A 126,363-nucleotide genomic window follows, 5' to 3' on the forward strand; every position below is an offset into this window, starting at 1 on the left:
AAAAAAAAAAACTATTTTGAAGGACCTCCCTCACCACACAGATGAAGAAAGAGACATTGAAGACATTAATGGCATACCAGTATCATTGGGTTCACGGTAAGACAGAGAATCTTTGCTAGTATTTTTCTGAAGCCACGATATTGAGTCCTATGATACCGTGAAACGTTGCTGGCAGTTGCAAGCAATCTTAACTAGGGGATTTATTCTAAGACATTTAGTAACCATTATGGGGTTGGATTTTTGTCATTTAAATATACTATATTAATATTAGTAAGAATACTTGGTTACACTAACTTCAGAGCACTTTTAATCATCTGGAAAGTAACTTCTTGGTGGTAATCTTTCCTGTAAATATTATGTGATATGTATAAAATGTGACAGTGGATGGGATTTATTATCTACAAGTAGTTCTTTTTTATTTGAAATTGTTTTGCAGTGTACAGTTGTACATGTGTTAATAATCACCAGGTTGCAATGAACGTATTTCTGTAAACTGTGAGCTTTGTTAATAAAGTATTTATGGAGTGAGACATGTAAAAGTATATGAAAACATAAACCGGACTCATCTGCAACTACCGACTATGCTTAGAATTTACTTGCATTTAATTTATGGACCAGGGTTTCATTTCTTTTGTCCTCCTACAAGAGTATTTTGTAGTACGGGAGAAAAAAGGGATTGAAAGGGAAAAGGTGTAAAGCTTTGATTTGTTACTGTAAAAATGATGATGGTAACAAATAAAGCCCAAACAGACCTTCTAGGGAATCACAGATCAAGACTTTTCTTTTAAAAAAAAATCATTAAAATATTTAATTTTATTAACAGAATATTTACATTTCGTTTAAGACCTTATTTAACCATAGTGAATGTTCCAAGTTTAAAAAGCATTGCGCAATAACCACACACAAGATGAAAACAGTGTAAACTATACAATACTTTATGTACAATTTTTACAAAGTAACACTTTTTTAAATAATATAACTGGACACAAAAATATACACTTTAGAGAAATTCACATCAGGAATTGTATAAAGCTCTCTTCTAGGGTCCTGAAAATTTAGGACAAACATTAGCTCTGTAAATAAAGTGTTACTGTGACAGTCCTGAAAGGCCACTATATATATTTATCTACATACAGATATCACATTGACATTTTCAAGGCTACCAGCTTTACTATATAATTTTAGATTATGTATTCAAGTGTTGAGGTTCTTATGATTATGCAAACATTAAAAGAATAGTGGTAGAAGTAGCTGGGGAAACAAATTCGAGCCAGTGTTTAGATTTACAGACTCTACCCCAATTTAAATTCTAAATGGCTGATACTTTCTCGTTTCAAAAACAGTGGTGAATGTTTTTAAAATAAAATTACTACAAACAAGCTTAAAACATGATTCAGATTTAGTACAATTTTCTTAAGTTTTTTTCTTTTTTTTTAAATGCAAACAGTTCATTTACCATTTCTTTAGTGCATCTGCATTAAGGCTTTGAATTATTTGACCCAAGATTTTACATGTTAAAACTAACAGGTCCATAACCGTACTACCTACTCTGTCTCACTGTGAGTCAGCATAGAGTTAAAGCTCAACACCTGAAGGAAATGGTAGCAGAGACATTGCTAGTATCTAAGAAGGTACGTATATAGTTTTTAATTAAAGGATGTATAATAAAACAAAAAAGCTTAGTGGCAAGAAATTGGTGCTAATAAACAAAAGGTTTCTTTTCAAAAGAAATTGTAACATCTTTGGAAAACTGTCCGGTTCTGGTTCTTTCTTTAGTTCCCACGAGTTCATGCAGATACATTTCTTAAGACAATCTTAAAGTACATTGAGATGGAAATGGAATGTACATCCAGAACTACAGGTGAAAACTAAGACCTGGGTGTGGTAGAAAAGTCTTCCTGATTTCAGTCATCACACGTTCGTGTCCTGGAGTAAAGGTTCTTTGGCCTCTCCTGGCGCTTGTGTACTATGGGGATGGCTGTGACCACCACAGTGCTTTCTCCAGCTGCTGGACCGCAAGCTTAAATTGGTATGTTCTGGAATAAACAAGGCAACAAGCAGAGCCAGCAGTACGGAACAGGCTCCAAAGAGGAAGGGGGGGCCAGGGATGATCGAATTCTGAGGAAGGAAAAGAGAATTAGGATTTTTGTACAGAGCATCTCTGCTCTTAAGAACTGCTTATCTTTTCGTAGTAACAGACTGCCATGAATTATAAGCCAAGACCACCTCTCTTTCTCCATTAAAGCCATGGTTTAGAACATGCATTTGCTTTTTAGAAGAAAAGGGACACGCTCACTATAATATTCTGAGGATAACAACTGGTCCCAAGAAACAGCCAAAAGATTGTTTTAAAAACAGCCTATGCAAAAATATACTGTCATCACAAAATCGGAACACGTTCTATGAGCCTTCGCTTAATCTGTTCAAGATCTCAAGAGTAATAAAATTTATTATACACTATGAACTACAGTAACAGAATCCATGACTATTTTCTTTAAAAGGTAAATATATTCTCTAGTAACTAAAGGTGAAGAAAATACAGCTAATGCTGTTACCATTAAGAATCAAACCTTTGTTTTAGTCCAAATTACATTCATTCTTAGCAAAAACTTGCACTGCCAGTTTAACCTGTGGATAGCCCACAAACACTCATTTTCATTTACAAGTAGTCTTAGCTGGTTAGATCAGTGTGGAACTCTGCTGAACAAGCAAGGAAACTGATGCGCTGTTTGTATTGGCTAAAATGATCGTGTTTGCCGTTTTTCAGTTGTATGGGGGGAAAGTACAGCAAACAAGTGAACAAAAGACGTTTATCAGCACCTAACTGACTTTTTGTACAGAAGGCAGGCTTAATATAGGGAACTCCTGCAGTACAAAAGTCCCAGATGAGACACAAATTGTACTACAGATGAACGGTTGTTAATCTATGCCGTTACGTGTAACAGGACAAACCAGAATGTTTAAACAATTCTCGAAGGAAAAGTTATGTCCAATTTCAAAAAGGGGTAGACAGGAGAACACAGTCCTTTTAGGCTTTGGTTTTTAAGTGTCATAGATCTAAAATAATCTCAAGTAAAAACTTTAGTGACCAAAACCCATTTATCTTGTAATCCAGCCAAATGAACTATATTTTCACCATGTGAATGACGAATTACCTGTTCAAAGTGGTGCTGTGGGCTTGTGTTTGTTCCCAAGTCTGTTCCTGTCATTGGCAGTTCTTTAAGTTCCACATGGAATATGTAGAAAATGAATCCATAAAGAGCTGGTCCCAGACCATTGCACAGTCCTCGAATTCCTGTTATCATTCCTTGAACAACACCTAAATCGTTTACACAAATTATGTAATGCTCCGCTTACTTTTTTTTTTCCTACCTTAGAACCCATACAAACAGTAAGTCAATCTAAAACCAAAGCTTTCTTTGTGACACTAGCAATTTACTACGATGACATTAAAAAGTACTTAGAGGCCATCAGCTCTACAAAGCATAAGCAGCAAATATGAAGTCAAGGTATACCCAACCCATACAGAGGCCTAGTTTAAATAAGTGGGCAAAAGCACTTTATTTCCCTTTGAAACATCGCCGGCTAAAAATAAGGCATTGGTTCACAAGCATAATTGTTAAAAACTGTTCCAAGCAGCTATTTACCCCATTGCATCAAATATAGACCCTTTTTATAGAGTTTGGGTTGGGGTGCCTGGCAGGTGGCTCAGTCAGTTAAGCATCTGACTTTGGCTCAGGTCAGGATCTCAGTTTGTGAGTTCAAGCCCCACACTGGACTGTCTTGTGTTGGCAAAGAGCCTGCTTCAGATCCTCTGTCACTCTCTCTTTGCCCCTCCCCTGCTTGTTCTCTCTCTCAAAATAAATAAACTTAAAAAAAATTTTTTTTAATTTTTTTTTTCAACGTTTATTTATTTTTGAGACAGAGAGAGACAGAGCATGAACGGGGGAGGGTCAGAAAGAGGGAGACACAGAATCTGAAACAGGCTCCAGGCTCTGAGCTGTCAGCACAGAGCCCGACACGGGGCTCGAACTCACGGACTGCGAGATCATGACCTGAGCCGAAGTCGGCCACTTAACCGACTGAGCCACCCAGGCGTCCCCCCCAAAAAAATTTTTCTTAAGAGTTTGGTTTTTTTTCTCTGGGATCTTCTCCCAAATGTAAAATGCACTATGCTTTAGCCACAGGCCTTTCCTTTCTCATTTAGCAACCAAGTGATCATTGCCACTCTTGTAACACCCCTTTTTTCCCTTATAACTAGAGGAAACATACCCTTTTCAAAGAATTATTTTTTAGCGTTTCAAGAGGCAAATGTTCCTACCACAAAAGCATAAGACAACAATGTTGTCTATGTCTTTAACTGAAACATAAGATTTAAATAAAAGGGTTATTTAAACCCAAGGTGTCCAGCCCATCCATCAGAGTAAACACTTAATAGTGAATATGCGGTGGCCGACCTAGATCACTCGATCTTCTTGCGAGAGAACAGACAGGACCACACATTGAGAGAGAGACATAGTTGTGTATCCACCTAAAGACAGTTCCCTGGACTCTGCTTTTCCTCTTAACAGTGAAAGCAATTTTAAATTCTTTATCCTAAAGATCTATTTATGATTCTGTACTTAGGAAGGAGACAGAACATAGCATTAGAATATTCTGAACTTTTAAATAATTATCATCATGCATTCTTATCAGCTCACCTTGTTGATCAGCATCAGCGGTTCGTGACACAAGGGCACTGACAGCTGGAAAGGTAATGCTAGACATGGCTGCTACTGCCCCAGCAGCCCACATCATCCTGTAACCAAAGCAGCCAAACAAAAATAAATTCTCCACTGTGCCTGTCAGTAAAAATACACAAAAATCCAAGTAACTTGCTGCAAAATGGCTGTGGTGCAGGGAAAAGGAGAACTGTACTTGCTCTATTCCTTCCTTCCTTCCTTCCTGTGTGACTCTGGGCAAGTTACTTCGAGGTCTGGAGCACTGGGTGGGGATGGGGGCACTCTGAGCATAGTGGGTAATACACCTAAGGCAACATCATTACATGTTTCCCAAGCCAGTAACTCTTCAGGCAGTGTTCCCACAGGCTTGTGATTCAGTGTGAGGATACAGATCTGATCTAAGCCTTGGATGTTCTGGGCTTGATACGTGAAATGTTTTTGATAATTTAAATTGTGAGCACCTCTTTGTAAAAACTAGCCTGGAAAACAAAACATGCATCAACATGCTCTTGATGCTGACTCCTATCCAAATCCAAAGAGATGATACGTTCAGGTGAATGAAACATCAGTGGAAAGCGTGGACTTCGGTCCCGTGATTGTGAACACAGAGGTGTGCGCAGGCAGCCTGACCTCAACGTCGCTCTTCCCCTCGCTCTGCAGTGCAGACTGGCAAGAGAAGCAGAGAGACTTTTCTCTGGCATGAAGCCGGGACCAAAACAATTGGGCTTTTCTCAGTTAACTTCCAGTGTGTCATTGTCATCAGTAATGACCACTGGTGTTACACAATACTTCTCTTCTAACCAGAAGAACAAAAAAGGCAAGTAACGCTAGCTTTCAGAGCTTTGCTGCTTTGAGGTTATGTTTTTTCCTAATGAAGATACAGATTAAAATGTCCAGTAGAGACTGAAAAACTAAATCTCATTTTAAAATGTCCCATTTTAACCTGTCCCATAGATACAAAAGAATGTCACACCTTTCGATCCTCAAGCCAGTCTCAAATATACAAATACCCAAGTGAGAAATCTGTATTATATACATTAGACAGGAAAAGAAAAAAGCACAGGAGAAGACAGATTAAAGTCTAATACTAAGCCTTAGATGAGAAGCAAATACAAACAAAAAGTCTGTCAATTATAACCTCAATAAAGCTGGAAAAATAAAAAAACCGCAAAATTTAAAAAATTAAGATATACCTACCAAGGTTCTGAACCAAAGCCATACCATGCCAGCTGTAATATTTGAAATCCAAGACCCAATAAAATGGTGTTCTTATTTCCGATTGACCGCATAAGTAAACTCAAGACTATGGTCTAGAAAAGAACAAAAACCAGAATAGAACGGTTTATACCAGAAAAGAGCTTTAAAAAAAACAAAACAAAAAACTGGTGACTTCCTTCAATCTGTAATCTAAGATTACCACTTTTTTTTTACATTTTGGCTTTTCAACAATTGCCCTGAATATATCTTGAGACCATTATTCCGGGTCACAGACAGCAGATGAAAGGTTCCTCTGCTGACACAGATCCAGATTCAGGGAAAAAGACAACTGGAAACAGCAAAGTGAGCTTTCTGTTGAGTACATTTCTACTGACCACCTAAATCAGAAATTGTAAGCGGTAGCATCAAAAAGTTCAAACTAATGATTTGGAGATCCTGTTACATAATAGCTTTAAAAGTTTTTAGAAGTCCAAGTTAATCCAAAATGCTTATTGTTCTGACTAAATACAAATAAAACAGTACAACAATTACTCTACATCCTTCATCCAAATTATTGCTGACACCATGATGCTTGGCAAACAGTAAACAGACGTAACAAGTATCATATGGGAAAAGTACAGTTTAAGAAACCGCGCCTTTGGAAAAACCGCCTGGATCATAATCTTGGCTCTCACTGTATGACCCTGGGCAAGTTACCTCACTCTCAAACAGTGTCTTCCAAAATGGCAAGAATATTACCTACTTCAAAACTCTGTCATGTGGGTTAGATGAAATGATATTTACATAAAGTGCTTAGCACACAGTAAGCATTTAATAAGTATTATGAGTGGATGGGTTTTATTTTCTTTCAAAGCTAACAAATTTAGCAATGATCTGGGGACATTAGAAAATATTTTTTGCTATTTTAATGAAAGTATTAAATATACTACCTAAAATAGCTAGTAAGTCCATACAGGAAAAAGTGAAAATAATTCAGGAAATCACTAGTGGATAACTGGCTGACATTAAAAAAAAAATTTTTTTTTTAACGTTTATTCATTCTCAAGAGAGAGACAGCATGCATGGGGGAAGGGCAGAGAGAGAAAGAGAGGGAGACACAGAACCCGAAGCAGGCTCCAGGCTCTGAGCTGTGAGCACAGAGCCCGATGCAGGGCTCAAACTCCAGAATGGTGAGATCATGACCTGAGCTGAAGCCGGACACTTAACTGACTGGGCCACCCAGGCACCCCACTGGTGACATTTTAAATGTACAATTATCAAACAGAAGTTTCAAATTCTTTAAATGGATACAGCCATTTAAGAGTTTACTCAGATTTAATTACAGATAAGCCAGTGGAAAGCTAATGAAGATTCTTAACCGACTGAGCCACCCAGGCGCCCCGCTAATGAAGATTCTTGTTAAGATTCTTGAACAATTAAGACTCCTAGCTTTTTTCTCTCAGATTTTCCCTTAAATCAAGTGAGTATACCACCAGGTTTCATAAGGCACAGAACCTTACTGGATTACATTCTTCAACAACCACAATCACAAAAGGGAACTCACCCAGAGTAAGCAGTTAGCAAAGAAAAACTTCCCGTTTATAGGACACTCTAACTGGGAACATGGATTTTCTCCCCCAGGGCAGGAACTTTCCTTAAATACCTGAATCTTTATCCCTAGCACCTATTGTAAGTTCTTAGTGTTGATGGGAAGTATGTGTGATTTTTAGATACATCACAATATTCTCAATGATGGAATAAATTGCTTAGTGTGCTAGACAAGAAAAATTATTTGGTGTCCCTTAATTTAGTAGAACTCATTTTGTCCCAAAGGTTAAATAACTTATGACTTAACCAAGATGTACACAGCTAGCTAACAGTTAACTGACACGAGTTTGGGTCAGTTTACCAAATATTTGCCAAGTTCCTACTATATCCCATTGCTATTCTAGGTCTAAGGGCACTGACCCAAGGGTCAGAGAATAGGTCACAGCACTGGTCAGCAAACAGAATACCTTGTCTTGGAGAGAAGATGGACATAGGCACACTGTTTAACAAGAGAATTCCAGGTTGTAGCTGCTGTGAAAAAAATAAAATGGGAATTGTGTGACAGAGGGGCTACTTTAACCATGATGGACAGGGAAGGACCTTCTCAGGTGACAGCTGAATGAGGAGGTAGAGGAGGGGGTGGTTATGTGAATATCTCAGAGAACAGAGCGCTCTAAGCAGGGACAGCAAGTGCAAAGGCCCTGAACTGGAGTGTATTCAACAACATGGAGAATGGGGCAAAATGAGGTCACTTCGAGTCTAGGGTTATTCTGGTTGCAATGGAAAGTAAATTTTAAGCAAAAAAGAGGACTAAAACTTCACAAGAATTTCTTTGCCAAGTGAATAAACTGTAGGGAGACAATTATGGAAGCTGAGAGACTAGTAATGGAGATGATGAGAAAAGCTTCAATTCAGAATGTATTTTGGAGACAGAGGTAACAGCAGATACCATCTGATGGACTGGATGTGTGGTAAGGAGAAAGAATGACAAGCATCAACAAGAATGACACCAAGGTTTGTGGCCCTGACAACCAGGAGCGTGGTCATGCCTGTAAATGAGATGAGCAGCACGAAGGGGAAGGAATCCAGATTTTAGTTCTGGTTATGTCCGGTTTGAGATGCCCAGCAGATGTGTCAAGCAGGAACTCAGGGGCTGGGGTGGAGGTAGAAATGTGGGAGTCACCAGCATATAGAGGACTAGATGAGAGCACTCACGTAAACGTTTAATTAGTGTAAGCATTATGAACTCACGCCTCCTTGCTCCAAAGAAGTGATAAGGCCTAAAAGCCCCAAAGGGGATAGACAGCAACTGTTTGGCTCCCAATGGGAAGTGGGTCTGTCCATGTTTACAGACCTTATTGTTTTGGGGGAGAAGCTACATACCCATATTTTCACATAACCTCCCAATTTTCACTCATTCATTATTTTAATGTTTATTTTTGAGAGAGAGCGAGCAAGTGGTGGAGGGGTAGACAGAGGAGGAGACAGAGGATCCGAGGCAGGCTCTGTGCTGACAGCAGAGAGCCTGATGTGGGTATGGGGCTTAAACTCACGAACCGCAAGATCAGGACCTGAGCCAAAGTCAGACACTTAACCAACTGAGTCACCTAGGCACCTCTAACCTCCTAATTTTGAAATGCTTCCTACTAATTTTTAAAGTTATTTATTTATTTATTTTTAAAATACTTTATTTTCTTTAGTAATCTGTATACTCAACATATGGCTCAAACCCACAACCCTGAAATCAAGAGTTGCATGCTCTACTGACTCAGCCAGCCAAGTGCTCCTTTAAAGTTTTTAAAACACCAGGGCGCCTGGGTGGCTCAGTCGGGTAAGCGTCCAACTCTTGATTTTGGCTTAGGTCATGATCTCATGGTTCATGAGTTCAAACCCATGTCGGGCTCTGTGCTGACAGCGCAGAACGTGCTTGAGATTCTCCCTCTCTCTCTGCCCCTCTCCTGCTTGCACTCTTTCTCAAAAGTAAATTAAAAAATAAAAATAAATAAAGTTTTTAAAACACCATGAAAAAAACCAATGTCCTTTAATTTAGCACTTACTTGGGTGCAGGCACACAGTACAGGGTGCTACAAAAACCAAGATGAATGTGATATACTCCTAACCTCACAGTCTACTCGGAGCTCTACTACTATAGAGACTCACAATCTTGGTACCAAGGCAAAAATAATCAGAAATAAACAGGTAAAAGCTAGTGTATTCTATACGGTGATAGATATGCCCTAGTTAATATGGGAGCTCAGAGAAGGGATACTTAGGGCAGAAGAATGGGAGGCAGAAAGGCCAGCAGGAGCAAAAGCACAGGGGCAAGCAGTACAACAGAACAAAGGGGAAGCTGTAAGCTCTGTGCTGCTACAGAGGAGGCTCAAAGACACAGATCTTCCACTGGCTTCAGAGTTCAACAGTAAATGAGTTATTCTCAATGTATACTTGACATAAATGAGAATGCAAGATAATTCTTCTACCTTTGGGGTTATATATTATACTTAACATTTTAGTTCATATAATGACACAGCAATGTAATTATCAGTATTTCTATGTATGCCACATACTTCCTCTCACCTGTTTTTGAAGTCCAACTGATTTTCTGACTTTATTTTTAAATGTGAAAATTCATCTCAAAAATTGTATTTCTATGTAGGCCTCGAAAGCTAAATGGTCATTTAAGTACCATATTCCTTGTGGATTGCGTACATAATGTCTGCTGTACCATCAACGCTGGATGGACGGTGCCTCATTTCTTCCCAGACTCAAGGCACTATGAGTGCTCTAAATACAAACCCAACCACATGCCTCCTGTATTCACATGTCTGCCCCTCTGGATTCTCAGCTCTTAGAGACTGTTTTCCACCTTGTGTCCTTTGTGCCAGGTGCCATCTACTGACTAGAGGGAAAATTTCCTCTGAAGCACCCTCACATCACTCAAGCGTTCCGCAGGGTTACTGCCTGAATTTATTAGGCACCTGCAGCTTCCATGACCAGTTACATATGAAATGAAACTTCCTAACACTTTATAGCTATAAATCTCTTAAGTGTCAGAGTAAATGTTAGCTAGTTCTCTTCATCTAAATCTTCAACAAAATATTAACAATCTCACCAATGTAAGAAAAAGATAAGACATCATGAGCAGGTAAGATTTATCCCAGGATTAAAGATTGGTTTAACACTTGAGAATTCATCAAGCTCTACTCTATTTGTACAGTTTCCTTGGTGTTATGCTTCAGAGGGGTGTTTTTTCAAAAGCTATTTATGCATACAAGCAACAATATATTTTCCTCCAAAGCTCAAGTGCACTTTTCTGATAGCCAGGATGGAATGCAACATTACTTCTGATCAAGGAGCTTCAAGATAAAATGGAAATTAGAAATAGTACTAATACTGCCATGTGTACGCATGTGTGGGTATTGGGTATATTACAGAATTTAAATTTAAATTTGACGTTTATCACTAGACCTACCAAAAAATTCATAAATGATGAGATCTGCAGAAGGAATCCTACACCTAAGAGATGGTGAAACATACTAGAATCCTATTAAATGGACTCTGCCTTTCATTTTGAGAACAGAATAAAACAAAGCTGTAATCTAGAAGACTGGATTTAAGGTGGGAGAGAATGTTAGATCATCTCAGAGTCTAGAAAAAACAAAGCCAAATAGGAAGAAATGTTTGGGGCTTTTTCACAGAAAGGACTGACAGAAAATTCTGGCCACTGGAGCACAGTACTTGATTATGGAACAGACACAGTTTCGAGGCAAAGGTGAAACATCTCCTAAGGAGATCCAAATTCCTGGGCTGATTAGTATCTTATTCATCAGACAACCACTGGCTACCAACTAGGTTTCCAAGACAAACAGCTCGTGCCATTCCTCTGCTCAAAACCCTCTAATGGCTTCCTATCTTCCTGTCACATCTTAGGACAACCTGTGAGGCCCCAGATGATCTGCTCCCTCTCCACCTTTCAGATTCCATTTCTTAAAGGTCTTTCCTTTGCTCACTGTGTGAGAGCCGTACTTGGCTCCTGGCTGTTTCTTACACATGCCAGGTACAGTCTGTCCTGAGAGTTTTATTTCTGTTTCTGCTGCTTAGAATCCTCTTCTTCCAGATATTCCCATGGCTTGTTCTCCATTCTTTTGTGTTTCTGCTCAAATGTCACCTTGTGTCAGCAGGGCCTTCCCAACCCTTCCAAATAAAATTAACACCCAGCCCCCAGTCAATCTCTAGATCCTCAGTACCATTTTTCTTTATAGTTTTCATTACACCTGATATGTTTACATCGACATATTTATTAGTTTTCTCTCTTATCCCACAAGAATGCAAACTCTACAACGGCAGGGATTTAATTAAGTTCACTGGTATATCCCCGGTGTGCAACACATGGTAGGTATGCAATAAATATTTAAGGACTAACATAAAATATTCTACTTTGGGGCACCTGAGTGGCTCAATCGGTTGGGTGTCTGATGTAGGCTCAGGCCATGATCTCACGGCTCAAGAGTTCAAGCCCCACGTTGGGCTCTGCGCTGACAGCTCAGAGCCTGGAGCCTGCTTCAGATTCTGTGTCTCCCTCTCCCTCTGCCCCTCCCCCGCCTGCACTCTTTCTCTCTCCCTCAAAAATAAACATCAAAAAAAAATTAAAAGAAAATATTTGACTTTATGCAGGTAAGCAGTGTAAATCAAACTATTTTTCTGGTTTAGACATATGTTGATTAATATATGTGTCAGTCCCCAAAATCTCATCAAGACTAACTACACTTAACAAAACAGGAGTTTATGAACCTACAAATGTCAGATTCCTGACACTGGTGACTCCATCAAGAAAGTGTCACCTGAGTATCACATAAGGCCCATGTGGATGGTCAACCAGGAGTAACTATCTCATCACTCTAAAAAGAAACTCACCTGTGCAATAATGGAAAGAATGCCAAGGACTGCTATAAATGCTGCAACACTTTCTGGTGAAAACTTCATTATCTAGAAGGTTTCCAGAAAAAGCAACATTAATTAGTAAAAAAGCACAAGAAACACCATACTTATGCAACTATTTGTACATTAACATCAAATGGGCACCAAACTACTTGAACATTAACATCAGAAAAAGAAAATACAACTCATTTATAACCAAAGAATTCTTCAGAGGAAGAATCTGGCTTTCACTGAGAACCCAATCCTAACTGTTAACATACTAAAAACAAAAGCTACTTAATTTAGATTAGGTATCGAAGTCCCTTGATCTAGACTTAGATTTAATAAATTGGAGACAGCTATCAAGCACTCTGAGTCCGTTTTACAAATAAATATCGTGCTGTTTTGTGCTTTTTACAGGTCTTAAAAAAGGCTTGACCATGCTTGGTAAGATTAGTGTTAAGGAGCAAAAACTAACACTCTCATTATGGCTAGCTGCTTTGCTAATCCATGCTCTAAATCACAAAGAGACTGGAGTAAGTGAATGGATTTCAAGCTTGCCATCATGTCTATAAGCAACACATAAACTCAAGCCACATACATCGACAGGATAATCATATCTTTCTGCATAAACCAAAAGTCTTAAGAGATATGCATAAGGATCATAAACCACACTACACAGGAGGAGTTCTAGTGAGCCATTATTTACAAAATAGGACTCATTGAAACAGTCCCTTCTATTATAGTGCTCTCAAGATTAAATATTTCTGTTATTAAGGCACTAAACGATGGAAGAAAAGTCCACTTTGGCAGAATAGGATTTTACCTGTCTGAGGTATAAAAAGAAGCTGGAATATTGGCCTGCCTCCGGTAGGTAGGAGAGAAACACCGTAATGCAGATTAGCAGCACTATGGAATCTTGGCCCACTTTTTTTAAGGACTAGAATTAGAAAAAGACAGATATAAGGTTTTATATCCAAACACTGACCTGCTCTTAAAAATATGCAGTGTTATCTTCTGGCAGTGTACATACAGATACTCAGCTAGCTTTTAAAAATGTATTTCATCTTCCCCAAACTATTCCAGAAAGTATTTAAAACATTTTAAAAAATCTGTCAAGATGTTTTCCCCAAAGAAACATCCACAACAAAATATCAATATTGCACTGAATCATACATTCCCTTTTTTGCCAAAGGAAAAAACAAACTTTTTACCGCAAAGGGGTCAGCCTGTTCCCAGGAAATGGGTGCTCCCCACGATGCTGGCCGCATCTTCTCAGGCAACGACTCTGGCACAGCAACAAGGATAAAACAAATATCTAGCAACGCTATTGCTGTGGCCAGGACCACCACCAAGCTGTCCCCGTATACTCGTCCAAGGTAAGCTCCGATTGCAGGGCTGGTTACCAGACTTGCGGCAAATGTTGCTGACACCTGTGACAAGTAAAGGTCGAGAGGAAGAGATTAGTCAGTACAGCCTGACTCTACCTCAGCACCACATAGCTCAGATTTCCGTCAGTTCTCCCGTTGCACCCTCCCTCTCCTGCCTCTGCCATTTGTCTTATGCTCTCTTCTTTTGCAGGAAGAGAAAAGAATTAGATTTTTTAAGTATTAGATTCTTGGGGCATCTGGGTAGCTCAGTGGGTTAAGTGTCCGACTTCAGCTCAGGTCATGATCTCACGGTTCGTGAGTTCGAGCCCCGCATTGGGCTCTGTGCTGACAGCTCATAGCCTAGAGCCTGCTTTGGATTCTGTGTCTCCCTCTCTCTCTGCCCCACCCCCACTCACGCTCTCTCTCTCAAAAAACAAATAAACATTAAAAAAAAAAAAAAAGAATCAGACTCTTAACTAAAAAAAATACGTAATGGCCTGAAAGAAGTCTAAAAAACAATGCTCTGAAGAAATCCACTGTCACTATGACTTTTTTCCCCAATATTAAAATGAAATGTATGTTTACCTTGATGCATATTTAAGACTGGCTGAAATAAAGCTTAAAGACTTTGACATTTATCTTCTCATCAGAGAGAGTGTTAAGCGCTAGTATAAAACTGAACTTGGCGATCTTTTTAGGTGGTGGAGTTAGGAAGGATGGGATCACATGTCCTTGGCATTTAGTTCATCACTAACCATGTCTAAAACTCTGAGAAGTCCAGGGGCGCCTGGGTGGCGCAGTCGGTTAAGCGTCCGACTTCAGCCAGGTCACGATCTCGCCGTCCGTGAGTTCGAGCCCCGCGTCAGGCTCTGGGCTGATGGCTCGGAGCCTGGAGCCTGTTTCCGATTCTGTGTCTCCCTCTCTCTCTGCCCCTCCCCCGTTCATGCTCTGTCTCTCTCTGTCCCAAAAATAAATAAACGTTGAAAAAAAAAAATTAAAAAAAAAAAAAAAAACCAACTCTGAGAAGTCCAGACACCTCTGGTGAAGATGCAGATTAAAGAGGACACAGGTGAAAAATTTAATTCTGGGGCGCCTGGGTGGCTCAGTCAGTTAAGTGTCCAACTCTTGATTTCAGCTTAAGTCATGACCCCATAGTTCATGAGTTCGAGCCCTGTGTCTGTGTCCACAACGGGCTCCATGCTGCCAGCTTAGGATTCTCGCTTTCCCTCTCTGCCCCTCCTGCATGCACATGTGTTCTTTCTCAAAATAAGTAAATAAACTTTAAAAAGCAAAGAGTAACTTATTCTCAGACATGTTATTCTCAGACATGTCTGGCCTATTAGACAAACTGGCCTGCACATCAGCAGATGTGACAGCAAGTAACACCTGACAGAGACTACACTCTGTAAAGGATAATTAGTGACCAATGTTGTAGTGCAGGAGTTTCTGCTCCCCACCCTGTGTTTTATTCTGTTTTTAGGCCATTTTTGACTTTTTGATGGAGGATCTAACTTCATAGGAGTGCTTATTTTTAGCTGTTTATTAAAAACTGCTCAGGGGCGCCTGGGTGGCTTGGTCGGTTAAGCGTCCGACTTCGGCTCAGGTCATGATCTCACAGTCCGTGAGTTCAAGGCCCGCGTCGGGCTCTGTGCTGACCGCTCAGAGCCTAGAGCCTGTTTCAGATTCTGTGTCTCCCTCTCTCTCTGCCCCTCCCCTGTTCATGCTCTGTCTTTCTCTGTCTCAAAAATAAATAAACACTTAAAAAAACAACAACAACAAAAAAAAACTGCTCAAAAGAAGCAATTTGATTTCCAAAGGTCAATTATTTGACAAGTACATAACATTCTAGTAACTTTAAATATCTAGCTATCGGCCCAAGTATCCATCAGCTGATGAATGAACAAAATGTAGTATATTCCATACAATGGAACACTATACCAAAGTGGAACTCCTGATAAACGTATCAACATGGATAAACCTCAAAAGATTATGCTAAGTGTAGACCCAAGAGACTACGTGTTGTATCATTTCAGTTATGTGAAATTTCTATTCAAAGCAAAACTACAAACGTAGAATGATTGGTGGTTCGTTGCCTGAGGTGAGGGGTGGAGACAGATGACAGACGGGCTGTGGGCTGATGGAAATGTTCTAAAACTGGACAGTGGAGGTATTTTGTTATGGCAGCTCTAGCAGATTAAATACAATGGGCTGTGGTCTCAGAGGAACTTGGGTATAAGCATGGTTCTGGAACTTAAGTGGACAAAGGAGCAATGGCTCTCGCTGCGACGGTCACTGAGATATCGTATTCACAGAGACCATGTATTCGAAGCAGTGAGCAAAGGTCCAATTAGAGTGTAGGTGTTTCATGTCTTTTCCCTTCTCCTCCATTCTCCTCACCTAGTGGCCTTACTTTTCTGGTTAGACAGAGGACCACAAATAACACTTTCCCCGCTGTTAGCTGCATCTGTATTATTTTTACAAGAATTACCTGTCATTTGCTAGAATATGCCTTTAATATATAAAGCCTCCAGGTTGAATATTAATTTCAAGGATCTGGCTATGACCAAAAAAAAAAAAAAACCTTTAACAAAAACCACCTGGATTGTGGTCATGGTTGCACAACTGTATAAATTTACTAAAATTCGGGGCGCCTGGGTGGCGCAGTCGGTTAAGCGTCCGACTTCAGCCAGGTCACGATCTCGCGGTCCGTGAGTTCGAGCCCCGCGTCGGGCTCTGGGCTGATGGCTCAGAGCCTGAAGCCTGTTTCCGGTTCTGTGTCTCCCTCTCTCTCTGCCCCTCCCCCATTCATGCTCTGTCTCTCTCTGTCCCAAAAATAAATAAACGTTGAAAAAAAAAAATTTACTAAAATTCATTGAATTATACACATAAAATGGATGGATTTTATGGTATGTAAATTATAACTCAATAAAACTATTTAAAAATTTTGCGGGTACCTGGGTGGTTCATCGGTTAAGCGTCTGACTCTGGGTTTTGGCTCAGGTCATGAGCTCACAGTTTATAAATCCGAGCACCATGTCAGGCCTTGCATGAGAGTGCAAGGCCTGCTTGGGATTCTCTCTCTCCCTCTCTCTTTGCCCCTCCCCTGCTCTCTCTCAAAATAAATAAACATATAAAAAAAAATTCCTGGCCATTGTCAACTTTGTATCATTTAATGTTCTAAGTTTACAACTGAAATCATTAGTTATTTTTTAAGTTTCTCACTATCAGTAATTCTCCTCAAAACTTCCAAATTCCATGATTCTTTGTTATATAGTGTCCTTTGAATCAAGAAAACAGTCTCTTATAAAACGAAGATTCAGCCTGACATAATATTCAGCCCTTATTTATCAAAAGATGCTTGTTCTGGGCTCCTGGGTGGCTCAGTCAGTTAAGCATCTGACTCTTGATTTCAGCTCAGGTCACAATCTCAGGGTTCGTGGGATGGAGCTCCATGTCAGGCTCTGGGCTGACAGCACAGAGGCTGCTTGGGATTCTCTCTTCCTCTCTTTCTGCCCCTCCCTGCTTGCAAGCACATGCACGTTCTCTCTCTCAAAAATAAATAAATGAACATTAAAAAAAAAAAAGATGCTTGTCCTTTATTTGTTGAAATTCATCACTGTCCTACTTCTGGATATCTAATAATGATCTGTATACTATCATGCCCGTGTAAACTATTTTCTTCTTAGATTTGACAGACAGCAGACTACACTACCACTGAATAATTCATTTCCCAAAACAAAATTCAGAGGTTGGCAAACTGCCACCTATGGGTCAAATCCAGCTAAGAATGGTTCTTACATTTTTGAAGAGATACACACAAAAACAAATATGAAAGAAACTGTGTATAGCCCACAAAGTCACAGAAAAGTTTTGCTGATACCTGACCTAGATATTAGCCTATTACATTTTATTTATTTATTTATTTATTTATTTATTTATTTATTTTTTTCAACGTTTTTATTTATTTTTGGGACAGAGAGAGACAGAGCATGAACGGGGGAGGGGCAGAGAGAGAGGGAGACACAGAATCTGAAACAGGCTCCAGGCTCTGAGCCATCAGCCCAGAGCCTGACGCGGGGCTCGAACTCACGGACGGCGAGATCGTGACCTGGCTGAAGTCGGACGCTTAACCGACTGCGCCACCCAGGCGCCCCTAGCCTATTACATTTTAGAGTAGCCATTATATATTAGTAATGTTTTAAACTCATGATAATAAATAATTTATTTTCAGTATTCTTTCAAAAAGAGCTTCTATAAGGTAAAAATATTCTATAATTTTAAGTCTGGCATATATGACTAATACTGAAAGTATCAAAACTTACAAGGCTATGTATTGAAAAAAACTTTAAAAAAAATTTTTTTTAATATTTATTTATTTTTGCAAGAGAGTGAGCGAGAGAATCCCAAGCAGGCCCCTGCTGTCAGCACAGAACCCAATGTAGGGTTCGAACTCATGAACCACGAGCTCATGACGTGAGCCATCCAAGAGTTGGATGTTTAACTGACTGAGCCACCCAAGCACCCCTGAAAATAACTTTTAATATAAGCCATCCATTAATGTAATGGATGGTTTTATTATGAAATGTATTTTATGCAAAAAAATAAATTTTGTAATGCAAAGGCTTGCACTCTTTGTAATATGAAATAATTAATGGAGTATTACTCGGCAATCGAAAAGAATGAAACCTTGCCATTCACAACTATGTGGATGGAACTGGAGGGTATTATACTAAGCAAAATTAGTCAGAGAAAGATAAAAATCATATGACTTCACTCATATGAGGACTTTAAGAGAAAAAAACAGATGAACATAAGGGAAGGGAAACAAAAATAATATAAAAACAGGGAGGGGAACAAAACAGAAGAGACTCATAAATATGGAGAACAAACTGAGGGTTACTGGAGGGGGTGTGGGAGGGGGGATGGGCTAAATGGGTAAGGGGCACTAAGGAATCTACTCCTGAAATCATTGTTGCACTATATGCTAATTTAGATGTGAATTTTAAGAAATAAAAAATAAAATCTCAAAAAAAACAAAGAAGAAATAATTAAAAAAACAAAGTGTTTTCCTGCAGCTACAAAGAATAAACAAACATACCAGTCCATATGCCATACTTCTTTCATGTTCTTGGGTTATATCTGCTACATATGCAAATACCACGGAGAAAGTTACTGCAAAAACCCCAGAAACAGAGATAACAGCGAAGTACCACCTAGGATGTAAAGACAATTGACAAAAAACAGATTAACATTACCTTAACCTTCCTTTATTTCTGTAAGTGAGTTAGAGTAACAGCTTATTTCAGGCAATGGCTTAAGTCATCTATAAATCATAAGCCATAGATATAATGAAAACAGCATTAGAAGTGGCCCTTCAAAAAGAATTCAGCTACTAAGCGGGAATACTTAAAATATATTTAGGTCAATATTTCACCCAAGTAGTGTACTGTTAAATGGCTTTGTTGTTATTTCTACTAAAAACAGCAACAAACTAAAGTCTATTATAATTCATCCACTAGTACTTCCCACCACAGCACTACACAAAAAACAAAATTCAGTAAATAAAATGGAGGAATGTTACTCTCTATTTATTTTATGCCATATATATAGAAACTAGATGTTATTCTATAAGCTATCTTTAGCTTTTCAAATGTTGGCAAAACAAAAAATCAGTCTTTACATAGAAGAAACCTGTGTGTCAGTTCACAAATGAAACTGAGAATAATTACTATAAAGAGTGAACAAAAACTATTAAAAAAATTTTTTTTTAATGTTTTATTTATTTTTGAGACAGAGAGAGGGACAGAACATGAGTGGGGAAGGGGCAGAGTCAGAGTGAGACACAGAATCCGAAGCAGGCTCCAGGCTCTGAGCTTTCAGCACAGAGCCTGACGCAGGGCTCGAACCTACGTTCCATGAGATCATGACCTGAGCTGAAGTTGGATGCTTAACTGACTGAGCCACCCAGGTGCCCCAAAAACTATTTTAAAAAGAGCATACTACAGGAGCATTTGGGTGACTCAGTTGGTTAAGCGTTCAACTCTTGATTTCAGCTCAGGTCATGATCTCATGGTTCATGAGTTTGAGCCCCAGGTCAGGCTCCACACTGACAGCACAGAGGCTGCTTGGGATTCTCTCACCTCCCCACCCCTCTCCCCTACTCCTCCTTGAGCATGTGCACAGGCATTCTTTCTCTCTCTCTAAAATAAATAAAACTTAAATAAATAAAAAGCAAATTGCATTTTGGTATTTATGATTTCAAAATAACTGGCCAGGAGTAAGAAATTTCTATTGTCATGCTGAATGTTTTAAAAATCATGTGTAATCATAATGAACTTTCAGAATATTCTACTAGGGCTTTACTGCTTACTAAATTTTTTCTAACACACTTATTTCCACAGCAAATTTTGTGTCCATCCTCTGGACTCCTTTAGTAAGATTTCATTTGTGTGACTAGCATTCATCCGGAGTTTGGCCTTTAGAATTTTAGCAAACTAACCTACAATAGGAAGAAATGTAGGATTCTATCTATGATGTAGGATAACTAACATTAATATGCAGTGGAGTAGAACATAAGAGAATTAATAACTCTACAACTACACTGAGCTCTATTATCTCAGGAAAATCATTCTCATTGTGAGCTTCCCTCCCTTCCTCCTCATTGAAAATATCCTGATTTTAATTAACGTGGTCATGAGCCCAGCATCTTGTAACAAGGAGCATATGCTTGAAATGTGACCAAAGGGATGTAAGCAGAGGTTGGGTGGGAATTCTGTAGTTTCCATATAGGAAGGCGTTGTGCTCTTCTAGCCACTCCCTCATTTGCTGCCTGAAGTGTGACACAAGCTGACGCTCAGGCAGCCACCTTGGAATGAGAATGGCAGCGCATTCAACTCCTAACTTCTTTTATATGGAGAAAGAAATAAGTTTCCTTGATATTAAAGCAACTATTATTTTGAGCTGTGAAATCCAAAAAAAGGTTAGCCAATAGTCTACACACTTCCTACAGTAGCATCCAGTTCTATAACCTTTATGAGCTATTGCTTAGCCACTATATTTTTAAGGGCCCTCTATTGTGTTGAAGAATAAACATGTTGGAAGAATAAAATTAAAACCTACATAGGTAAGATGGCGAAAAAGTGAAAGAAATAAAGGAATATTTAGAAAACAATGAACAGAATGATGTTTAACTGCTATAATCTGATTATGTACATACCATGGGCTGATCTTCATTAAAGGAATTGGGGCACACGTGAAAAATACTGTTAGCAGCAAGAAGGATTTCCGGCCCCAAACATCAGAAAGAGCACCAATAAGTGGGGCACTGAGGAATGACAACAAACCCTAAAGAAAGTAAATGAAAATATGTATACTATGTATATCAATGACCAAAAAGAAATCATTCTACTAACCTAGAAGAGATTTTTTAAAGTTTATCTCTAACATAAATATAAGTATCACTAAACTAGATAGCTTATTTTTCCTCTATATATAATTTAAAACTTCCCGAAGATTATCTAGAATCACCTGAAGGGCTGTGGTTGCATATTAATATGAAATGCTCTAATGAATTCTCAGTCACAATAATTTGACACTGGCAATTCTAGGAAGGTATGTTAACTGTTTTTATATCCACAGGCTAATTATCTGTTTATAAACCTTGTTGATGAAATGGAATCAAGAATAAAGACTATAGAATACTCAAGACATTACCATACAGTTTTATACTTATTTATGCATTTTTCAAATAATTCTTTTCTCTTCAATCTATATTCTTGTTGCTGGTTTATAAAAGCATTCTAGGATAAAAATGCCAACACATAAAATACAGAAGTCTGTAATGATGTGATTTATCATTATACAGAGTTGGCTATATTTGAGTCAAATCATATTTAAAACCCAGTTCATGTAAACAATGAATAAGTAAGTAAATAAATAAAAGCCTTTTCATTTTAAAAGTGTTAAGTAATCCCTCAAGATACACTCAAAATTGTAAAAATTAACAGTGAATTGGTCCATTAAGTAACAATAATATATGGGCAGAATTATGCATACGAAAGTGTATGTGTGTATGTGTGCATTATATCACTGACCCTACCTTTACTCCTTGAATTAAGCCATTCATCAGAAATGTATGTTTAGGAAAGGTTTCATGTAATACCTAAAGAAAAAACCAAAATACCACATTTCAGTCTCAGCAAAACTTACACATTTACATTTTAAAACATCCCTTCATATAATTTTATCTCATAAATTTTTGGATTTGTATGACACTATGCATATGAGTAAATACTAATAGTACCAAACATTTATTTGGCATTTACTATGTCACAAGGCACTAAATTGGGCACTGTACATGTATTAATTCCTTTTATTCCTCATAATGACCCTGCAAGAAAACTGATACAGACGGATGTTAAATGTTTTATACATTATTACATAGTTAGTATGTGGCAAAACTGAAATTGAACACAGGAAGTCAGGCTTGAAAGTCCATGCTTTTAATCACGATGTGGTGTCTTCACTGTTTGCCACATATAACTGACTGACAACTCCTTTACAGACAGGTATATTATTTAAGATAGGGAACAGGGCAATTTTAATTGCCAAAAAATGAATCTAGAAAGATACCATAAAGTAAGAAAAAGAAATCCAACCTATGAAAATGTATAACAAGTTATTCTATTCTTTCTAAGACCTGGCCTCAAAACCACATGGCATCGATTTGTTCAATGGGCAGCAAGTGAGCCACTGGGAAGCCACTGGGTGAAAAAGCAACTGAAGGTAAAAGTTACTAAAAAAATGAGAAAGAGTAGCTATCATTTTTACAGCCTATGTGTCAGAGTCTTTCTATATACTTTTCATTCTAACAACATTATGGATTAGATAAAATACCACTTTACAGATGAGGCGACTGAGTTCTTGCCTAAATTAAAAGCCAGTGCTTCCTTGGGGCACCTGGGTAGCTTAGTCAGTTAAGTGGCTGACTTAGCTCACATCATGATCTCACGGTTCATGGGTTTGAGCCCCGCGTCAGGTTCTGTGCTGACAGTTCGGAGCCTGAAGCCTGCTTCAGATTCTGTGTCTCCCTCTCTCTCTGTCCCTCCCTGCTTGCACTCTGTCTCTGTCTCAAAACTAAATAAACATTAAAAAAAAAAAAAAAGAAAAAAGCCAGTGCTTCCTCCATTATACCATCCTATTTCTCAATAAAAACAAGAGAGAATGGCAACATGGGAAAAAGAAAGTTGGGAAATCTCTACAGGAAGAAAAACTATGCCAAGTGCACTTTCTGACATCTTTTAAGAAAAACCTTTAGAAGAATTACAACGTTCGCTTTTCTTCAGTTACTCTTCTGCCAAAAACTGGAAATCTAACAAAAATTAACTTATATGTAAAAACAAACAAAATTAGAAATGTTTAGTCAAAGAAAATCATTAACATGGGAAAAATCACGTGTTTATGATATCCGTATATTTTGTCTGTATTTTTTGAGGATTATTTCTATCTCATTTATTTCTTTAATTTTTAGAGAGAGAGAGAGAGAGAGTGAGTGGGGAGAGGGGCAGAGGGAAAAAGATTCTTAAGCAGGCTCCGTGCTCAGCGTGGAGCCCAGCATGGGGCTTGGTTCCATGACCCTGGGATCATGACCTGAGCCAAAATCAAGAGTCAGACGCTCAACTGACTGAGCTACCAAGGCGTCTCTCTCTATTTTATATTACATATATTATGTATTTTCTCAACTGAAGGCAATTTTGAGCTCCAGGGATCAGATGCCAATGTCTGAATACATTTTTGATCGTCAAAACTTGGTTGTGGGGGAGCTATATTTAAGAGGTAGAGATCAGTGGTGCTGCTAAACACCCTACAACGCACAGGTCAGCCCCCCACAACAAATAATCAGCCCAAAATGTCAAAGTGCTGAGGCTGAGAAACCCTGTTTTTACTTATAATAATGACCCATGGATCTAAAGAGCAGGTTTGTAAACTTTCTGTAAAGAACCAGACAGCAAATATCTGTGTAGGCTATACAGTCTGTCACCAGTATTCAACTCAGCAAAAACAACCACAGACTATATGTAAATGAATGGATGTGGCTGTGTCTCAAATAAAACATTATTTGAGAAAAACACGCTACTGGGGCGCCTGGGTGGCTCAGTTGGTTAAGCATCCAACTCTTGGTTTCGGCTCAGGTCATGGAATCTCACCGTTCATGAGTTTGAGCCCTGAATCGAGCTCTGTGCTGACAGGATGAAGCCTGCTTGGGATGCTGTCTCTCTCCCTCTCTCTCTCTGCCCCTCCCCTGCTTGTGTGCTTGCTCTCTCTCTCTCTCTCAAAATAAATAAGTGGGCTTAAAAAAAAAGAAAAAAGAAAAAAGAAAAACAGGCTACTAACAAGATTTATAAGATTTGCTCTGGCCATAGTTTGCCAGTTCTTGCTTAAGACTGAAACTGCTTAAAGGGTATACTGAAACCTTTTGCAACAGATCAAATCTAGTTTTCTTCCAATAATTAGTAAGAGCTGGGGCGCCTGAATAGCTCGGTTGGTGTAGCGTCTGACGCTTGATACCAACTCAGGTCACGATCTCACAGTTTGTGGATTCAAACCCTACATCGGACTCTGTGCTGAAAGTGCATAGCCTGCTTGGGATTCTCTCCCTCCCTCCCTCCCTCTCTCTGCCCTGCCCCCACATGCGTGCTCATGGCACAAGCAAATGTGTGTGCTCTCTCTCTCAAAATAAATAAAAATTTTTAAAAAGTAAGTACTAAGGGCCAAATCTTTCTAGGGACAAAAAAATGTGTGTCACAAAGAATAAAGGGCATAATGAATATGTACAAGATGCTTTATAATATGCTAGACCTTACTGCTAATGATTCACTTTGCCAAGCTACCTTCTATTCCAATCAATCTAGTCTCTTCACTGTTTTCAATATTCCCGGGCTTTCCAATATTCACACTTTTATAAATGACATCCTCTTCTTTTGAATGTTTGCTCCCCTTATCTTCTCTATGTAAATCAACCCCCAAACCTTCCAAATTGCTCCTCTGCTACCAAACTTTCCTGTACAAAGCAATCAATTTCTCCTTTAGGGCCCAAAATAAGTGATTACATCACTCATGACAGTCACATAGGGTTTGTGAAATTTCTTTTATCGCATACTAAGTTACTTAGCTCTAATATTTTTCAGTTTTTTAAAATATATATTTCCTTTCAACTGTATTTCAGACTTAAGGGCAGGTACTATATCCATTATACCTTGCATTTAGTATATCTTTATCTTGATTAGTGACTCACAGAGTACCTTCATGTAGTAACTGTTCACTAAATGTTCATAATTATCTGATAATACTGCTTTCAAAGTGATTTAATAACACAGAACAATTATGCAATTTAGTTAATGTTACAAAATAAAAACCTTCACAACCCCCCAAAAAAGTATAGTTAAATTAAGATAAACAAACATCCTTGTTTAATTTTTTTAATTTGAGAGAGAAAGAGAGAGGGAGGGGCAGAGAGAGAGGTAGGGAGAGAATCCCAAGCAGGGTTCACACTGTCAGTGCAGACCCTGACTCAGGGTTCAAACTCACAAATGGTGAGATCATGACCCGATCTGAAATCAAGAGTCGGACACTGAACCAACCGAGCCATCCAGGCACCCCAATCCCTGTTTGATTTTTTTTTTAATATTTATTTTTGGGAGAGTGCAAGTGGGAGGAGGGGCAGAGAGGTGAACAGAGGATGTGAAGCGGGCTCTGTGCCAACAGGCTGACGGCCGTGAGCCCGACGTGAGGCTTGAACTCATGAACCCCAAGATCATTACCTGAGCCGAAGTCGGATGCTCAACTGACTAAGCCACCTGGGTGACCCCGTTTGATTTTTAAACAAAATTTTAACATGTAAAGATTTTGATCTGAGGCTCTTTTAGCACCAGACTTATAGCTGAACAGGAAAAGGTGTAACTTTCCCAAGAAATTTTACAAATCTTGTAATTTATGGAATTAAAAATGTTTTGAGAGTAAATAGTCCTTAAAATATTAATGCCTTAGGACTATCTCTATAGCAAAGGCTACTAGGCCATTTACATAGAAGAGATGCTATGTATCTGAGTGTATGGTCTTAATCCATAACACAGACTGTGCATCTAAGCAGCCTAGACTATCGAACACTGGCCTAGTATTTTCAGAACCATAGGTCAAAAAAGTAACCCACTTTTAGGCATTATAGATCCTAAACTTACTGTTATTAATCATCACTGACTGAATATCCACTACCCCTTAAAAAATATTTGGCAGTGTAAAATTCTTCTTTCTGGTTAATGTAAATCCCCTTGGTGGAGACTTTACCATCCTCTCCTGGGCAGGCCCTCCACACAGCTTTTGTTCTTTCACTGTGTTCTAGGAGAATACAAGGTTCTAGAAGTTCTTTGAGTTTAAAACTTAAAGACAACTGAAACCACATGAAATTAAAAAAATCTTTAACTTCACATTAATTTTGAAAACTAAGGAATTTATTAAAATTCAAAACATCATAATCCTGTTTATTATCATTAAATATGCCTTACCATTGGTTCTCTGTTAAATGAATCAATTCAAAGATCTTTGAAATTTAAAATGTTGAAACTTTATAATTTTTGAGAACTATGTATGGAAAGAAAGATACTGACTTAACATATAAATAAACAATTATACTTCATCCTCATTCTCCCTTTTATACGTTAAGAGCTGTGACCCTCTAAGAGGCACCATTTATAATCAGTTTCAAAGCACGTAAGACATAAAATGTTTAAAGATTAACTGATTTTTAGAAAGAGGGTGAAGTGCTATGACTCAGGTGCCTTCTTGTACCTCGACACGCACCCCTGCCGCCCGCCATACCAACACGGGGGTTGGGAGTAAGGGAGTACAGGAGTCCAAAACAAAGAAGACTGCCAACAAAGTCAACAACAAAAATTTGTAAGCAAAAAGCCTCAAAATGAGCAAAACCTTTTCAGGCCTGTACTGAGTTAATATACTGGTTCTTAATTAGTGATATATACTAGATATAGGAGAATCACTTCTAAAAAATACACGTCTGAGCCTCACTCTTGAAAATTCAGATTTCAGCAGGACAGGTTATAAGGCCCAGGTATTTTGAAAAAACTCTCCAAATATCACTGATATTCACTTCTAGTAAAAAAATCACTGACTAACAGCACATTTTTAACTGCTGAAAATGTTCATCTCTGGTTGGCTAATTCGTCTTAATGGTGAAAGTGAAGTTCATACTGAAGCCAAACTCTCTTATCCAATGCCTAAAGGCCAAAGTACCTGAAAGCACCTGGAATATAACAAATCTCAGCATTCAGATACAATCTAATGTCTACAACTCAATCCTTGTTTTGCCTAGTTCTGTCCCACACCATCCTCACAAGCATTTCCCCATCACACGAGAAAAATATAGAACACAAAAACTGAAATTATTTAAAACATGCATATATTATAGATGAGAAAAGAATCAGAAAAATAAAACTCTAAGCCTAATATTCATTAAACTTGATAGTTTTCTTTCCTGAGGACACTTGACTTTAAAAATATTAATGAAGTAAAAACTGAAAAAGGTAAAGGATTAGGATTCTCATTTCACCATTTAAAAATTCAGATATAAATGACAAAAATGGGAATTAAGAATAACTGTTATAACAACCATAGGGGGAAAAGTCTTGCTATACATCAACTGGCAATGTTATAGATATTATTACAAAAAATATAATCATGCTAGCAAAAAAAAAATTAAGTCCTCACAAATTGGCACCTTTTATTTTCCTGATCAGAATTCAATTCTGTATTTAAAAAAGAAAAAAAATCAAAAGCACTAAACATTTTTTAACAAAAAGAATTAAAAATACACTAAGCACAAAGTTAGTTTTCCCATAACTATGATAAATGAACTAATAATCAAGCCTTTATGTCTAAATAACTGGATTCTTTCCTTGTTCTTAAAGAAGACAGTCTCTGTCCAATTAGGAAAGAAAAATACCAAAGTTAGACAAAAAACAGGCGTATCTAAAGAATATAAACCAGAAGCAAATTTTAAAAATTGCCATACACACTTTAAATCCTGCTGACAAATATGGAAACATCACAAAAAGCTTTTTTGATGGCTTGTGAACAATTTACCCAAAACATTTTAATCTCTCTACTTAGCTACTGTTTGGACTGCCAATAACCTTACCTAAAACCTGGGTATAAACCACCGACTGCCAGCATTCCCCCAGGCTGAGCACTGGAACAAAGCAAGCCTAGTTTCAAATACGAACTCTGCAGTTTACCTTCACAGTTGTAGCAAGTAAGTTGCTTAATTTTCTAAACCTTAATTTTCTCAACTCTATTATCAGGCTAATACCTCACCCATAAGGTGATTTTGAGGATTAAAAGTGATAATGTATTTAAAGTGCCTAGGACACTGCCTGGACCCATCATAACATAAATAAAAATACACTGTTTACTATCACAAAGCTCAAGTAATTTAAATCATAGGACTGATGATCTACCAGACATTTATATGTTAAACTGGTAGATTATAAAAAAGCACATGAGAACATTATGAAGGCTAACAGAAAAGTGTGAGACCACATAGTTATCACAGCACCTCAGTGGCCCATGACATCAGGTTATTACAATGTAAAGAAGTTACAAATGTCATAATGAACTTGCATCACCTGATCAAGTTCCAAATCAGACTACATGGATTATGAAGGCAGGAAATGTGTACATTAATTTTTGAAGGACTTCCATCAGAAATTATTAACAAAAACAAACAAAAAGATCAGACATTTTAAAAGTCCACATTTCAATCTTGACAATCTATTAATGTAAAACTGATGACCTACTACAAGTAAATCTTTCTTAGAAAGTAAAAGATCTCAGTGAAAACATATTCGAATCAGCATTCTTACAATTATATGTTAAGGAACTGTCATTATTCAGGGAACTAATCTCACTTGCAATGCATGGTTTATTATAGAAGAAACTGTATTTATTTGACATTTTCTTTTCTTCTGGTTTTAACAGTATTCATGAATATACCCTATATGTTCAAAATAATTACTAAACATGTGCATTTTATGTAGATCCAGTAATGATTATGTAGCCATAAAATAAATATGGAAATATATGGAACATAAATTTTCTTTCTTAGAACATATATCTACTTATATGATCATCCAGTTTATTTATAAACAAACTTTTTTGTAAAAACCCTTTTTGTGTAACAATGAACAATCTCAAAAAAATATAAGGAAGCATATCTCTATAAAATTCTACTCTTCTAGATCTGGTAAGTTGTATATTTATCCTAATTACATCTTTCAAGATATTACTGACTTCTGCCATAATGACTCCTTTGTTTATTCTATTCCCCACCAATAGGAGAGAACTAGCTATCAAGGGGTAGCAAGGATGTTTGGGCTGGCAAGGATGTTTTTTCTAAGGTTCCAAACCTGGGAATATGTGGGCAAGATCAGCTTAGGGTTGTGAAAAGAAATGATCTTCTTAGATGGTTACCTTTACAGCCTTATCCTAAACTAAGAGAAACTTGCATTTGGAAAATGCAGCTACATTAATGAATCTCAAAATAATAATACTGAGTAATTCAGGTCATAGATACCATCTTTCCTAAGCCTGTCAGTTTAAGGATCCCATCCACCCTATCCAGAGTGTGGGCTGAGTCCCTGCTGACCCACGTGTGGTGTTCACAAGAAAAACCGCACCCAGCCAAGCCTTCCCAAACAGTAAAGGAGAAGTAAAGATTGGAAAAGACAACTAAACCAGGAAAAGATAGTACCTGAAGGGTTGACAATATTGGCACAAGAATGAACTGTGAAAAGGGCCACGTTTTCCCCCAAAATTGAACAACAAGATTTAAGTTCACAATAAATAAATTAAAAGATTACTTACCACCAAGGTGGGTGCTGTCAATAATCCCCAAGCAAAAAACTCCAAAAAGATGACGATAACCGCATGATAAACACTAGGAGAACCTATTCCTTGAGGCTATAAAAACAGATTTTAAAAAAGTTAACAGTGCATTCCAGAATCACTAACAATTACGGCAATAGTCAATATATGTTTATTGAGAACATACATGTATTGGCACTATGTCAAACATCTGGACACTCGCTATCCCTGTCCTCAAAGTGACAGGGACAGACAAGGAACAAATACATTACAAAAGCACAGTGTGCAGAATCCAAGGTAGGGATAGGAACATCAGACTTCCAGGAGGAACACTAAAATGATGAAAAGGTGTAAGTCACACAAGACTGAGAGGTAGGAAGGTGAACAAGAGAGATCAAGGCAGCAGCCTATACAAGGCTTGAAAGCAGGAGGCATTACAGGACTCATATAGTTCAGTACAGCTACAACACAGGCTGCATACCAGGAGTTCGAGAGATGAGCGAGAGGCACACAGGACTAACTTCCATGCAAAGGAGTCTATATTTGAAGGCAATGGGGAGCCACTAAAGGATGATACGATTCATGCGACCAGATGAAAGTTTTAAGGAAGATCAATTTGGCAAAGGCGTAGCAGATGGATGGATTAAAAGGGCAAAACTGAGGAATATTAACAGGAGGCTCCACGGGGCACTTGGGTGGTTCAGTCGGTTAAACATCTGGTTAAGCATCCAGTTAAACATTTGGTTAAGCATCCATCTTTGTTTCAGCTCAGGCCCTGACCTCACAGTTTGTGAGTCGGAGCACGGCATCAAGGCTACCAGGCAGAGACTGCTTGGGATTCTGTCTCCCTTTCTCTCTCTCTGCCCCTCCCCTGCTTACTCTCTCTCACTCTCAAAATAAAAAAAACTTAAAAAAAAAAAAAAAAAACCCACACAGGAGACTCCTGCACTAATCTCAAAGCATAAATGAAGCACGTGGCAAGAATTGTAACAGATATTAACATGGCTCAAAAGCAGAACAGTCCTGGGGCGCCTGGGTGGCTCAGTCAGTTAAGCGTCTGACTTTCGGCTAAGGTCATGATTTCATGATTTGTGGGTTCGAGCCCCACATTGAGCTCTGTGCTGACACAACTGAGAGCCTGAAGCCTGCTTCAGATTCTGTGTTCCCTTCTCTCTGCCCCTCGCCCACTCATGATCTCTCTCTCTCTCTCAAACATAAATAAACATTAAAAAAAATTTTCTTAAAAAAAAAAAAAAAAAAGCAGAAGAGTCCCCAGAGTAATACGTGAGAGATCTGGGATTGATATACACAAGACAGGCACCTGGGTGGCTCAGCCAGTTAGGCATCTGACTCTTGATTTCGGCTCAGGTCATGATCTTATGATTTGTTGGATCCAGCCTTGTGTGGGGCTCTGCGCTGATAGTGTGGAGCCTGCTTGAGATTCTCTCACTCCTCTCTCTGCCCCTCCCCCGTGCTTGCTCGCGCTCTCTCTTTCTCTCTCTCAAAATAAACAAACTTAAAAAGAAAAGATTCTCTCTGATATACACAAAAAAGAAAATACAAAAATTAAGTTTATACTGCTCCAAGCAATGTCTTAAGAATTACTTTAGTTGTTGAATTTCATATTCTAAGGTAAATATTAAATTGATGGAAAGCAAATGACCTCTAACGTTAACTCAGTCTCCACTAACAGGTTTCTATAATAAAAAGTTTAACCACCACATATTACAATGTTATACTTAACTTTTAAAGTATACTCAATAGTCTTATGTGGAAACTATGAAGTGTTTGGATTTCTCTATATACTAAAAATGATGCCACATCATTTTTAATATCGTCATGATATATCATCATTATTTAAAAAAAAACAGTAACTCTCCCAACCTTCAGAATTTAGGTCCCTGAAAACTCCTTTGGTAGAACTTGCAGTTTAGGAACTTGAGACACAAGAGGTAGGGTGGAGAATGGGGGACACAAGAGTTGAAGGACCATGGGTGGGAATGAATTTGTTCAATATTCATGCAACAAACATTAACAGAGCACCTACTATGTGGCAGAGATGCTGGGATTACAAAAACCATTAAGACACACTCCAGGGAGTATGTCAAAGAATTCACAGTCTAGAGAGGAAGGAACCTCATTATAAATCATCTGCTTATGTGCAAATGCAATAAAAGAGATATATACAAGTTGGGAAGCAAGAAAGGAATATTGCGAGAAAAGGAGATAGTGTGGACAATCTCATCAGAGAAAACCATAATGAAATAGACAAGGGCCATGACAGTTTAGGGCTGATGGAGAATAAAGTCATCATGGAGTAAAGGAAGGAAGGCAGAAGAGGTAGGTAGCCTGTAAGCCTTGTTAAGGAGTTTCTCTTCATTAGAGCCATAGTGAACTATTGAAGGGTTTCAAGCAAGGGAATGGCATGATTGGACCTGCATTTTTCAATACCTCATGATGATTTCCTCAAGTTTGTAACCAAGCAGCAAACTGCATGTAAAATAAGGCTATTTCAAACAGTTGAAACAAGAGATGATGAGGGCATGCAACAGAGGAGTGGCAAGGACGCTGAAGGGGAGGGAATGGATATAGTCTTTAGAATGTGAAATAGGCAGCACCTGATAAATCTGGGAGGGAGAGTGAAGAAAGACTTCCCAGCTCTTTTCTCCCATAAGGCTCAGATTTACTTCAGGTACTATCTAAGACATTGCTCCTTGTACTTGAAAATTTCTACTGTTTTTTGAGGGCTGACCAAACTTATTAGCATGAATTCTGATGTTTGAAACCACCAGAGTAGGTGAGATTATCGAGAGAAGAAGTGGAAAAAGAACAGTGGGTTAAGACCAGACTCTAAGAAACACCAACATTTAAGTAGTGAGCAGAGGAAAATGAACCATGAAGAAAATAAAGAAGGAACAAATCAGAGAAATATCAGGAGATTTAAGAGAATACAGTGTTACTGAAGATAAAGGAGCAGTTTTAGTAAGGAAGGGGTGATGTGCAGTACCAAATAGAGCAAGTCGTTAAGGCAAGGTCAAAACATGTCTTTAGGATTGCTAAGCCCCAAACTGGTTTTGTCTACCACCACATATACTCAGCACCTAGTGAAAAGCCTAGAACTTCTCAGGACCCTTAACATGCTAATTTACATTATGAATTTCCAAGAAGATACAGTGAACACTGTATTCCAAACTTGACAGAATCCTTCTTTCATACAACAGACAGTATCTCACGGCCATCTGAGTTCCTTGTAAAACTATTTGGGAAATACTGATAAAAAGTAAGATGATGATCGGACTTCAAGCTGTAATACAAAGCTGTAATCATCAAGGCAGTATGGTACTGGCACAAAAACAGACACTCAGATCAATGGAACAGAATAGGGAACCCAGAAATGGACCCACAAATGTATGGCCAACTAAGTTTTGACAAAGCAGGAAAGAATATCCAATGGAATAAAGACAGTCTCTTCAGCAAGTGGTGCTGGGAAAACTGGGCAGCGACATGCAGAAAAATGAATCTGGACCACTTTCTTACACCATACACAAAAATAAACTCAAAATGGATGAAAGACCTAATCATAAGACAGGAAGCCATCAAAATCCTCGAGGAGAAAGTCGGCAAAAACCTCTTTGATCTTGGCCACAGCAACTTCGTCTCCAGAGGCAAGGGAAACAAAAGCAACAATGAACTATTGGGACCTCCTCAAAATAAAAAGCTTCTGCACAGTGAAGGAAACAATCAGCAAAACTAAAAGGCAACCGATGGAATGGGAGAAGATATTTGCAAACAACATATCAGATAAAGGCTTAGTATACAAAATCTATAAAGAACTTATCAAACTCAACACCCAAAAAACAAATAATCCAGTGAAGAAATGGGCAAAAGACATGAATAGACACTTCTCCAAAGAAGACATCCAGATGGCCAACTGACACATGAAAAAATGCTCCACATCACTCATCATCAGGGAAATACAAATCAAAACCACAATGAGATACCACCTTAGACCTGTCAGAATGGCTAACATTAACAACTCAGGCAACAACAGATGTTGGTGAGGATGCAGAGAAAGAGGATCTCTTTTGCACTGCTGGTGGGAATGCAAACTGGTGCAGCCACTCTAGAAAACAGTATGGAGGTTTCTCAAAAAATTAAAAATAGAACTACTGTACAACCCAGCACTACTAGGTGTTTATCCAAGGGATACAGGGGTGCTGTTTCAAAGGGGCACATGCACCCCAATGTTTATAGCAGCACTATCAACAATAGCCAAAGTATGGAAAGAGCCCAAGTGTCCATCAATGGATGAATGGATAAAGAAGATGTATATACACACACACACACACACACACACACACACACACATACACAACGGAGTATTACTCAGCAATCAAAAAGAATGAAATCTTGCCATTTGCAACTACGTGGATGGAACTAGAGGGTATTATGCTAAGCAAAACTAGTCAGAGAAAGACAAATATCATATGACTTCACTCATATGAGCGCTTTAAGATACAAAACAGATGAACATGGGGCACCTGGGTGGCTCAGTCAGTTGGGTGTCCGACTTCAGCTCAGGTCATGTTCTCACTGTTCATGGTTTGAGCCCTGTGTCGGGCTCTGTGCTGACAGCTCGGGGCCTGGAGCTTGCTTCCGATTCTGTGTCTCCCTCTCTCTGACCCTCCCCCGCTCATGCTCTGTCTCTCTCTCTCTCTCTCTCTCTCTCTCAGAAATAAATAAACATTAAAAAAAAATTTTTTTTAAAGGGAGGGGCCACCTGGGTGGCTCAGTCAGTTAAGTGTCTGATTCCGGCTCAGGTCAGGATCTCACTGTTCGTGAGTTCGAGTCCTCCCGTCGGGCTCTGTGCTGACAGCCCAGAGCCTGGAGCCTGCTTCAGATTCTGTGTCTCCCTCTCTCTCTCTGCCCTGTCCCTACTTACACTCTGTCTCTCTGACCCTCAAAAATAAATAAACATTTAAAAAAAAAAACCAAATGAACATAGGGGAAGGGAAGCAAAAATAATATAAAAACAGGGAGGGGGACAAAACATAAGAGACTCTTAACTATGGAGAACAGAGGGTTACTGGAGGAACTGTGGGTGGGGGGAATAGGATAAATGGGTAAGGGGCATTAAGGAATCTACTCCTGAAATCATTGTTGCACTATAATGCTAACTAACTTGGATGTAAATTAAAAAAAAGATAATGATTATATAACAATGTGCATAAACATACACACACAGCAAAAAAGGTGGAGGGAAATGATGTGTTAAAAGTGGCTGTTTTAGGGGCACCTGGGTGGCTCAGTTGGTTAAGCGTCTGACTTCAGCTCAGGTCATGATCTCACGGTTTATGGATTTGAACCCCGCATCAGGCTCTGTGCTGAGAGCTCAGAGCATGGAGCCTGCTTCAGATTTTGTGTCTCCCTCTCTATCTACCCCTCCCCTGCTCATGCTCGTTCTCTCTCACTCTCAAAAATAAGCATTAAAAATTTTTTTTAGTGGCTGTTTTAGTGAAGAGGACTCAATCAATTGAGGAAAATGTCAGGGAAGGCTTCTCAGGGAGGTAAATAATATTACCTGAGACTTCAAAGTTCAGTGGGAAATATACTGGGATTGTCAGATGTGTATGTGTTTGGGTGCAGGATGTCAGTGGAGGGGAATGATGGCCAAGAGCATCTGAGGGAAAGGGAAAGGGAACAGCATATGCAAAGGCCAGAACACAGGTAACAGCAAAACCTATTTCAGTACCTGATGTCTAAGGAGGAGAGTGGTAAAAGATGAGGCTGCGAGGTGAGGAGAGGTGAAACTGAAACGGTGACTGGAGAAAGGTCTCTTAAGTCACATGAAGGCCTTTAACTTTCAGGCAGCAGGGTAAATGAAACAATTCAAGACAGAAGGTAACATCACATCATAGGACTGTCTTCTTGGAACATTAAATTGCAGTGCACTGTGGCAAAGACTTTGAAAGGGAGGGAGGGAGGAAGACCAGAAAGCAGGCTATTGAAGAAATATATGGCGGGGGGGTGGGGTGGAGTGAGGGCTCGCCTGAGTGGTTCAGTCAGTTAAGTGGTTAAGCATCTGACTTTGGCTCAGGTCATGATCTCACAGTTCATGAGTTCAAGCCCCACATCGAACCCTCCATCAAGCTCCACACTGAGCATTTTGCTGTAGCACAAAGCCTGCTTCAGATCGTCTGTCTCCCTCTCTGCCCATTCCCTGCTCATGCTCTCTCCCAAAAACAAATAAACATTTAAAAAAATAAAGAAACACCCAAGAGAGGTAATAGTAACTAGAATAAGACAGTGGTAGTAGGGATGGAGCAAAGTGAATGGAAACAAAAAACACTCAGGAGGTTGAATCAAAAGGACTCAGTGGTTGACTAGATGTAGCAGGGGACAGTAAGGGAAGATCAAAGATGAAAAGGTAAGATTTCAGTGTCTGGCTTAGTCAGGCAGTGAGGAAAGGGGAAAGAACAAGAGATTAACACATTTTTGGCAAACCAGTTTGAGAAAAACATGTACAACATTAGCTGAATTTGAAGGCAACAAATTGAGAAAGATACGGAAGAAATAAAGATTAATATCTAGGTAAAGCATTCATAAGAAAACACAACAACATTAAGACACCACAAAAATATAATAGATAAAAACAAATAATTTTAAAAGCAGCTAATAATATTCTATCCTATGGAAATAATTAAACATTCAGAAAAAGCTCTACCATCATAAAGATGTTCATGGCAGCATCATTTATAGTGGGAAATATGGAAATCTAAATGTTCAACCTTTAGTAACATCTATAATCAAATCACAGTGTGTAAATCAGAATAATATGCAGCCAAAAACTGTTTATGGATAATCTTTAATGATATGTGGAAATGCTTATGGCAATGTTAAATTTAAAAAATATAAGTGGGAAAATAAAAACAAAAAAAAATAAGTAAAAGCAGGATATAAAATTGTGTATAGAGAGTAATTTCAACTATGAAAAGCAAAACAAAAACTCATCTGAATGTTAATTATATTAGATAGCACTTTTAAGAGACATAAACTTGATTATGTTGTTCTGAATTTTCTAAATCTTTTTTAATAGGCATGCTTATACTTTAAATACAAGGGAAATGTTTAAGAGAAAAACTAGATAAAAACTAGAATAGAAAAATATAGGTAGGTGCATATACTTGCCCCTTCTGAGCCATTCTCTCATTATTTCCCAGAAGTGGGAGGAAAAAGTGTGTGTGTGTTGTATATTTTTTAAAGGAGGGGATGAGGGGGGTAGGTTGGGGTACTTGCTTGTCCTAAAGTACTGGTAATTTTGAGAGCTATATTATATCCATATTCAACTTTTTTGTTTTGAATGAATTCAAAAATAATACAAGATCTTAATAAAATTGACAAATTTTAAAAATATTTTACTGATTTAAAATACAAATATTTCCAGGTGGGACTTTTGACACAAGCACTAGTGGTTTTAATGGAATATCTATCCACAAGCAAAATTCTAGGACAATTAGAGAAAGAATACCAGGGTCATGGCCTGGGCAGAAAGACCAGGGGAAATTAATAGACAAGTAGGGGCAAATATCTGATCAGTAAGTAGTTTACAGCATCAAGAGTAGAGAGTTTAGATCACAATGAGATTATATCAACAGATAACATTTAGGGATGCTAAAAGAATTCTGAGGTACCAAGTGAAAAATTCTGAAGGAGATAAATCGGAATATAAACACATGTCCAACCCCAAAAGCCAAGATATGCCATCTACAACCATGATAATTACTACACCAAAAGTCCTCCATTCAGGTAAGTAATTTCTCTCTTATAGAGGGATGGTTTCATGACAGTCGCCTCTAGCTTTAACCTCAGAAGTCAGGGACAATCTCCTTTCTTCACCTCCACCCTCCAATCTAATTCCCATTTTCTAAATCATAATTTCTACTGGTAATCAAGTATGGTTTCACCATCTAGGCTTTGGGCCACGCCTTTTAAAATAATTTATTCTTCTAGGTAACGTCCACAAATTTATATTTCACTGTGTAAAGTCCTTATTTCATTTTATTTAACCTAAACTTACCTTTCTAGGCTTCTGCTGAGACAGGCCCTATGCTTTATTCTTCTATGATCTGGAGCATCTGGTCCATGCATAGCATAAAGGTGCTTAATAAATGTCTGTAGAACTTAAGTGAATTACTCTGTAAGTCCCTTCTACAGGTATTGAGTATAATTACTGTATTTAAAGACTATTAAATTTTTATTAATTATTATTAGTTAAACTTGCACCTTCCTCTACTAATACCCTCCTCTACACTCTAATATCTGATATCCTACTGTGTCATCTATCACACAGATTTATTGCACACATACACTAGATTAAAACAGTAATGAAAGTATTACTGAAAACTTATAATGGTTTACATTCAAAATCTTGCTTACTCTTCCTGACCACCTTTCAGATTGGACACTGTTACCTCCATTTTATAGTCTAACACAGCAAATAAGAGATGGAATGGAGTCTATCCAGGCAATTCCAGAGCCCAAGTCTACAGCTATGCTGGTTTTGGTGATTACACAGAATACATTACCACAGACTGTTACTCTTTTAAGTGTAGGGATCCAGTTTTTTTCCATTTTAGTATCCAATGTGTAGCACAATGCCTGGTCTAGAAAAGGTATTTCATGACCATGGCTGATTGATAGCCCTAATCATGCAGTCACTGAGCTGCTAGGGAAATTAAGTTAGTCACTTTACCTCTCTCAGCAGGAAGAGATTTATTAATCTCTCACCTAAATCCTTATCTAGCTCCCAAATTTTGGGTCTATGATTGCCCAGTCAACAGGGTTTATGAATGCAGCAATTATTATACAGGATGTTGACTTTAATAACTTATGTTGTATATCTATCGGTGTGAACTGGGGACTTATAGAGATTTTTGGCCAGAAGACAGAATTAATTCTACCTATAACTGGGCATTATAATCCCACTTATTAAACAGAATTTATCATGTGAATAAACAATGAGAATAAGCCAAACTGAGGCTCATTCTTCAAAACAACTGGCTTAAACTATTAAAAAGTGTCAATATCATAAAAAAACAAGTTATTCTAGACTGAAGAGACATGGCAACTAAATGTAATGATTAAATTCTGTACCCAAAAAAAGACAACTATTAAGGAGGTACAATTAGAGAAATGTGGCTATAGCTAATATATTACTTAATACTATTATGGTAACGTTAAAATTTCCTGAATGTGAGGGGCGCCTGGGTAGCTCAGTCGGTTAAGCGTCCAACTTCAACTCAGGTCATGATCTCGTGATTCGTGGGTTTGAGTCGCGCATAGGGCTCTGTGTTGACAGTTCAGAGCCTGGATCCTACTTCAGATTCTGTGTTTCCCTCTCTCTGCCCCCCCTCTGTTCATGCATGCGCTCTCTCTCAAAAATAAACATTAAAAAAAATTTTTTAAAATACATTAAAATTTCCCAAATGTGGTAATTACATTGTGGTTATGTGGGAGAACATCCTTTTTCTTAGGTGATACATTCTCAGTTTTATAGGGGTAAAGTGTCTTGATATCTACAACGAACTCCTCAAATGGTTCAAAACAAAACAAAACAAAACAAAACAAAAAAAACGTGAGCATATATAGAGAGAAGAGAAGAAAAATAAATGTGGCAAAATGTTAATCTGTGATGTGAATCTGTAGGATGGGCAGATGAATACTCATTATGCTATTTTTGCAACTTTTCTGTAGTTTAAAAATTCTCCAAAGTTGGGAAAAATTTTAAAAACATTATAAAAACCAAAATAAAGTAGGAGCACCTGGGTGGCTCAGTCAGTTAAGCACCCAACTCTTGATCTCGGCTCAGGTCATGATCTCATGGTCATGAGATGGAGCCCCAAGTCAGGCTCTGTGCTAAGCATGGAGCCTGCTTAAGATTCTCTCTCTCCCTCTCCCTCTGCCCCTCCCCCTCCTCATGCTTGCTGTCTCAAAACAAGTAAATAAAAATTTAAAAAATAAAGTATAAGGGAGAATAATTTTGATCTTAAAATTTAATACAGACAAGTTATCAATCAAAAATGAGGGTAGGGGCACCTAGATGGCACAGTCAGTTAAGCGTTTGGCTCTTGGTTTGGGCTCAGGTCATGATCTCAGGGTTCATGAGTTCAAGCCCTGCGTCAGGTTCTGCACTGACAATGCAGAGCCTGCTTGGGATCCTCTCTCTTCCTCTCTCTCTGCCCTTCACCTGTTCTCTCTCTGTCTCAAAAATAAATAAACTTTAAAAACAATTAAAATGAGAGTAAAATATAGCTTCAAAAAGAAACTTTGAATTTCCTCTGAATGATACATAACTAAGCTAAAATAACATCATGTAAAAAGTCTTACACACAAAAAATACAAAGGTGCTTAGTTACAGGCATCTAAGAACTGTAGCTTTTCATGGAAGAACATTAAAAAAAACCCTGTAACTACAAAGCTGCTTTCATGGGATACTGACACATTATGGCATAACTAGAGAAAATGTAAGCAGGCATCATGTTTCCTTTCTCACAAAGTCAAGTGGTGCTTTCTTATTTCCTCTGACTTTAATCAAGCAAAGCGAGATCCATTAGTTTTGTAGAGCAAAAACAAAACCAATCCTTAATTTCCTGTAAGTATGAATCACCATAAACATGTTGCTACACTATCATACTCATTAAGTAAACCATTTTGGCTTAATTTGCAGTGAGACTTTAGATTTTACTGATAGGCTACAGATCAATTTTAAAGACACATATTTAATATTTGTATGTTATCACAAAAGTGAAGAGGTTTTGGTTAAATTGCTCCTAGGGGTGCCTGGGTGGCTCAGTTGGTCAAGTGTCGGACCCTTCATCTCATCTCAGGTCTTGAGCTCAGGGTCCTGAGTTCAGGCCCTGCATTGGGCTCTGTGCTGGGCCTGAGGCCTACTTAAAAAAAAGAAAAATTAATTTTTAAAAAAGATTACTCTGAAATAGAAATTAAATATACTTCTTAAACATGTTTAACAAAATTAGGATGAGACCAAATTTTACTGTTAAAAAAAAACAAACTAGAGTTTAAGATTGTATTACTTTGCAGTAAATTTTTTTTTAAGGATTTATTTTTAAGTAATCTCTACATCCGACATGGGGCTTGAACTTACAACCCCAAGATCAAGAGTCACACACTCCACAACTGAGCCAGCCATGCACCCTACTTTGTGGTAAATTCTGAAAAGATTAAGCAACATGACAATCTATTGTATTCCTTCTCCATTCTGAGGAGAAAAGATGTAACTGCTAACTCAAGGTAAGCCATCATTACATTAAGTGCCTATCCCCATGAACATCTAATGTGTTACATGGTTCAAATGACCACAAACTGAACTAACAAGGTAGTATTTCATGTGGTAGAATTCATAATTGCTTTTACACATTATTGAGAAAGTAGACCCATTATTTAGAATAAGCTACTACATTTGGCCCTCAAAGAGACCAAACCATTTCAGGAAGCTGGATATATCCTGGCTGCAACTGTCAAATGTTTCTTTGACACTTCTAATTCAAAATAATGCTAAAAGACAACTTGAATTTTTAAATAATTGAAAAACGTAAATCATATATATACTTGTCAGAATGCTACCCGGAAAAAGCTTTTCTTTTTACTTAAACTTCAAACTTTGATAGCTGTAAATGAGTTACAGTTCAACTGTTAGTGAATTTCTGCAGATGTTATGATTATTGGGAAGTAGGTCTGCAAACTATATTAGGATGAACTGGATATATAATCTGAAAAAACTGCTTACTAATTTATCCCCAAACATACTAAGCTAAAGCAAATGCTGCAGCACACCATGGAGAAAAGGAGGTAAGTCATTCATGGTACTGCCCGCTACAAGCTTGCCAAAGATGGTACATGCATCCTGATGTTTCCAGGCATGGGCTAGTGACTTCGAAGAACAGTTGCTGTTTGAAGGCACCATGGCCCTCCTCATGGCTTGTATGCTAGCAATTAGAGGCTGTTTACTTAGCGGCTCTCTGGGGACTAAGAAGAGCTATCCTGCAACTGCCTCAGCCATCTTTGTAGGTGAAGGATGCGACGGATCAGAGCTTACATTTAGACTTTTGAAACGGTGGTGACTCCGACTTATGTACTTAAAATCGGAGTTACAAAAAAAAATCTGGTGCTCTGCTTCTCTGGGTATATTTCGTTTTGCAAATACCCATTTTACTTTTTTCAGGTACTTCCAACAAATTAATTCACACATGCTGTGCTTTCTATCAAATCTTTAAAGTCATTTCACCAATTTATTTGTGAAAAAATTGGACATTTTTCGCTTTGTCAGAGATGCAATCTCACAACTGTATTAACAAAACAGTAAAGATCATGTAAAAACATAAGCAAACTTCAAAAATAATTTAAAAATTCTGTTTTTGATGACACAAATAAATAACTCATGAATGTAACTCTTTAGCTCTTAGCCTCCAACAGGAATGTTTACAATCTGGTAATACACGGTAAGAATTTAACAACAAAACTGAAAGTATTCTAAAATGTCATTTAATTCAACTGACTTAAATGGTCTGCACTAAAGGATACATCAAAATGCCACATACATTAAAACTTGTAACCAAAAACTGTATTTCTACATATGGATGCTTCAGAAAGCAAATTCACCAGTAATGCTACAATTACTTACATCAGTAAAATGGTATACAGGAAATGAGTAAATACATATTTACTGAATTTAACCTGTGGAAGTATTTTGTAGTTATGCATGTTGTTTTCAAATAGGACAACCGGTCTTAAACTTTGGGGAGGTATGGACTCTTCTGGAATCTCTCTCAAAAAAAACGATAGTCAAAGAAAATTTTGCAAACGACTGCAGGGTGTACAGACCCAAGTTAAGAACTCCTGACACAGAATCACACACCTTCATGTAATTTCCCTTAACTGTATACAACTCAAACGGGCAAGTATTAGTTAGCCTGACTCTGGTTTCAGAGCCTAATCAAATACAATTTCAAGAAAAGAAAAACAGTAACTTATGATTAACCTGGTTCATTTAGAAGGGTTCACTTCTTCAACTGTCAAAAATGGTAACAAATCTAAGTTTTTGACAAATCATTAACAACTATTAGTTTTGTTTATAAATATTAACATTCATAGTCAGACTTACAAAGATGTCATTAGCAAGATGAAGCAAAATAATTTTATTAACATTGTTGAACACTAGAAAGAAAATGGAAGGGAATCAGATCAGTATCATTGGCCATGGACCTGAAATACTGTTCAGAGATGGTCAAGGATGACCATATAGTCTAAGACACCTGCCTCTAAATGAATCCATCCACAAGCTGAACTTAAACACACACACACACACACACACACACACACACACACACACACACACACACACCAATACCAAATGGCAATTTATTCCCTTTCTTTAAAAAACGTTCATAAGGGTAGTCTGACCAATTATAAGTAGGGAGGCAGAAAAGCAAATGCCATGTTAAAATTTAAAAAACTATAATAGTTATACTATTTTCCATTTACAGCTAGAGTAGGTTAAAACACAAATACTGCAAAAAATTACTGATATTTCTAGAGATATAAATATTCCATCTATACATATACATATAATCAATATAGGAATAAATAAAATTACAATAAAAACACTAGGAATGTGCTAGCACATTTTTAAAAATCACTTTAAATGTGTTTTTATCACTTTAAATTCATTTTAGGCCCCATAAAATTAAAATATGCATTAACCAAGTTTCTATTCTAAAGAGGTGTCCAGTGCTTTTAGATTGGAAAGTGCAACATAAGTGTATAAAGATGACAAATAATAATACCCACATGCCCATAGTTCTCAAGAAAAGCTTTCATTTATTCTATGTGCCCTCTTAAAAACTTACTGCCAGCGTAAAAAAAAATTGTATTTTACCTCCAAAAACAAGCTATGAATTCACTACAACTTTAACAACAAGATAAAAAATAATAATCTCTTCCAAATCTCCTAGGATTTGGAACAAAAGCATCTGCTGTAAAGCGAATGGAATGAAACTCCAAAGAGGTAACATAACTGAACTTTACCTCAAGAAAAAAGATGTGTTTCTTGATCAGAGCTTCATTCTTTTGCAAAGAATACTGATCTTAAAAATCACTTGCTTTTATAAAATACAATCCTTTGTTGCTTCTATTTTATAGATTTTATATAGAACTTAAAATATCAAGTCCTGTTGGTTAAGAGACTACCAGTATTCTTTCATGCTATGTCTCTCCCTACATAGTAGTTTGAACCAACTTCATCAAAAGGGCCCTGACTATTCATAAGTGATTTAATCAAAGTAATGTCCTAATTAATCAAGTACAACAAAAAGATCCAAGGACTTGAAGTTTCTTTTTTCACCAAATGTCAAAGCTATGACATCTAATTATTTTTAGAGTTAGCTAAAAGGAGATTCTGAAATTGTTGCCTATGTCCCAAGCCTTCTAAATATATTAGCAGCATATTGATGGGGCCCCTATTCTGAAATGTCAAAAACAAAACAAAACAAAAAACCTTTGTCATTTATTTCAAATGAATTCAGCAAATCCTCAGGGGTGGCCTAATTACTGTACATATTTAGCACTATGCTAGCAGTTGATGAGGGCTCCAATTATATACATACACATACAAATATGTTGGAATAAACAGAAATACGGAATAAAAAGAATCATTTCTGCACACTCCTCAGGAAAGTGAAACGGGTATTTTACCTTTGCATTCTATTTCAGAATGTGATAGCAAAGAATGCAACAAAGACCGGAGAGTGTAGCAACATAGAAATTTCAGTACATAAAAGTATAGGCGAGTTAAATTTTCAGTTAAAAATCCTACGTCCCCTGCTGGTTAACTACAGCACACTGCATAAAGTTTATTGTGTGATGACAACTGTTTCTAAAAAGCACAATTTCTTACCCTCTGTCTTCCTTTCAAAGTGTCTTCTAATCCTCAGACCATGATAATTCTATTTAGCGGCTTTTATTTTAAAATAAAGGAGGTGATTTTAAAACAACAGAGTGGTATGTGTTCTTTGGAAACCAGATGATTTAAGTCTAGGCCCCGGGTGTCCTCCGTCACGCTTGAGACTCCGGGAAGTGAAGAGGAAAGCCCACCTTCTGACAGTGTTTACCGCACTGGAAGAAGCTAAGAGCAGGAGCACTGACCCAGAACCAGGTGGAAGAAGAAAGCCAAGGCACTAAGGAGCCCCAGCGGGGTCGTCGCACCATATACCGCCCGGCTAGAAACATATGGGAAGCCAGGGATAGCTCCCAGCACCTTCGAAAGCGCAGCGACGGCGGCGCGGGGCCCGGCGGCGAAGGCAAGGCTGCGGTGGCGAGGGGCGCGGCGGGACCAGCACCGCCGGGGCGACGCGGGGAGCCGGCCGGCTGGAGAGCCCGGCGTCAATTCCAGCCCGCGGCGGAGGCGCACGTGGGGCTCGAGGCCGAAGGGCCTCCAGGGGCCGCCGGAGGAAAAGGGCGGCAGGTGCGGGAGAGGAGAGCGGCTTCCCCAAGAGGACGGGCCCCGGAGGCCGCAGGCCGGGGCGAGGGAGGAAAGCCCCCCGGAGCAGAGGCAAGAGGGCCCTGGAGACTGAGACACCGGCACCGCCGACAGGGTGGGGGAGGGCAGGGGCACTCAGGGAGGCTGGTGGCGGCGGCGTGGGGGACAGAGATGGGATGGGGAGCCCCGAGGGACGCTCCCCAGCGCGGTACCCCAGCTCACCGTGCCTCCGTCCTTAATGATGATCTTCTTGGCCAGCATGATACTGCGGTTCGCGGCCCGTTTCTTCTTCTTCCCCTGGGTCATTTTACCATCCTCGACTCCTGGCGCTGCTGCAGCCACTCCCGGGGCGGCCGGCCCCAGCGGCGAGTGCCGTCCCGCCGCTACTGCCGGGCCGAGCCGCTCGGGGCGCCCGCCGCCATCTTGAGGGCCCGGCCTGCCTCCGGCGGCGCGTCACATCGTGCGATCAGCGGAGGAGCCCGCCCCGCCCCACCCACGTGACACCGCCCCGCCCTCTCGGTCGCGGTGCGTTCGCCGCGCGGGGAGGGAAGCCCAGAGGGAAGCCGCTAGGCTCTCGGCTGGCGCCAGCCGGTGTTCTCCGTTCATCAGCTCGCTTAGTTCTCACAACAGCCCTGGGCGATAGAGACCTTTATAGTCCGTCTTCACAGATAAAGAAATCTAAGTTTCTGAAAGTTACCTGCTCAAGGAAATACGGCTGATAAATGGTTGCCCTGGACTTCTCACCAGGCGTCTTCAACTATTAGAGCTATCTCCCAACTGTATTCTAACCAGGACGGGAACCGAAGGGAACAGTTGAAATCGTTTTCCAGAAATAGTGGGTAACTGAAGGGATAAAGATAAACTGGTTTTTCAGAAACAGTATTTTGTCTTCGTGCTCAGCCACTGCCACCCCAAAGTGGAGCCTGCCTGTTCCAGGACCTTTTCTTTATTCCCTGCCAATAAAAAACTTACATAAGCTATGTCACACTATGTAACCTACTACTTGTTTTACTATTGCTTTTAAAAATCAATGGGGGGGGGGGATTATAGAAACGACAGATGACACAAGTGGAATATGGACTACAGATTGGAGTATCACCCATGTTAAAAGTCAGATTTTCCTAACTGTATTGTTAGCTAAGAGAATATCCCTTTTCTTACATAATACACTGAAGTCTTGAGTGAAGCGATGTGATGCATGTTACCTACGCTCAAATAGTTAGGAAATAACATGTTTATATATGTGAGGAGAGGGTAAGAGTGACAAAATGGCAAGTTATTTAAAAATAGTGTATTTGGGTATGGTGGTTTTAAGATATGGTTCCCAAGTTCGCTGATACTCTTCTCTGGAAGAGATGGGGTCTGATTCTCCTCCCCTTGAGTGTAGGGCTGGGCTGAGTGACTCTTTTCTAATAGGATATAGGAGAAGTGACACCATTGACTTCAGAGGGTAGGTCATAAAAGCATGGCATCTTCTAGCTAGGTCTTGTTCATTCACTGTGGGCCCAAGTCTGGGGGAAGCCAGCTGCCATGTCATGACACTGCCAACAGCCTGTGGTCAGATCTAGGTGTCCAGGAACTAAGGCCCCCTACCAGCAGATATGTGAGTAGTCTTAGAAGCAGATCCTCCAGTCCTGGTTAAGCCTTTAGCTGACTGCAACCCATGCCAACATCCTGACTGCAACTTTAGGAACCCCGAGCTAGGAACACCTAGATTACCCACTCCGGGTTCCCTGACCCTCGGAAACTGTAAGATAAAAAGCACTTGTTTTAGGGGCGCCTTGGAGGCTCAGTCGGTTGAGCATCCGACTTCAGCTCAGGTCATGATCTCGTGGTCTGTGAGTTCAAGCCCTGTGTCGGGCTCTGTGCTGACAGCTCAGAGCCTGGAGCCTGCTCCGAATTCTGTGTCTCCCTCTCTCTCTCTGCCCCTCCCCTGCTCACGCTCTGTCTCTGTCTCTCTCAAAAATAAATAAACATTAAAAAAAAATTTTTTTTTTAAAGTACTTGTTTTAAGCCACTTAGTTTTGGGGTAATTTGTAACATAGCTGTAGATAGCTAATATACAGGGTAAAGGGAATGTGTTTTTGTAATACTGTTGTAACTTTTATGTACGTTTGAAATTATTTCAAAATAAAATGTTAAAAGATAAATTTGAATTTTCTGTCCTATTTCTATGTAAAACATTTGACTAGAAATAGAAAACAAACCACTTTCCGTGGAAGGGAGAAGAAAGGCAGTTAGCCTGATGGATACTTCAAGTTACATCTTCCCATCAATAAGTAAACCCATCATTTGTTTATTATTATTTTTTAAGTAGGCTCCACACCCAAGGTGGGGCTTGAACTCAAGATCAAGAGCATCATGCTGTACTGACTGAGCCAGCCACACACCCCAGATCACCTGTTTAAAAATATTCTCGGTGGTGGGATGGCAGGGAGGGGGTGGGGGGACGGGAGGTGCCTGGGTGGCTCAGTCAGTTAAGCAAACGACTTTGGTTCAGGTCATGGTCTCCTAGTTCATGGGTTCAAGCCCCGCATTGGGCTTTGCACTGACAACACGGAGCCTGCTTCAGATTCTGTCTCCCTCTCTCTCAAAAATAAGAACATTAAAAATATTCTCTGAGGTGCCTGGGTGCCTCACTGGGATGAGCATCAGAATCTTGGTTTTGGCTCAGATCATCTCACGGTTTGTGAGTTCGAGCCCCTCAATCTCAAGCTTGAGATTCTCTCTCTCTCTCCCTCTGCCCCTCCCCTGCTAGTGCACTCTCTCAAAATAAATGGATAAACTTTTAAAAAATCCATAAAAAATAAAAATATTCTCTTGCAGAAACATTTCATTGAGCCTCAACTTGAAACTGTTTAGAGAAAGTCATGCGAGATTTCATAAATAAATTCCCAAGAGCTTGTTTTGGATAGATATAGAGGGCTGGTAAGATCATTTATTGTCTGGTTACTCTGATTCTTCATAGCCCCTCAGCTAAACCAATTTTGCCACCCTCAAGAACTGATTATTGTTTAGTCATTCAGAAAATATTTTTGAGTACTCTAAGTGTTTCACTGGTTTACTAGACACTGAGGATATGTAAATAAATGAGATCATATTTATCTACATGTAGCTTAATTATACTGGGTGACAAAAGTTATGAAACAAACAAAAGGCAGATAATTGCAGACTGTGGCAAGTGCTGTTGGAAATAATGTAATAAGAGAAATTTAATACATATTGAATGTCCAGAATGTCAGGCTTTGCACTGGAAGAGCTGCAATAGTAAACAAGAGTAATCAGTCTTGTACTAACAGACTTATTGTGTATACATGTGTGGCTTTGTATGTTATTTGGGGTTGTGAAGATTCACAAACTTTACATTAAGTGGTTAGTGTGGGTCAGTTAGGGTTCTTTGGTTACAATCAACAGAAATTAGCATTGGCCAGCATAAGCAAAAGGTAATGATTTTTAAGGATATTGGGAGTCCCCCAAAATAATGAGGAGAAAATCAGGTTTGAAAACAGGTAAGAACCAAGGTTTGGGAAGTTCATGAGAATACTTCAAGAGGTACTTTGGAAGGTACAGGGATCCCTTGGAGAGAAGAACAAGTGGCTGAAGCTAAATATTCCTAAAAAACCTTAAGATTGTATCACAGAATCCAAACCTCAAAATGCACCATTTATTAAAGAAACTGCACTATATCAACAGAAGATCATTTTCTTTAACTATAAAACTGAGTCACTGATACCCCTTCACCCATCTCTTCCATAGAACCACCTTTTCTTGCTGATCCAGGAAAATCCAGAACATTTTATCACGAACAAAAAAGCCACCAAAAGCCCATACAAGGCTACTATAAAAAGAAAACAGAAAATGAAGACTTTTCAATTAAAAGATACTACACTCTAGAAAATATGAAGCAGAGGAAAACTGCATACAACATTCTCAATATTAATTAAATATCATTAAATATACAACTGCAGATGTGAAAGGATGCAACATATACAAGGTTTAAAACCCAGCAGGAATATGTGAACTGAGAGTTGATCACACTCAGCCAATATACTGAAAAAATAAAATCATCTAAAAAAAATGAATACTAAATTACAGGGTTTCTAAGAGAGAACAGATATAATAAAGGTAAGAAACATGGGGGAGAAGAATAAATCAGCTACAACAACAACAACAACAATAACAACAAAAAGCATCAAAGAGAAAATGACAGCAAAAATTATCTGAGCCTCCAGGCAAAAACCAACAACAAAGCTAGTATTTCCAGGGGCGCCAGGCTGACTCGGTGGAGCATGGGACTCTTGACCCTGGGGTTGTGGGTTCAAGCCCATGTTGGGTGTAGAGACCACTTAAAATCTTAAAAAGAAAAACTAACATTGCCAAAGGAGACAGATAAGAAGTGGTGCCAGCCTGACACTAAAACCAAGCAATACAATAGCGGAGCAACATTCTCCAAAAAACCCAAGAAAGTTTGAGCCAAGAATTTTATATCCAGTCAAGGTGAACTTAAAGTATCCAGGTTCCAGGAGAAATTTTAAACATGCCAGAACTTGAGGAACAGTGTGCCTAGACGCTCTCCCTTGTGTACTTTACTGGAAGAGCTTTATCCAGCCATGAGTTGACTGGGGAGGATTCAGCCAAAGTACTAGTGGAAGCACGCCTGGGTGGCTCAACGGGTGAAGCTCTGACTTCGGCTCAGGTCATGGTCTCGTGGTTTGTGAGTTCAAACCCCACATCGGGCTCTCTGTGGTCAGCCCACTTCTGATCCTCTGTCTTCCTCTCTCTCTCTCTGCCCCTCCCTAGCTCGTTCTTTCTCTCTCTCAAAAATAAACAAATGTTAAAAGAAATAATAAGTACTAGTGGAGAGTATTAAGTAGATTTAAAATATATTTAATATTATAACAAAAGCAGGCATTAGAGTGAGAAAATAGTGTGTAAATGTTATACATGTTCTAATCAAATAGAAATAAGGGAACTAAAAAATATGAAGATTAGAGGAAGAAGTGGAATAAGTTCAGTGGTGTCACGAGGCAATTAGATGGGAATCAAAGAACATTTTTTAAAAATGTGTATTTATTTATTTATTTTGAGAGAGAGAGAGAGAGAGTGAGCAGGGTAGGGGCAGAGAGAGAGGGACAGAGAGAATCCCAAGCAGGCTCTGCACTGTCAGCACAGAGCCCAATGTGGGGCTTGAACCCATGAACCGTGAGCTCATGACCTGAGCTGAAATCAACAGTCAGATGTTTGACAGACTGAGCCACCCAGGTGCCCCAGAATCAAAGAACATTTAGAGATGACAAACTAGAGGCACCTGGCTGGCTAAATCGGAGGAGCATGGGACTCTTGATCTCAGGGTCGTGAGTTTGAGCCCCACCTTGGGTGTAGAGATTACTTGAATAAATAAAACTTAAAAAAAAATGACAAACAGAAACCCAGATAAGCAAAAGGGGGGCTCTAAGAGCATTACATAAAATGTCAACAGTATAAATGTAATTGCTAGAACATACATAGCTTTCTAAACAAAAAAGAAATCTTAAAAGCAGAGAACACGTTCCACATAGCAAAAGAAACACAGTAAATATAGCAATATACATAACTTTATTTTTCAAAAGGAAACACATGAAATATAAACTAGCAACTAGTGAAAATACCACCTTGGGGGGTGGTTAGGAATGGGGTGAAAGAATGACATGACAACTAGTCTTCTCTGAGTAAACTTTAACGTAGCTTTAACTTGGAACCATGTAAATCCTTTACATATTCAAAAACAGAATAACAATCTTTATGTAAATTCTGAAATTGAATACAAAAGTAAACCTAGTTCTTTAGATCTTTTTTTAATGTTTATTTTTGAGAGAGAGCGAGCAAGCGGGGCAGGGGCAGAGAGAGAGGGAGACACAGAATCGGAAGCAGGCTCCAGGCTCCCAGCTGTCAGCACAGAGACTGACGTGGGCTGGAACTCAGGAATCATGAGATCATGACCTGAGCCGAAGTTGCACGCTTAACCGACTGAGCTACCCAGGCACCCCCAAGCGTAGGTATATGAACATAGTCATGTAGAGAAAAGAGTGATTTCCACTAATTTTTGAACACTACTCTGAGTATACATCCTTAGTGGTCTATTAGTCTAAGACAAAAAGAAAACACAAAATTTTGTTTAGTATGTTTACCACTAGTAATATTTTTAGTGCTGAAAAATATACCTCATAATAAAACATATGAACACATACACTGTTACTCAGAACCAGTATTTTCACTGTAAAAGAGAGGCAAGTATAAAATTTAAAAAAAACACAACAACCTTCTAATGCTAAATTTTGAGTATAAATTTGAATTTATGAACTTTTTAAAAAATTTACTTCCTAGCTCTGTCCACTGAAATGGTCTAAAAGGAAACAGAATCCAGATTCCATTCCCCCTAAAAGGAATAGGCTCTTTGAAGAAATAGCTGATATTCCAGGTTTCAGACAGCACAAGTACAAGGTTGGCCTGGGACATCTTGTGACTGAAGGAAGAACTCAGAGACTAACGTGGTCACGTCTAAAAGATACAGGAGCTGGCCTGCAGTGACTTCCACTTCCACTGGCTGTTGGCTCAGAATATCAAAAAGAACTGTGACTGTATTGAACATTGAATACATTGAATAATTTGAAGACATAGAGATATTTGAAAAAAGAGGGGGCATTGGGAAAAGGGAAATAGTCCTTTTTAAATAGAAGAATATAAACTAATAAAAGTAGAAAAAAATAAGAAAATTAAAAAAGTTTAAATCACCATTTTGCACATCAGTGTAGTGTAATAAATGATTCAGTTAAGAATCATCAGTTGATGAGGGGCACCTGGGAGGCTCAGTAGATTGCGTGTCCAACTTCAGCTCAAGTCATGATCTCACAATTTGTGAGTTTGGGCCCTGAGTCAGGCTCTCTGCTGTCAATGCAGCTTTGGATTCTCTGTCCCCCTCTCTCTTTGCCCCTCCCCACCTCAAAAATAAACATTAAAAAAAAAAAGATATATTAAAAAAAGAAGCATCAGTTGATGCTAAAGTTATTGAATAAAAGACTGTTAGGAAAAGATTATTCCCATGGTGTCAAAACATTGCCTTAGAGATTACTAATTACTAAGCAGGAAAAATGACTTACTGTGGAAAGATATGGTAGTCAACACCTTGATCAAGTGACTGATTATCACTTTCATTAGTGAGATAATCTAGAATTATGTCTTCAATGTGATAAAACGTAAAATCTACAAGATCACCTATGAAATATTCTCCAAAAACATTTAGCCTAAAGCTAATCAAACACACAGACTCCACTTCCAGTTCAGAGGAAATGCAAAGAATAAAAGGAACAAGTCAAAGAATACAGACAGATCAAGGACAGAAACCAAGTGATTTACATTCTTCAAAAAGTCACATAATGGGGGGTAAGAAACCAAGGGGGTGCAGGGAAGAATCTTTGAGACTAATAAGACAACTGAATACAAAATATGAACCTCAATTGCTTCCTGGTTTAAAAACAAAAACCTGTGAAGTCATTTCTGAGACAATTGGAAACATCTGAATATGAACTCAGATGATATAATCAAATTAATTTAAAAATTTCTAAGTGTGATAAATTGTATTGAGTTAAATAGGAAAATGCCCTTATTTTTAGGATATGCATGCTGAAGTATTTAGGAGTAAAGTGTCCTGATAAAGCTAGTATGGCAAAGTGTTAGTAATGTTGAATTTAGGTGAGAGTAATTCTTTCAGTTTTTATGTGCTTGAATTTTTTCAAATTGAAAAGCTGAAGAAATTTAAATTGAAAAAAGAGTCTCTGGGGCACCTGGGTGGCTCAGTCAGTTAAGTGTCCGACTTTAGCTCAGGTCATGATTTCACGGTTCATGAGTTCGAGCCCCGTATCAGGCTCTGTGCTGACAGCTCGGAGTCTGGAGCCTGCTTCAGATTCTGTGTCTCCCTCTCTCTCTCTCTCTGCCCCTCCCCTGCTCACGCTCTGTCTCTCTCAAAAATAAACATTAATAAAAGCAAATTTAGAAAAAACAGTCTTTAACAATGATTACTTTGTGAGTGCATGGAGATAACCCATGAATTTTTCAAATCTAAGGTGGTAAAATCTGTCATAGCATGATTGAAACCATTAAAATGGCAATGTTATAAAACCAAAACATTCAAAACAAAAATAAACGTGGCCTATAAAGTAAATGGAGACTTCATAAATTAAATGAAGTAATGGAAGTTTGGAGCATTATGCATGTAATATCCAGAGTGAACTTCAGGTTTTAAAATTCTAAAATTCACAACAATATTTTCAAAGTCATAAATTGAAACATGGCCTCACCACTGTCACAATTTTCTGTAACCCAACAAGTATAACTCTACTTTTGCTATAATATTTAGAAAACCTATTGAAGGAGCTTGCATATATTAGAAAAGGCACTTAGAATCATAATTTTTAATTGCTGTATTTACTACCCACACAGAATAGGTCATAATAAAACTTCAGTCTAAAGGATTAAACATAAGCCTTCAATTATTAGAAACCATGTTTTTATACATGCAGTGACTTTTAGAAGAAAAAGCAAACACATAAAAACAAGCACATTCACAGATTTTGTTAAAAATACACAAGTCTCGGCGGTGCCTGTGTGGCTCAGTTGGTTAAGTGTCCGACTTTGGATCAGGTCATGATCTCACTGCTTGTGAGTCTGAGCCCCATGTCCGGCTCTGTGCTGACAGCTGAGCGCCTAAAGCCTGGTTTGGATTCTGTCTCCCTCTCTCTCTGCTCCTCCCCACTCATGCTCTGTCTCTGTGTCTCAAAAATAAAAATAAATAAAAACTTAAGCACACACACACACACACACACACACACACAAAGTCTGGGGGCACCCGGGTGGCTGAGCCGGTTGGGCACTCAAGTCTTGATTTCAGCTCAGGTCATGATCTCAGGACTGGTGACATCAAGCCCCACCATGGGCTCTGCACTGACAGTACACAGCCTGCTTGGGATTCTCTCTCTCGCTTTCTCTCTTCCCCTCCCCTGCTCACACACAGACACTCTCTCTCTTTCTCTCAAAAGAAAGAAACATAAAAATATTTTTAAAAAATACACAAGTCTGATTTAGCAAATTCAATTAAACCCTTTAAATACTTTACATTTAAAGCACATTTTAACATGAGTGTATTTTCAGATGATTACTCCCAAAACATTATAACAATATCCATTATTCTTTTAAATCTTCAGTGAGGTCTACTTAAAAAGGATGAAAGTGAGTATCTCTAGTAAACTATTTCCAAAGGAAAAGTATGTTACTTGTTTTAAAGAAGTTATTTCTACATATTAGAAGTCCTAAATGAATACATGTAAATACATTCATAAATGAAAAGTTGGCTAGATCCAATGGAGGGCTGATGCTTAACCCTAGCAAAGGATGACTGCAAATGTGGACCTATCAATTAACAGTGAATCTGTACTGTCATCTAAAGTAACAAATGGTAATAGTTTTATTCTATTAACTTTTCCTTATAATAGCGATGGTTAATGGTAATTTAAAATTAGCTAAAAATGGACTTGGTGCTGAGCTGCCTGAGCTGCCAGGAAGGGCCTGAGTGGGTGCTTGAAAGACCCAAGATTATCTAAATTTTTTTTTTTTAACGTTTATTTGTTTTTGAGACAGAGAGAGACAAAGCATGAACGGGGGAGGGTCAGAGAGAGAGGGAGACAGAATCCGAAGGAGGCTCCAGGCCCTGAGCTGTTAGCACAGAACCCAACACGGGGCTCGAACTCACAGACTGTGAGTTCATGACCTGAGCTGAAGTCGGACGCTTAACTGATGGAGCCACCCCGGCGCCCCAAGACCCAAGATTATCTAAAGCCACAGGGAAAATGGTGGAACATTCATCCTCGCCATTGCCTGAAAGAGCAATTTATGGCTTTGTTCTTTCCTTAAACTCCCTATTTGGTTTCATCATACATCTCATGTGGGCTTCTATTTCTGAATCTTAAACTCCTTAGGCTTATTGGTCTCCCTATCTGTCTATCTCTCATTACAATAGTAATTGGTTATGTACTCTTATTTGGAATAAATGGTACCTCTTCACTCAACTCCATTTATACATAGGTAACGTATACTAAAATTCCAGAGGAGAAGAAATACCAAGAAGAGGCCATCCTAGCATTAAGAGATATTCCTATTAGTGAAATAAACCAAATGTTCTTTCTTGCAAAGAACTTTAAGCCAAAAATTGAATTGTTGACTAACACCAAGCATTTATTATGTTTTTGACATAATAATTTGTACCATAATTATTTTGACTATCTCTTATTAATACGCAACAATGAAATGTAAAAAAAAGTTGAACTTCTCAGATTAAATTCCATTAATATTATAAATGTCCTCAAATATTAGTTACTAATGGGCAGAATAAATTACTACACTACCATATAGCAGACTTAAAAAAAATAATAATTATCAGTAAAAGAAGTCCCTCCAAAGAGGCATTCATGTTGTAATTTTCAATTGGCAAAAAATAAAATAAAATAAAATTAGCTCACAATGTACATTAATATACAGTATAAAATATCTATAAATTAATTTAAATGTATTGTTCTTTAAAATAGTTCAGCATTTAATAAGGCTGTCATTAAACATCAGAACTGAAAACTAAATGAATACTATATGTGCTACTTAGCAATGTATCAGACTACAAATATGTTTTTCTACCCCCAAGTCACATGTTTAGAATCATTTGACATTTCTCAAATTAAAACGATAAAGTATAAATTAAAAGTCTCTATAAACAAATTGACATTGTTTGTGTCATCCTCATCAGTTCAGAAGAATGTGTATAGACATAAGTGGTCACTGTGTAGTAAGGAATTTGGCCTAACCCAAACAAAGTTCTGGCCTACATCTTTAGGACTTCACACCTGATAATTTCTGCTAACAAGATGACTCAGAATGAGCCCCTATAACTTGATGTCAGTTTTCCAGGGAGGGACAGAGCTAGTAAGTTCAACCATGTGGGCAAAGAATCAATCATTCCAAGTAAGAAAGCTTTGATAAAAATTTGGACACCAGGGGCGCCTGAATGGCTCAATCAGTTAAGCATCCGACTTCGGCTCAGGTCATGATCTCATGGTTCTTGAGTTCGAGCCCCGCATCAGACTCTGTGCTGACAGCTCAGAGCTAGAGCCTGCCTCAGATTCTGTCTCCCTCTCTCTCTGCCCCTCCCCCCACTCACACTCTGTCTCTCTCTCTCTCTCTCTCTCACAAAAATAAACAAACAACAGAAAAATTAAAAACAATTTGGACATCAAAGCAGAGTAAGCTTTCCTGACTGGCAATACTGTGTGTACATTGTGGCCAGGAGTAGATAACACGGTCCATGATTCTACAGGGAGTAGACACCTGGAAAGGAGTCTGGGCCCCTCCTAGACTCCACCCTATATGTGTCTTCCTTTGGCTGGTTCAAATTTGTATACTTTCTTGGTAATAAACATGATCATGAATAGAATAGGTTTCAGGGAGTTCTGTCTTTCTAGTGGACTATTGAACCTGAAGGTAAATTTGGGAAATCCCTGAATTTGCAGTCACCGAGATTCTCTCTACTATATTACAATTTCAAATCCTTGGGATGTGAAGGCAATTTATTTATTATTTGCTATTTTCTTTTCTGGAATATATATGTAATCAATCCTGCTTTGAAGGAATTCAAAACTTTTAACCATAAGAAAGACCATTTTTACGAATGCTGGTCACTGTCTGACTATTGAATGGCAGTAGTTATCCATAAGATTTGGATTAGGAGGTGTATTTGCATGGCACTGGGATTCAAGGATTGTGATATACTTCCAACAGAAGAAGTATTCCAATTCCAAAAAAAATGTAAAGATTTTTCACAAGAAACCAAAGTATACAATAAAATAAAATTAAATATTGATGCTCTTTAGTGATTGTTTAAAACAAAGCATTTGTACAATTTTGTACAAGGATATTTCACTAATAGAGGTGGGAATGAAATCTTTTATATTGCTTATCATTTGATCTCTATGCACTGAATTGTAGTCACAATAGAAGCAATTATATTCACATTATGAAGAGAATATATACCAATCACTATAATTACTTAACCTTGAGGCTGGCAAATAGATAATTTATTTAAAACAACAAAAATTTAGGTTACTATCACACAGGTAGAGAAGTTCTAACTAGTTTAAATAAAACCCAGTCTTTCATGCTAGAGCACAGGCTAGAAAAAAAGAAAGAAGATCACACATGATAAAGGTAACGAGAGATGATGGAAAAGATCAGGAAGTCATTTCTGATATATAGAAAGGAATCTAATTCATGGTTAAGTCAAACACAGGTGAAAAGGGAAACAAGAATTATAGGAAGAAATTTATATAGAGTTAATTATGAAAATAATCTTTTTCATAAATCTACTAAATAGATAATAACTGCATACCAAAAAATGACAAAGAAAAATTTATCAATTAAAAAGCCATTTAACAAAAGACAAATTTATACATTCCTCTAATTATGTCCATAAAAAATTTAAATATACAAATCACATTTCCATACTCAAAGGAATCTTTCTAAACAAATGAAATACACAGACATATAAACAAAATCAGAATTCAAATCATTAAAAAAATATTTTAAAAATCACAGTAAATTATATCTCATAATAAGAAATAAAATAACAAAATGACATCTATATACATTTGTTAAAGTTTCAAAAGCTCAATGATGAAGCAACGGTGCATAATTTATTTAAATAAGTACTGTTTACTAATGCTTATATAATATACCTATTTTAATATTCTGTTAATGGATTTAAAGAACAAATGTTGAAACATCCAAAAAATTGAATTATAGTTATTCTTAAAATGTTAATTTTCCCATGTGTCCAAAGTTGTGAATTACAGTAATATCCTCCAGAAAAGTCAGGTATTTGGTAAAGCAAGGCACATAGGACCAGATTTTGATAAAGGTGCTTTTTCTTTGGTCCTGTAATTTCTTTAAATATGCTACATATCTGGGCGATTCTTAAGATGACTTTCAATATAGCATAAATAACTTTTATAAACCTTTTCTTACGTAAAGCATACATCCATGTGTAATTAAATATTATAACAATGAAAGTGTAAGTAAAACAAGAGATGCTAAACCCTATTTTTAAAAACAAAATTCAGTTGAATGACTATACAATGACATTTTAAAAGTCCAATAATTTGATATGTAGGAAAAGTGTATCAATTCTTAAGAATAATCAATATTACATTAAGTCTACTGGGTACAAAGTCAATTAGTTTCTTTTCAAACTCTGTCTCCTTAGAATCTAGCTTAAATATCAAACTACTTTTCCTTCTACGAAATTGTGACATTCGATATAAATTTATGTAAACATTTAAGTTTTGCACCTCTAAACTACAGTTTCCACCATAAAAGTAGCCTACAACTTCTCTAAAAATACTTATTAAAGAACTGGTGATACTACTGTGTTGAAACATCTACATGTTGAATTTTAAACTTTTCTTCCCAAATACCATATTCTTAATTTTTAATAGAACCATCAACTGGCACTCTTCTCCCATGAGTTAGCACATTTTTATAATGAACAAAGTAGTTAAGAGATAACAAGTAAACTTCAAAAGTAAGAATTTAAATAATAAAGGAGTCATCATTATAAAAGATTGATACAATAAGGCTTTTGGAGGTCATCAAAACACACACCACACACAGAGGAAAATGGCATTATCTGTATATATGACATGATACAGCCTACAGGTCCATCTTCTCAAATATGATTCTTTCTTTCTGCATTAAAAATTATAAGCTACATAACCCAATCTCTAATAACATCTTCAAACCTATAATCAAAATATAAACTAAGCTTGTCTAATAAATGTTTCATTTGAAAATATGCTTTAGACTATTTTGTCCTTTGTCACAACTTTTGATTATATTTTTATAAGCTTTAATGAGAATCTTGAAAACTGTTATTTTGGCCACCTGAAAATATATTACAATGGTAACTAACCTGTCTGATTTCCAATATTTGCTTGTATCATTTTTTGAAGGGACAGACTAAACCTGAATTAACAATTAATTGTAAATGTACACTGAATTAATATGTAAGTACCCAACTAGTACTTCAATGTGGGCCAAATATAAATCTTTATATTTACTCTTGAATTCTGTGCATTTGCAGGATTTAGATTTCACTTGGCAGTAGGTAGTAAGATGTACATCAGAATGGTGTTAAAAACACCATGCTCAAAATGTGGTAAAGTTATTAAACAAATGCTCTCAAAGGTGGTCACTGAAAATCATTAAGTCAGGCTACCAGAAAGTTTGCTTAGTGTCAGTTTGGAATTACCAGGAAACTGATTTAAAAGTATTTTGTACTTTTAAACACTTTTAAGCTTTGAATGGAATAGATTAGGCCTGTGTCCTGTAGAGACTAGGTTTGCATAAGCAAAGTAATATAGCCAGTCCTAATTAGCCAAAAGTATCCAACAGTTTGTGACACGGTATTTTTGAGCCAAATTCTATTTAACAAAATCCATTATAACTATATAAAAATATTTACTTTTCTACAGTTTTTAACTATTAGAATGGGAGACTTTTAAAAATATATGAAGCATGAATGAAAAAATAAAGTAAAATACGTTTTATACACAATAGGTTAATTCTGTCTATATAGTCAATAATTAAGTTAAACCTATATTCCATTTTTAGAAAGTATTCTTGCCCACCAATTCACCTTATCATTTTTGCTATATTTTCTCTCCATTGAACCAACTTATTAAATAACACATGTAATTTACAACCTCAACTCCAGTGCTAATCAAAATGGAAAAGAAACCACTATCTTAAAAGCAAAGTAGTGGTTCCTTCCCAGCAGCTTTTTAGGGCCACAGAAAGGGACTCAGAATTGGCTACCTCTCCTAGACATGTGACCACAGTATTTCTGGGGATGGTGGGTTTATGAGAGGCCTAAAAAGTTCTTCTGAGCAGCCTTGAGTTATAGCTATGGTGCCATTTAAAATAATGAAATATCATGGCAATCTGGAATGTCTCTAAGAAAGGTCATTTTGGTCTCAATTCGTTGACATCTATACTACAATTATTTTGGTTGTTGTTTTTAATTAAAGGAAGTTTTTACAGATCAACGAGTAAAATATTCATTTAAAAACATTCTAGATGTATACAGTATATGCTTTGATAGTTCAAAATTCTCCAAGTGGAGATGTTAGACAATAATTATTTTAAATTATTAAACAAGTATTTATTTCCTTTAAATTACATTTTGAAACTTCAATGGAAATTACCACATACAGAAATTTAATTTAAAGTAATATTAAGGATTTATCTGATTTACAGAAAAGAAATATAATTAAGAGATTAAGGACAAAACTCCATTAGTGCAAAAGTCTCTGGCTACTCTCTAGCACAGGAGCAACTGGATTGCTTTCAGCAGTTTCAAAGCACTAAAAGATCTTAAAACGTAGATGGAGAAATAGATGTGTGTACTTCTCTACATTAAATTTAAATATGAATTTTATTCTCTGACAAATTAGACCCAGAACGTAACTTTATCAAATTTTATGTAGTTGAACAAATAACATTTAGCAATCCTTTCTTTAGTAATCTTTTGTATAAATATAAAAATCTCAGATACATGAAAATGTTTTTCAAATCATACTTCTATTTCTTCACAGCTTTATAGGCAATTATAATTATAATTTTCAAACTTTGAATATTCCATGTGATTTGATATATCTGTACAGAAAAAGATAAAAAACATTTAATAAGATTAAATAGATCTAATTTGCAAAAATTGGTATCGGACATTTGTTGTGTGCTCTTGCAAAGAGTGCATAGGACATTTCTGCAGCAATCAAAAGGTAAAATCTTTTTAAACTCAGATTTCAAGTTTTTTCCAATAATTATTTTTCCAATAATTATTCTAATCCCTGGAAGTACTTTCAAGCTTTGATTTCTAGATGTAATAGGTATTTTGTTAACATATACACATATTTTAGCCTTAAATGTTTATATTTTCAAACCATTTGAATATGATGAGATTCAGCGTGATGATATCTTCTTTGAATCTGTAGAAGTCCTCTATGCAAGATTAATGTTGAGATTCCTAGTGCACCATTGTGAAAAACCAGTTAAAGATAGTATATACTATGCTTTAGTAGGATTGCCTGTAGGTTTGGGATCATAACCATATAGGAAAGTAGCTGTTATTACAAGGATGGCTCCAAGGAAAAAGACACTAAACAGATGAAGAAAAAATAAAAAGAGAAAATCAGATTAAAAGCAAACAACTTCTTTCTATTTCTTCACTTGTAAAAACAATTATAACTTGGGGGAAAATGTTCCATAATATGACTAACAAATACTGAATACTTACTACATTCTAGGTATTCAAGCCAAGTATTTTACATGCATTATCTCACTTAGTTCTTATAACAACCCTATGAAGAAGTATTAGTATTGCCCTCATTTTTTTTTTTTTTTTAATATATGAGAAAACTGAGGGTTAGAGTAACTTGTTTAAAATCCCACAACTTGAAATGGAAGACGAGATTCAAATCCAGGTCTGTCTGACTCTAGAGCCTGTACTTTCATCCAATGCACTGTATTGTCTCCCAAAACAAAGATGTTTTAAATGTTGTATTTCCCCTTAACATGTCTTTTGCCTACAATACACTAAATAATAAAAGATCTCAATTTTTAAATATTTGAAAGTAAAAAGGGAAAATGGAAGTTTTTTCAGACCAAAGTAAAGTTCAGTTTAAAATCCAAGGTAGTAATAAGCAAAACTCAGGACCAATTTACATAGGATGCTTTCTTTACAAAAGTAAATTAGATTAAATGCAAGTATACTTGGTTTATTCTTTATTTTATCTGCCCATAGATATAATATACCTTATTATAAACTGGAAATGAACTTAAACTGGTACTAGAACTTAAAGTGGAGCTAAACTGAATACCAATCTTAACTTTTAAGATGTATATTCTTCAAAGTGCTATTATAGAGACATGTATTTGTCTTGGTTTTAAAGTTTCTATTAACAGTTCAAAATTACTCTCCTGCTTTACAACAATAAACATTTGTTCTATAAAGGAAAAAGATCACAACCCTTATTATGACACAAAGGGGCCCTTCCTAATGTGGTCCCTCCAACCTCATCTTCCACACTCCACCCCACCCAATCTGTAATTCGGTGAACACAACGTGCCTTTCAAGACAGTGTCTTTGTAGATGCTACTCCCTCTGCTTGCAATGTCCTTTCTCCCAAGAAAACTGATTATTCATACCTCAGGTCTAATGTCTCCAAGACTCACTCCCCTAGGCAGATGTACTCTATGATAACATTTACTATGTTGTATTAAATAAGGCATTATTTACACGTCTACACCCCGGATTAACCATCTGCTCAGCATTCATCATTATACCCCAAGTACCTAGGATATGGAAGGAGCTCAATAATTATCTGTGGTGATAAATATCTAGTGTTGACTTGACATAAATGGGCAACTTTCAAAAGCCCTGGATGCAGGTACACAGGTAAGATTAAGATAACATAAACTTCTTATAATACATCTTGAAGAAAATTACTACCATAGGAATATAATTATTAGGCTTTGGATGAGCTTCTGACTGAAAACTTTCTTTGTCAGGCATTCTGACCTTTGTTTAGCTTTCTGAACCTCTGGAATACACACTCAACTGAAAAGTTGTCTGATCCAATTTTCTACCCCCTGCAGGAATCCATTCTATGAAATCTCTAACAGGATCTACTAGAAAACCTAATAATGTCAGGAAACCCCTGCTTGTCAAGATAGTTATTTTTAGATGGTTCTGAGAGAAAAATTTTTCTTGGGGAAAAACTATTAGAAAACAACGATTATCTCAAAGATTTGAATACCTGACTTCCAACAGAATTATATATATACTTCAATAATGTATTAATCATAAAGTTCTCATTTATTTATTCACATATCTAACTTTCCAATCACTGTGACCTCCTTGAAGAGAGGAAACATATCTCATTCATAAATTTAGGTTTTTCCAGGATCTGGTACAGTGAAAGGAAGACACATACTACACACTTAATACATTTTTGATAAAAGAATAAATAAGCCTAAATGCAAGGATGGTTAATGCTAATAAGTAAAATAATCAACACAAGAAAAATAAGTTAGGAAAGGAAATACTGGTGATGTGATATCAGTAGAGATGTCTAGCAGTCAGCTGAAAATAGGGATCTAGAGTTGAAGTTGGGACTTATCTTCATAGAGAGGACAGACAAGACATGGCAGTGGATAAGATGAATGAGAGAGTGAATAAGGATTGACAGATTACCAAAGAAGCAGCCAGAAAAGCAAGTATAGGGGTACCACTTCTGAGAAACCAAAGCAAAACAAAACAAAACAAAACAAACAAACCCAAAACACACATGAAAACCGTTTTAGGAAGTGAAATGGGGGTAACCATGGAAAATATATTAATACATTTGGAATAGGGGTCATGGATTTATTCCTTAAGAGATGCTCTTCACAAAAATAAGAACATACAAAGACAGAGGGTCTAGTTATATTTTAGGAAAAATAATCCATCTGCTTCATGCGGCTCACTGTCAAAACATTCATTCATTCAATAATAACGGTATCATTGTCTTTTCTCTTTTTCTCTTCATCGCAACATACCTTACACAGACCCTCAGAAACATGGATTTACATGCAGGTATGCATCTTATTGACACACCACTATTTTGTCCCTCTACTGATTTCCCCTTTCATTTACTTGTTCATTCCCTGCATGTTTCAAAGATTTAAAGATAACACCCTGACTTAGCCTTATATGAGGTTTGATTTTTTTTAAGGTATGTTTTTTTAAATGTACCCTAAAAATCTATAGTTCCAAACATTTTCAAACAATACAAAGTGCATAACTGCCCCCACTTAATGAATAGAGTAACTAAAGCATAATTAAGGTATAGATCCTAGTTGTTAGGCTAGTCTCACTAGCTAAGTAATTCATTCCCATACCAAACTAGAAACAAGTAATTTTAAACTGATGTTACAGAAAAATCACAGATCTCAACATGCATGTCCCAGACCTATTGTCCAGGTTGCTAGAAGAAGGAAACCATAAATGTTCAATATAGAAATATAAAGGGCATATTATATTTTTCTCCTGCCAAATTCCACCCATAATCCTATCTCACTCTAGTGACGCAAATGAATTTTACTAGCTGTATTAAAATTTTAAGATCTTGAACATTCATTCAGACACAAGGAGTACCTCTTATAGGCCAACCTCTGGCCTTGCTTATAAGATGGTAATAAATCTTCTGAAGAAAGGAGGAAAGAATGATAGAATGGAGGGGGGTGCCCTTTTATTTCGGGAGGTCTCCTGATAAAGTAACATTTGAACTGAGACCTGAGGATATGAGAAAGTTAGTCATGTGAATACATAGGGGATGAGTATTCCAAGATGACTGAAGGACAAATCAAAGCCCATGGCCAAGAGATTACTGTAACTTTAAAAAAAAAAAAAAAGTGAATAAGAGGAAAGTAGTATCAGATTATCAGATGAGTACAGAAAGGTAGCTGAGGGCCACATCAAATAGGTCATTAATGATGACAACTTTTAGATGACATGGAAAGCAGAGGATTTCTGAACAGAGGAGTCATATGATCTAATTTACATAGAAAATAATCAGTCTGTTTGCTGAATGGAGAAAATTGTAGGAACACAGCCCAAGAGAAGAAGCAAGAAGATACATCAACAGATTATTTCCTTAATCAAGATGATAAATGAGTGTGCCCTGGACCAGGATGGTAGCAATGAAGTTGTGAGAAATGGTTGACCCTGGAGATACCAAAAAGGAAGAGTTGACAGGCTTTCTTTCTAGATTAGAATGATGTATGAGAGAAGGGTAAAGAAAAGCTGATGACCTTACTTCTTACTTCACTCAGGAGGTAAAGAACTTCCATACGTTTTAACTTTCCTTTTTAAGTCTGTCTATACATCCATATCCATAGACTCTGCCTTCTCTTAGGTTACTGTGGATAAGCTGTGTTCCTATTTAAGTCAAGGAAGATTTTGGCCTAAGCAACTGGAAGAATGGAGATGCTACCATGTACTAAATTGGGAAACCCTTATAGGGACAGGGAATGAATTATGTAGTAGACATTCAAGTGAAAATGTCAAATAGGCAATTATATATACAAGCTTGGAATTCAAATTAAAATGTGAAAGTTATTAGCATATAGATGGTATTTAAAGCCTTGAGAATAGAGATCACCTAAGGGAGTGAGTGTAAATAAGAGGTCCAAGGGCAGAGCCTTCAGATTCCAAAGTTTAGAAATTGAGAAGATGAAGAGTGGAGTGAAGTTAGAGGAAAACCAAGTATAGTATCCTGGAATCCATTAAAATATAATCTCATTACTCCGGAATTAGAAATTAAAATTATGATTATAATTATGATTATAAATTTTAAAAATGATAGGACCTTCAATACCATCTGTATTTATCATACTTCATTCTTCCTAATTCTGTCTCCTCCCTTGGCGTCCACGACACCAAACATCCTGGGTCTTCTGCCTTCCCTTGCAATTCCCTTCCCAACCAACCACATCTTCCTGCCACCATCGAAAAGAGTTTTCTCTTGCGCCACATTCTCTATGTTAACTATTCAAGAATGTCATTTACTCTCCTGGCTTTATCTACATAAATTCCACACATACAAATCCATTATATGACTTATTTTATGACTTTATATGACTTATTAACTTTTTTATATGACTTTTTACTTTGGAGAAGAGTTTGGAAAAATTTTTTTAATCTGTTGGGCAAATTCTGGCTAGCCAAATTTGTATAAAAAACTTTCCAGTGGAAGATTTTCTTTTATGCATTTAGTTTTCAATCTTTTTTTAAAAGATAGTTAAAAGGATCTTTTACGGTATTTCCACGATCCTTCAAAAGTTGTAATAAAACAAGATTTTTCATACCAGATCTTATTAAGAATTCTTACTTTTCTATATATTTTGGAGACTTAAAGCAATAGAAAAAAATATATTACCTGGTTGGCACAAAATCTTGCAGCCAAAAATAGGATATCAGTGTTGATAATATTATGGATAAAGAGGTTGCAAATCCTTTTAAAATATTATCTGCATATTTAATAACAGCAGCTATTACAAGGCCTCCAAGTGCCTGCAAAAGTTTTAAAAGATTATTTTAAACAAACATATATAAAATTGCTTTCCCAAACAATCTCATTATTCAATAAAACTTTAGACTTTTGTCCTATAAATTTAATCTCATTGTAATAAGTGATTTTATTTTTTAATTAAAAAAAAATTAATGTTTATTTATTGTTGAGAGAGAGAAAGACAGCGAGCAGGGAAGGAGCAGGGAGAAAGAGGGAGACAGAGAATCCGAAGCAGGCTCCTCACTGTCAGGGCAAAGGCTGACATGGGGCTCAAATCCATGAACCGTGAGATCATGGACAGAAGTCAGAGGCTCGACTGAGCCACCCAGGCATCCCTTAAATTTTTTTTTAATGTTTATTTATTTATTTTGAGAGAGAGAGCAGGGGAGGGGCAGAGAGAAAGGGAGAGAGAGAGAATCCCAACCAGGCCCCAGTGCAGAGCCCAACGTGGGGCTTGAACTCATGAACTGTGAAATTATGACCTGAGCAGAAATCAAGAGTTGGATGCTTAACTGAGCCACCCAGGTGACCCAATAAGTGATTTTTATCCAACATCTCTTGGGGCGCCTGGGTGGCTCAGTCGGTTAAGCGGCTCAGGTCATGATTTCATGGTCCGTGAGTTTGAGCCCCGTGTCGGGCTCTGTGCTGACAGCTCAGAGCCTGGAGCCTGTTTCAGATTCTGTGTCTCCCTCTCTCTGACCCTCCCCCGTTCATACTCTGTCTCTCTCTGTCTCAAAAATAAATAAATGTTAAAAAAAAATAATAATAAATAAAAAAAATAATCATCTCTTATGACCATAGAGTTTTGTTCAATAGCCCTTTTATTACAAAAGCTACCTGAAGTAACTACCAGCATAATCTGCAGTTTGTTATATTAGTTTAACTGTACTGTGAATAAAACATCTATCCTCAACCAGTTTAGTAATTAAGCATCACTTGTTCAGACAAATGTGGGAAGACTGTCACTTGGATCAATGAAATGTTCTTACTTTTGAAGTAAAAATAAAGTGTAATTTAAGTTATTTTACTAGTCTTTCAATAGGCTCCTAACTTGGCTTTTTTTCCTCTAGTTCCTCGCCCTTCAATCCCCTTTTTATTGCTGTCAGATTTTTCTTCCTGAAAAGACTGTAGAAAGAACTTTCTGCCAAATCCCTCTCAAATTCCAAATTGTACCTGCTTAAATAATGAGGTTTTACCATACAACATAGTTTTGTTTTCTGCCAAACTCTAGTTATAAACTCCTAAATTTGGGTTACCCACATTAATAACTTCCTCACAAGACAGAAGCTTATTATTAGTGAGAGTCACAAATTATGCCAATTGAGCTCACTACAAATTGATGTTTGAGTCCCTTTACCTCCTGGCAATGTAGTCAATCATCTATTTAGTTCCTATGGAATCATACCAACTATACCAAACCTTCTTTATTTAACTCAAGTCTTATAGGAAGAGGGCTTCCTTCTGCTAGGATAAAAGCCATCATACAAACTCTTCTGACTTACCCTATCTCTATTTTATATTTCCTCTGAATTTTCATTTATCCTGGTCTCTTCTCCTATCTTAAAAATAGAAGTATATTTCCTGCTTTCAAAACACAACCACAATTTGCCACCTTCACACAATTTCTGTAAGAGAGCTTGCTCCTACAGCTTCAAATACCTCTTAAAGAAAGGCTTTGTGAAGGCAGTGACTTGTATCTTCACTTTTGTATCCTCCAGCGTTATCAAGTTGTTTTCTTTTTTTGATGATGAAATTACTCAACCCTTGAACAATTTCAAATTATAAACTGAGATAATTTGATAGGAATATTTTAATATGTACCTGTTACAGATTTAAATATCTAGATCTGCTTTTGAGCCTTAATGGGCTGATCATACACAACATATACAACAACAAGAACTGTAAAAAAAATCAGAAGTTATATTTACCTCTAACTTCAACTCTTTAATTCTTAAACTTGCATTTTCATTATGTCAAATTTAAATACCATAAAGTTCATTTATGACCTTTTCAAAGTAAGTTTTCATTGTGGCATTAAGACCAGTTCTATTTTAATTTCCCAGAATAAACTAGATATAATGAGAGCACTAACAGGAAGGATCTTTTTCCCTCCCATCATAAATCAGTAGCTACTCTGATTCTCTATATTAAAATAAAGTGTATTAGCATTAAACATAAGACTTTAAATGCTTTACCTGAAGAATAACAACGATCCAAGTCAGTCGGTTATATCCCTGAAAAAATCCATTCTTTGACACCAATTCTCCATCATAAATGTAGACACCCATTAATCCAAATATACTCCCAAAGAAACCTATAAAAAAGTAAATTTTATGGCATGTGTCATTTAGTTTGTCTGGAGAGATATTTTTCCACTGGTATTCTAAATTTTATATTTAGCTTTTCCTTTTTGATAAAATTTGACTACTTTAAAAATCTTTTACTTGGGTATTTATATAAACTTAACAAAATTATACTTTGTATTATATTATAACTGTAAGACAAAGACAATATAAAAAAGAACAGAGATTACCAACTCTGGAACACTAAAAACTATAATGTTTAAATTACATGACCACATGGCTGTCTCATTCAAATATCTGGAAAATGCTCACTTTTGGCATATTCATTGTGTCTCATATCTTCCTATTGCTAGCTCTATATTCTTATATATTCATACACACACACACACAAAGAAACTATACACACACAAACTATAAAGAAAGAAATGGAAACCTATAGAGGCCATTTGTCAGGAGTAGTCTCTGATAAGATATGTAGTCAGAGTGCAGAATGAAGCAATGTTTATATAAAGACATAACTACCTGAAATGGAAAGGAACTGAAAGGATATGAAATGTTCTTTTAATTTTATTTATGCCAATTCATTTTTTAATTAAGTTTTTAATTTTAATTCCAATATAGTTAACATACAGTGTTATATTAGTTCCAGGTATACATCAATCATTTTAAGATGTCCAATTTTGAACATGACAGTAATACAAATTTACAAAGTTACAAAAATAAAAAATACAAAAAGAAACACTTATGAAAGTATTAATTAGGTTTCTATTTTTTAATTATAAAACAACACTTGCTAACTAGGAAAAAAGGTATCCAATACAGGTTATATACATGTCAGTATATACAGATCTACAGCCTTCTATCAGTTGTACAATATTCCATTTATGGATGATGATAATATGAAATACATACATAACATGATGTTCCACAAATTGTTCTAAGTGCTTTATGTATGCTAACTTACAACAACCCTATTAGGCAGATACTCCTATGCCCATTTTATGGATGAAGAAACTGATACACAGAGAAGTTAAACCTGTCTGAGCTCACACTGCTGGTAAGTGATGGACTCAGGATTTGAATCCAGGCAGTGTGGCTCTGGACTCCATGATCCTAATCACTGCACTATTTAATCATACGGACAATTTATTTAAGCAATATTCTACATGTCTATTTTTTACAATTGTAACCAATGCTAAAATGAATAACCTTGATCTATCTTTGTGCTCTTGTGTAAGTATACTTATAGGATAAATTCTTATTCAGAAGTGGAATTTTTGCATCAAAGCATTTATATAAAATTTTGTTAAACACCCCCAAATTGAGATCCAATAAGGTTATATCAATCTATACTCCTGGCAACCATAGGTAATAAGAGTTCCTATTTCTTCACTCTCTGGCTAATGTTGGACCTTATCAATTTGCTAATTGTTGATAGTTTGATACTTGAGAAATGCTATTAAGAGAGAAGGGAAACAGAGGATCTGAAGCAGGCTGTGCTGACAGCAGAGGGCCCAATGCAGGGCTCGAACTCACGAACGGTGAGATCATGACCTGAGCCAAAATCAAGAGTCCGATCCTTAACCTACTGAGCCACCCACGTGCCCCTACTTTGAATATTCTTAAAAAACATAAAACAAAAAACAGAAAACTTGATACATTTATAAAATTTTGCAGAGAAACAAACAAATCCTGTGATAAATATAAAGCTTCAGTTTGTTATCACATTACTGGAAAACAGCTGGAAAAATGGACTAAGGCTTAGAGGTTGTTTGGGAATGTTTGACTTAAAATATAGGCCATTAGGAGTACAGACATTCACTGTGGAGGGCCTGACTGCTACCAGGAGAGACACGGTAAATTTGTTAAGTTGATGTAGACAAAAAAACAAAACAAAACAAAAAACAGTTTTCAAACATGAGCTCCAAAGTCACAAGAACAGAGACTTGAAATAGAATGATTGATTTGCAATGAAGCGGTCTCTCACATGTAGCATTTTCCAAAATTAATCTATACCTAGAATACTATATCTGGAATTTTTGTATGAGAAATTAAACGCTATAATACTGTAATAGTTTAAATATTTGTTCAAATGAAATCCTTAAGTATGTGAGGTCTTTTTGTTTGTTATAAACTATTTACCTTCAGTTAAAAAAATGTTACAGAGGGGCGCCTGGGTGGCGCAGTCGGTTAAGCGTCCGACTTCAGCCAGGTCACGATCTCGTGGTCCGTGAGTTCGAGCCCCGCGTCAGGCTCTGGGCTGATGGCTCAGAGCCTGGAGCCTGTTTCCGATTCTGTGTCTCCCTCTCTCTCTGCCCCTCCCCCGTTCATGCTCTGTCTCTCTCTGTCCCAAAAATAAATAAACGTTGAAAAAAAAAATTAAAAAAAAAATGTTACAGAATTTAAAAGCTAAAACAAAATATTTTGAAATAAAAAGGTATACTAAGATTTTAAAACAAAGATGAAAGTTTCATCATTTCAAACTTCCTCTATTAAGTTTCTTTTTTTTCTTTTTCAGCTTTATTGAGGTAAAATTGACAAGTAAAATTGTGTAAGCTATTTAAAGTGCACGTCTTGAGGATTTGAAATATAATATGGTGACTATAGTTGATAACACTATATCATATAATTGACATTTGTCAAGTATCTTAATCTCCTTATCCCCCCAGGAAGAGAGTATGTTATTTGTAACATCTTCTCTGAGAATTGGAGCAACCAAGAATAAAGTTCTTAAGTCTTCAAATAGTGAGGACAGAAATAGGCTATATATACCCTTATGTCACAGACCTAAAATTCCATATTCTTGAATAACAGGCATTCATTTAAAACACAATGCTTTTTGGCGTTTTTTTTTTTTTAAATACATTGTTTCTGGGGGGGAGGGATACAAAGAGAGGGAGAGAGAGAATCTTAAGCAGGCTCCCATGGCCAGCATGGAGAACTCTAGGGCTCCATCTCATAACTATGATGAGATCATGACCTGAACCAAAATCAAGAGTCGGATGCTTAACCAACTGAGCCACCCAGGTGCCCCTTGCCAGACATTTGTATCAGTGAGATTTTATGGGAGGCTTATTTATTTAAAGATATATAGTAATCTTTAAGTCTAACATTAAAAAATATGAAAAAAAGATAACTTTAGAAAGCATTTAAAACTTACCAAGTTGAATGTTTCTTATCCAAACTGATTGTTTGGTTTCTTTCAAGATTTTCTCAAAGTAAACCCCAGCAAAGCCACTTGAAAAACATGCTGTGAGAACTGCCATGAGGCCTACAAATTGAGAGCCAGCTGAAAGTTCCTTAGAATCAAGCTCCTGAGAATCTGAGGGCCACTGAACAAAAAGAAAAACAAAACTGTAGTTTATTCTTATGATATTTTACAAAGTACATATTTAGAGTGCACTCTCAGACCTTAAGATAAAAATGCAACCAATACCATTCTTGGGGATTGCAGAGGAGAGCTTTTGAAAGAAAATCTTAGAATCATTTTATTTTTTTCCCATAGTGATATTACTGTTACAACTTACAATTTCAAAAAATTCCCTAAAAAAGAGAAAGAGAATGAGTAAATGCACAGATGCACAAAACAGCTTCTATAAGCAGTTCAGTTGTAGAAATTCAAAGTGTGAACTGTTGGAGCAGCAAAAATGATTCTGGAGCTGTTGGTTATTATGGAAGTCCCATATGGTATCATGTTAACCACTGTGGGCTTTATCCCATAGTTCAGTGTTCCTGAAATTATCTTCATGGCTTTTGTTAAATCTGTGTTCCACCTGAACTCTTACTTGATATTTTAATTAAAAAATTTTTAATATTTATTTATTTTTGAGAGAGAGAGAGAGAGAGAAAGAGAGAGAGAGAGATGGGAGGGGCAGAGAGAGGGGGAGACAGAATCCAAAGCAGGCCCCAGGCCCTGAACTGTCAGCACAGAGACCAACGCAGGGCTCCAAATCATGTACTGTGAGATCATGACCTGAGCTGAAGTCGGACACTCAACCAACTGAGCCACCCAGAGACCCCTTGATATTTTAATTTAAAACACCTCACTTTTTACAATGTAATACCTACTTCAGCTTATCCTTAGCAATATCTATGAAAATATGGGTTTGAAATGGCAGTTATATTTTTGTAACACCCATTTTAAAATATATTAACTAGGGGTATCTGGGTGGCTCAGTTGGTTAAGTCCTACTCTTGGTTTTGCCTCAGGTCATGATCTCATGGTTTGTGGATTCAAGCCCTGCTCTGGGCTCTGTACTGACAGTATGAAGCCTGCTTGGGATTCTTTCTCTCTCTCTCTCTGCACCTCCTCTGCTCACTTGCTCTCTCAAAATAAATAAATAAACATTTAAAAAAATAAATAACAGAAATATTTATTCAAGATAGACATAGCACCCCTGGAGAAAGTAATCGGGGAGGAGGGCTCTGGATGGCAGGAAATTGGCATGATTGGATTTGTTTTTAGATAAACCATAGTGGTGACTACTGGAGTTTGAATTTTGAGGGATGGATAAGACTGAAGTAAAAAAAAATCAGGAGGCAAATGATCACATGAGAAACAAGACGACATGAACTGGGGAAGAGACAGAGAAGGACAGAATCAAGAAGCATTACAAAGCAGCAATAGCAAAGTCTTAGTGACTGAATAGATGTACAGGCAGAAGGAAGAGTTAAGACAACTCCCAGGCAGAGTAAATAATGAGGGAAAAAAATACAAGCAAGAATAGTTTCGGTGGAGGAAAAGGTAAAGTTTAGTTTTGGATATGCTCAGTTTATAAAGCCTATTGAATAACTGAACTAAGATGTCCAACAGGTTTTTAGATGTACAAATCTGAAATTATGGGTGAGACACAGACCAAGGAACTATGAGCATATATGTGTTAATAAAAACCTACAGAATGAAGTCTCCAAAAATAAGGACATAATTTAAGGGAAATAACAAGCCTACCAGCAACCCCAATATCAAGGAAAAGGACCCCAAGAAGGAGCCCAATAAAGAATTATTAGGAAGATGAGAAGAACCAGGAAAGAATGGTATCAGGGAAGCTGATGAACAATAAGAAGGGAGTAATTAATAACCTCAAATGCAGAGCGCCTGGATGGCTCAGCTGGTTAAGTATCTGACTTTGGCTCATGATTTGTGAGTTTGAGCCCTGCATCAGGCTCTGCGCTGCTGGTGTGGAGCCTGCTTGGGATTCTCTCTCTCTCCCTCTCTCTCTCTCTCTCTCTCTCTCAAATAAATCAGTAAAACTTAAAAAAATTTTTTTAATAAAATAATCTCAAAAGCTCCAGACATCCAGTAAAAATCAGTGTTGTTTTATGTATGATTTTATTTCCCTAACTAGATTTGTGTCAGATAATTTGATTTTTACTTATTTTAACTTTAAAAATTTCATTCATTCATTCATTCATTCATTCATTCATTCATTCATTCCCTTGTTTAAATTCCAGTATAGTTAACATACAGTGTTATATTAGTTTCAGGTGTTCAATATAGTAACTTAACAATTCTGTACATTACTCAGAACTCATTAAGAGGGGTGTACTCTTAATCCCCTACACCTATTTCACCCAACCCCCCTCACCTGTCTCCTCTCTGGTAACTATCAGTTTATTCTGTATAGTTAGGAGTCTGTTTTTGGTTTGTCTCTTTTTTTCTTTGCTTTGTTTCTTAAATGCCACAGATGAGTGAAATCATATGGTATATAAATACAATTGAACATTACTCAGGTACAGAAAAGAATGAAATCTTACCATTTGCAACAACACCGATGGACCTACAGAGTATAAGACTAATAAGTAAAATAACTTATATAAGACTTTTATTTCTCATTCGTTGCAGTCCCGATGTAGTATCTTACTCAAAGGAAGCCCTCAAAATATGTCAGTTGTGAGAATAAAAATTTACTCGCTTCAACAAATAACAAATGTATCCTCCATGCACAATAAGGTTTTGAAACTGTGATAAAAATGAAAGGTGTACTTATCTTGAATAGTTACCTGTACAAAAGCAACTCCTGTCATCAAAATTACTAGGGAGAGCCACTGGTACACACCTAATTTTTTACTAAGCATAGACACAGAAAATAATGCTGTTGTAAGAATTTTCAACTGATATGTGACCTGAAAAAGAAAAGAGCTAATATTATTGTTTGTTTATTTGCTTCTTAAAAGAACTACTAGAAATATATTTTAAGTACCTGATAAGTAGCTGCATCCAGATTTGATAGTGCCACATAAAGTAAATTATTCTGAAGAGTATATATCCCTGATGGAATAGCAAGTTTCAGAGTTTCCATAGGTTTATTAAGTATTTCATCATGCAGTATTCGATTCAGTGCTCTTAGACTACATTCTAGAAAACACATGAAATGGGTAAAACCAATAATTAAGTAACTCTGAATAAGTTACATACTCTCTCTCAAGGCCTCAGTTTTCTCACCTATAAAAAATGGAAACAGGCCTACATGTTAAGATACTTTTAGGTCTGAAATATACCTTTAATGATACTAATTTTTCAAAAGTTAAATATTATAACATAGCATATTAAGAACATTATCCTTCATTAGGATACTCTTTCATTAGGAAACATAAGCAAATTGATTATATGTATTTACATATATGTACACATACATATCTGCACATATATATTTATGATAACCAAATGCTCAAAGTATTAATTTTTTAGCTAAGTATTCTTACTCTATAGTAGCAACATTATAAAAACTTGTATTTTGTGCATTCCATTTTATCACCAGCCATTCAAGCCAATTAATAATTGTGAAGACTTTAATCATAAAAAGACAGTAAAACAACTAAGGAGTGGGTTTGGCTGCAAACAACAGAAAACCCAGTGAATACTGGCTCAACCTCAAAGGGACCTGTCTCATCCTCAAAGGGCCAGGGCCAGGTCCAAAGCAGCTCAGTGATGACATCAGGGTCCTAAGCTCACTCTCCATTTATATTGGCTTTTTACCTTCATGCTTCTCATCTATTGTCTACATGATTATTGCAACAAGGTCACCACATGATCACCGCAATAGTGTCTGGTTCTTGTTTTTAGGCAGCAAGAAAGAACAGGAGGATACAGTGGCCTAGTGGGCATCTTCTTTTGCTGTCACAGACCAGGATTTTGTTGCACAGCTACCCCCTGCAGCAAGAGAGCTGGGCAATATCGTCTTTTCTTTCATAGTCTCCATATTAGAAACAACAAAGGGAGAAAGGGGTTGGAAATGGACTTCAAGCTAGCCAGCCTACAGTACTAATCACAAAAAAAAATGTCCAAAGAACTTTAAGAGATACATAAACCCTTAAAGACAGGAGAAATCTAAGGATCCTACTACTTTACCAATAATGACACTTCACAGCTGATTTTCTCTCCTAACATAAAACTTGAAAAGTTTGATTATGAAAACTTTTTTTAATGGAAAAAATGTTTAAAGACTAATATGTGATATTTATCCTTTCCTTACCCTAAAATAATAATAGTAAAATAAAAGGTAACTAAGAGTTACCAAAAGATTTCTTTTTAGATTTAGCAGAAAAAAAATCTAAAATATTAGCTTATTTAAACATTTTTAAAATTATATTAAAATTTAAAATAATTAATGCTGTGACATATTTTTCTCAACAGGAGTTCAGGGAAGGTCTTGTTCCTTATTCCTTCCAATTCCTGGTATTGTTAGGCTTTTTCTTTTTGCCAATCTGAGGGTATTGAAATTGCGTCTGTGGCTTTAATTTGATTTCTCTGCTTGCTAGTAAGGTTGATCTATATTTATATGTTGTTATATATTTATATAAATATATTTTTATATATTTATTTATATTTTAGAAATTTTTTAATATATTTATTGGCCATTCAGGTTTCTCTCTCTCTCTCTCTTTTTTAAGTTTATTTATTTATTTTTGAGAGAGAGACAGAGAGAGACAGAGAGAGAGCATGTGCGCACAAACAGGAGAGGAACAGAGAATCTGAAGCATGTTCCAGGTTCTGAGCTGTCAGCACAGAACTCAATGTGGGGCACGAACTCATGAACCTGACCTGAAATTGGACACTTAACTGACTGAACCACCCAAGAGCCCCCAGGTTTCTCTTCTGTAAACTGCTTATTTATATCTTTTGTCCACTTTTCTGTTGAGATGCTTGTCTTTTCCTTATTGAATTATGTAAGTTCTTTGACGTTCTGGATGTTCATTATTGGTGGATACATGTGATGTAAATATCTTCTCTCAATCTCTGGTTTATCTTCTCGTTTGGTTTTATATACAGGCATTTTTTCATTTTAATGTACCCCAAGTCATCCATTTTTTAAAAGTTCATTTGTGGGGCGCCTGGGTGGCTCAGTCAGTTGAGCGTCTGACTTTGGCTCAGGTCATGATCTCCTGGTTTGTGAGTTCGAGCCCTGCGCCAGGCTCTGTGCTGACAGCTCAGAGCCTGGAGCCTGCTTCGGATCCTGGGTCTCCCTTTTTCTCTGCCCCTCCCGCACTCATGCTCTGTCTCTGTCTCTCAATAATATAATAAATATATGTTAAAAAAATGTTTTAAAATGTTCATTTGTATTCTTTGTATCTTATTTGAAATAATTCACAGTACCAAAGTCATAAATGTCAATCTTTATCTAGCATTTTTTTTTAATTAAAAAAATTTTTTTTTAATTTAACCTAAAAACCTGGGAATTATTCCTCAGACTGGATTCTCCATTTCCTTGATCTTCACACACCTACTCTGCTAGCAAGTCATGTCAACTATAGTTTAAAAACATCTGTGTGGGGGCGCCTGGGTGGCTCAGTTGGCTGAGTGTCGGACTTTGGCTCAGGTCATGATCTCGCCATCTGTGAGTTCAAGCCCCACGCTGGGCTCTGTGCTGACCCTTCAGAGCCTAGAGCCTGCTTCGGATTCTGTGTCTCCCTCTCTCTCTGCCCCTCCCCCGCTCATGCTCTGTCTCTCTGTCAAAAATAAATAAACATTAAAAAAAAATTAAAAAACAAAAAACAAAAAAATCAACATCTGTGTGAACCGGGGCACCTGGGTGGCTCAACTGGTTAAGTGTCTGACTTCAGCTCAGGTCATGATCTCGCCATTTGTGAGTTCAAGCCCCACATCGGGCTCTGGGCTGACAGCCTGGAGCCCGCTTCAGAAGCTGTGTCTCCCTCTCTGTCTGCCCCTTCCCCACTCTCACTCTGTCTGTCTCTCTCTCTCTCTCTCTCAAAAATAAATAAGCATTAAAAAAAATTAAAAAAAAAAAAATCTGTGTGAACTAAATCAATGCCATCTTGGACAATCTGCCGTAAATACCCGCCTCCCCCAACACACACACACACACACACACACACACACACACACACACACACACATTCTTTCCTTTTGTTTAATCACACTTTTGGAACACCTGGGTGGCTCAGTCGGTTAAGCATCCGACTTCAGCTCAGGTCATGATCTCACACTCCATGAGTTTGAGCCCCATGTTGGGCTCTGTGCTGACAGCTCGGAGCCTGGAGCCTGCTTCGGATTCTGTGTCTCCCTCTCTCTGACCCTTCCCCGTTCATGCTCTGTCTTTCTCTGTCTCAAAAATAAATAAACATTAAAAAACAAATCACACTTTTAAGTACATCGTTAGGATATAACATCCATGATATGATCTGTCTTGGAGATATGACTGACACACACCTATTCTTTTTTATTTTTATTTGTTTTTTATGTTTTATTTACTTTTAAGACAGAGAGACAGAGCATGAGTGGGGATGGGGCAGAGAGAGAGGGAGACACAGAATCCGAAGCAGGCTCTAAGCTCTGAGCTGTGAGCACAGAGCCCGATGTGGGGCTCGAACTCAGGAACTGTGAGATCATGACCTGAGCTGAAGTTGGATGCTTAACCAACTGAGCCACCCAGGTGTCCCATGACACACACCCATTCTTAAACATTTTCCTCTTGGATGGCCTCCAACATGTACTCCCCAACCTCTAAGGCGATAAAAGCAGGCCTTAAGGGAGATGGTTGTTGCAGAGATCTACTCCTCTTGCAGCTACCAAAGACACCCTCATCAAGCTGGATTTGTCAGCCTTTTTCTTTAGTCTTTGAGTTCCTTCAGCCTTTGGAGGTGGTTCTGCATATACCTCCTGTTCAGAGAACAATGTCGCATAATCATCATCTCTTCTCTACCAATGTCATCTAAGCTACCATCATCTTCTTGCCTGGACTAGTGCCATAGCTTCCATATATGATTTCTTGAACCTATTCTTGCATCTCCTCTACTGGCAATATGACTACTGTACTGGTCTTTCCATGCACAAAATGGGACATATTTTAAACATTTCAATTATTTCTTTTTGCTTTTATGGTCATATCTGTAGCCTACAAAGCTGCATTGCATTTTCTGAATGCCAATTCAATCTCTCTTTGTTCCATTCTTATCCTTGATCAATATGCTATAGCCACACTGGCCACCATAATAGATTCAAAAGTAGACTAAATTTATGAACAATTTAAAAAATAGGCAGCAGACTTGAGCAGACATTTCTCTAAAGATAAACAAATGGTCAATAAGCACATGAAAAGATGCTCAACGTCATTAGTCATTAGGGAAAATCAAATCAAAACCATAATAAGATACAATGTCTGGCACAAAAACAGACACACAGACCAATGGAATAGAATAGAAACCCCAGAACTAGACCCACAAACATATGGCCAACTCATCTTTGACAAAGCAGGAAAGAACATCCAATGGAAAAAAGACAGCCTCTTTAACAAATGGTGCTGGGAGAACTGGACAGCAACATGCAGAAGGTTGAAACTAGACCACTTTCTCACACCATTTACAAAAATAAACTCAAAATGGATAAAGGACCTAAATGTGAGACAGGAAACCATCAGAACCTTAGAGGAGAAAGCAGGAAAAGACCTCTCTGACCTCAGCCGTAGCAATCTCTTACTCGACACATCCCCAAAGGCAAGGGAATTAAAAGCAAAAGTGAATTACTGGGACCTTATGAAGATAAAAAGCTTCTGCACAGCAAAGGAAACAACCAACAAAACTAAAAGACAACCAACGGAATGGGAAAAGATATTTGCAAATGACATATCGGACAAAGGGCTAGTATCTAAAATCTATAAAGAGCTCACCAAACTCCACACCCGAAAAACAAATAACCCAGTGAAGAAATGGGCAGAAAACATGAATAGACACTTCTCTAAAGAAGACATCCAGATGGCCAACAGGCACATGAAAAGATGTTCAGCGTCGCTCCTTATCAGGGAAATACAAATCAAAACCACACTCAGGTATCACCTCACGCCAGTCAGAGTGGCCAAAATGAACAAATCAGGAGACTATAGATGCTGGAGAGGATGTGGAGAAACGGGAACCCTCTTGCACTGTTGGTGGGAATGCAAATTGGTGCAGCCGCTCTGGAAAACAGTGTGGAGGTTCCTCAGAAAATTAAAAATAGACCTACCCTATGACCCAGCAATAGCACTGCTAGGAATTTACCCAAGGGATACAGGAGTACTGATGCATAGGGGCACTTGTACCCCAATGTTCATAGCAGCACTCTCAACAATAGCCAAAGTATGGAAAGAGCCTAAATGTCCATCAACTGATGAATGGATAAAGAAATTGTGGTTTATATACACAATGGAATACTACGTGGCAATGAGAAAAAATGAAATATGGCCTTTTGTAGCAACGTGGATGGAACTGGAGAGTGTGATGCTAAGTGAAATAAGCCATACAGAGAAAGACAGATACCATATGGTTTCACTCTTATGTGGATCCTGAGAAACTCAACAGGAACCCATGGGGGAGGGGAAGGGAGAAAAAAAAAAAGACGTTAGAGTGGGAGAGAGCCAAAGCATAAGAGACTGTTAAAAACTGAGAACAAACTGAGGGTTGATGGGGGGTGGGAGGGAGGGGAGGGTGGGTGATGGGTATTGAGGAGGGCACCTTTTGGGATGAGCACTGGGTGTTGTATGGAAACCAATTTGTCAATAAACTTCATAAAAAAAAAAAATAAATAAATAATAAGGCTGGGAAAAAAAAAAAAAAAAAAAAAAAAAAAAAAAAAAAAAAAAAAGATACAATGTCACACCTACTAGAATGGCTATACATTTTTTATTTTATTTTATTTATTTATTTTGAGAAAAAGGATGGACACACATGTGGGGGTGGGGAGGGGCAGAGAGAGAGGGAAAAAGAAAATCCCAAGCAGATTCTGTGCTTTCAGCACAGAGCCTGACATGGGGCTCAATCTCACAACTGTGAGATCATGACATAAGCCTAAATCAAGAAGTGGTCACTCAACTGACTGAGCCACATGGCACCCCTATACATTTTTTTTTTCTTTGAATAACAAGTGTTGGTAAGGATGTAGAGAATTTTCAGCCCTCGGACATTGCCAATGGGAATACAAAATGTTGTAGTAGCTGTGGAAAAGTTTGGTGGCTCTTCAAAATGTTAAATGCAGAATTACCATGTGACCAAGCAATTATACTCCAATGTATATACTCAAAAGTTATGAAAGCAAGGACTTGAGCAGAGACTTATGCCTCTATTGCAATATTAATTATTCAGTATTCATTGCAGCGTTATTCACGATACCAAAAGGTGGAAAAAACTTGAGTGTCCATCAATACATTAATGGCTACAATGTTATACACACACACACACACACACACACACACACATATATACATACAATGAAATATTATCTGGTCATACAAAGGAATAAAGTTCTGGGGTGCCTAGGTGGCTCACATGGTTAAGTATCTGACTCTTGATTTTGGCTCAAGTCATGATCTCACAGATTGTGTGATTGAGCCCTGCGTGGGACTCTGCGCTGATAGCATGGAGCCTGTTTGGGATTCTCTCTCTCCCTCTCTCTCTGCCCCTCCCCCATCTGCCCTCACTGGTGCATGTTGTGTGCATGTCTCTCTCTCTCTCTCTCAAAATAAACATTAAAAAAAAGAAATAAAGTTCTGATACATGTTACAACATGGATTAAACTTGAAAACATTGTCTAAAATAAGCCAGACATAAAAGGAGAAATATTGCATGATTCTACTTAGATGGAATATCTATAACAGGCCAATTCATAGAGAGAGAAAGTAGAATAGAGGTTTCCAAGTACTGAAGATAAAGGGGAATGGGAATTATTATTTAATGGTTACAGAGTTTCTATTTGGTGTGAATGAAGTTTTGGAAATAGTGCTAGTGGTTGCACAACATTGTGAATATAATTAATGCCACTGAATTATACTTAAAAGTGGTTAAAGTTGCAAATTTTATGATATATATGTGTGTAAAAATATATTGTACTACAATTTCAAAGAATAATGCAATATACCCCAAAACACAGAATTTTATACTTCAAAACCTGTGAATTATATGGTATATGAATTATATCTCAATAAAGTTGTTTTTTTCTTAAAATGTATCAGTCACCACTAGACTAACTAATGCAACAAATAATATAAAAAGGCTTGACTTTAGTAAAAAATTGTGACTTCTCTAAATTTCTAAAAGTTACAGAACTATATAGAATTTACTTATTCTCAAATTATTATAAATGCAAGAAGCTATATTTCATATTTACAGCATTAACTGGAAGACATGAATCATGATATAGATCAGAATAAAATGTCTTCGTAACTAGACTAAAATTGTCTTAAGAAAATGAAAAATATTGAAATGTCTGTAATAGTAGGACATTAGATAAGGCAATAGTGTTCAAATGTGTAGTTAACAATATACATATATGTGTATATATATATATATGTATATGTATACATATGAATGTATGTATGTATATATATATATATATATATATATCATATGTAAATAACACCAAAATAATCAAGTAAATTGCAATGACTTGAGAACAGAAAACCAAAAAACTTACTGCTATCTTTGTAGACTAATAAAATGCAGGCCATTATTTTCAAAAGTTCAGCAACAACCACTGCTGTAGAAGATAGATAACGAGGTCCCTCTTCTTTTAAAGTCCTAGAATAACGCATCGTTAGAACCAAACTGGTAGTCTGAAAGACCAAAATTCCCAAGGAAAGGTATTTTAGGTTGGCGGACATTGTTTTATCTTCATTTGCCTGAAAAACAAAATAATTAGGGCAAATAAACAAAATTAGAAAATACAGAAACATTTATTAAAAATCATTATGAGACTTCTGGTTCCAGACAAGAATGGGTAAGTGCATTCCACCCTTTTCTTCCTGCTAATCATAACTATAAACCCTGGACCAAAGACAAAAAGTAAGTACCCTGTCTAAAGACTCAGGAAGGTGAAGAAAATAAGACAAACTGGCTAGCGACCCCAGATCTTTTTTTTTTTAATTTCTAAAAAATTTTTTAAGTTTATTTATTTATTTTGAGAGAGACAGAGAGAGAACACAAACAGGGGAGGGGCAGAGAGAGAGGAGGACAGAGAATCCAAAGCAGGCTCTGTGCTGAAAGCAGAGAACCTGATGTGGGGCTTGAACTCATGAACCATGAGATCATGACCTAAGCTGAAGTCAGACACTTAACTGACTGAGGTTGGAGAGGCTAAATTATGATCAGGCAAAAACAATTACATAAGAATTATTTCTAGAATGAAAGAAGGACATTCCATAATGATAAAAGAGTCAATACATCAGTAAGATATAGACAGTTATAAATGAATATGTGCCTAATAACATAGCTTCAAAACACATGGGACAAAAACTAACATATTAAAAAACAACAACAGGTAAAGCCATAAGACATAATGTGAGGTCTTAACCTACTTTTTTCAGTAATTAATAGAATACACACACATGCACACCAAAACCCGCCAGTAAGAATACAGAAGATCTGAACAACGGTATCAACCACCATAACTCTTGCAAACATGGAGATGCTCCACCAAGAGCCTCTTTTGAGGAAGAACTTAATGCAGTATGTGTGGTCAGTTCACTTCTCCTCCACTTACCATTTGCTTCCAAATGATGTAAAGATTCAGTGCAATTCCAAGCAAAATCCCTATAGGTTTTTGGTAGAAACTGACAAGCTGATTTAAAAATTTATATGGAGGGGCACCTGGGTGGCTCAGTGGGTTGAGTGTCCAGCTCTTTGATTTCAGCACAGATCATGTTCTCACAGATCTCACAGTTTGTAAGATCGAGCCCCATGTCAGGTTCTGCACTGGCAGCATGGAGCCTGCATGGGATTCTCTCTCTCCCTCTCTGTCTACCCTTCCCCCACTCATGAGCACTCTCTCTCAAAATAAATAAACTTTAAAAATAAAATTTCCGTGGAAATACAAAGGACTTAGACAACCAAAACAATTTTGAAAAGAAAAAATAAAGAAGTTAAACTGAAAGTCCACACTTTCTATAAAGCTCTAATAATTAAAACTGGTATTGACACAGGACAGAAGTACAGATCAACGGAACAGAATATAGTCCAGAAGTTAAGTCCATACATATTTGGTCAAATGACCTTGACAATGGTAACAAAAACAAATAATTCTAGAACAAGACAACTGTATTCTTTTTATTTTTTAAAAATGTTTATTTATTTTGAGAGAGAGAGTTCATGTGCATGTACCTGAGAGGGAGAGAATCCTAAGCAGGCTCCACATTGTCAGCACAGAGCCCTACATGGGGTTTGATCCCATGAAAGGTGAGATCATGACCTGAACTAATATCAAGAGTCAGACACTCAACCAACTGAGCCATCCAGGAGCTCCATTTTTAAGTGAATCTCTATCCTTATTTATCTCACACCAAATATTTAACTAGAAATGAATCACAGACGTGTCATAAAAGCTAAAGCTATAAATATTCAAGAAGAAAACAAGAGAAAAATGTAGACACTTAGGAATATGCAAATATTTCTTAGATACAAAAAACACAAACCATAAAAGAAAAATAGGGATAAATTGGATATCATTAATTTAAAACTGTTCCTCCAAAGATACTATAAAAATAAAGGCAAACCACATGATGGGAGAAAATATTCTCAATACATCTATCTGACAATGGCTTTGTGTCCAGAATATATACAAAACTCTTACAACACAGTAAGTACAAGACAACCCATGAGCAAAAGATTTGAATAGACATTTCATCAAAAAAGATGAATGAATGGCTAATAGGCACATGAAAAGATGTTCAACATCACAGTCATTACAGAAATACAAATTAAAACCACAATGAGATACCATTATGTACCTACTAGAATGGCAAAAATTTTTAAATTGATGCTACCAAGCAATGGAGTGGGTTTAGAGCAGAGGTCTTACATTGCTAGTGGGACTATTAAGTGATACAACCACTTTGAATAACACTTTGGTAGTTGATTTTAAAAAATAATAATCTTTTCAAATGACCTAGAAATTCCACTCTTAGGTATACTCAAGAGATCTGAAAACATTTATCGATAATGCTCGTATATAATTATTCATGTGAATTTCATTTATAACATTCAAAAACTGTAAATAACCCAAATGCCCATTAACAGGTGAATTACTAAACATACTGTGGTACATCCATGATGGAATACTACTTAGCAATAAAAAGAAATGAAATACTGATGTATGGTAAAACATCAATGAATCTTAAAAAGAAATTAAACAAAAAAGTTTATAGACAAAACTGTATACACTATATGATCCATTTTTATGAAATTCTAAAAAGGGCAAAAGTAATTTGCAGTGACAGATGCAGACTGTGGCCAGGGGTTGAGGTTGGAGGTTGACTGCAAAGGGATAGCAAGGAATTGTTGGTGATAATGGAAATATTCTGTATCTTGATTGTGTGATGATTATACAATTCTATTCACTTATTGTAACTCACTGAACTGTACATTTAAAAAGGATACATCTTATTGTAATTCACAAATCAACAAAGTTGATCAAAGATTGAGGATAGGGGTGCCTCCGTGGCTCAGTTGGTTATGCATCTGACTCTTGATTTTGGCTCAGGTCATGATCTCACAGTCTGTGAGTTTGAGCCCCAAAGTGGGCTCTGTGCTGGCAGTGCAGAACCTCCTTGGGATTCTCTCTCTCTGCCCCTCCCCCATTCGTGTTCGTGCACTTGCTCTCTAAATAAATAAATAAATAAATAAATAACCTTAAAAAAAAAAAAGATTGAGGATGTACTAAGTAGTAGCATTCCTCAACAGGCTTTCCTCATACTTTGATTTTGGCTCTAATTCCTTTGGATTAATACCAATGATGTTCTGTTAGTCTATTCTTCAGGCCAATTCTATCCTTTCCATGATTCCATCTTCCATCCTAAGTTTTGTTAATATGAACACTTTTTATTATATATTTCTTTATAGCTCTCACAACCAAGTCACCCTTTATGGCTCTAGTTATATGATCCACTATCTTTCCTCACCTCATAATCATTAAAATAGCAATATAATATATTCAAATAGATCCAATAGTCATTATTTGGTGCCTATAGTAGGCCAAGTACCATGGTAACAGAGAGAGCCTATCCTTGAAGGAACAAAGTCTAGCTTATTAAATTTAGCAATTCCTATCTCAAATTGAATATGCTCCAAATCCAAACAATGTAGCACCATAAATACGAGGATAAAATTTTCAATAGTGAAAAAAAAATGATTGAAAAAAATTACCTTAAGTACTTTATATGAATATCAGAGAGAAAATTTGAATAATATATCTCTTTTTGTCATATATAAATAAGAGCATCAAACCTAGAGGAAAGAATACATAGATTTATGTATTAACCATCTCACTTTTGTAAATCTGCATTAGCAAGAGTCCTAATGTGAAATGAAATTACGGCATTTTAGAGATAGAAGATGCTTTAGAAATCATCTAGTACAAATCTCTTCATTTTAAACTGAAGAAAATAGTGAACAGAGAAGTTAGATGACTTGCTCAAGGTCATATAATTACTAATTGAAAATATTAAGTTATATAGTTAAATACCAGGTTCCCTAGCTCTCACTATGTGTTACTGTAGAATTCCAGAGGACATCTGATGGACTTTATCTCTGTGTGGAAGCAGTGCAAGTTCCCAGCAATCTACATTTGGCATAGGCATCTGATTCTCCTGGAAAATCTATTCAAGGAAGTCTTTGTTTATTGTGCAACTAAGATCGTAAAAATGTACCTGTTACAACAGCAGTGCCCTACTTTCTTTTCAAATGAATTTTAAAGGTCAGATTCTAAGCCAGGATGTACTATCTTTACTATTTTGCTTTTCCATTTCCAAACATGTACAACATCAATACATTTGCCTTGATAATTCAGATCTTAATTATTAATACAGTTACAATGTATTTTTTTAAGTATGTGAGATAATAGAAAAAATATATATTGGTATCTGCCCCTAGCTCTTGACACAGGGTTCCTGAAACCCTTGTAATTTCCTTAGTGATAAGAGCACTAGGAGCATCTTTTGTTCTAACGTTTGGTCTTTGGCCCTGGTTCCTGACACAGGGTTCCTGGAACCCTTGTCATTTCCTGGGTGATCAACTGATCATGCCTATGTAACAAAAACTCCATAAAAATTCCAGTAGTATGAAGTTCAGAGAGCTTTCAGGATAACAAGCTATACACAGCATGAGGATGACACATCCCAACTCCACAGGGACAGAAGCTCTTGCACTCAGGGCCCTCTGAAACCTGGTACTTATGTATCTCTTCATCTAATTGTTCATCTGTATCCTTTATCATATCCTTTAATAAACTGATACAGGAAGTGTTTCTCTGAGTTCTATGAGCCACTCTAGCAAGTTAATCCAAGTTGAGGAGGGGATGGTGGGAACCTCCAATTTGTAGCCAAATTAGAGTTATGGGTAATCTGGTGACCTACTTACTACTTGCGACTGGCATCTGAACTAGGGTGGGAGCAGTCTTATGGGACTGAAACGCCAATCCATAGGATCTGACACTATCTGCAGGTAGATAGTGTCAGAATACAAGTTAAATTGTAGGATACCCAGCTGGTGTCACAGAGAATGGCTTGCGGTGAGGAAACCACATCTCCTCCCCAACATTTGATGACCAAAAATGTCAGAAGTGAAGTGTTCTGGAGAAGGAGGAAAGGAGACACACAGCAGGAAAAAACTGGATTGTTTTTCTAATACAAACTTGAAAAGTAAAATATATACAAATGATTATTGGTACTAGATCAACAGTAAAGAATTGCAATTTAATTTATAATTCTGCCTAAGGAATGTATAAACTCAAAATGGAAAAAAATACGAGTATTTCTAAGATTATACAAATACATAGGTTGGTTTTGGAGTACAATACAGGTAAAACTAAATATTTTCATTTAATGCAAACCATAAATTCACAGCAAATTCATAAATAAGAAATCTACCAAAATGAAGATTATGTTCCACTTCTATTAATTTATAAGATTAATACTGTTTCTTCATTTTAAAGTGTACAACAGTTTCTCATTATTATTGAACACAACCTCTAAACAATCTTATATTTAAGATTTAATTTTACTCCTCCCTACATTTTCTTCTCTTGCCACCTAATTCCCCTTTTTTTTTATCCTTTCAGGAATTGCTAATCCTCTGGTTTCCATATTATTGTTTCATTAAAATTTCCTATCTAAGAAATTTGCATACCAATAATCAACAAGGAACTGTGCTAAGTTCTCTCACAAATGTAGCTTTATTCAATTCACTGTCAAAGCCTTATGAACTAGTCAACAAATGGCTACCCACATTTTTTAAGGTCTCTAGTTACTAAGCTCCCTGAACTCACTGGGGGTTCAGTGAGGCTCTCAGATTTATAGCAGGATCAGAAGAGTAAGAATGCTTAGATGTTCCACTTTCACCTTTAACAGCTAAGACCTGAAAAATGCACTCTTTTTGATTACTAAAGTAAATGACACTATTTCATTCTGATGGCTTTGTTTTGGCTTCTTCTGTTTTTTGAAAATAGCATTTAATACTTTTAATTATTTTAAAAAGCCAGTATATTCTTTTAAAAATGTTGAAACTGGGAAGGCTGGGTGGTCCAGTCAGTTGAGCCTCTGACTCTTGATTATGGCTCAGGTCACAAGCCCTGCGTCAGGCTCCACACTGAATGTGGAGCCTGCTTGGGATATTCTCTCTCTCTCTCTCTCTCTCTCTCTCTCTCTCTCTCTCTCTCTCTCCTTCTCTCTGCCCCTCAATCCTGCTCATGCTCTCTCTCTAAAATAAACAAATGAACAAATAAAATATTAAAAATAAGAAAAATGTAGAAAACTTAATTAGTAAAAACTTCAACCATCATCAATTACCCAAAAACATCTATATCTGGTATAGATTCTGTCAATAATTTCTATTTCAGTTTTTTGGAAAACCCTAAACCCCAGGACTTTAGTAGCAAAGGTGAAATAAAGCACCTAGACCATTTCATATTTCCACTTAAAAGTATTCTAACAACCTTTTGGGCTTCTTTATTACATGGAAAATAAAGTCTTATAATCACAAAGTTCCACCTTTTCCTTTCCTTTCTTGAAGGAAAAAAATGGAATGTTAAAATTCAATAAAGTACCAAGAACAGGGCACCTGGGTGGCTCAAATGGTTAAGCATCTGGCTTTGGCTCAGGTAATGAACTTGAAGTTTGTGAGTTCGAGCCCTGTGTCAGGCTCTGTGCTGACAGCTCACAGCCTAGAGCCTGTTTTGGATTCTGTGTCTCCCTCTTTCTCTCTACCCCTCCCCTCCTCATGCTCTCTCTCTATCAAAAATAAATAAACATTAAAAATAAATTTTTAAAAACAAAAGTACCAAGAACATAACATCTATGATTACATCACCCAGAACTGATAAGTCTCAATCTTGTCACATTTGTTTATCTTCCCTTTTGTAAAGGAATAACATTACGATTAAAGTGATTAAAGTCAAAGTCCCCCAATAAGCCACAACTCTAAATCCCATTCCTTTCCCCCTCCTCAGTAGGAACCTATTATGAGTTTAGAGTATATATTTCTAGTCTACTATTAAAAATTCTTTATACATATATAGATATAATAAGCCATAAGTACTTTAATATATATACATAACAACAAACTGCATACTTTATTCAGCATTTTCCTTACTTTATTCAGCATCTGATACACAGACCTAGCTCATTGCTTTTAACAACTCCAATGTTCCATCAAATGAGTAGATCTTTTATTTACCCATTTTCCTACTGATAAACATTTAGCATTCTTTTCCTTTTAAAAATTTAAATTTAGGGGTACCTGGGTGGCTCACCCGGTTGAGCATCCAACTTTGGGTCGGGTCATGATCTCAAGGCTCCTGAGTTTGACCCCTGTGCGTCAGGCTCTGTGCTGACAGCTCAGAGCCTGGAGCCTGCTTTGGATTCTGTGTCTCCTTCTCTCTCTGCCCCGCACCCACTTGCGCTTGCAAGCGCGCGCGCTCTCTCTTTCTCTCTCTTGAAAAGAAATTAAAAAAAATAAATTTATAAATTTTCTTAAAATTGTTAAAGTTGTTTCTAAACATTATATAAGCCACAAGAATTTTAAGCTCTTTTTCTAAAATTTAACATTTTATATGAGTTTTCAAGTCTCTTCCAGTTTTAACACACATAAACACACAATTCTGTTAATCTAATTTCAATTTTTTCATCTAAAACTTTTGCCTGAATTTTTCTTTTTATTTTATTATTTTGTTTCACTTTAGAGAGAGAGTGTGTGTGTGCACGAACAGGAGAGAGGAGCAGAGGGAGAGAGAAAGAGAGAGAGAACCTTAAGCAGGCTCCACACTCAGAGCAGATCCTCATGTGGGGCTCAATCCCATGACCCTAGGATCATGACCTGAGCCAAAATCAAGAGTCAGATGCTAAATCTACTGAGCCAGCTAGGCTCCCCTGACTGAATTTTTAAATTATAAACTTTGAGTGTATATAGTAATATATAACACATATAATAATGAACTATTGTACAATTATTTGTTTATTGTATTAAATAACAACAATATATAAATGCAATCTTTGTGTATGTGTGATTTGATACACCAATCATACTGCCAATACTGGTTTTTTTTAATGTTTTATTTATTTTGAGAGAGAGAGAGAGAGAGAGAGTATGCACATGTGAATGCACCCATAAGTAGAGGGAAGGGCAGGGACAGAGGAGAGAGAGAATTCCAAGCAGGCTCCACTCTTTCAGCACAGAGCCCAACGTGGGGCTCAATGCCACAAACCATGAGATCATGACCTAAGCTGAAATCAAGAGTCAAACACTCAACCAACTGAGCCACCTAGGTACCCCACACTGCTAGTACTTCTAAAAGTCCTTTGCAGAAATTGAAGAAGACACAAAGAAATGGAAAAAAAAAACCAAAAAACACATTCCATGCTCATGGATTGGAAGAATAAATATCGTTAAAATGTCAATACTACCCAAAGCAATCTACACTTTCAAGGCAATCCCAATCAAAATTGCACAGGCATTCTTTTCAAAGCTAGAGCAATCCTAAAATTTGTATGGAACCACAAAAGACCCCAAATATCCAAAGTAATATTGAAAAAGAAAACAAAAGTGGGAGGTATCACAATCCCAGACTTTAGCCTCTACTACAAAGCTGTAACCATCAAGACAGTATGGTATTGGCACAAAAACAGACACAAAGACCAATGGAATAGAATAGAGAACCCAGAATTGAACCCAAAATGTATGGCCAACTAATCTTTGACAAAGCAGGAAAGAGCATCCAATGGAAAAAAGACAGTCTCTTTAACAAATGGTGCTGGGAGAACTGGACAGGAACATGCAGAAGAATGAAACTAGACCACTTTCTTATACCATACACAAAAATAAACTCAAAATGGATGAAAGACCTAAATGTGAGACAGGAAACCATCAAAACCCTAGAGGAGAAAACAGGCAACAACCTCTTTGACCTCGGCCACAGAAATTTCTTGCTCGACACATCTCCAAAGGCAAGGGAATTAAAAGCAAAAATGAACTATTAGGACCTCATCAAGAGTAAAAGCTTCTGCACTGCAAAGGAAAAAATCAACAAGACTAAAAGGCAACCGACAGAATGGGAAAAGATATTTGCAAATGACATATCGAATAAAAGGTTAGTACCCAAAATCTATAAAGAACTTACCAAACTCAACACCTGAAATACAAATAATGCAGTGAAGAAATGGGCAGAAGACATGAATAGATACTTTTCCAAAGAAGACATCCAGATGGCCAACCGACACATGAAGAGATGCTCAATGTCACTCATGATCAGGGAAATACAAATCAAAACCACACCGAGATACCACCTCATACCTGTCAGAATGGCTAAAATGAACAACACAGGAAACTACGGATGCTGGCGAGGATGTGGAGAAACGGGAACCCTCTTGCACTGCTGGTGGGAATGCAAACTGGTGCAGCCGCTCTGGAAAAGTGTGGAGGTTCCTCAAAAAATTAAAAATAGAACCACCCTATGACCCAGCAATAGCACTACTAGATTTATTCAAGGGATACAGGAGTGCTGATGCACAGGGGCACATGTATCCCAATTTTTATAGCAGAGCTTTCAACAACAGCCAGATTATGGAAAGAGCCCAAATGTCCATCAACTGATGAATGGATAAAGAAGATGTGGTTTACATACACAACAGAATACTACTTGGCAATGAGAAAGAATGAAATCATGCCATTTGCAGCAACGTGGATGGAACTGGAAGGTATTATGGTAAGTGAAATAAGTTAGAGAAAGACAGATATCATATGTTTAACTTATATGTGGAACTTGAGAAACCTAACAGAAGACCATGGGGGAAGGGAAGGGGGAAAAAAGTTACAGAGAGGGAGGGAGGCAAACCACAAGAGACTCTTAAATACAGAGAACAAACTGAGGGTTGATGGGAGGGTTGGGGAAGGGGGGAAATGGGTGATGGGCATTGAGGAGGGCACTTGTTGGGATGAGCACTGGGTGTTGTATGTAAGTGATGAACCATGGGAATTTACCGCCAAAACCAAAAGCACACTGTACACACTGTATGTTAGCCAATTTGACAGTAAATTACATTTAAAAAAATAATAATAAAATAAAAGTCCTTTGCACAAGGGATATTTCAGGGTTTGGTTAGTCACTCTAATAGAACTTGCACTTGCTTTCCAATCACTGTTTTTCCTCTGAATTGTTATAAATTTGGTATTTATAAAGTTAGTTTTATTTTTATTTATTCATTTATTTATTTATTTTGTTTTCTTATTTTTTATTATTTTTTTTAAGTTTACTTATTTATTTTGAGAGAGAGGGAGAGCACGAGCAGGCAAAGGACAAAGAGAGAAAGGAAGAGAGAATCTGAAGCAGGTTCCACACAGTCAATGCAGAGCCTGATGCAGGGCTCAAACTCACAAGCGATGAGATCATTACCTTAGCCAAAATTAAGAGCTGGACACTTAACTGACAGAGCCATCCAGGCACTCCTAGTTTTATTATTTTTAAATACCATTTTATAACATATGTACAACATAACTTCATTCACTGCAACTTGATGAGTTTGGATGATGGCTTAATTAAAATATTTTTGCACTTTGTACAAAAAAATATTAGTAAGCCTCTTTAGAGTTCAAAGAGGTTCTTGGTAGTTATTTATTTTTTATTTTGAGAGTGAGAGTGCAAGTAGGGGAGAGGAACAGAGGGTGAGAATCTTAAGCAGGCTCTATGCTTAGCCAGGGAGCCTGAAGGTAGGGGGGACTAGACACTGGGCTCCGTCCTATGACCCTGGGATCTTGACCTGAGTCAAAATCAAGACACTCAGACTGAGCCACCCAGGTGCCCCAAGAACAAAAAGGTTTTACAAACACACTAGAAGGTACAAATTAAGTACATCTGATATGCTAATTAGATGTCTTTAATTTTCTTTAAAATAGCTTCCAAAGATCCTTGCTTTATAATGCATTGTCAGCCAATTCTGAATTAAAGGCTTACATTTTTTAAACAACACACATTACATGAAGTATCATTAATGTACACTTCTGCTACCACCTCTACCTCCAAATTAGTCAGGATTAGTGAGAAATTAGTTGTATAAACCATCATTAATTACATTAGATATGCATTAACTAAGTTTTGAAATCTTCAAAACGTTATATACCAATAATCTCTACTCATCTTTTCAGACTTAGATAAGGCCTTGTGTGTAAATCTGAAAATCAGTCTGGCTACAGACTTATTCCATAAGCTTACTATGTATATGTATAATCTTTAGGTCTGTATATGAAGCTCATTGTTTCTACTGCAACAATAATATCTGGGAGCCCCTGGGTGGCTGAGGTGATTGACTCTTGATTTTGGCTCAGGTCATGATCTCACAGTTTTGGGATTGAGCCCCGTGCTGGACTCCATGCTGATAGCGTGCAGCCTGCTTGGGATTTTCTCTCCCTCGCTCTCTGCCCCTTCCTCACTTGCATGCAGGCACAATCTGTCTCAAAATAAATAAACATTTAAAATAATAATAATAATAATCATATTGGTATTTTGCTGATGCATCTCCAGCTACTAAAAGTCCTAAGAGACCAAATGTTTAGTCAGTATTTTTAAACTGTAATAAAATTTACATAGATTTTTATACAGACAACTAAGTACCTAAGAAATTCTGCACATCAATTTTCCTTCTATTGTAAAAATAAAAGACTAAATTTCTTAACTTATGGTTTTTAGAGTAAGCTATATTTACATTTTCTAAACAGTAGTTCTGAAATACACTCCCTGAGTACAATATAATAATCTACTAGCTGTTAATGACATAATACAGTACATATGAAAACACACAAATTACAAAGTGACAGGAAAATATAAGTTCATATTATATTCTAGTCAGAAATATCTATTGGTAAAAACAGATCTTTTAAGATTTTCCCAAGTGTGAACAGAAAAAGTAAATACATATAGAAATACTGACCTCAGTTGCAACTTTTTGTCCATTATCCTCCATGATGCCAAACTTTAAAACTGCAACCTATAACTGTATGCTAAATAATGACAAATAAAATTTATCACAACTGCCTCTACTTCTGACACTGGCATCTATATATCTTCCTTTCAAATTACCTCAAACGTTGCTACTGCATTCCCTAAAAGTAGCAACAATATGTCATGCTTGAAATCCATAATAATCCTGTGGAAAATCCAAAAGCTTTCTTTTTTTATTAAAGTGAAAGAAAAATGAACTGAAGATAATTTACATTATCGGTATAATCAATTTTGTTTCTATGATAGAAATAGTAACTTCCACTAAATTAGTTCACTTTTAAGTGCTTAAGGAAAAGCACAATCCTGCTCAGTAACACTTAACAACCAACTCTTTACTATCTAAAGTTCCTATTACAATCTAAGTAAAACAACTTTTCATTGTTTCTCCTTCCCTTTCTTCCTCAACGTGTCAAATGTCTGTTTACCTAAGGCAATATCACCTATATATAAATAATAGTACTGTCAATTTTTAACTTGTTCTTTCAGGACTACAGAATTTCCATTCTTACATTCAGTAAAATCAATAGTACTCAAATATTTCTTCAATTATACAAATATAAAACGTATTTGCATTCTAATTTTTAGATTTAAAATTGTTCAGTATTATTTATTCTATTCTTTATATAATATCAGTCATTTGGAAAACAGTATAGCTCTAAGATCCCCTTTGAGGGGCAACTGGGTCATGATCTCATGGGTCATGGGATCAAGCCCCACGTTGGGCTCCATGCTGAGCGTGGAGCCTGCTTAAGATTCTCTCTCCCTCTGCCCCTCTCCCCCACTCCACTTACACACACCCGCTCTCCCAAATTTAAAAAAAAAAAAAAAAAAGAGGGGCGCCTGGGTGGCTCAGTCAGTTGGGTGTCCGACTTTGGCTCAGGTCATGATCTCGTGGTTCGTGGGTTTGAGCCCCACATTGGGCTCTCTGCTGTTAGCGTAGAGCCTGCTTCAGATCCTCTGTCCCCCTCTCTCTCTGCCCCTCTCCCACGCATGCACGTGCTCTCTCTCTCAAAAATAAACATTATAACTTAAAGAAAAAAAGAAATAGTATAAGTATGTAAACTGCTATAACCTAAGGTGCTAGAGAAAAATATCATAGGAAAATTATGATACCTTATGTCAACTTTGTTAAACTCATAAACTCAAACAGTCCCTTACTCTGTATGGTGCTAGGTTAGAACTGGCTAAACACAAAGTCCGCACAAAACTAGGAAGACAAGAGTGATGCAAGAGCCATTACACTCAGAAAATTTTCAGGATTACATGTGGTAAAACAGAAACAGAGAAACAGATTCCAGTTATCTTCACTCTTCCCTGCACTGGGTCAGCTCTTCCTCACAACTGCTGATCCTACTGCATAAGAGTGGACTCAGGCTCTCCACCAGACTCTTGACTGTGGACAGTGAAAGACAGCTACAAAGAGAGGATAGCTTTCTCTACACTCTCCCACCAGCTCCATTACATGATCCTATTCTGGCTACAGGACATGCTTTCCTTCCTAGATGGTTTTGAAAGCTCTGACTTGAATATACACACTAGTCTTTCAGGAAGGCTGCTTAGTGACTTCTCAGTAATCCTTCACCACTCTCTTTTTTGACCGTGACTTCCCCTGCTTCTCTCACAGTTGTCACAGGTCTTATTCCTATCATAAATCCCTTATTCTATAATAGTGAAGGGTTCTGTTTCTCTATTGAACACTGATACAGTTTTTGGTACCAAATGTGGTTTCTAGGGTAACAGAACTACAGTGATAGTAATTTGGAATCACTTTTCTGACCTGACTAGATTTAAGGCCATTAATGATCCTATTACCAGTGGTAAGGAGCCACTGGTAGTTCATCATGTTAAGGCAGAAATTAAATTATTCCCTGTAGGGGCACCTGGGTGCCTCAGTTGGTTAAGTGTCTGACTCTGGATTTCAGCTCAAGTCGTGATCTCACGATCGTGGAGCCCCACGTCAAGGCCTCACTGAGTGTGGAGCCTGCTTGGGATTCTCTTTCTCCCCCTCTCTCTGCTCTTTCCCCACCAGTGTGTGCACGGGTATTCTCTTTCTCTTTCAAAATAAATAAATAAACTTAAAAAAATTATCGTCTATAAATACCTATAATCAACATAAGGCTTTAGGTGATCAAGTAGTTGCTGCCACAAACATTTTACTGGAAATTGGCATCTAATGGTGTTCATTTGTTGTTTCCAAGGTAACTAGAAGACTTGGAGAAAAAAAAATAATGAACTTGAGACCCTAAATTCACAGACCATGGTTCAAGTAAGGTATCAGAAAGTTTCCATGACTGTCTTAAAACAACTTATCTCTTTTAGCTACAAAGTCAGTATTTCTGAAAAAGAAATCCAAAGTCTGATCCTGTCAAGGACTTGAAATAAAAAGCAAATTGACTTTACAACTTCATAGGGCCCCAGGATCCTACATTCTATATATTTTTACAATCTCTATATCCTAGCACATGTCCAGATATTAAAATACGTCTGAGGATTGTAGTAGGCTGAATAATGGCCCCCAAAGATAAAGGTCCTAATCCTTAGAACTTGTAAATGATACCTTATTTGGAAAAGGGGATTTTTAAAATGAAATTAAGTTAAGGATCTTGAGACAGGAAGATTATCCTGGATTAGCTAAATGAGCCCTAAATACAAGTGTCCTTATGAAAGACAGACAGAAAAGGAGAACACAAATACGTAAGAGGAGAAGGCAGTGTGAAGATGGATCCAGAGAGAGATTTGAAGATGCTGGCCTTGTCCATGAGTAATGCAGCCACAAACCAAGGAAGGAAACTGGGAGAAGAAAGGAATGGATACTTCCTTAGAGCCTCCAGAGTCTTTGATTACCAGCCTCTCTGATTATCGGCCTAATGATACTGATTTTGGAGTTCTGGCCTCCAGAATTCTGGGAGAATAGATTTCTCTTCATTTAAGCAACCAAGCTGGGATAATTTGTTACAGCAGCCACAGGAAATCAATACAACAATCTATATTTTAAATTTTTAATTGTTCTCCATTCTATGTCTACTTAGGCAGAAAGCATTTAAAATGTTTAGGAGGAAGACTGGTTAAAATTAAGCTTTCAGGGGCACCGGGGTGGCTCAGTCAGTTAAGCGTCATCTGACTGCAGCTGGGGTCATGACCTCGCAGGTCTGTGAGTTTGAGCCTCGTCTCAGGCTCTGTGCTAATGGCTCAGAGCCCGGAGCCTCCTTCAGATTCTGTGTCTCCCTCTCTCTCTGCCCCTTCCCCACTTACTCTCTGTCTCTCAAAATTGAATAAATGTTAAAAAAAAATTTTTTTAAGAAAATAAAATTAAGTTTTCAGTACTCAAACGAATAAATCAGTTACCAGGAAAACTGGTTTACATTGAAGAGTGCATACAACAGTTCCTCTCACACAGTTTGTGCTTAATAAATATTTTTAAAAATAAATGCCAGACTCAGGAAAAAAACCAAGGATACCAAATAAATAAGATATTACTCTAGTGATGTTCTGTCACGGAAAATTTGAAGCCCATCCACTTGGTTCACTGAACTAAATGGTTAATAACATTTCTATAGGGAAGGTAAGGACTTAACTAAATGTTACAAAGTAATTCTTCTACTAGTGCTTATTTTAGAAAACATCCATTTCTTTCTTATCTTAAAGGACATGAAAGACAAAGAATACACAGATCATCACATTTTTATTCATGTCTTAGTTTTTTATAACCTAAAATATTAATAGCAGATAATCAGATATAAACTAGAAAACAATTCCCAATCTAAAATTTTCTGTTCACACTAGACTATTTTCAAATTGACTCCTTTAAACATGATTTATTGTCCAGGGCGCCTGGGTGGCTCAGTCTGTTAAGCGTCTGACTTCAGTTCAGGTCACGATCTCAACAGTTTGTGAGTTCAAGCCCTGTGCGTCGGGCTCTGTGCTGACAGCTCAGAGCCTGGGGTCTGCTTTGGATTCTGTGTCTCCCTCTTTCTCTGCCCCTCCCCTGCTCACGTCTGTCTCTCTCTCAAAAATAAAAGTTTAAAAAAAATTTTAAAAATAAACATGATTTATTATCCAGTTACAGTTATACTACATGAGTCAGAACATGCCATCTAAAACATATCTATGTATATGCAGAAAACCAAACATAATATAATAATTCTATAAGTGTTATTACCCAAGCACTAACATTAATAACAAGGTTACAGCATTTTTCAAATGTTTAAGTATTAAAATGTACAAGGATAATCAAGAATGATGTTTAGCCATTTATTTAATTCAGCCTGAGGAAAAACCTGAAAGATCAGGGACCTTAAGATGTTTTTCTTTGCACCACTCACAAATGGTAAAAATTTTAGAAAAACATGTTTAAAATAATTTAACTGAAATTAGAACATATAGAATGAGCTGGTATTTATGGGTTTATAGTTTGACAGACTGTCAAGGACAAATTTTGTTTTTTTTAACTCTAGCTATTAACTGTGCTTGGGTATTTAAGGAAAGATTACCACCCTCCCCTAAGGACAAAATTCCACTATTAGAATTCAAATTCTGTGTAGTGGTGGTTTTTTTAACCACCGCCCTTTCTAAACAGGAAATTGCAACCACTCCCAGGTAAGCCTACAGTCTTAGGAGATTATGTATATATGGGTTCATACACGGATTATGAGTACATCTTGATTATGCTTATTCAATATTTACTGTTCAAGTCTCATGGCACTCTGCCTACTAACTGATGGGACAGCCTTCAGACTCTCACAGCTCTATCCTCCATATAGCCGACGTCTTAATAAACTGTAGACCTGATCACATTCCTTCTCTTTTTGTAAAATTTAACTAACTCCCTACCAATAGAAGATACAGTACAAACTCACATAACACAGCCCCTCACAAATCTGGCCCCAACCTAAATTCCCTGCCATAAACTATGACCTGTCTCAGACACTTTTCTTCGTGCATTCTCTGAACAAATATCCCTTTTTAAAAAACACTTTTCCTCTTCTTTACCTGTAGAACTTGTACATTTATAGGCCTTAAGATACAAGTCTACTCTCAGTGAAATTTTCCTAAGTTTCAAGAAGACTGAAGCCTTCCCTCTACTATATTCCAATGTAATTTTATACTTGTATTTTATAATACCACTTATAAATTTTATTAATCTAATTTGTTGACATATATGCACTTCTGTGTTTCATTTATCATTGTATATCTTGCATTTCCTTACCTGTGCCTATCACATACCAGGCGTTTACTCTGTATTGGATTTATAAAATAAGTAAACTCCACAATAAGTAAATTCTCAGAAGGTTAGAATGATCCTTGTGAATTAAGTCTCTCTGTATAATAAATAAAAGGTAGAGGCACCCATGCAGAAACTGGTTCTCATGAAATGTTTTCTAATAATTGTAACTTCACAAGAGATGTTAAATTAATAAAAGAACATTTACTGAGCACCCTACAGCTCATCAGATATTGCACTAGGTGCTTTACAGGCATCATCTCATTTAAATCTCATTTAATCTGGGGGCGCCTGGGTGGCTCAGTTGGTTAAGCGTCCCACTCTTGATTTCGGCTCAGGTTATGATCTCATGGTTTATGGGTTCGAGTCCCGCATCGGGCTCTGTGCTATGTGCAGCCTGTTTGGGCTGCCCCTCCCCTGCTCTCTCAAAAAATAAACTAAAAACAAAATAATTTAAAATAAATAAATAAATCTCATTTAATCTGTAAAAGGAGGAATCACTCATTTTATAGATTTAAAACTGTAGGTTCTGAGATATTAAGTATATAATTTGCCTTGCATAACATGTCAGAGCTCAAATACAAAGCAAGACTTCTTTCAAAGCTACCAATTCATGGCTTATGAGTTTTTGCAGTAAGTCTTTTGCATGGTCTTCACAGTGAAGGCTCAGTGTTTAAGGAAGTCTAAGTTTTAGAGGGACAGGCAGCATAGTAAATTAGAGTATGCCTCTGGACTCAGATTGCCTAATTTCACATTCTGTCCCCACCACTTGATAAATAAAGCAAACTATTTAACCTCTCTGTCCCTCCTCTCCTTCATGTATAATATGGAGGAAAAACAGTATGTACCCCACATGTGGCACAGTTATGAGGATTACAAGGTATCAATCAGATAAAATGGTTAAAATACAATGCTTTATTTGAATATTCATTGAATATCTTTATAAGATTTACTCATGTTAAAAAAATACTACTAGAAATGTTTAAAATTGGCTTTAAAGAATACATGAGTTTAGAAAAAACTTCACATCCAACTTTTACAGAAAAAGTAGGTAAAGCAGGTATAAAGTTGTATGTGGGCACTCTCTTAATAAAATGTGGTGTTTTTTTTGGTTTTTTTTTTTAGCATTTTAGCATTTTACCTGTTGTGACCTAAGAGTTTCTGCTTCATCTTAAGCTCTAATTTCTACTATATTACCTGATCCAGCATACTTTTTCAATCAAAACATTTATCTTCAGACAGCAACTGGTTCTTTGGGTTTTGAGTGGTATCTAAAAAATGATACACTAATAAGAATTCTGAGTAGCCAATAGATAGAGAAGCCGGGTAACATTCAAGCTTATAAAGTAAAAACTCTCATATTGTATACCAAACACTCTCAAATCTACATAGCAAAGACACTTAAAAATCCACTAAAAATATATAACCACAGCACTACACTCTTTCATTAAAGGAGACAAGTTGAATATACTTAGAATATGCTTGCTGTTTAGAGGGTCGAAATCTAATGTTACACTACCAATTCACATTGATCTGAACTTTAATAATAAATTCATACACATGAATAAAAATATTAACTGCTGGTTTGATAATATTCAAATGGAGATGTTCAATGACATTAGTAATTGTTGGTTTGATTTCAGTTACCCAGACAGATCATGAATTTACTCTTAATTTTTTTGTAGTTTCCTAAACATGCACAAAAATTCCACAGATTAATATCAAATAGAAAGTTCCTTCTCTAAAACTTTCAGAAGGAAAGAAGTTCAAAAGTTGTACTTCACAGCTACTGAATGATAAGATTGGGCTTTAACCAACTGAGTTGGTTCTAATGTTTATCCAGTCATGCATTCATCATATTGAGTTCCTACTGAGTGAAAGGCACATCTGAGGATACAAATTATACCCCAAAAATATGTCACTTTAGCATATTGGCTGTTTTCAGTTGTAGGTACTTAGAAAAAAGATTTTTTAATGTTTGTTCATTTATTTATTTTTGAGGCAGAGATTGAGAGTTGGGGAGAGGTGGAGAGAGAGAGACAGAGAATCCCAAGCAGGCTCTGCACTGACAGTGTTCCTGATGCAGGGCTCAAATCCATGAAACTGTGAGATTATGACCTGAGCAGAAATCAAGAGCCAGATGCTTAACTGACTGAGCCACCCAGGTGCCCCTGGGCATTTAACAATTTTTAACAGCAAAAGCAGGGGAGGCTTTCCCCAAACCTCCCTTATCTGCCTAAAAAAAAATCCTCTAAAAGGAACTCAGTTGTCATAAATCCCCTCCCCAAAGGAGTTTCATCAACCAGGGAGGATTGAGTCACTATAGGAGAGCAGATTAGAAATTAACACCACACCCAGATAAACCTTGTCACAAACTATCTTACCTCTAATCTGTTCTTCTAAGGGCCCATTCATCTTTCCTAAAAATCACTTACTCTCCCCTATGAAACCTACATGTCCCTTTTCTTTTCCCTCTTAAAATGGTATTTAATCCTGAATGCTAAAGCTATTTCTATGAGTTTCTAATTTTCCCTGAGTGTGTATGTATACCTTGTATACATGGAGAACACATGTTAATAAACTGTTTTTCTCCTGTTAATCTTTTATTGTAAGGGTCTTAGCTAGGAACTCAGAATATCAGAGGGAAAATTATTTTCCTCCCCTATATGTCCCCTGGTGGCAAAGGATGGGATTGCTGAGACACCCCGCTCACTCTAGAGCTTACAGATGGACCCCGGAAGAACTGGCAGAAGCCAGAAACGAACGGTAAGAAATCTTACAAAACCAGCTCTCCTTGATTTGTCAGTAATGCCCAGTCCAGAGAGGAAGGTAAAATTTCACTGTCCCTTCCTTTCCAAATTCAGATTAGCAGAAGAAAAACACTTGTAAATATTAGTTCTCTGAATTAACAGTCTTGGGAATTTGGTTTGGGGTACCCATTGGTTACTGATCCTTGTCTCCCAAGGTACAGCTATTACTTTCCTATTTGCCTCATTTTGTGCCCTGAGAATTTGGCTTGGCTTTCTGCTTGCCTGGGGCATGCTGGTTATTGGTTCTTGAGTGTGTAAGTGGCTCAACCATCAGGTTAGGAGCCAGAAGAATATGGAATAAGAATATAAGAATACAGAATATAGAATAGGAGCTGGACAGAAATGTGGGTCACATCCCATTGGAAACTAGCATCCTACTGACTATTGCCAGCTGTGGGGGGGGGGGGAGGGGGGAGGTAGGATGAGGTGGGGACGTGTTGTCTCTTTCTTTTGGCTATCTTTGGGAGTGGTTCTGGAGGGCTGCAACTTTTCTACCTTCTTTGGGGATGTCTCTTGCATTAAGTTATAAATGGTATTGGTTTTGGTTTTGAGTCACTTGATAGGTATACCCTTGGTTTAAAAAAAAAAGAAAAAAATTTATTTATTTTTAATTATTTTTAATGTTTATTTTTGAGAGAGAGTGAGAGACAGAGCATGAGCAGGAGAGGGGCACAGAGAGAGAGGACACAGAATCCAAAGCAGGCTCCAGGCTCCCAGATGTCAGCATGGAGCCCAAGGCAGGGCTCAAACCCACAAACCCTGAAATCATGATCTGAGCCAAAGTTGGATGCTCAGCTGACTGAGCCACCCAGGGATCCCAGGAAAAAAAAATTTTTTTTTTTTTAACGTTTATTTATTCCTGAGACAGAGCACGAACGGGGGAGGGGCAGAGAGAGAGGGAGACACAGAATCTGAAACAGGCTCCAGGCTCCGAGCTGTCAGCACAGAGCCCGACTAGGGGCTCGAACTCACGGACTGCGAGATCATGACCTGAGCTGAAGTCGGCCACTTAACCGACTGAGCCACCAGGCGCCCCTTGAAGGGATTTTTTTTAAAGGAGCTCTGGTCAAAAGTTAGTCTAACTGGAAGCTGATATTCAGAGCCTGATGGGAGTTTTTTGTTTTTTAAGGCCGCTCTTGTTCTATTTCATCCTGTTCCTCCCATGGGAACTTTACAGTCAACTGAAACCTCTTCTTGAACCCCTGCTGACCATATGCTCTGCCAACTCTGTCCACCTCCCTCTTGTTGGCATGATTTTGCTGAGGATAATCTGGAACTTCACTGGCTTCTTTGGGGAACCTAACATCTTCCCAAACTGGTTCCTCTAAGACCTCTCTCCCTTCCCATGGTTTCCGCTCCTCCTTCCTTTTTTCGCCACCTTCAGATCTTCCATTCAGTTCCCTGAATTCTTCAGGCCCCTACTTCCTCCATCCCTCTGTCCACCTGCAAGACTTCTCCCTTCCCACTTCAGCCCTCAGATGCCTACTGTTACTTGAACTTGAAGCAGCTGGAGTCAGAGACAACTACCCAGAAGCAACTACCTGATGCTGAAAAGGGAAATGGAGCTATTTGGAAACTGGGCAAATGAATAATCTTCAAAGTCTTCTCAACAAATATTGTAAAAAGCTTTAGCCATCTGAGCAGGTAACCTTATCTTCTTCCATCTGCCATAAACACAATTTGGATCCAACTGTTCTTTTACAAACTAGAGAGTTTTATATTATTGTACCTGACACATGGTACAATAATTTAAGAATTTAAAAGAAAAGCTGTAAGATCTCTATTTGTGTTTTTCTGTATGTTTTAGATGTGTGACATTTTTCTACCTTTGGATGGTCTTGCCAAAATTAATTTGTAAAAGAGCTCAATTTAACTGAATTAAAGAAAAAGAAGTGCTATATTAATTTAGTATTCTCTCAGAAATACAGAAACTAACTCAAATTTTAAGTTCACATGACTCAGTTAATCTTTGGCAAATAAGAATATTGTTGAATTAGTTCAAAAAAGCAAAAAAAAAAAAAAAAAAAAAAAAAAAAAAAACAACAACAAACTAGCCAAACAAAAAATGGATATATTTCCAGAGTTGTCAGCATTAAATATAATAGACATACAGCTTTTCTACCTGGGTTTACTAGTCAAATAAGCATATGTTATCTCTGTGTTACAAAATTGGTCAGCAGGAAAAGTAATTTAATAAGATGGCTAGTTGCCATCTCATGAAATTTTCATGAATAATTTAAACATATTTATTTAAAACAACCAAATTAAATAACTGTAAGTTTAATGTAAAAAAGTTTAAAAATATAAAAATTCATAAATGAACTTTTCAACAATTTTTTTTTTTAATATGTCTGCTTGAAAGTTTACCAAATATCTTTGGTAACTTACAGCCTTAGAGTTTTGCTAAGTGAAATGATGAATATTCACTGAATATGTATATCATCCCACATAAGGCAAAATGGTGAAACATTAATAACTGAATGTAAGTTAACCTACTTTTTGCCTCTTATTAAAAAGCAACCAGGAGTATTTGGGTCTGTTCGCAAACATGTTTTGTACCACGTTGAAAAACAATGAAAAAATTATACCATGAAGAAGCATATAGCTCTAGAAATGAGGAAATGAAGTATTCATAAATTTGCCAATGTACAGAATGTTGGTGTATGACAAACACTTCACAATTACTTCCTAGTTTTCACTAGAATTAAGGTTAAGAATTCTAATTAATATATGTAATTAAAATACTAGGAAGAAGGTGGGGGGACTTAGTATATACAAGGAAAGTAAGATGTGTTTTGGTATGAAAAAAATATGATATGGAGATATGTTTTTGCTAAAGGAAAAAAAAGAGTAATTTTGCCCTAAAATAGAATAATTCGTTGTTCTAGAATGAGAAAGAGCAGAATAAAAGACAAAAACTAAACGGATATAGAAAGCTGGGAAGAGAGTAGAGGAGATACTTATTTCAAATGGTCATGATGGCTAAAATTGAGTGCATTAATTATAAGGGTTATAGAAATGAGCCTTAATATCTAAAGTACATTGATGCAAAACTAGAATTGAGTCTTGTCTCTTCTAAAAGAGCAAAGCTTTCTTGGACTATGGGTCTGGTCTTGATAAGATTGTGAAAAGTTTTCCTTTACCTTTTAAGTAATCTGCCTAGAAAACAAAGATCCTATGTTTTATCAAAATAACTTCCTGTACTTCCCATTTTCTTTATCCGGTCTTTGATTACTTAAGAAAACAGAGTCTTTTCTATTAAAAGAGTTCATTTATATTTATTATATGTAAATATATATAACTATGTAACTTTCAGTATTTGCCTTCAATGTGTTTGTCACTTTGGTTAAATGGATAACGAAGTATTGTTTCATAGGACCTATGATCCCATTTAATCATGTATTTTAAAACTTAATATGTTTGGGGGTGCCTGGGTTCCTCAGTCAGTTAAGCGTCCGACTTTGGCTCAGGTCATGATCTCATGGTCCATGAGTTCAAGCCCCGCATCCAGCTCTGTGCTGACAGCTCAGAGCCTGGAGCCTACTTCAGATTCTCTCTCTGCCCCCCTCCCCCTGCTTGCACTCTGTCTCTCTCAAAAATAAATAAACATTAAAAATTTTTTTCTTTAACTTAATATGTTTGGCAAAATTCCCAAAAATCAAGTTCTAAATGAAGTCTTTTTGAGCTAGAACTTTGATTTGTTCCAGAGGGTCCCTGAAACATCTCAAAAGATATATTCTCTCTCCTTATAAAAAGAAAGATGTCAAACTAATGAGGTGTATTCGATATGTTAAATTATATAGAAAACATTGTCAGGGACGCCTGGGTGGCTTAGTTGGTTAAGCTTCCAAATCATGATGATTTCACAGTTTGTGAGTTCAAGTCCTGCATTGGGCTGTGCGCTGATGGCCCAGAGGCTGCTTGGGATTCTGTCTCTCCTTCTCTCAGACCACACCCCGCCCCCCCGAGTTTATGCTCTCTATCAAAATAAATTAATTTAAAAAAAACTTAAAAAAAAAAAAATATATATATATAAAGAAAATACTGCCAAATAAGAAGTGATATTTAACCTTCTTAGGCTATATCTGTATGGATAAATGTTATTAATATGGTTCCAGAAATTGTATGAAGTTCCTTAAAAATCTGATTTATCCTGGTATAATGCTATCAGTCATAATTTCAGTTATCATCTTAAAATATGTGTCACAGAAATAACCAAATATCCTTGTCAACTATATTAAAATGAACTCTCCTCAGATCTTTAACAATGGCCATTTTAAGACTTGTCAGTTACAGACAGTTCTTTTTTTTACACTGATGCTTTCATGAAAGCTTTTACAAGCTGCTACAATCCAAAAATGCTTGTCCTCAAAGATTCATGGAAAGGATTCTCACAAGTACTCTAGAATACCGGTTTCTGATAACTTTAAGATCATACCATTGGACTGGGGAAGAATTTCCAGAACTCCATGGAAAAAAACCGATAGATTCATAAACTACTAATCCAAGATCAAGCAAAACAAGAATTAATTAAATGGGATGGAATAAAAAGATGAGGATGATTATAATTTTTATGAGTTTTTGTTTGAAACATTACTGGTTCTTTAACATTTTGTATAAAAGAGTTAAGGAAACCTTTTCTCTCAAGCTTTCTATAATTTACATCAATTTGGTAAAGGATACCTTTGTAAACAGAATTGAAACATTTATCTTTTTCTTCTTACCTAGTTCCTCCAGAATTCAGAAACTCATAGTACTTTTAATTTATGACAACATAGTTATTTGCATAAGTTGAATAAGAATCTGTTCTCCAGTAACAAGACACAATTGGAAATACAGGTTATACTGCCCAAGTTTTGACTGGAATGTCACATTTGAGAAGGATGGGTGTAATATTAGATATGACCAGACAGCTTTAAGGAATTAAGATTGACTTTATAGAGCCAATAAAGTCCCTTCAAAAAATAAACAATAAAACCAGTTGGTATCTTGCTTTCAGGGTTCTTAAACTCACCAGGGGAGTAAGGAAGGTCAATTCCTAGCAGGCCCAAGAACCTCAAGATCTCTTGGAAACCTCTAGAAGACAGAAGAGAGGAATTCACCCAATTCTAAAGGTACTGCTGGCAAAGTCTAATGGCGAGTCCTTGGCTTGGCTTCCCAGCCTTGAGAAGCTTTTAAAAGTCCACTCTGAGACTCCTTCTGAAAAGTTCCAGCAAAGCAGACTTTAAAAGAGCCTAGATGGTTAATCCCTATTCTTACATAACTAATCAGACCAAGCTTCATGAAACCAGACTATTTTGCAAACAAATTAGTCTTACTGTGTTTATCTTTGCAGAAACAGAGATACTGTAGAGAAAAAGAAATTGTATTTCGGTAGCACGGTATTGTGGATATCAGATACTAGTCCTGTTCAATGTCTTTGAGGTTTTGTTACCTACCTATAAACCGGACGGACCCTGAATTCTTCTAATTTCCTTCAATATCTGGCTGACTCTCCAAACTAACATTTTCAATTTTCTCCCACTGTTCCAACTTGGAATCATTAAGAACAAAAACTGCCCTTTTGCTAAAGCCCTGTAAGCTGAAGCTGAACAACTTGATACAAATTGTGATACAAGTAATCCTAGAGACAAGGATTAATTCTTGTGTTTTGGTATAATCTTATTTCAGATTTTTATTAATAATATTATATTTGAAATTGCTTCTTTTTTAAGTTTTTTTTTAAGTATATATTTTGAGAGAAACAGCCTGTGTGCAAGGGAGGGGCGGGGGGCGGGGGGAAGAGCCTGATGTGGTGCTCAAACCCATGAACATGGAGATCATGACCCAAGCTGAAATCGAGAACCAGACACTTAACTGACTGAGCTACCCTGGTACCCCTGAAATTGCTTTTCTGTTCCATGTTTGACCCTAGTAATAAATCTTTGAGACAGTATAAATAAATTCCTCAAATAATCATAGTAAAGTACAAATTTAACAAGTATTATAAAATTACAAAGCTCAGCACACGAGAGAAAAAGAATATTTTGGGGGCACCTGGGTGGTTCAGTTGGTTGAGCATCCAGCTTCTGCTCAGGTCAAGATCTCATGGTTCCTGAGTTCAAGCCCTGCACTGGGCTGGCTGCTGTTAGCTCAGAGCTTGCTTCAGATCCTCTGTCCCCTTCTTTCTCTGCCCTTACCCCACCCTTGCTCTCTCAAAATTAAGCCTAAAAAAAAAGAAGAAAGAAAGAAAGAAAGAAAGAACAAACGGAAGGAAGGAAGGAAGGAAGGAAGGAAGGAAGGAAGGAAGGAAGAAAGAAAATACTTTGGACTAATAGTAGACTTCAAAAAGCTTTATAAGAAGGAGGTATAGGGGCACCTGGGTGGCTCAGTTGGTTAAGCATCCAACTTCAGCTCAGGTCACGGTCTCGCCCTTTGTGGGTTCAAGCCCTACGTCGGGCTCTGTGCTGACAGCTCAGAGCCTGGAGCCTGCTTCTGATTCTGTGTCTCCCTCTCTCTCTGATCCCTCCCCTGCTTGCTCTCTCTTTCTAGAAAATAAATAGACACTAAAAAAAAAATTTTTTTAAAGGAGGTGTCAACTTCCAGTTATAAATAAAATAAGTCAGTCCTGGGGATATTGTACAGCATGGTGACTACAGTTAATAATACTGTATTATATATTTGAAAGTTGCTAAGAGAGTAGATCTTAAAAGTTCTTATGTGTAATTATGTGTGGTAATGAACTTTAACTAGACTTATTGTGGTGATCATTTTGCAATATATACAAACATCAAATCCTTATGTTGTACACCTGAAATTAATATAATGTAACATGCCAATTATATCTTAATAAGAAATATTTTTTAAAAGAAGGTGGCATTAAAGAATAAGTAGAATTTCTACAAAGATGGTAAGGAAGACCTTCCTTGTAAAATAAAGGATACAAGCAAAGACCAAGGCAGGTAGGCATAGACCATGTTCAGAAATAACATTTCCAAGCAAGTACTGTGGTTTTGCTAAAAAATAGAATTATGTGGGACACAGTAATTTTAAAAAATGAAAAGGACATATCGATCTGAGTGGAGCTATGAACAGCTCCAATTTTGAAGGGTTTGAATGCCACCCTAAATCATTTTACATTTGTTTGGGAGCCAATAGAGGGTCACGGAATATTTCTGAGGGAAGTAACCAGGGACTGCATAAGCTCCCTATCTTTAAGAAGCAGTATGGAAGGGAGTGACTGGAAGAGGAGCAGATTGAGGGAAGCAAGTTCAGTTTGGAAGTCACTACTATAGGGCAAGTAAGAGGGCAGAAGCACCACATTTTGCACACAGGGAGTGGGAATGAAAAAGGGGAGAAGCAAATTGAAATGCTGAAAAAAGTAGAATCTATACTTGGGAGGAAATGTTAGGACCAGAAATGTAAACTTAAAAAGTCATTACCTTAAAGGAAACAACCCGAGTTTTACCAATGAAAATAAGAGCACCAAGTGAGAAACTACCACATTTCATCTTTAACTATCCAAGCTGAATGCTGACGGAAAACCAAAAACTCTGATTCCACTTTCAAATACTGCATGTAATAGGCCATAATAAAAGATTCAGTCTTTTCCACTATAAAGTAATGAAGTGTAAGTGGTTTGCTAAGCAAGGCCCATTACATTTATTATTTTTTTTTTGGCCCATTACATCTAATATCATTCTTTAACTCATGTGAACCAGAATTCCCGAGAGGTGTTTAGTTGGTTTAAATGTTCACATCTTACTTTCCTCGACACTCAGAACCCTCCCCCAACATACACGCGCGCGCGCGCACACACACACACACACACACACACACACACAACCTGTTCTGATATTAATTTCACCCAGCTTCGGACAGCCCTTGCCTATGTACTACCCTTACCAAGGACAGCACTTCCATTTCCTGAAGTCCCTGCAGCTTCTTGAGCGCAGGGTCCTGGTCTGGTGGATCAGCGCCTACCACAAGGCTACACTCGGAGCAGGAGCCCAAGGTTCGTTCACTGAAGGAATGACCGCCAACCGGGCCCACGGGCCACCTGGCTCCGCACGCCCCGGGCTCTGAGGCTCACAGCGCCGTTTTCAGCCGCTTGACACACCCCTTTCCTCGGGCCCTTTTCCCTCCTCCACCCAGCACATTCCGCACGTCTTCCCTCGGAGGTACAACGCGTCACTTCACCCGCTCCCACCCTTGTTGAGTTCGACACGGTCCCCTTCACTCGGACTTTCCATCAGCGCCCCCGCACACCTTTTCCCCCTCCTCCTCCTCCCGGAGCTGCTCCAGGTCCCCGTCCCCCAGCCCCCCGCCGGCAGCCTCTCGCGCCCCGGCCGGCCGCCGCAGCAGCCGGCTGCTCTGCGCCCGCCGCCCTCCCGGAGCGCGCCACGCTCACCTCCCGCGCAGCTCGGCCGGCTGCGCGCACCCCGGGCGGCGGCTCAGCCCCGCCCGGAGCCCCGCTGGGTCCCCCGCGACCCCCGACGCGCAGAGCTTGCCGGCTCCTGCCGCCTTCGCCGCCGCCAGCTGGTGCGGCCCGGGTGTTTCCGGGTTCCCGCGGTCCCGTCCCCCAAATGCTCCGGCTTCCGCCTCGGCCCGGGCAAACGCAGTTCCCGGCTCGGCTCCGGCGGCCCCAGCTTGGCACTTGCCCGCTCTGTCCCGAAAGCGAGGCACCTGGGCAGCTCGGCGGGCAGCTCCCGGTGCAAACTTCACTGTCGCGTCGCCACCTCGGGCATTGCCTCCTGCTGGATGTGTCCCGGGTGGAAGAGTCAGATGGAGCGGCTCCCGCCCCCGGGCTTCTGCAGGCATGTCCGGTTGTGGAGGGTGCCAGGTGTCCAACTGAGAAAGGAAAGGCAAAGTCCTTTGGGGCAAAGGACCCCGAGAGGGGGTGGGGAGGCGGATCCAGGAAACCCGGCCGTAGAAATAGTTGTGGCTGTCACTGAAAACGAGATTAGCTCTGGAGCAGTCTGCCACCCAGGAGCCTGGAAGAAGTCTTCTTGAGTTGGAAATGACCACCTTCTCCCACCCTGGCTGACACCTTGAGTCTGGGGACAGCCCAAAGCGGCGCCAGCAATGCGCCTAGTGCTATTAACCAGGAGAGGGGAAGAAACAACAGCAACAAAAGACAAATGGGTCCGGAGGATCTCAGAGTCCTAGGGGACTAACCCCTTCCTGGCTTCACGGATCCCTCACACAACACTAGCTTTTAAAGTCCTTCTGATATCTTTGTTGGAAACCGTCCAGCCACAGCAGCCCATTCTGATAATGAACAGGCTGGAATTAATATTCTACATCCAGTTTGGTCATCAAAGAGTAGGGCAGGACTATCCCTTTCCTCTTAACACAATGCCTGGATAAATTAAGCCTGCATCTGTTTGTGTTGCGCATGATTAAAACTACCTCCATAGAGACAGGGAGAGAACAGAAAAATAAAATTAAGTAACTGTGTTAGAAAAATAACTGGCTTGGGGCTGGCTCAGTTGGAGGAGCATGCGACTCTTAATCTGTAGGTGGTGAGTTCAAGACCCACAAGGGGTGTAGAGATTACTTTAAAAAATAAATAAAACTTTAGGGGTGCCTGGGTGGCTGAGTCAGTTCACTATCTGACTTCAGCTCAAGTCATGATCTCAGGGTCTGAGTTTGAGCCCCTTGTCGGGCTCTGTGCTGACAGCTCAGAGCCTGGAGCCTGCTTCACATTCTGTGTCTCCCTCTCTCGCTGCCCTTCCCTCCCTCATGCTCTCTCTCTGTCTCTGAAAAATGAATAAACCTTAAAAATAATAATAAATAAAACTTTAAATAAAAGAGAAAAAAAGGAAAAGAAATGACTTTAAAATTTTCTATACTATGACCTTGAGAAAATCCCTGGATGGTGAAATATATATTAGATATTCTTTTAAGGAAATGGAAGTTTATTGAACACACCCAAGGGAGTGGTGGGCAGGACAGCAGAGGAGAGGCTGTCTGCTGAACTATATATTAGATCTTAATGCTTGTCCAAATAATTTGGAAACAAAATATGGCTATTATAAAATGATAATAGCTATGCACTATCCTAAGATATCTATATTTTTTAATTCAAAAAATAGTAGGTAGTCAGTAAATATGAGTTGTTTTAAGGGGTTGTAAGGGGAAAGAAAGATGTAAATGTTTTAAAAAATACACTAGCTGGAAAAATATACTTTAACACATGAATAGAATTTTTTAGATACAGAAAGACCTTTCAGTCTGCACAGAAAGCTTTAAAATGAGAAAGATGAGAAGTGGAAGCACTTTTAATTATGAAACAGTAACATATGTCTTGACATCTGGGACAGGCTTGAAACTGAAAATGACCAAAACTCTATACAAACAAAAGCGACGATGAAAATGGAGGGCCAAATATATGAAACACACACCTGATGTAAAGATAGGAACCCCAACACTGATGACCAAGGTAATACTTCCATTAATCTTTCCTGGCTTTACTATTTATACTCATAATACCTACTGAATTGCTTTGAGTTTCCCTGTATATAGCATCCATGGACTTTTTTCCTATTTCTCATGCTGTTCGCTAAGTGTAGAATATGTTTCCACTGCTCCTTCATATTTTTTATAGCTGGCCCCACTCCACTTTTAATTCTCTGCTCAGATATTATCACAGACTTGAAGCCTTTTCTGGCCTCCTTCCTCCCGGGGGTCTGAACTCCTTCTCTGTGGTCTCATAGAGACTTGAGGAATCCTGTGCATACCTAGATAATTTCACTTCATTGCATTGTGATCTGTTTGATATCAATTCTTTCTGCCTAACACTTGCCTTGAGATCAGTGCTATCCTCTTTATCTCTGGATCTTCAGCATTTAGCATACTACTTAGCACATGGTGGAAACAGTACATATTTCCTGAACTGAATTGGTTGGTAATAATGTCAAAGACAAGCCAGACAGTACGAAATTTACCAAGGAAGAATGTGAGCAGAGCCTGAAGTGCAAATCAAAGAAGTTAAGTCAGTACCAAGGTCTAAAGCTCTTTTAATAATAATTTTATAGAGGTGCCTGGGTGGCTCAGTAAGTTGAGCACATCTAGATCTTGATTTTGGCTCAGGTCATGATCTCAGGGTTTGTGGGATAGAATCCCGCATTGGGCTCCTCGCTGAGTGTGGAGCCTGCTTGGGATTCTCTGTCTCCCTCTCTCTCTCTTTGCGCCCCCCCCCCCCCGCACTCTCTCTCTCTCTCTTTCTCCCTTTCTAAATACATAAACATTAAAAAGAAAAGAAAAAAGAAATGCCCCCAACCTTTTGTTTTTCAAAGTTCTTTCACCTTTTTGTGTTCTGAGAAATGGCTTACCATAAAGAACCACCTTTTCCCACTTAAATAAGATTTGCTATCCAACTTATTCGTGGTCCTCATAAAACTCGCAAATATCTCCATCGTTTACCAGTGACAAGCCCCTTTTACATGAAACCTGATGAGGTGGGCAGACTCAAAACATCTAACTTCCGTTCTCTGTCTCATGATTGATGAGCTGAGATTAGAAATGCTTGTATGCCTGAAACTAGCTATCCACAGAGAATACATCCTGTTTAGCTAACTAAGTGAGACTTCAATGCTTGCAAAACACCTCCAACTACACATCAATCTACATGAATACTGAGACACTCATTGCAAAGCATAATTTTTAGGTTACACAATTTTTATGTACTTTTTGCCTCTCATTTTTATGTGAAACAGAGAGGCCATATATTTGGATCTGTTAAAGAATCTGTTCATTTTTGCAGCCCCGGGATGTGTATGGCTATAAAAAGTTATAAGCTGTATATTCATAGCTCTGCTGGTCTGCTGAAAATATTAGTGTGTTACAGTCAAAATTATCTAACCTCTTAGAAGTCACTGTGGTTTAAAGTTATAACCAATATATGCGAATAAGTCTCTACTCAGCAATAATGACAGAGAGGAACAACATCGTATGCAAGGTTTTCTGGATGACTTTTTGTTAAGCAAAAAGAGAGTAGTTTTGTGCCAAAGTAAAATGATTCTTTGTACCACAATGAGAAGGAAGAAAGCGTAGGAAAAAATCCAAATGGATATATAAAGTTGTAGAAGGTTCTCAGAAAGGAAGTTTTAATTGTGGTGGTCAAAGCTGGATAAAGTTTAATTGAATAATATTTTAATAAATAAAAGTTTAATAGAATAATGTTTAAAAGAATAATGTACATTTAATCAGATATGACCACTTTTAAGGAACTATGGTTAATTTTATGACACTAATGCTTACAAAGCATGCTTAGGAAAACTAGACTTGTATCTGTTTTATAGGGTGAGTAATGAAGATCACTGCCTCGCAGGCCTGGGAAACTTAGGATATTTTAGGGAATCTGAGAGGAGAGTTCACCCAAGTTTATATGTACCACAGATGAAATCTGATGGCAAGTTCTTGGCTTGGCTCAAGAGGCTTTTAAAAGCACACTCTGACATCTCTTATTAAACTTTCAACAAAGCAAACTGAAAGAGCACTATGTGAAAAATTACTATTTTTGCTGTGACTGTGTAAGTAATAAAACCAACTTTATTTTATGATCAAGAGTCACCTTTCTAGGGGCACCTGGGTGGCTCAGTCGATTAGCATCTGACTTCAGCTCAGGTCATGATCTCACGATTCGTGAGTTCGAGCCCCGTGTCGGGCTCTGTGCTGACCGCTTAGAGCCTGGAGCCTGCTTCAGATTCTGTGTCTCCCTCTCTCTCTGCCCCTCCCCCACTCACACTCTGTCTCTCTCTGTCTCTCAAAAATAAATAAACATTAAAAATAAAATAAAATAAAATAAAATAAAAACAATCATCTTTCTTGGAATGCCTGGGTGGCTCAGTTGGTTAAGTGTCCAACTTGATTTCAGCTCAGTTCACGGTTCCTGGGTTTTGAGCTTGGCATGCTCTCTCTGCCCCTCCCCCTACTTGTGCTCTTTCTCTCTCTCTCCCTCTCTCAAAAGTAAATAAATAAACTTAAAAAAAAAAGAATAATCTTTCTTTGCCATTATCTTTGATTAAAAGGGGGAATGATCGTAGAGAGAAATTTTGTATTTCAGTGTAAAACTATAGCACACTCTTCAGACTCTAGTCCCAAGTTAGCAAAAGTTGGGTTATCAGACTACAGCCCTGTTCACTGCCTTTACTCTATTTAGGCACTTTGTAAATTTCAGTTAGTTGGTAGATATGCAGACTATGTCTTCTCTGGTGGAGATTTAAGTGAATTCTCCCTGCTTGTGGAAAAACCAGTTTGGGTACCTTCTTGCAAATCGGACCAGAAGTTATCCTATTACCTTGCACAGAAATCATTAACACTTACCAGTTCAGTTCTAGATTCCTTCGATATCTAGCTACTACTCTCTAAATTTTCCAAATTTTCTCCCTCTTGCTTGACTCAGTGTGTTCAAGAACTAAAACCTGACCACCCATACCCCTTTTGTGTGCTGCAAAGGCCTTTCCCTTCAGGATCTGAAGAAGCGCTGTGAGTTAAAGCCCAAATGACTTCATTTAAACCTTGAAGAGCTCAAGCATTTATCATCATAGTAGACCTTGCAGGGTTGGATTACTCCCGGACAAGCCACTGTCTGGATCAAAAAGGAAGCTTGGCAAGATACTGGGTTACACATGCCCTTACATAAGAGGTAACCAAATTGTGAATGATATCACCAAGAGCCTCCACACCTTAGCTTTCAAAGAACTCAGTGAGTGGTGCTCCACCAACTTCTTAGAATCCACTGGACACCAGGTTCTCTTCTGAGGCTATTTACTTTGGTACAGACTTTCACATTTATGTTTCCCCTTTCAGTTTATTTATTTATTTTTATTATTCATTTTGAAAGACAGAGGGAGAGTGAAAGAGAGAGAGAGAAAGAGAGAGCGAACACAAGCAGGGGAGGGGCAGAGAGAAGGAGAGAGGGAATCTCAAGCAGGCTCCACACCATCAGTGTAGAGCCTAATGCAGGGCTCGAACTCACAAACTGTAAGACCATGCCCTGAGCCGAGATCAAGAGTTGGTCGCTTAACTAACTGTGCCACCTAGGTGCCCTTATGTTTCCCTTTTCATTTCAGGCATTCCATTTTATTGATTGATTGATTGATTGATTGATTTTGACTGACTTAGAGAGCAGGCAGGGAAGGGGCAGAGGGAGAAAGAATCTCAAGTAGGCTCCACTCCTAGCACAGAGCCTGATAAGGGGGCTCAATGTGAGGACTGTGAGATCATGACCTGAGCCAAAATCAAGAGTTGGACACTTAAGTGACTGAGCCACCCACATGCCACTCAGGCATTCCCTTTTAAAAGGTATCTGATGGGGATGATAGTATTTTATTATCTAAAATTAAAAATAAATAAATAAATAAATAATACCTGATAAAAAAAAAGATATCTGATGTCTAGGACTTTAAAACAACTGAACTTTTTCATGACCTCTCTACAAATGGTTCATGTAATTTTACAGAAACAATATAAAAAAGAGACCTTAAGAGATTGTTTCTTGGACGCTACTTGGCTCCACTTAGGAATTTATTCACCCCTCTGAGTTGTTGAGCAAAAAATGATATTCATTCACCTTGAACAAAAGATATGTTGAACTCCACCTGAGCCTTGTGCCCTTGGAGAACAGTCAAAGATACTCCCCCAACCACCACACAGCAATCTCTTGTGTTCCAGGAAAAGGCTTATGGCAAAGACATAACCTTTTCTGTATGACTTAGATAAGACTCACTGTCCACTCTTTCTCATGACCCCTATAAGACTTGAGGATAACTCTACTATTTATCTGTGACAAAGCCAAATATATACCTTTCCCTTTTCTCATGAACCTGCTGACAAGGCCAAATAGACCCTCCTACTTCTTGTTCTTTGTCTCATGATCAATTAGCTGAAATTAGATTCTTTTCCCCCTGAAACCAGCTGTGCTGGTGCATTTTAGGTGTCAGCCCCGCTGGGCTAAAGGATGCTCATATAGCTGGTAAAACATTATTGCTCTGTCTGTGAGGGTGTTTCCAGAAAAGATTAGCGTTTGAATTGGTGAACTGAGTAAAGTGGTGGGTGGGCTGGGAATCACCCAATCCTTTGAGGGCAGAATAGAACAAAAAGGAGAAGGAAGGATGAATTAACTCTCTGCTTGAGTTGAGACATCCATCTCCTGTTCACAGCTCCTGATCCTCAGGCTTTTGGACTCAGATCAACTTTACATCATCAGCCCCTTGGTTCTAAGGTCTTTGGACTCAGTCTGAATTATATCACCAGTTTCCCTGGTTCTCCAACTTGCAGATTGCAGACTTTGGTCTTCTTGGCCTTCATAACTGTGTGAGCCAATTCCTTTAATGAATCTCTTCATGTGTGTGTGTATGTCTGTGTGTCTGTGGACACACACACACACACACACACACACACACACAGACACACACACACACACACACACACACACACACACACACACACACACACTTGGTTTTGTTTTTCTGTAGAGTCCTGACTAATACACTAGCTATCCACAGGGAAATAAAATATCCTGTTCAGCTAACTGAGTGAGACTTTCCCTGCTTGCAAAACAAGTTTAACTGTAAATCACTCCATCTACAACTTGTTTACTCCTCTTTATGAAACTCTAAGGCAAAACCACCTGCTGAAATACTCTGATCTTTGGATCTGAATGCTCTCTCTTTTGCAATAGCTTGAATAAAATCCATGTTCTTCCCTGTCCAGTTTTTGTCTTTGACAATAGCAAGAGGAATTTTGTAGATTATTTAGGATCTCTATAATCAGTGGACTTAAACACAGGGAGACCATACTTGGTGGGTCTAACCTAAACAGGGGAGACCTTGAAAAGCACTGCATTTTCTCTAGCTAGCCACAGAAGGGGAGATTAGAGAGACACACTCCGTATGACCTGCAAAAAAGTAGGCATCCATGTCATTAATTGCCTATGGGTATGATATGGCCTGAAACTGCAGGAGGCCTTTAGTTGCTGACAGTAGCCCCAGCTGATACACAGCCAGGCAGTGGGGTCTTCAGTCCTTCAACTATAAGGAACTGAATTGTGCCAACAAAGTGATAGCCTTGGAGAAGTTCCTCAAGCCTCAGACGAGAATTGCAGTCTCACCAACACCCTGATATCACGCTGGAGGCTGACCAGAGATCCCAACCACATCATGTTGGACTTCTGATCTACAGAACTGTGAGTGAATAAATAAATGTTGTTTCAAGCTGCTACACAGCAATAGAGAATGAACACAACCCCATACAAACCGTTCTGCATCTTCATTGATCTGCACCTTTTTTCCTTTCTCGGTGATTGACACCTCTGTGCTATGATCCCTCCGCTTTCTGCACCCTCATTGACAGATATCTTAATCTATTGATTGCTCATATTGTTACTCGTCCTCTGGTTCATTCCCCTCAACATATAAACATGCTTAAATCTTTCCTATTAAAAAGAACACCTTCGGGGCACCTGGGTGGCTCAGTCGGTTGAGCGTCAGACTTCGGCTCAGGTCATGATCTCACGGTTCCCGAGTTCGGCCCCACATGTGGCTCTGTGCTGGCAGCTCAGATCCTGAAGCCTGCTTCCGATTCTGTGTCTCCCCCTCTCTCTGCCCCTCCCCCACACGCGCTCTGTCTCTCTCTGCCTCTCAAAAATAAAGAAAACTAATTAAAAAATTAAAAAAAAAAACCCTTCATTTGACCTTATCCTATACTGATCTCTTCTTCCTTTAGCTGTCAACTGATTTGAAAGAATAGTAATTTACACTTGATGTTTCTACTTATTTCTTATTTACTACTGATCTGTTATAGGGGGGCTTTTAAACAAACATACTATCAGAATTGGTCTCAGCAAGGTCACCAGTGACCTCAGTTTTGTTAAATTCAGTATATGACTGTCACATTTGATCTCTTTGTTGTGAGAAATAAGCCCAATGACCCAATCAAAGGAGGGATGTGGAGACTGGGAGCACAGTGAAGTTTTAATCAATGTTCTTGCAAGAGCGGGTGTCTGATGGACCGGCACACTCCGGGCAGTCACAGCAGGCAATTTATCTCCTAGCATGTAAGTCCCTCCCCTGTTCTTCATTGGCTGAGTACTACAGAGGTTACAGCCTTACCAGACATTGCTTATGCCCATGTAATTCAAAAAATAGTCTTATTGGAACAAATGTATATTCCCTGAGGTGTCCCAGAGACTTTCAGTCCCTCCTTCCTCTGTTCTTTGGCACATGCTCATTGCAAAGCCTGCTAAAATAAGCCCGTGAAACCAAGAGGGGAAGAAGAACCAGGAAGTGAAGTGTCTAAGGGTTTGGGATTCCATTGTGTGTGTGTGTGGGGGGGGGGGGGGTTGTACATATTTTCAATAGCTTGTAAACTTATTGTTAGAGAGCACAGCTTTTATTTGGTATTTCCAAAAATGAATCATCGCCCTTACTTGTCCCATCTTTTTTGTTGTTGTTGTTGGGGGTGGGGCTGAGTCTCAAGAAGGGGCCCTGGAAGCTCTCTGCTGAGTCAGCTCCAGGTTCAGAGCACAGCCTTGCTGGAGGTCACTCAGTGAGACGGGCAGCTGGAAACACACTTGTGGACCTCATGCTGCTTAGTCAGCATTGATCCAGCCTAAATCCAAGCCAGTTCTGGGCTTGAGTGTCCACTGATCTTTCTCCTCTACACCTCTCATTCTTCTGCCCGGACCCCCTGCTCTCAGAGACCCCAGGCAGCTCAGTGTGGGCATACAGGGGGAACAGAGGTGGGATGGATGGAAGAGATTATTAGTCTCAACCTGCACTATCCAGAGTTTGAGTCCCACATGGGGTGAGCTTGAGCCCCGCTTTGGGTGAGCCCTGCTTCTCTCTCTCTCCTTTTCTCTCTCCCACCTCTGCCCCTCTGGTATCCCCCCCTCTGCCCCTCACTCACTTGCACCACCCCCCTCAAAAGTAAATAAAAAAATAAACAAAACAAATAAACAAACAAACCTGCCTTATCCAATATGACAGTCACTACTCATCTGCAGCTATTTGAATTAACATTAAATCAAATTAGAAACCCACTTTCCTCAGTTACCCTAACCACATGTAGCTAGTGGCTCTCATATTGGACAGCACAGTCTAGGGCGTTTCTATCCTCGCTGAAGACTCTACAGCCCAGTGCTGCACCCCACTTCCTGATAAAAGTGGGGCCTGAAGGATGACAGGGGCACCTTCTGTGCACTGCCCCACTGCCTCCAGGAACAAATCAACTTAAAGGAGGCATCCATGGGTGAGCCCCCGGGGGCCAGGCTAGCTCTACAGTCCACTGCGTGAGGCACAAACTTCCATCTCCTCAGAGAGGTCAGGCTGAATTTCCATTTTTTCCATCTCTTCATGGTCCTGCTTATTCTTGGGTTGGGATAAGCTGCAGACACTTCTTTTCCTTCTCTGATAAGTGTTACTTTATCGATACTCTCCTGCTTTCCATAACACCACTCTCTTGTCTTTTCACTCATTTCTCTGATGATTCCTTGGCTTCTTCTTAGTCTCCTTTATGGGAGTCCTCTTCCTCTACCCACTCCATGCATTAACAGTGATAGCTCTGATTTTTAGGGTTTTGCACTCCCTTGCTACTGCACCTCACACACACATTTGTGCCCGCACACACCCCACACTCCCACACCCCCCTCACACACATACACTCTCCCTTGATTTAACTGGGATTCACTTCTCACGAACAAGTTGCTGCAATGGCTGGTAAGTGATCTCCTTCTGTTATTGCTCATGTTCTCAATTGTACATATGCCTCCCAGTAGTGGCTGTCCCTGCTCTACAAACATCACACCCCCTTCCAATGCTGCTTGCACCCTTCAGCAGATAGAAACAGAACTCAGGAGCTCCAGACCCTCCACCTCTTGTTTATTTTTAATTTTTAATTTCTTTATTTCTTTATTTCTTTTTAAAAGTAAGCTCTATGCCCAACATGGGGCTCAAACTCATGACCTTGAGTTCAAGAGTCTCAAGCTCTATACTGAGCTACCATGTGTCCCTCCACCTCCTATTTAAATTGGGCAGTTACCATGAGCAAAGTGAGCAAACTGAGGTCTGCAGTGAGGAATGCAATGCCTCTCCCCCCCTTGTTTTATCTGCAGTTAGAGGGAGTGTCTAGTTAGTGTTGCTTGTTGCCTGATGCTTCACTACATTTAGGAAAAATCATTTCTTTTTTTTATATAATTTTTTTAACGTTTATTTATTATTGAGAGACAGAGAGACACAGAACATGAGCAGGGGAGGGACACAGAGAGGGGGAGACACGGAATCCAAAGCAGGCTCCCGGTTCTGAGCTGTCAGCACGGAGCCCAATGCGGGGCTTGAACTCATTAACCGCGAGATCATGACCTGAGCTGAAGTTGGACGCTTAACCGACTGAGCCACCCTGGCACGCCTAGGAAAAATCATTTCTTGCAGCCTTGTCTCTCTCTAGGACTCAGACTTAAATACCCACAGAGAAAAATGGAAATAGGGTCCATGGATAACCACTGAAATGTTCTTGAAATGCTGCTCCCCTCTAATGGCAAAGTTCTTCTCAATTCTTTACTGAGTCAAGTTCATTAAACTAGTTCTTCATCCTTTAGGAAGAATCTGTTCCCAGGAGGCTCCTAAGACCGTGAAGGCAGGTCTCTCCATCATCACATAAGATAAGCCCTGATACTTCTGAACCTCCTCTAAGGGGCGACTAGGGCAAAGTTTCTCAAATGATCCCGGTGATGGACCAATCCTTTCCCTCCCAGATCATCTTGGATTGATACTTTTGGTAAAGTATTTGATACAATAAAAAAGAACTGCCAGAAAAATGTGATAAAAATCAGTCTGATCACGCAATGCCAGACTGCTACAAAATTTCCTAAGTGCTTGTACTCAGTTTCTATACTTCTCTGTTTGTAGACCTGGAGTACCCTGTTTGTTTCCCTACACTGGTTTGTGGAGCATTCTGAGTAGCCCTGGTCTGTGGAGAGAAGGGAGACCAAGGTGCAAATGTTGTCTGCCATGTTGAGCTGTATCCTAGTTACTATTTTTTCAGGATTTATTTTTTTCTTCCAGCTTCTGGTGAACTGGGAAGGTGATGACCATCTTTATTTCATTTGAACTCCCTGCTCTCTATTTGTGGGTGCCAAACCTTTTACTTTCTGAATTATTTTTTGATCATAAACGTTCCTCTAAGTCTCCTCTCTCTTTGGTTGATTGCTCCTTAGTAATGTTGACATCTTCACTGGAGAGTGTGAGAGGTATTTTGCAGGGAGTTAAAATGCATTGTCAGCATTTTTTGTAGCAACTCTTGCTAGAGGTTAGGGTTAAACACAAGTTTGAATGTGATTTGTGAATTTCATTTTACTTCAGAAAAATATTACTGTATTCTTGATCTGAAGGATCATCCTTCAGAGCAAGACTTAGCTGACACAGAACGGAAATAGTCCTCTAAGCAGGTGATAAATGCACAGCGGGTAGGCATTGGACTCACTTACATCAGCCTTTTCATCTACACTCCAATGGTTCTCTTTCCTTTTCCAATTTTCTTCAACTCCTTTTTTTTTTTTTTTAAATGTTTATTTATTTTTGAAGGAGAGAAAGACAGAGTGTGTGCGGGGCAGGGGCAGAGAGAGAGGAGGGAGACAGAATCCGAAGCAGGCTCCAAGCTCTGAACTGTCAGCACAGAGTCCAGCATGGGGCTGGAACTCAAGACCTGAGCTGAAGTTGGACGCTTAACTGACTGAGCCTCCCAGGCACCCCTCTCCAACTCTTTATTGGGTAGATGGGCTTAATCTCTAGAGCTCTTTTCCAGCCTCCGGATTTTGAATCATGATGTGAGATGCCCAATTCAGAAGAATTGAGGAGGAGGGAATTATCCGTATAAACGAAGCCATATACACAATTGTTTTCTTTTACATATAAATCTCTGGGTCATGAACATGAAAGCAATGTTAGACCTGAAGTTTTTTCACTTTTGTTCTTCGAAAACACCAACTTTGACTAGAAAGGACACTCAAGAGCAATTTGTGATCATTTTTGAGGAGAAAACAAACAAACAAAACCCCTTCAACACCTCTGGGATCTTTTTCTTTTCTCCCAATACCAAACAGAAATGGATAGATGCCTAATTCTTCCTTTACAACTTGTTTGAAGAGGTTTATTTATTTATTTATTTATTATATATATATATATATATATATATATATATATATGAAATTTATTGTCAAATTGGTTTCCATACAACACCCAGTGCTCATCCCTAAAGGTGCCCTCCTCAATAGCCATCACCCACCCTCCCCGCCCTCCCACCCCCCCATCAACCGTCAGTTTGTTCTCAGTTTTTAACAGTCTCTTATGCTTTGGCTTTCTCCCACTCTAACCTCTTTTTTTTTTTTTTTCCTTCCCCTCCCCCATGGGTTCCTGTTAAGTTTCTCAGGATCCACATAAGAGTGAAACCATATGGTATCTGTCTTTCTCTGTATGGCTTATTTCACTTAGCATCACACTCTCCATTTCCATCCACGTTGCTACAAAAGGCCATATTTCATTTTTTCTCATTGCCACGTAGTATTCCATTGTGTATATATACCACAATTTCTTTATCCATTCATCAGTTGATGGACATTTAGGCTCTTTCCATAATTTGGCTATTGTTGAGAGTGCTGCTATGAACATTGGGATACATGTTTGAAGAGGTTTAAAATGCCAGTTTTAAGAATGCTACCAGTAAAGAAAGGACCAAGGTTATGGACCTCTCCTCTTATAATAAGCTGTCATATGTTAGGTATGGTCATGTCTCATATTTTTAAAAAAAATTCTCTAGATACTTGTGCCCTGAAAGTCTCTGAGTTGAGTAGGAGAGGCTCTCATCCAAAATTGACTGAGAACAAAATAGGACAGGATTGAGTTACTTTGTTTACTAAAGGGAAAAGATTAAACTTTACAGAGTCATATAAAATGCTGAGACATTTTATAGAGTCTACAGAAAACAGAGCTTGCCTTTCAACCTCTCCAACTTCAAATACTTTGCAATGAGGAAATGTCTCCCATGTTTCTTGACTCAGTATCCTACCCACCCCTAACCGTAGGAAATAATTTGAAGGCAGTGGGAATTTTGTCATCCTGACCCAAACTGGCTACATAGAAATACCTTACCTCTTAATACTGTAGTAGACATTGTTATCCAAAGAGACTTCATGTAAAGGTGTTTTTTTTCCCCTCCCATATAATTACTAAAGTGAAATTAAAATCTCTTTACTGGTTGCAAAAAAAAAAAAAAACCCTCTTCAATTTTCTCTTGAATTAAAACTTCTCTTGAATTATTATTGTTACAATTATAGTATTTAACTTTGGGTTTGGGGCCTTGTTTTCATTTTTCCCTCCAGCTTTATTCTGATATAATTGACATGTAACATTGTGTAAGCTTAAAGTGGACAATGTGATATTTGCTGTAAATATATATTAAGAAATGGTTACTGAAATAAAGGATTTCTTTTCAATAAGGATGCATGAATGAGCTTGCTGATAAAGAGACGTAGGTAGGGCACCTGGGTGGCTCAGTCAGTTAAGCAGCCGACTTCAGATCAGGTCATGATCTCCTGGTTTCTGAGTTCAAGCCCTGTGTCCAGCTCGTACTGACAGCTCAGATTCAGATTCTGTTTCAGATTCTCTGTCTCCCTCTCTCTCTGCCCCTTCCTGCTTGCACTCTGTCTCTCTCTCTCAAAAATAAATAAACGTTAAAAAATTAAAAAAACAAACCCAAACTATGTTGTTTAAAAAGAGACGATAGCAATTGGAGAAATTACCCTTTCTTGAATGGAAATGTGAAGAATTTGTAATTTCACATTTTCAACGTGAAGAGACAGTTATTGTCATAATTGGCATTCTTACCGAGTGATTTGTTAAAAAGTCATCGCATTTCTTTTAGAATCAGTTAACTCCTTTCCAAGGGTAATGTCACCAACCCCAATAGGGAAGTTTGGGAGAATTTGGAAAGGTTTATGTAAAGACTGACAAGGTAGAGCAGAATAATTATGCTCACTATTGATCCAAAAGGAAAGTGAAGTTTCGTTTATGACAGGAAAGATGTCCATATCTTACAATTTATATCAAACTTACTATATAGTTAGATATATTATGAAATTGAAAGAAAGCATACATATCCTGATTTCACCTGGCAAAGGTCCAAGGTTGGTAGGGTAAAAGAGTTGGTTCCTCCAGCCTTAGGACAGTGCAGTTCGTGGTGAGTCGGGTGGTGAGCTGAGCACACACTGCCCTCTGGTGGCGCTCGCCCGAGTTTGCCCAGCCTGCAGAGTCGCCCTCAGTAGAGACCCTCTGCCTGTACAACAGAGATGTAGAGACATCTCTGCCTGTACAACACTCCTGGATCTTCAGGGAGCTTATAGAATGGCTCTGCAAAGGCCTTCTTTTCAAAATTAAACATACATTTAAGAATATGGCAAAAATAAGAGAGAAATCTTAATTGTACCTAAGATTTCTAAGATGGCTTTTTGTGACATTTGAGAAATGACTAGTGCTTTAAAAAAAATTTTTTTTTACATTTATTTATTTTTTCAGAGAGAGAGAGAGAGAGAGAGAGAGAGAGAACAAGTGGGGGAGGGG

The 126,363-nt window shown here is 37.8% G+C and overlaps 2 protein-coding genes and 1 pseudogene across 3 annotated transcripts; 1 reads left to right on the forward strand and 2 right to left on the reverse strand.

The window, feature by feature from the left end:
* Positions 1-777: 777 nt before the first annotated feature.
* Positions 778-45,660, reverse strand: MFSD14A (major facilitator superfamily domain containing 14A). The gene is made up of 12 exons (XM_047083842.1): positions 45,462-45,660; positions 29,687-29,782; positions 21,852-21,914; positions 20,970-21,097; positions 18,852-18,966; positions 13,598-13,816; positions 13,210-13,323; positions 12,381-12,452; positions 5,919-6,031; positions 4,701-4,798; positions 3,156-3,319; positions 778-2,118 (listed from the first exon to the last, which is right to left on the reverse strand). The coding sequence occupies exons 1-12, from the start codon at positions 45,543-45,545 to the stop codon at positions 1,912-1,914; spliced, it is 1,473 nt and encodes a 490-aa protein (XP_046939798.1). The 5' UTR covers positions 45,546-45,660; the 3' UTR covers positions 778-1,911.
* A 9,457-nt stretch (positions 45,661-55,117) lies between these two features.
* LOC124514294 (phosphatidylinositol N-acetylglucosaminyltransferase subunit P-like) lies at positions 55,118-55,517 on the forward strand (annotated as a pseudogene).
* A 2,189-nt stretch (positions 55,518-57,706) lies between these two features.
* On the reverse strand, positions 57,707-111,272 carry SLC35A3 (solute carrier family 35 member A3). Of its 2 annotated transcripts, none has more exons than XM_047084184.1 (8): positions 111,159-111,272; positions 82,679-82,883; positions 74,982-75,136; positions 74,782-74,904; positions 71,942-72,113; positions 68,674-68,792; positions 66,347-66,480; positions 57,707-61,524 (listed from the first exon to the last, which is right to left on the reverse strand). In XM_047084184.1, the coding sequence occupies exons 2-8, from the start codon at positions 82,863-82,865 to the stop codon at positions 61,434-61,436; spliced, it is 981 nt and encodes a 326-aa protein (XP_046940140.1). In that variant the 5' UTR covers positions 82,866-82,883; positions 111,159-111,272; the 3' UTR covers positions 57,707-61,433. The 2 variants fall into 2 exon arrangements, with proteins under 2 accessions (XP_046940140.1, XP_046940139.1); XM_047084183.1 differs by lacking the exon at positions 111,159-111,272 and adding an exon at positions 86,401-86,460.
* Between the last annotated feature and the right edge of the window lie 15,091 nt (positions 111,273-126,363).

Source organism: Lynx rufus, unplaced genomic scaffold, assembly GCF_022079265.1.
Source record: "Lynx rufus isolate CCGP_SWC_20201006 ecotype Redwood Valley unplaced genomic scaffold, mLynRuf1.p SCAF_2, whole genome shotgun sequence".
Classification (NCBI taxonomy): Eukaryota; Metazoa; Chordata; class Mammalia; order Carnivora; family Felidae; genus Lynx; species Lynx rufus.

Coding starts and splice junctions, on each gene's coding strand:
- MFSD14A (XM_047083842.1), bottom strand. CDS start 45,545: ATGACCCAGGGGAAGAAGAAGAAACGGGCCGCGAACCGCAGTATCATG. Junction 13,817..18,851: donor GAAGTATGGCATATGGACTG/GTATGTTTGTTT, acceptor TACTTGTCACAG/GTGTCAGCAACATTTGCCGC. Junction 4,799..5,918: donor GGCTTTGGTTCAGAACCTTG/GTAGGTATATCT, acceptor CTTTGGTTACAG/GATGATGTGGGCTGCTGGGG.
- SLC35A3 (XM_047084184.1), bottom strand. CDS start 82,865: ATGTCCGCCAACCTAAAATACCTTTCCTTGGGAATTTTGGTCTTTCAG. Junction 75,137..82,678: donor ATTAGTCTACAAAGATAGCA/GTAAGTTTTTTG, acceptor TGTGTTTTCTAG/AATGTAGTCTAAGAGCACTG. Junction 68,793..71,941: donor GATAAGAAACATTCAACTTG/GTAAGTTTTAAA, acceptor ACTTTTTTATAG/GTTTCTTTGGGAGTATATTT.